Source organism: Uloborus diversus, chromosome 9, assembly GCF_026930045.1.
Source record: "Uloborus diversus isolate 005 chromosome 9, Udiv.v.3.1, whole genome shotgun sequence".
NCBI classification, from domain to species: Eukaryota; Metazoa; Arthropoda; class Arachnida; order Araneae; family Uloboridae; genus Uloborus; species Uloborus diversus.
The window spans coordinates 85,664,016-85,808,194 of NC_072739.1; the positions used below are offsets into that span (position 1 = coordinate 85,664,016).

Consider the following 144,179-nt stretch of genomic DNA (forward strand, 5'->3'; position numbering starts at 1 on the left):
TAAATCATCAGCAGGGAGAAAAGTGCTTACCAACGCCTTTTCAGAAAAGTTTACAACAACACCACTGCTACTTAGCTGTGATAAAACAAACAAAATTATTTAAAACCAAACTTATTTTCAGCTGTTAATTTCTTTCCAAGAAAGAAACAACAAGCATTATATTTATTTGGCAGTAGCAATTTATCGCTTGCAAGACTGCGGATTTTTTTTTCTTTGCAAAATTAGCAGATTTTGTATAGCTGATCCCTCTAATTTGACTTCAAAAAGGTTTGAAAAATTATCGGTTTAATATGCCTTATTTTGCTTTCAGATTTGCTCTTTCAATAAACAATTTGTGAAAGATCAGTTCTTGTTTATCAGAATTTTGTGAAGGGTCCGTTTTGGTTGATCCGGATTTTGTGAAAGGTCCGTTTTGTTTGATCGGGATTTTGTGAAAGGTCCGTTTTGGTTGATCGGATTTTTGTGAAGGGTCCGTTAACGGACCCAAATATCATCTGACCAGACCCCTGGAAATTGAAGATTTAAAATCTCTACTTAGACGATTTTCGGTGGTGTTGGATGGCGAGGTGTTCGGGGGCTCTTCCTCCAGAATAATCTTCAAAATTAAAGGCGAGGAAACAAAATTTGACACTATCTGTAATGATTTTGGATGGGGGGGGGGGGCTTCACACACAGCAGTCTTATTTTCAGAAGGGTGGCGGAAAAAATTAGCTGACTAAGAATCTGCAACTGTTAAAAGTGTTCAACTGAGATTTCTCTTTAAAATAAATAAAGTTTTTTCCTAATATTTCTTTTTCTTGTTAAATAACTTTACTTTCTCCAAGACATGTTCATTTCTTCTCTAAAAAAGAGTAATTCTAAAAAAAAACGCTTCAGCATTCTGGGGTGGGGACGGGCCCTGTGAACCCCCTCCTCTGGTTGCGCTACATAAGAAGAGTGTAATTTAAGACTATTCTTTGATGATATTAGGGAAATGAGTTGTTCGGCGGCCGACTTCCAGATATTTTCGAAACTTAAGACTTAAAAAACACTAAAATATATTTCATAATGTTAAAGGAAGGAATGGGGTTCATGTGTATTTTTTTGAAAAAAATTATGAACGCAATTTCAGGCGGTCTTCGATGATACTTTCAAAGAGACGTTAGGAGGAATGAGGAGGCTCTCCCTCAGTGGCGTAAGCTAGGGAGGGGGTGGTCCGCCCCGGACGGCATTTGTCTAGGGGCGACTTCACACTTTTGATGCGAAAAAATTTCACGCGTTTTCCCAATATGGAAATCATGCTTTTGATCTATTACTGGAGGCAAAAAAGAAAAAAAAATGGTCTTCGAATTGTAAGGTTTTAGTACGACTGTGATAATAAAATTATTCTAATACAAAACATGTGTTTTTCTTGTGGACATCTCAGCACTATTTTTTGTTTTTTCTCTTGCTTCGTCTGAAGCTACATACTGAGGGAGGTGGTAGTGTAAAGAGACTATGTTTTTTTTTCTTTTTTTTGCTGTTAAGGTTAACTATTACGGAGTAAACAATAAATTTCATAACCTTTCGTTATATGATGAAGCTACCGCTTGATTTTAAGTAAATTCCTAGAAAACCCACCGTATTTAAAAAAAAAAAAAAGTTTTTTTCAAAAGGAAGGTGACAACAAGAGTAAAAGGAGAGAGGTCTCAAATGGGTGGGCGATTTCTTGTTCATTTTCGGGATAGCATAATCTGTTTCAACAATTGCTTTGATTGGTCATTGACTACAAAATTTTCCCTAAGACAGGAATGAATTTTATGTTCATTTTATTAAAAAAAATTATTTACAACTTGAATAATAATTGCTTGTACTACTGTATTATATCAATTAATTCCTCTGTACAATGAATTTTCACATTTAATCATTCATCTTAAGAAAGGTTTTTAATTAGTAAAATGATCTCTAGGCAAAGCCTTTCACATTTCGACCTCTTTAGTGAAAAAAAGAATCATCCAAATTTAGTAATATAGCAGTACCGAATGTAGAGAAAGGGAGGGGATGAGTCTAGCTCGTACCTGAACTGCAACTTCTGAGTTTCTCAACATTAAGTGATTCGTTCAAGCACGGATCCAAAATGGAGTTATTCCCTTCGAGAAATCAAAGATACCCTAAATTTGCGTTTCTTAGACTTTGGGGAAAATTTACCCCCGACCTGTACGCTCTTTTTCCTACCTGTCACAACGCTTAAAATGCATTTTCAAGAGTTTAATTTTGAAAAAATCCACTTAACACTCCCTTTCCTCCCTTAATTTGGTCAAACACATAGCCAAAAACAGGGGTTTTGCCCCCCCCCCCCCCCCCGCATTTCACTGTCTAAAGTGTGCCAAAGATAGCTTTAAAATGTGTTTTGAGACTGGAGAATTTTGACCCACCGAAGATTGCTTAAAATTGCGTTGTTAAAACGTCAATAAATATCACATTTTTCGGGAAGAGTAACCGAATCTTCCTATCCCTCTTCACCAAACAGCCCAAAAGCGCATTTTTAGGCCTTGAGTCTCGAAGCTTTTCCAAGAGATAACGCCCACCTCATCCCTCCACATCCTATCTTTTAGCTAAATATTGATTATTGAGTTTTTATAACTTCATGGCCAACACGTTCCTGAGGGCAGTCAAGCTCTGAATTTTCCTGCATAATGATTAACGATAGTCTAAGTGTTTATTTAGGACATCAACTACGATCTTTAAAATCCCCATCTTATCCAACGCCGACCAAAATAGCTTCAAGTAGACATAGCTAAAATAGCTTCAAGTTCGGTTTTTGAAACCTAAACCTGAAAAACATTCTAAAGTAGGGACCCCCAGATGTCATCACAGTTGGCTCTAAATTTCACTTTTAGAAATTTCTGAGTGAAGACTGCAAATTATTTCAGTGGCAAAGAGCTTAAAATGAGCAACAGTTTCGAAAAAGATTTCGGGTGGGAACCCCCCCTTTCGAACTTTCTCTTATAACGTTGTCCCTTCAAACAACGGCTGAAGTCGCATTTTAGGACGTCATTTTCAAAAAGTTTCTAGTGGAGACGAAAAAACCATCTGACTCCCCAACATTTTTGGAAACTTATGCCGTCAAGCGTCAAAGATAGCATACAGTTACGTTTTTGAAACTTCGGCATCGAAAAATTTCCAGAGAGCTCTTGAACGGTCCCTATTCTCTTTAACGTCATCAAAAAAAAAAAAGAAGACTAAAATTGATTTCAAGTTTGAAAATATTTCGGAAAAAAAATCCAGTTTTTGTAGGAGTTAGGGAAGGCCCTTGCACCACTAGATACTGCCTACATTCACGTGTTTTTCAGCTTTGTTGAAAAGCTTTCCGGACAGCGCCCCCGAAACCTTCCCCAATATCTTCACGCATCCAAAGATAGCCTAAAATTGCTTTTTTAACACTTCAGTTTCGGAAAATTTCCTAGAGAAGTCCCGACCCCCCTAACGTCATCAAAGAATGCATAAACTTATTTGACTTTAAAACTTATTACTTTTGAAAAAACTCCAAGCATCTTTTCTATAAGCCGTTTTAAAAAATTGCTTAAAATTCCAAATTTTGACTTAACTTTTGGAATTTTTCGGTGGGGCTCTGAATTCCTTTTTTTTTCCTTCTTCAAGAAAAATAAGAAGGAAAAAAAAGTTTTTTTTTTCTTGTTTATTAAAATACTTTTGACTCTTTAATGTGTCAAATATTTTCCATCAGAAAGGGCGGCAAATTAAAGAACCGCCCCGGACGGCAGAAAGTGTAGCTACGCCACTGCTCTCACATGGAAATTATGTCGAAATTGAAATTCTAAAAACGTAATTGTAATACAGTAAAACCTGTAAAGTTGACCACCTGTCTAAGTTGAACGCCTTTTTTAGGCACGGCCTTTATCGTGTAAATCAAACCTCTGTAAGTTGACCACCTGTTTAAGTTGACCAATAAAGTAGTGCACCGAAGTGGTGAACTTACAGAGGTTTCACTGTGTCTCTTAGATGACGTTTGGCGTTTGAGGAAAGGTTTGGATTTGGAACTTCTCTCCCGAACGTTTTTCGAAATTGAAGTTCCAAAAACGTAATTTTTTGACGATCTTCGGTGATGGCAGGGAGGGGAGAGGTTCGTCTCTTACATTAAAAAAAAATAAAGACATAGCACAACCGCAAGCCAGCTTTAATGATAGAAGAGATGGAATTATTAAACTCTCTCCCCCAAAATTTTTCGAAATTGAAGTCCCGTAAATGCAATTTATGGACAATCTTCGATGATGTTAGAAGGATAAAGGGTTACCTTCCCCGCAGTTTTTTGTTACTGAATGTTAAAAAGCGCAACTTTAGATGATATTCGATAATAATAAGGGAAAGGGGATGGGGTCAGACTTCTCCTGCTGAAATGTTTCAGTATTGAAGACCGAAACATTTGTTATCAACAGGGGCGGCGTTTCAACATTTCATTTGGGGGGGGGGTCGAGTTTCTTAAAAATGAGTTATTTCAGTGAGGAGCAAAAACACATATTGGCTACCAAGGAGGGGATCATAAAAGGAGCTAAATATTAATGAAAATTAGGGTTTAAGAACAATTGTAACTTATACGATTTTTTTTAAATTTATTTTAATATAAGTTATCATTCTAAAATATCTTGATACTACAGATTTTACCCTTTTAGTAAAGTTTTAATGTATAATTTAATAACGAAAGCCTATTATTAATCCTTCAATGCCCAGTGTCGTGCTTTTTTTTCCAGTACAGCTAAAAGTGAAAGCTTTTTTTTTTTTTTTTTTGCCCATTGTGTTTCAAAAATCGTGCTTTTTTTCCAGTACAGCTAAAGGTGAAAGCTTTTTTTTTTTTTTTTTTGCCCATTGTGTTTCAAAAATAATTCTCTAATCTCCTAAGACACGATAATGATCTTTTTCTACTAGCCAAGCTGATTGGAATAGATAAAAAATAATTGAAGTAATAAAGTTATGTAAGAAAACCTTTCACACATTCTGCTCTTCAAAATCACCCAAGATAAATTTTTTATCATCAAATCGTGCATAAATTTCATTCGAAACTGAATCTTATTTTATACAAAATATTAATTCAATGTTATGTCTTAACATCATCTTATAGATTGATATCCCATCCTGCATGTCAAAGGGCATCAGCCTTTTCACCATTGAAAGAGTCGTTTCCCAATAATTCTTCCAGGCATTAAATCACTACTCTGAAATTTTAAGATGGGTATTTATGATTTTAACTCTTGAAGATCATCTTATATCACTCTGAGATTGCATAATGTAATAGTCCCAGTTAACAGACTCTCGACTAACTAAAACTGAGGCCCTAGGCCAGCAATAATTCGGTTCGAAGGTACCCTGAAGACTCGATAGCAGAATGCAGTGGCTGATTTACAAGTTTGAGGCTCGTCGGAATGCATTTTTGGGGACCTCTTTGTTGATCACAGAACTGTGTAAATCATTTATCATGTGCATCTATGAATCCCCTTCGGTGCCCCTCATAATTTTAATATGGTAAATTCACTTCTGATAGAATGAATAAAAGTTTTTTTTAAGGAAGTTTTTTTTTTTCCTATTGACAAGTCATTACTTTCTTTTTATTAGTTTTAAAATACATGTATATTTTTTGTATAATTGTATTGATATGCATAATTCTTCAAGTAATTTGAGGCCCCAGGTCCAGGAATAGTTGACCTGTGCGGTAATCAGACTCTGAAAGCATATTATGCGTTGAGTAGCTGAAATGTGGTTTCCAGCAGGAGTAAGCGATGAACACTCATTAGATAAACATACATTAAAAATATGAGAGTAACAATGAATGCAAAATAGCAAGGAATTTTCTTGTAAAAAATGATGCCACCCACTACTGCACGGGGACTCTCATATTGTATGCGCCACCTTTATGCTAAGCACACAAGTGTGAAATGTTAAGCCTGTATGGGGAGAAGATTACTTCTTCAGTTAAAACCAAAACATGATTTTCCTTTAGTGTTGTCTGTTCTGAAAACGTCAGCGTTCGGCAATTGCTTCATAAATTCCCAAGCCATTATTCAAAAAGCAGAAATCACTTGTGCTCTTGTTTGGAATGGTGTCGAGTTTCATTAATTTTTTCTGAGAATCAGCGAGAATTTTTCTAATGAACATTGATTTGCGATTTACATAAATTGAATTTATCCATTTTTTTTACCATTCTGGTCAAAAAATTTGGGGGTGCGATCGCCCCTCCACTTGCTCCTCCTATTTGCCGCCCCTGGTTATCAACATGTGTAACCAAGATACGTATATATAGTAAAGATTAAATAATTAAAATCAATCGCCCCTTACTTGGAAAATTTCTGTATCCGCTGTTGAGAACGGGCAATTTTCATGATATTGCGCCCCTAGGGTAGGGAGACGCAGACTCTTCACTGGTTGAGAAACGGTTAATGCATGAAACAAACAAATTTTTAAGATGTCTTTCTTTTGTACTCAGTTCCAAAACTTCCCCTAAATTTAGATAATCTCATAAGCTGCAGATATTACGCCTCGCAGATTGAGAATCGGTAAATGAACCAAATAAATTGTCCAACTGTCTTTCTTTCTTTTGTACCCAATTACAAAATTTTTCAGGGAAAGTTATTGTTTTTGGATATTGCGCAACTTCCCGCAGGTTGAGAACTGATAAATAAGACAAATTAATTTTCTAAGTATCTTTCTTTTATTTTTTATTTTTTGGTACTTAATTCCAAAACTCCCCCCCCCCCCCCCCTATATTTTGAAGGAGAACTCATAAGTTATGGACATTGCGCTCCCTCTGGGAAACGCGCCCTATTCCCCACAGATTGAGAACTGGTAAAAAATTTGGAGGGAAAACTCATAAGTTGCAAATATTTCGCCCCCTAGGGGGGAAGCGGACGTGCCCTATAAATTGAGAACCGATGAATGAACCAAATAAATTCTCCAAATGTCTTTCATTTGTAACCAATTTCAAAACTTTCCCCTAAATTCTGAGAGAAGATTTAAAAGTTGCCAATATTGCGCTCCCAAGAGGGGCGTGGAAGCGCACCGCTCGCAAAAATTTTAAAACCGGTAAATGAAACAAAAAATTTTCTGAGTTTCTTTCTTTCTTTCTTTTGTACCAAATGCCAAAACTTCCACCCTAAATTTACGAAGGAAAACTAATTAGTTGCAAATATTGCGCCCCCAGGAGGACACGCCCCCACTCCCCACAGATTGAGAACTGCTGAATGAACCATATAATGCATTTTCCAAATGTCTTTCTTTCTTTTGTATCCTGTTGCAAAACTTTCTTCCTAAAATTAGAGGGAAAACTCATTAGTTGCTAATATTGCGCCTCCCAGAGGGGCACGGATGCGCCCCCACTCCACTCAGGTTGAGAACTGGTGAATGAGACAAATGAATTTTCTAATTATCTTTCTTTCTTTTTTTGGTGTTTAGTTATTCGTTTCAAATCTACATTTGTGTCACACATTACTAATACAAAATATTTACTAATTTCGATACATGAAACTTAGTTGAATGAAAACTATTGAAAACAAAATGCGCCCTTTTAAGTTTAAAATTAAGTTAATTTATGCGCCCCTTAAGGCTAAATTAAGCGGAAAACAAAAGTTTACCAAACATTGATGTGATTGAGTGCGCGGGAAATATTTTGCTGCTTGCTCAAAGATTAGGTAAAGCCAGTGCTCCAGTGCTTTTTTCCTTCAAGGTGATAGAGGGGAGGGGGAGGGAGTTGCTTTTTTTTTTTTTTTTTGTTTTTGTGAATAATTTTTTAGTAAATTTTTCTGAGTAGTCTATGGAGCTGAAAGTAATAGTACCCGGACTTCGCCGAAAATTTCTTGTCGAGTTTGACATTTCAATCTCTTTGCATCATGTAAATATTTTACTATTTTCGGCATTCGAAAGTTATTTTGACATACATCACCTTAGATTAGATTATTTTATGTTTAATTTCAATAGATAATAAAGTCCTTTCTTTTTTTTTCTGAAACCATGGCAACATAAAACTTACTCGCCATTCGCCGAAAATTGATTGTCGAGTTTGAGACTTCAATCTTTTTGCATCTTGTAAATATTTTGCTATTTTTGGCAATCGAAACTTTTTTTTGACATATGCCACCCTTAGATTAGCTTATTTTATATTTAAACCTTAATAGATAATAAACTTTCTTATTTTCGGAACCCGTGGCAACATTGCACTTCCTCGGACTTCGAGGAAAATTGTTCGTCGTGTTTAGAGTTCAATCTTTTTGCATCTTGTAAATATTTTAATATTTTGGACAATCAAATGTTATTTTCACATATGCTCTCTTAGACTAGCATATTTTATGTTTAATTTTAGCAAATAATAAATAAATTTATTTTTTGAACACATGCCAACAATGAACGTACTTAGCGAAAATTTGATTCTCGTATACGAAATTTCAATCCTTTGGCATCTTGGAATTATTTTAATATTTTTGGAAGCAGGAAGCTATTTTGACATGTACTACCTCAGATAATATTATTTAATTTTATTTTTAAAAACCTAAAAACTAAATTACTTTTGTATTTCTTGAATCCCTTATTTGTTATTGAAAATACTCATAACGAGTATTTCAATTTGAAAATAGCTCTATGAATCTGAACTTGCACATTAATTGATCAAATTAAGTTATTTAGGAAATCAGGCTCCAATTTATATTCAGTGTATTTATCACTTCAGCAGCATTTGCTTTTTTTTTTTTTTTTGATGTAGGCAACTTCAATAAAATATTTTCTTTCATAGTAATTTTTATATATACTTGAAACAGTTACAATATCTTGGTGGCAGAACAACTGATACTACATATGAAGAAATGATTTGGCTACTTAGCATACTAATAAATGAATTGCAAATCTCTAATATTTTTGAGCTTAGGCAGTAGCGTAGCCAGAAATTGTCTCCTGGGTTGGATATTTGGGTCATAACTCTTTTATATGTATATAAAATACCATATTAGGAATGGAAATATGTGTTAAAAACAAGGTCTCCTGGGGGGGGGGGGGTACTCTCTCATGACCTCTAAACTATATCTTCTTGTTTTGCAGTACCTTATATCAAAATGATTTCTGTTTAAACTGGTTACGTGATTTTTTTTTAAATAACTATGTACTAAGACGTTTACTGTAAAAACTGCAGGTATTTAAAAGGTCTTAACTAGAATGCACTGATTCATCTGTCACTTAGCTGATTATATTTATAATCAGCCACTTTTCACCTGCTAATTACTAGAAAATTCATTTTTTAGTTAAAATTACTCTGTAAGATCGTTAGTTACATATGCTTGCTTGTCACCCACCCCCCTTCCCCCCCCCCAATCCAAATGTTCGTAAATAATATAATTCAATGGATAAAAAGTTAAGTTGCACAGACGGAGATAAGGAATTGTATCATTAAAAATCATTATTACGGTTAATTAACGAATTATCTTCACGGATTTAGCCTGCAGGCAGCTAATTTGCCTTTTGGTGCTTCCCTGGGTTAGCTATAAATGGTCCTTCCAAGATCATTAAAAATCATTATTACGGTTAATTAACGAATTATCTTCACGGATTTAGCCTGCAGGCAGCTAATTTGCCTTTTGGTGCTTCCCTGGGTTAGCTATAAATGGTCCTTCCAAGATCCTTTTTTCAATCCTAACTGGTCCTCTTTATTCCCCTTTCTGATTGAAAGTGGTCCTCTTTTACCCTTTTCCATGGTTAAAATGTATTGGGAGCCCTGAATCTCCGCACTTATAATAGCTACAATAAAAATGAAAACACATTTTTGAAGGTTATTTTTCATTTACTTTAGTTAATTGATGCATGAGTTTACTCGCAAGTAAAATGTTCTTGAGTTATGAAAAGAAAACTGAAAAACGCACCAGAAATCCAGGATGACAAGGAGAGTTTCCTCAACTTCTAACTAGTGATGTGCCGGATCGTTAAAAAAGTAGATCCGCGGATACGGATACGGATCATTAGTGTCAAGATTCGCGGATACAGATCTCTTTTTTTTTTTTGCCCAATTCAACTATCCAAATGTAAAACTTATTACGGAAGGTATTCCCGTCATGATAATAACACTGTTTCTTCAAAAAAATGTCATCTACAGCGAAAATATAATAAAGACTATGATTTACTCTTTAAAGAAATCTCCGTTAAAATTGAGGGAGAGTTGGAAGGAACGGGTCAGCGCTGCATTAATGCTTAAACAGAATGTGAAAAATTATTTCTAACTTGCTCGGTAGATGTAGGATACAGGATACAAGAGTGTAAATCTGCTACTAAATAGGCTAGAAATATTTTTTCGCATTTTATTTCAGCATAAATGCAGCGCTGATCCATTCCACCCAAATTACTCCGACCGACGGAATAACAAAGCCGCGAACACTTTTACAAACAATAAATAGAGAATTTTGTCTCACTTTTTTTGAAGGATGCCGAGAAAAACCAAAATGAAGAATAACAGAATCCCCAAAGCAATAACAAAAACTAATATTTAACTAAAAATTAAAAAAAAAAAACATATCTGAGAGGGCTGTTGGCTTCTGAAATGATACCTTATAATTTAAATAGGGAATAAAACCTAATTTAAACGGAACTTAAGAGTCTTTTATTCAAATATTTAAAAATTTTTAGAATAGGAAAGATCCGTCAAAAAAGTAACGGATACGGATTCGGATACTGATTCTTATTTTTCCTCGGATATCCGCGGATACGGATATCCGGAACATCACTACTTCTAACCATATTTTGATAGACCACACGGAAGAAACATATTCCTATCATAATCATTTATAAAATCTGCTTTGATCAAAAACAAATGGTGGTAGAAATTTTCAGATGGGTCTTGTTCTTAAAGGGCTGACCACTTCACTGGTCCCCTTTTTCTGACAAGCGCTGCTTTAAATGTTTCAAGCAAAAGGTTGAGTTTCTGTCGAAATTTAACCCAAATATGATTTAGGGTGATATCATTTAAAAGCTAGCAGGGTGGTGAAGTAGATTTTCGTAGATTTGACCGATTGTGGCTTAAATGTTTTGAAGCTTGTAGCTAGATAAAAAACTCGACTATCTTGTTGAAAAATATTTCATTTTTATAGGAGAATATGGGATGCACAGCACATGTTAACTGAACATATCCCACTCTACATGTTAACGGAAAGAATTAAAGGTGCATAATAGAGAGATGATATTATTTATTTTTGATGGGGTGACAAGAAGTTAATATAACGTCTCCCGTCGCTAGAAATACCCCTTTTTCTTGACAGGCATAATTAAACAGCTTCTAATATAGTTGAAATACAGAATCACTCTTATCTTGTTTGAACAATCATTAGCCTATCCAGTATCCAAAGCAGTTTTTGAGCATACTTTTTTTGCTCCATTTTACTTGTTGAGCCAAAGGCGGAAAATGCACGATGAGCTTGTAACATTTTAAATATTTTTTCTGTAATTGCTTCTGAAGCTAGATGGCATCTTAAAGCTCTTTTTTCTTTCTCCAATACCATAGCGGCTAAAGACATGGAATGGCAACCTCTGGATTTATACGAATGCCAGTATGATATTCCCAATACAAATTCATCACTGTCTGGGCTATGAATTATTAGTTACTTGTTTCCTTATTTTCGCACTGAATCATCAGGAAGATAGATTCTGGTATCTGCTTTGCTTTGGTTGCACTTGAGTATTTCAGACATTTTTTTTTTTTTTTGACCCTCAGATTCTAAATAACATTAATTTTTATTATTAAAGCTACCAGACACCATAATTTTTTTGCCATCAAGAACGGATATTTTATTTATTATATACTCTGAAATGTATTTTAAAAGATTCCTAATGACTACGTATCTGTAGCGAAACCATTCGTTTAGTACCTTAGTCAAATCATTGTGAATTCTTATGAACAAATGAGACTTTCCTGAACTTCTGAAATCGTTCTCTACATTTTTAAGTGATAAAGTGAGATTGCTGTACCGATCGGGTGCAAAGCGCACTCGTGTAGTTTGACTATTGTAAAGAAAATGTTCTATTTATTAGCCTATTTATAATTGTATATTATATTACATATCTTTTTATTAGGAGTTCTACAAAATCATTGAATTTAAGAGCACATTGTTCTGCACATTATAGATTAGAAACATTCCATCAAAAATTTAAACTTTGTTCTTCAAATAGTGTACTTATTTCAGAGTTTTGCTGCAAGAAGTCACATTTTCTATTACGTTCATTAAATCGGACTTCACGACTTTCTTTAATAAACCATTCAGATGAGCCAAGCTTAGTGGCTAGTCCTATAGCCAATGACTAAACAAATTTTGAACAGGAATATTTCTCTGATTTGTTAAAGCTTGTTGAGCTAACGTTTCCTAGAGCGAAGATGCTTTCTTGGTTTCTTTTTGCTGTTTTTGAAGATATTGTCCTTATCGGGCTCCTTTCTTTGGGGTTATCGGGTTTCTTTCAATTGACTCATACAAACCTTTTGTTTTTCAAAATTCTTTGACTTTTGAACTTTTCGAAGAGACTATTCACATTTTCTTTAATGTTCAATAGAAATTTTCATTCTGCTTGCTTACGTGGCAATAATCCCACTCACTAAGTTTCTTAACTCAGGTGTAAAATTTTCGAAAGGGTTGTGATGAATATTTATGAACTTAAAAATAAGACAGACATCACTTTCATCTCTTCCTACCCTTTTATCTCTTTTATTGCTCCATTCTTTATTCACAATCTCTTCAACGGTACCAGTAGGGTCTTGAAATGTTTCGGAAAATTCTAATTGGGGTCGACAAATGTCAGATTTAAAATGATACAATGAAGTTTTGCATTGCACTTTCATTTGATGTAGTTCCAATGAGACCAATCTATACTTTGGAAGAGCGAATTAAGGTTTGCTCCAAAATGTTAAGTATTGTATTATGATTGTATTACCAACAATTCTGCTCAGTACAATTTTAAAATTAATCATGTCCAATATCAAGTACGTGGTTTGATTTCTCGATGTTGTCAACCTGTTCAAACTAAAAACATAAATACATGACACAAAACATGATCCGAGACCATGTTATTGAATTTTCCTGCTTTTCCTTTTACAGAAAAATATCCTTGGCTGAAGTCGTCCTTTAACTCTAAGTAGTAAACGGGCCATATCTGCTGGGGGAAAATATACATCCCCTGGCATACTTAACAAGATTAAATAGTAAAAAGAAAGTTACGATTCACTCTCAGCTCTGATAGTCTGAAAGAATTTTACCATTTTACAAATACGTAGTTACACTAGTATTTGAAGGTTTCGTGCGTAAGTGAGTTATCTTTCAGAAATTCTTCAAACGCAATGAAAAATGGGGCTCCGTAATAATTTCGTACCTAATGGTTTGCTGGTAACGTTTTAACTTTTTAAAGAGTTTCATTAAGACCTATACTAAGCAGTTATAATGCGTTAAATATAGAAATAATTACTTAACTAGTACATTATTTTGGTTTTAAAGCAAAATAAAACCACCAAACAAGAGCGCCACAATTGCTTTATAACAAAAATAGGAGTAGTTGTTGTGATTCTGAACATTTTACTGTGCGTATGATAGTTTCTAAACATTTTCTGAAACTCAAATTAGATTTAAAAAAAATCAATGCCTTTCTTGATCGTATTTAAAGTTATTAGGACATTAGACGTAGGGTAACGGCACCAGTGATCCTGTAACAGACTGTCGTAAGTTTGGATTCAAATAATAAGACTTTTATGCGGATAAAACTGATGTTGTTGTTATCTATGAATACGGTGCAACCATCTAGTGTTATCAGAGTGAATTTCATGAGCCAGTTGGTATTTACAAGGCATTGGTGGAAGGTTATAAACAGTCACCACGATGTCAGCTGGTATTTCATGTTTATTTGAGATCAATAAGGCTTTAGTTCGATAAATAAAGAAGTTTCGTACATTTTGAAGAGAAAAAGGTAATTTTGTCTATTACTCTTCCCTTCCTTATTCTGTCTGTTACTCATCCTTTCCTTATTCTGTCTGTTTCTGGGTATCATAAGATTTTCGGTGTCTGTTACTGAGGGTCAGACCTTTTTGCAAAATTGAGCAAATAAAAATAGAATTAACTAATTCAGAGGGATCCAGAAGCAACCAAACGTTAGATGAGATGTAATCGTTTCAAAAGTCTAAATACATTAAAAGGCTCAGAAAATTGAGCTAACCTGGGAGCGATGTCTTAAGCATGAATGTGACTGGTGCCGTTACCCTAGCACGTTTTTGCGAAATTTTGAGTGGCGTCAGTGCGATATGTCAAACATTAGAAAGCTTAAGAATCACCTCAAAATTTGCTTTTGAAACTCGATATTATGCAAAGTTTGGCCATAATTTACCATTTTCATTCGATTACTGTTAAGAGCCAGTTTTTATAAAAGTCAGGCAGGTCAGATACATGCTATTTTTGATTTCGCAAAAAAATTTACAGTGGTTTCTTTGAATGATTTTAAAAGATATATATTTTTTCTTTTCTTCCGAAAAATTTTTTTTGTGACCGACAAAAAATTCTGAAAACTGGTCCCGACTTAGGGTTTTTCTCAAATCGACATTTTTTAATATTCAATTATCTCTGCGCAATGAGCATCAGCATAAGCAATCTTTGCGATTACAACATGATATTTAGTGCCTCAAGTGAAATATATCGTAAATTTTATGGCTGACCTTCAGTGGAACGTGGCACGGGTGGCTAAACTGTGCCGAAGAAAGTGAAAACGTGTTATGTTTGAGGCCTCCTGGTTCCATGCACTGAGGTTCAACTAGTTCTTGCAAGGAATTTGTGTAATAATACAGTAAAACCTGTAAAGTTGACCACCTTTGTAAGTTGACCACCTGCCTAAGTTGACCGCTTTTGTCAGGAACGGAATTAGTCCTTTCTTATGTAATGAAGGAAAACCTCTGTAACTTGACCACCTCTCTATCTTGACCACCTGTCTATCTTGACCACTAATATACACCAGCTTTGGTTTGAGGTATTGTAAAAAACCCTTTGTAAGTTGACCACTAGGCAAAAGCATTAGATTGCACTAAAAGTTTCATCAGTTATGCCTCAAATAAGTAACCAGACATTTTAGAAAAACCTATTAATATTTATGTTTCTATCGAAAAACATTCGGCTAATATTAAATCACAGAAAATGAGCCAAACATCAATAAGGAGTTACTTTGTTGAAAAATTGATTATACCATGGTTACAAATGTACAAGAAAAAATCAAATGAAGAATTTGAGTCACTTTTGACTTGTTATGAATTTTTAGGAATTGTTAATATCGAGTAAGTAGTTTTATATAAGCAATAAGGCTTTTTTTTTTGATCAATTCACAGAAATTTTAAATTTGTATGATACTTTATGCGTCGTTCTGGTAAATAATCTCTAAAAATATTTAAACAACATTTTTTCTTACATGAAATACACCGACAGCTCAGTCATTTCCAGCCGAGGACTGCAGTTTCGTGCTTATTAGCACTCATCAACCAGGCATAGGAAAGTGACTGAGCTGGAGATGGAAAACCTCTTATGGAAGCCAAGAGGGCCAAACAAACTGGTAGCTAATGTAGAATTAGCACAGACCAGCCGAGTGACCGAAGCAATGGTTCGGTTCAACTCGAAAATTGATGGCAAGGCATGGTATATTCAGTAAATTACCGTCCATTGGCCAGGGCTAAAGCAGAAATACATGAATTTGGTGTATTTCATGTATTTCTGCTTTAGCCCTGGCTAATGGGAGGTAATTTACTGAATATAACATTTTTTCTTATTGTTTTAAAGTAATGTCAAACAATGAAAGTGAGTTTAAAGTATTCCAATTAGTTAAAAAATAAATGCATGAGACAAGAAATGACAAAAAAAAAAAAAAATAATAATAATAATAATAAAAGTTTTCATTACTACCCTCTATAAGTTGACCACCTGTCTAAGTTGACCAGCAAAGTGCTGCACCGCAAGTGGTCAACTTACACAGGTTTTACTGTATATATAAATTATTAAATAGGATCATCAAATGCCCGTTAATGCTCACAGCTGCGAAAAAATAGCAGTTTTGTCATCAAAATATGATGAAAAGTGTACTTTTTAGAGGCTTGTATCTCAGTGCACTGAGGGTCAGTATAAAATTTGATGCCTGCATTTCAAACTAGAGTATGTCTTTTCACAAACAAGTAACAGAACAATGGGCAATGCTTCTGCACTTCAAGATGAGGAAATTGTATACGAGTTAACGACGCATCCAGTTAGTTGTAATCAATTTATATGCTTTGTCTTGCATTTTTTTATTCTCCCATTAGTCAGTTATGCAACCATACCCTTGTTCTATAATGTCATAATATTGCTTTTATCATACGTAATAAAATATGACTTAGTAATTGTTTGCTATCATGGTAGTTTAGGGCAGAGAAAATAATTTTTTCACTATAATGTACAGTCTAAAATGGAAGGAAATATTTCATTATCAAACGAAAAAAGCTATCTCAATTAAAATAGTTTAAAAATATGCATAAAACACCTTCAAAAAAGTGTTACAAATAATTTACGTTTTTACCGCAATAATAACCGTTTTGTTCGCTTTGCTTCCAGTTATAATATTATAAAGTATGCGAGTAAGCAAAATCAGTCTATTTGCAAGTCTATAGAATTCTTTTATGGAAAGTTTTTGATCATACTAGTTTTTTAAATAGTATCTGGAATATTTTCTATGATATACATGGAACAAATCGATTGTAATGGCAGAGTAATGTTTTAAAGATAAACGTGTGAAAAATAAATACATTTTTTAAAAAAGAAGTATGGAGGAACACTGTATTTTTTATGAAAAAGGTGATAGTGGAGAATATAAACCATCAAGAAAGTGTAAATTATATCAGCTTAGTAGTCTTGAGTTATATGTAAATGAGGAATTGGAAAAAAATGGATTTCATCCAAAACAGATAGTTTCTGAAGTTCAATTTATAAGTAATCGAAGTCAAAAAAAAATTTTTGCTAAAGAACTGTCTGTCGTTTTTAGAAACCAGGTTTTGAAACAGCTTTTGAGATCAGTAAAATTATGAACGATATTCGAAACGATGAGAGATTTCCAGTACAACTTGTATAAAATAAGTCCAATCAACTTTTTATACAACTACTTCTAAAATAAAATATAATGTAAAAAATACAAATTTGCTTGAACTTTGTGTATTCTATTATACCCCTCTGAAATTAAATCTCAATAATCATTAGTGACAATCCTGGGGGAAAATTTAAACCCAGATATGTTGATTGAATTGAAAACTGAATAGTTCATTTTACTGTTTAGAAATACGTATTGTGTTCTTGAAAAAAATTTGCCCATAGCTCTGTCACTTGTTTGTGAAAATACACATACTCTAGTTTGAAATGCAGGTATCTGGTTCTACACTGACCCTCAGTGCACTGAGATCAAGACTTATGAAAACTGCACTTTTTAGCATTTTCGATACAAAAACTGCCTTTTTTTTGGCAGCGCAGAGTGTGAGCCATGCAACTAAGGAGGGTATTGAATAATTTATACTTATTATTGCACAAATTACGTAAAAAAAACCATGGTTGAGCATCAGTGCAGGCAACCACAGGGCCTCAAACATGGCACTTTTTCATTTTTTTTCGACAAAGTTTGGCGACCCCTGAAAGGCTGTACTGAAGGTCAACCACAAAATTTACGATATATTTCAATTTAGGTACTAAGTGTATTATTGTCAACACAAGATTTCTTTTGGCTGATGCTCAATACACGGAAATAATCGAATTTAAAAAAAATGCTGATTTGGAAAAACCTCTACGTCGGGCTCCACTTTACAAATTTTTACAGGTCCTCAAAAATTTTTTTGGAGGAAAAGAAAAAATACGCGTTTTCTAAAACCTTTAAAAGAATCCATCATAAAAATTTGAGCAAAATAAAAAATGGGGTATAACGGAACACCCCATTTCTGCCCGGTTCTTATAAAAACTGGCTCTTAATAACTCAAAAGGAGAGAGCATATAGCATTCATATTTTGTAATCAAAGCAGATGATGAAAGTAAAAACACTTACAACTTTAATTCGTTAAAACAAGGCTTTATTTAAAATGATGAAATCTTCAGAAACAATAACTAGTTCAAAAGTTTAAGTAACACATGAGGGAATAATTTTACTTTCATACTGAAAGAAGAAAGGGTTTCGTTTTCTGTTGAGTTAAAGTATGGTATCTGATCGTAACTAATTATGAATTGGTTGCTGCAAAATTGTAAGACGTCAACGAAAGTCAAATTTTACAATAAGGTATTTTTCACATAAAAACATATCTACTATTTCTTTTCCTCAGTCGAGAGAAAATGCCGAGCTTCGAACTGGGTAAAGGACCATTATGCCAGGTTCCATAGTGATTAGTGTAGCCTATAAACAAAAGAACATCATTAGAATATTTTCAAATAATTATAATATGTATTATTGTAATAAAACCATTATTTTGATGAAATTGCACGTTACACTTGCAATTAATCATCGACCATGCTGAATTTTAATTCGATACCAGACACCATCCGCCTTCGGCGATCGCCTCAACCTCACCGCCTACGGCTGGTTGGTGTACTTCAATGGCCTCGCGCCTTTTGCCGTTTGCGACGGTGCATTAGTTTTCGGCCCGGCGCACCTCTAGAACCATTTCCGTACTGTAGTACACCGGTGGTGTATTTTGGGCGTCACCTCCGTCTTGACACCTGAGGCCGCTTAAGTAGCAAAAAAAAAAAAAAATGTTAATTGACATTTTTAGGAAACAAAAATTACATTCCTTCGAAGGAAAAAAATGGAAAAAGGAACAGATCCCATAAAAACGCGTCGTACATGCAGTACATTAACTAATCCCCATTTTTAACCACACCGTGTGTTAAACTTAATCCAGTTTCATTCACACTCGGAATTATTGAGCCAAGGTTTAATTTTCTGTAACATTATTTCTACACCCTATTGACTGGATTCCAGCAACATACTATCCGAAATTTTGAAGCGAATGAAATGTCGCTGAAAATCGACGTTTTAATTACCATAAAAGCAGGTGAGAATGGTTTGGAGGGTGAAAATGCTACAAACCCCAGTTTTGACGTAATAGGCGTTCGTAGTGCACTCTGGGATAGCTCAGTTTCAATAAGAACTACTATGCAACCTACTCCGGTAATGAGAGAGTTGTTATCACTGTCAAAACGGCTCACCAGACGAATAACCTGGTGATTGTGAATTAATTTGTCGTGAGCAACTGGTGCTACGTGTTTGTAGGTAGCTCGGAAATTCATGTTGGTTGACTTTTAGTGTAGAAGGAGTCAGAATTTCGTATGTACCTTTCGCTTTCATATCACATAAAGTTACCCCCAATTTTCATTCATAAATAAATATTTTGATGCTGCTATAGTTACGAATGTGTAAAAGTTACAATTTGAAATTTGAAGGGTGAGTGTGGTACAGTAATTAGTCGACATTTTGGAGGGTGAGTTGGGTTACAGTGGAAAAAGTACCCAGGAAAAAACACGGGTGTAAATGCAAGTGAGTTTGAAGTTTCAACAGTGTTGAAACGAGGTAAGTTTTGGCAGTGGTCTGAAAAAGATAAGATTTGGCATCCATCTTTAAAAATTATGAAGAAAATAAAGCCTATGTTTTATCTCGATTTCATGATGTACTTGATTTTCCAAAGTTCAATTTTCAGCATAACTTACATCTACAACTCTTCCGTTAAAATATAAGAGAGGCAGAGTGTGGTACAAACCGCCAAAACCTATATGAAAACGTTGAAACATGTGCTGTACCATTCTCACCCGCAATGAGAGGGTGAACGTACAAAGAAAAGCTGCTCTGGAGAGGGTGTGGGTAAGGTTTCAAATTATTTCAGGGTTGGAATCGAAAGCCAAGGTCTTAAACTATAATAATAACGCAACTTCATTTTTTTTTTCGAATGAATGTAGCGTAATTACAGTTAGAAATGTACTAAAACTGTAAAAAAGTCACCCGCTTCTACAGTAATGCCTTCGCTATTTAAAATCCTAGAAAAGCAAAAGTGCCTAAAAGCCGAAAGTGTGCATGATGACCGAAAAATTACGAATCTATGGATACCTGGTTCGATCGTCAGTTGTTTGGCGCTCGGACAATGTTAGAGTGACATACATAGATAGATACATACTCTGGCGTCTTAATATATTAGATATGTAGTAGCAAAATAAATGAATAAATAATTAATGCGGCCATCATAGTGAACAATAATTGTTTTTCCATCTGCATAGATCAAGGGTACAGTTCGTAGCATTTACCCTAAACTGGACACGAAGTGGTCCAACGGAGTTTTTGCATTTTTCCCCCTTTTTAAGACAATATCAAGATAGTAGTTTTTTTATAGAAAGAACCTTGATCGTGTACTGGTGGTATCCAACTGTGATACCTTCATATAAGCTAAGTTTTTAAGACGAAATTTCGACAAAATGTATCTCCCGGAGGTATTGCATGCTTCAGAATACGCTTAAACAAAAGCAAGTAACGAAATATCCAAAAGTTTATTCTATTTATTATGAGAAAATAATAAACTTACTTGTTCTTCGTGCTCTGTTCATGATAGAGGGTTTGTAAATGTGACTGCAGTGCTTTTAGCTTTTTTTTAAAGGCTATTCTGGTGTGCTATTTTACTGTAAACAGCATTGCTAACTGTAACTGTTGAACTAGTAAGTCTTTTCATTTAAAGGAAAAAAAATGGCTTTGTGATATCAAACCCCCAATTTTAAAAAAGTATTCAAAGCAGGAGTATCACCAATTATACCGTACCTAGTTAAGGGTTAAAGAAAAACATTTCATTAAAAAAGCCTATCATTGTAACGATTTCTGCAAGCATATAGCTGTAAAGCGATATAATACTTGTCTTTTCTCAAGAAAGGAAAACATATTTTTAACAGTATTTGGTGGTTTGATGCATCTTATTACAAGTACAAATTAGTAAATATGCTTTTGACTAATTACCATTTTCAAATTTTTTTTCTAAAGTGCATCTTCCATGTATACATTTATATCCAAGCCAACTGTTGCAATTGCACTGAGTATCCGAACTGCATTCTTTGTTTCTCACTTGGGCACATAGAATCTGGAAAAGAGATGTTTTTTTTTCATTTTTAGTAAAATTAATTGAAGAACAGAAATGCAGTCGAGTCTACTTATTAGAATATCAGTTAAAAGAATATCCCGCTTAATATAATACATTTTCAATGTACCAAACCAAACCAATGTAATGTTTTATTTTGATCGCAGTTAGTGGAATATCCCGCTTATTATTATTATTTTTTTTTTTTTTTGCGGCAAAATGAATATTCCATTAAGTAGATTCCTTAATCTTAATTAGATGAGTGCGCCAAATAAGGCCATATGGACCAAAAAAGCCAAGCTAACATTTTTATGTATGAATGATATCAAAAATTTTCTAGTTCGGGATTTTAATTTCATCAGAAAGCCTTACTGATGATAAAGCGTTATCAACAAGCAGTTTTTTTATCAACAGGAAAAAGTGTAGCAACAGTTGTTGCAAAAGATTCTTTTCAAAATTGTCTCATCTTATTTTAAGGTAAATTTTGTTTCTTCATGGTTGACTGTAGTTTACTAGCATAAAAAAAGCTACTAATTGTCCTACAAAGCCTAATTTATGTAGTTGGTGAATTCAAAGAAAAAAAAATTGAATTTTTGGCATCTTGAATTCAAATTATGTTTTTCACATTCACGAGCGTGTGAGGCGTGTGTGTGTAAGCGTTCGTGTGTCTGCAGGCATTCGTGTATGTGTATGTGTGTATGTACGCGCGTGTTTGCAGGCGTGTGTGTGTATGCACGCGTGTGTGTAGGATATGGGTGCAACCAGGAGACAGTACTCTCTAGAGGAGCAGCATTGGGAGGAGGGGGGTGGTGCTGCAGAGGAAGACGGGGGAAAAATCAAAAGACATAATTCAACAGTCAAATGAAAACAATAGGCAATTCGTGACTTCTCAAAAAAAGAAATGTGGTTGTGTGCTGTCATTTTTTCCTGTGACTTCATAACCTTAGATAAGAAGACATGATTGGCATTATTAAGACTCCAGTGTCCGTATTAAGATACCATAGTATCGGGTGGTGGATATACTGTGCTGCATATGTTGCACATAGTTGCACGAGCTGTGCGCAGGAGTAACCAAAAAAAACAGAAAATAACGACTTATTATCAGTGCCCCGAATGTGACTATTGATCTTTTTCCTTTCCGTTGAAGTAAATATAGAATTTTTGACACATTTTAATTTTTTCCTATTTTTAAAGTACAGTAGAACTCCAATGATTTGGACTAAATGGGATCTGACCCAATCTGGAACATTGAAAATCCGGATTATCCGGAGAATGAAAAAAAAAAATAAAATAAATAAAATAAAGAAAAAATAAATAAATAAACCATTCTACTTACTGAAAATCACCATTATATGAAACACATAGAATTACACATAAACAGTAAACATGTTTACTTTGTTATTATAAAGTCTGTAATCTTTATAATAACAAAATAATAGAGGGAAAAAATTGATTCAAAAGTTGAATTGCCAAGAAAAGGAACTTAATCAACGACATAACGCGGTCTTGCCCGTGAAAGGGTTAAATAAATTACTGTTACTGAAATTTGACGATCACTCCTCAAATTTAAAATAATAACAATAATAATAATAATAAAATTAATTTGAATTCTGAAATTTTGAATTAAAATTATGTGTTTCGCAATCACGAGTTCGGACAGGACCCTACTCATTGAAGTTATTGTTTCAAGAAACGGCTCTTGTCCCCTCAAGCCTGCCCTTCCTCTTGGGCGGTTACGCGTGTACAGGTGTGTGTGTGTGCATAGACCTGTGTGTATGCACCACGTAGTTGTGTGTGCGTATGAGCGTGTGTGTGTGTGTGAGCGTGTGTGTGTGTGTATGAGCGTGTGTGTGTGTATGAGCGTGTGTGTGTGTATGAGCGTGTGTGTGTGTATGAGCGTGTGTGTGTGTATGAGCGTGTGTGTGTGTATGAGCGTGTGTGTGTATGAGCGTGTGTGTGTGTATGAGCGTGTGTGTATGAGCGTGTGTGTGTGTATGAGCGTGTGTGTGTGTATGAGCGTGCGTGTGTGTAGGACATGGACGCCACCGACTAGGAGAAGCGGAATCCGGGGGACAGTGCTCAGGACCGGAGCAGCCGCGCCTGCAGAGGACGGTGGGCGGTGGTGCTACAGAGGCCCTTGGTCCAAGCTGAAAAAGCCACGGACACCATAGACGGTCAAGTGAGAACAATAAAAACAGCTTTCAAAACATTTCTGAGAACCCTTTTCAGAACATTTATTTGGTTCTGCACTCATTTTCTCACTTTTTTTTATCGCATTTGAGAGCAATTTTTAAACATTGGCACAGGTCTTTTCTTTTAGAACACTTTGTAACATAGTTTTTGAGACACTCTTTACAGCACTTATGGATCAGTCCTTGGGTTATACCAGAAGGTTTTTGCTGTTAATTTTACAGAAATATCGTGGGGCAGCTGTCCATTGCTGTCGGCAATGGACGGTCTTCGACCAGGGAATGCCATCATTTTTTCCGGCATTCCCGACACCAACCGACAGCGATTCATTGCAACAAAATTTTTAGTAGCATTATATTGAGAGAATTTATTGATTGGTAGTTGAAAAAAGATGTCGAAGTTATATTTGTGCGAAAGAAAGCAATGGTTTCACAAGTGTGCCCAAATGTGTTTCTGTTCTGCTCTCAAATGTGTTCCCAATCTGAAGTTGAACAAACTCCCCGTGTGGGAGGCAATCGGAACAAATTTGGAACCATATCAGTGCACTTTCTTTTTTAACTGAGAAATTCGGAACATGTTTTAGTGCACATTCAGGCAACAGGAACACTTTTCAAAATTAGGGTGTTCCAAACTGATTTCCAATATGTACTGGGAATTTTCAGTGTGGTGGCTGCATGATCTTACAAAATTGTATCTCTAGATGTGGGGAAGGAACGTTCAAAGAACTCCATAGCTTCCATTCGAAAGCTCCATGTTCCGAAGATGAAAATCCTGGTTTTAAAACAGAAAAGCATTATTTAAGTATAATTTAACGAGTTTAAACCTTTTTTTCTCCCGAAGTTTTTTCGTGGACCCCTAACTAAAGCTCGGCGGACCTACAAGGGGTCCGCGGACCACAGTTTGGGAAGCCCTGGTGTAGATCAAAAGAAAGTCATATTAAGTATCTACTAACCCTCGTCATTTACATATAAATCTTGAGAACATATCTATGGAACAACTGGTAATAGAGAAAATTTATCATCGCGGAGGCATATTTAAGTTTCCTTTTATTATTTACCATTTTTTGATGTTTTAATAAACTTCTGGTGAATATTTCATAACTAATAATGCAGCGAGAATTTGAGACACGTAACTTTATTTTTAGCTTTAGTTGCGTAAAAACATATTAAAACTGTCTTATTAAAAGACGATAAAAACAGCTTCAGGCAAAAACAAGCTTTGCAGGAAAGGATGATTTTTTCCCCCTTACTTTTTTAGTGGAGCTTTTCGTGTGCGCTAAATTGTTTGCCTTATTAATTTTCTTTGGATGTCAGAATGCAAGCAATTATTACAGTTTTTTAACGCCTGAAATTAAAACAAAGCCTTCGAAAAATTTTATTTTATGTTGGGAATTCTCTTTTGTACTATAGACCCTACGGCATACCAAAAAAACTCAATTAGAGTAGGTGCGTGTCTTTTATGGTAAGGTGGTTGATTATTTTTGTAGTTCTCGTGTAATAAGACGTACAATTATAGCAAAGAAAAATATTAAGTTTTTAAATACAAAAGCGATGTGATTAGAATAATTATATGAAAATAAACTTATTCAAAACAAAAGAATAAGTATGATATAGAATAAGTATGTAAATTCGTATATGCAAAAAAAAAAAAAAAATCACACCAACAACAATGGATTGAACAAGTTGTGGAAGATGTTTAATAATCTAGTCATATTAGACATTAAAATCGCAAAGTGCGATGTAGTTCTGATTTTTTAATATGTTGTTTGGGTCAGTTAGGGTAGTATAAATCTAAGTTTGCAGTTTTCAAAAACCTCTGCTCGCTGCGTAATTCGCGACGAAATTTTCGGACTTTTTTTAGTTTTTTCTTTATAACTCCTAAACTATCCAACTTTTGATACTAAATGTGAATACCCGTTTTAAAGCTTATTAAATTTCAAAAAACGAAATACGGCCGAAAATTCATCAATGTGAAAAGCATACACAAGTAGGGGAAGGAATGTTTGCGTTACCTGCATAGGGCTGTTAATTATTGACCTATTTAAGTTTTCTATAACCGCCGTGCTTTGCCAGCACACATACTTACATAAATACGCATTAGAGTCTTATTAAATTATTCTTTGTCCCCCTTTTTTTAGAATAGGATCTTCGATATTGTCTTGTAAAGTGTTTTGTCTCATTTCTTCAAAAATCGAATTTTCCGATTATTTGCTTGTTCTGCGATTGTAAAAGAACTACTGAATCTACAGACTTCGTTTTTGGCTTAAATGAAAACCAATTAAATGTACTGTGACGGTATATCCAGTTTTTTTCAATTAGAATGGGAATTTATGTTCATATTTGGCGTGGAATGTGGTCAAAGCATATTTTTTTTATTTTTCGCCAAAAATGAAGTACGATATCTCCTATACTATTGGCCGTACAGAACGCCAATTGAACTTAAATTGTTTGAAATTTAATAAGCTTTAAAACGGGTATTCACATTTATCATCAAAAGTTTTATAGTTTAGGAGTTATAAATGAAAAACTAAAAAAAGTCCAAAAATTTCGCAGTTTTTTGCGAATTACGCAGCGAGCACAGGTTTTTGAAAACTTCAAACTTAGATTTACTCTACCCTAACTGACCCAAACAACATATTAAAAAATCAGAACTACACTGTCAAAAATGAAACGTTCAATTTTGACGATTCGGCAATCCTCGAGCACTATTTCGTTATTTTCGACGATCCTTTCGTCACCGAATCACGTGATATTTGACGAAACCAGAAATCTCAAATTTTTCACGAAATTATTTCGTCCCGATTTCGTCACATTGCAGTGCATTCTGGGAGTTTTCGTTACAGTCTTGTACTTGCTCGTTAAATTATCTTACCTCAATTATTCTAAAGGATTCATAAAAAAGGTTAGTATGTATTGAAATTTGTATGTGCAATGTGCCTTCTTTTATGTATTGTTACATTTTTGTTTAGTGTTGTGTTTATAGTTCTATTTAAAACACATTAAAATTGAAAACGAACGGTTCGATTAGGTTTAGAATTCTGTGTGTGTTAACTTTGAGTTACCTCCACGTTAGGCTTAGCTAGCTTGTTTTTTTTTTTTTATTTGTAAAAGAAAATGTTGGTTCGTTGACATTTGTTTTCAAAAGCGTACTTCCTTTATTTCGTTAAAAAAATTAAACATGACTAAAGAGTTTGTACGAATTTAAACTTACAAAAAAAAAAAAAAAAAAACCCTACACCGTATCTTAACTAACACAGATGATAAATACAGCGCTTTTATAAAAGGCATAGAACTTTGAAGCTTTTAATTTCAACATGGAATATATTACATGGTAATGTGTTTTCATTCTTCTCTATGAATTTTACGAAAATAATTCTGTTAAACGAAGTGTATTTTTTAGTTTAATAGTTCAAATTTGTTTCATTCTGCATTTTTATTTTCTTAAACAAATACTATACACCAATCCCCCAATATGCTTACCAGCTTACCCCGTGTTGTTTATATAATCTCTTTCCCTGCGGCAGATGTTTCTAGCAATAAGTGCTTATGTTTGTTATTTGTGCAGCCTTTTTTTTTACTTGCATAAAACATAAAGTAAAGTCAATATGAATTTGATAAAATCATTTTAAGATAGAGAAATATTAATTTCCATAAAGAACTCTATCTTTGTGCTTGATCTTTCAGCAGAATATTTTCAATATTTTTTCAATTTTTCCACAAATTAAAATAAATTATTGAAGTGAACTTTTAATGTTTAACCTCGATTTAAAAAGAAAAAAAGAAAAGATAGTATAGCATGTTTGAAAATTGTAATAACAATAATAAGCATTTTTTGTTTATTTTCCCACTTCATGCACTAAATTTATAAGTTTTTCTATGTCAATTTGTGTTACATGATTTGTCATAATTATGAATTTTTCCATTATACATAGTTTCTACAGCTAAAATAAATGCAGCATTAATTTTATTGCCATATTTGCCGCCTCAAGATATTATCAACAAAAAGTGAGAAATTCCGGTCTACATTAAATCAGACTAAGAAGCATTTTATAGATGAACTTCCAATAAATCCAAATCTTTTAGTTGGAGTTGTGATTTTGCTGGATATAAAGTAAAATGTCTGAAAATTTAACCAAACATCAATTGAAAAATTGAAAGGATAAGGAAAATATATGAAAAATTAAAAGGATAAGGAAAATATATGAAAAATTAAAAGGATAATGAAAATATATGATAAGCTTTATATATGTAACAAGCTTTGCTCATCACACTAGTCCCTATTTTCATTATATACCTTTGAAAAAAAATCCATTGATATCAGTCAATTAGTTCTCAAGACACAAACGAACAACAAAATGCATTTTGTTATTGGGTTTCCCCTATCTTTGGCAACTCTTCTCCCTTGGCGTTTTTTTATTTACTGCGTGAAAATTGCATATTTTAAAAATCAAATATGCTTAGTTAAAAGGTGATACTCCCTTCGTCTCCGTCCCAAACTAGTAGAGCTACGTTTGAATATTTTTGTACTAGTGATTGATTCTGATGATTTTATGATTTTGTTCGAATATTTTTTAAAGATTTCAAGGTAGTATACTATCAATTATCAACTTTACTTGGCCAGCATTCCCTCTTAAAATCATTACCAGCTGAGTTAAAAAAATCCAAAGTACACACGCCCTTAAGCTACGCCCCATTTTTTAAGTACTCTACCCCCAGTATAGCAGAAAAATCAGTTTTTTTTCTACTAAATCCCTATCCATCAGCTAGAAGATAGCTTTATGTAATTACTAGTTAACTTATGAAATGGAGTGTGGCTTCGAGTGTTGGAGCCCTGGGTTTTTGACTCGAATTGGATAGTGGTTTAAGGAGGTAAAGCTCGGTAAGTAAATGTTGTTTATTGATAACATAGCACAATAAAATCTCAGAAAAATGTGCAAATAAAATCATAATCACCAGTTTCAGTACTACTTAATTCATAAATACTTTATTGGAACTAATTTGGGTAGGGGGGGAGTACTTCAGAAAACATTCGTAAAGAAAACGGAACACGAAAATCGAAAAAAAAAACGGTGTATTTTGGCTATTGGTTAAAACAAAAAATAAACTTTAAAAAAAGTCACAGATCAACAATTTTCGCACCCTTGATTTTTTTTATAGCTCAAAAAAAAATCACGACTTGATGTGCAAAATAATTAACTCGTTTAATGGCTAAATAATGGTGATTCTCGATAAATTGAAGAAACTCTAATTCTAGAATATTATTCAGAAATGAATTTCAGAAACTAAATGAGGGTCTAGCTGCCTAAATAAATATTTTGTTCATCCGCTGTAAAAATAACTCATTCTTGCAATCTGCTTGAAAAAAAGCTGTCACCATCGAAATAATCATATATTTTGAAAAATATAAGAATTAAATCAGATGCTTTTCAAAGTCACAAGCGAATCGTAGCTTTATAACTTAAGAAAAAAAAACTTAGATTTTGAAAGAAATCGTGAAAACATGTTTTATTTCAGAAATAAACTGCTGAATTTAATCGTAAAACTTTCCTCGAAATAGAAAAAAGATCCATGTGCATGAGGGCATACACCCATGGACTTAAACCTTTACTTATTATGTATATATTCTCTTTTTTAAACTTTTTTAGGATGGATCCAACATCACGAAGATAATCAGAACAAGGACAGACGAAGACTTTTTCATAATTATAACTATATTCTAAATGTTCGTATATTATACATTGATTTCATGTTACACATCTTTGGAAATAAAAATAAAAACTTAGGAGTAAAAAGCAAAGGTATATTTTTATAATTATTTAACAAACATTACACTAAATTAATTTTACCAAAAGATTTATTTCGCATCTGCATTTTTTTAAGATTTATATTTTCAAATACCTTATGCAATTTTGGCAGAGAATTGTTTTCAATGTATGAAGTATGAAATGCATGCAATAATAAAGTTCCTGTATTAAACATAAATTTGGCCAAATAAACATTCTACATACAAGCAAAATTAATAAAACAAATTATTGATTGGAAAAAGAAAAAGGTAAGCTTTTCTTAAGATTATCTAATTTTATTTTCTGTATCCAATTTTAGAACAAATATATACTAACTTAAAGTTGCCCATTTTATTGTACTTTTTCTTTGAAATTTGTGGTATAAGTTGGATAAAAATCTTTTTTTTTTTTTTTTTTCTGGAATTTTTTCATGCGATGCAATGAAGAAGAAACTTCTCAGCAATTTTCTCTCTAGCATAATATCGATCTAACTGTGCATAAAAGTGGCACATGATTTATTTTTCCAGAACCCAATGACTGCTAAAGAAGTAGCACTTTTATATTCCCAGTAGGGTAGGGCGATGTTGGAATTTCTACATCGTGATGCATCGCCATCCTTACATCGCCACGTAGCGATATAGTTCAAACAGTTTGAAATATTCTTTCCGCTTTAGGGGCAGCTCTCCCCCTCCCCCGTTAGGGGAGTTTTCCTTTTCAAAAATCCAGACTTTTGTCAGATCTTTTTCTAATTTGGCACATAGGTTCTTTAATCACATGGGGTAGAACCCCATATGAATACTACCCCATGGGAAACTATCCTATGTGGATTTCCAGCATCAAAGGACATCTAGGCCGAATCTGGAAAAGATCCGACGAAAATTGGATTTTTATAAGGAAAACTCCTATGGGATTTGCCACACATAGCGGAACGAAAACTACACTATGAAAATTCCTAAGCATCAAAAGACAAATGTACCAAATTTGGAACAGATCAGACAAAAACTGGGTTCTTATACGACCCCCCCCCCCCCCCACACACACACGTGGTTTCCCACTCCATAGCGGGACGAAAACGGGAATTCCCGAGCGTCAAAGGACATCTGTGACAATTTTGGAAAGATCCGACAAAAAATGAATTTTTTTTCAAGGAAAACCCCCATCGGTTTTGCACCCCCCACCCACCCAACATTGACGAAAGCTAACCTCCTTGAATTCCTGAGCAGCAAAGAACCTCTATAGCAAATTTAGAAAAGATCGGACAAAAACTTTTTTTTATATAAGGAGAACCCCCAATGCGGGGTTGCTCCCCCCCACCCCCCCATCATGGAGGGTTGAAAACTACCATGTGTGAATTCCCGAGCATCAGAGGACCTTTGTTCGAAATTTGGAAAAGATATGATAAAAACTGATTTTTTATAAGAACCCCCCTCCCGTATGGGGGTTTCCCCCTATAGCGGAAAGAAAACCACCCTATGAGAATTCCTGAGCATCAAATAACGAAACTCTGTGCCAAATTCGGAAAGATCCAACAAAAACTGGATTTTTTGTAGGAAAACTACTATAGGGGTTGCCCCCCCCCCCCCATAGAGGGTCGAAAACCACCCTGCGTGAATCCCTGTGCATCAAAGAACCCCCCCTCCCCCTTCCTTTATAAAGTGATGAAAACTACCTTGCGTGATTCTTGAGCATCTAAGAACCTCTATGGCAAATTTAAAAAAATCGGACAAAAACTTTTTTTAATACGGAGAACCCCCAATGCGAGGTTGTCTGTCCCCCCCCCCGCCCCCCACATAGAGGGACATAAACGACCTTGTGTGAATTCCCGAGCCTCCAATAATGAACCTCTGTGCCTAATTTGGAAAATATCCGACAAAAATTAGATTTTTTGAAGGAAAACCCCCATTATGAGGGGTTTAATTAGATACCATGGGGAGTTTAATCTGCAATGATTTGTTTTACCTTTTTCAAGAAGTTGTTTGTTTGCATTTTTACATAAATAAAAATTTGCTTGACATATTTTATGTGCCTCTTTTTTTAACAATTACTTGTCTTTTTTTGATGGGGGGGGGGGTGGCTGCAGGCCCGATGTTTCAGTTTTTTCCCAAATATGACAAAGAACCAGTACTCAATAAAATTTTTACAGAAAACCAACTAAAATAACGGACAGTCAAGTGTAAAAACATGAATGTTCAAAAATCAAGACGGGAGGGGGGGGGGGTCAATTGACCCCCTGACCCCGTAAATAACGGGCCTGTGAAAGTGACTATACGCAATAAAGTGGAAAACTACGGTGGTAAGATTCTGAAGTTAGAATTTGATCACACGCACACAAATCTTATAAAATACAGTCGAACCTCGTTATAACGAACTTAAAGGGAGCATTAAAATCGATTATTATAAAACGTGGTTCGCTTTATTCAAAAAACAATAAACAATAAGACAAGGATTGCAAAAAAGTTCATTTCAGCAGTTATTTGTTTTAAGCGTGTTCGAATTAACGAGGTTCGACTGCATTCTAAAAAAAAAAAAACTAATGTGCTCAAGAAAAAAAAAAAGGAAATAAATTTTCTTAAAAATTTACGAAATTAATATCCTCATATATGACGAAATTAATTTGACGAAACTAATGCTCTCAAAACTACGAAAATGATTGTTAATTTGATGAAACTAGAATCAAGAAATATTTCGTTACATTTGACGAAATTCGCATCCTCAAACCACTAACAAAAGCAGTTTCTTCAATTTGACGAAATGTTCGCTCGGAGCATATCCCTGGAAGTGGTTTCGTCAAAAACGAAGAAAATTTCGTCAAATTTGAAAGTCCATTTCTGAGAGTGTACATCGTGCTTTGTGATTTTAGCCCCCCCCCCTTTTTTGTATAATATGACTGGACTATAAAGAGGCATATATATTTCATTTTTAACATATACAGTATACATGCTTCTTTAAACATCTTCCACAGCTTTTTCAATTCGTCGTCGCTGGTGTGATTTTTTTTTTCGGATATACGTATTTGCACTTTAATCCAATAGTTGCCTTTTAATTTCTGTGTATTTGAATATACAAAAAATAGTCACAAATATGTATCTTAATACAAAGTATCAAATTTCGATTTTTTTTCATAGGTAACAAATAAAGATTGCAATAAAAATGCAATTTCAGTATTCGGTATTGTTTATATCGTGATAACGGAATACCGGTACTATTAGAAACTGTAACCCTTATTCTGACAGGAATATTAAGAAACAGATGTCCTCATTCCTTAAAACCTTCCTTAAAATTCTTTAAAATAAAGAATTGTAAGGTATATTTTTCTTTTTTCCAATGGTGAGTTCAAAGGACTATAATAGGAGGTTTTAGGGCTGTGGTCCTTACTCTGATATGGATCTTTAAGGACTGTTGATCACCAGTCCATCCTCAATAAAGGATTTTTAAGAACTAATGTCGAGATTGTAATGGGGATTTTGGGTAGCTGTTGTTATAATTCTAATGAGGTTTCAAAGGGACTGTTGCCTATATTCAAATGATCCTTTTATCCATATTTATCCTTATTCATTCGGGTACTTTGATGTTTAGAGGAGTGTAAACTTTTTCAGCAAAGTTTTCTCTTTTGAATGGGAATATTTAGGGACTAAGGTTCAAATTTTAAGGGAATGATTAGGAACATCACCATTATTCCAACGGGAAATTTTACATTATGTTTTCTTTTCTCTTGTTTAACACTGATTGTTGAACACGCGTCACTTGACGTAACTTTTATTTTCGAATAGGCCAAGCAACGTCGGGCGACGCAGCTAGTCTTTCTTTACTAATAATAAAGCTGAAAGTCTCTCTGTCTGGAGATCTGGATCTTTGTGACGCGCATAGCGCCTAGACCGTTCGGCCTATTTTCATGAAATTTGGCACAAAGTTAGTTTGTAGCATAGGGGTGTGCACCTCGAAGCGATTTTTCGAAAATTCGATTTTGTTCTTTTTCTATTGCAATTTTAAGAACATTTTCCCGAGCAAAATTATCATAAGATGGACGAGTAAATTACCAAGTTATCACAACGTGGAACCGTAACACGAGCAAGCCAGTTAGCGAGAAATTCACCATACATTATTTGTAAATATACAGGCGAACCAAAAGACCTTTTAATTTTCTACTACGAGCGAAGCTGTGCGAGTATCACTAGTTTAAATTAAAAGTAGATATCTAATAAGTAAAATTAAAAACTCTTTAATTAAAATTATTATTTTTTCAGCTAATGCCGTAAATACCGGTATTTTACCTCAGAAAATACCGGTACTACGAAATTGCAAAATGTCTTGAAATACTGGTATTTGGTACATCGGTATTGCAATCACAAGTATCAAACATACAAAATTTAAAACCAGAATGAAGCTCATATTTACCAATTAAGAGTACTCGTATAGTATTTAAAAATACGATCCTACTAGATATTTCAGTAAAGTATCAAAAATTTGAACTTTATATAATAAGTTTCCTTTAATAAACGAGCACCAAAATCACATAAATATAGACCTTAATTTATATGTATCTTTCTCCAAAGCACTTAACATAGAACTCTCCTTAAGACGCAGCAAGTAATCATCATCACTTCCAAAGATGACTTCTGAAGAATATTCGTACAATAAAAAACTCTCATCCTAGGAAATGAGAGTATTCATAGCTATAAATAAATCTGGAAGGGTTCCTACAATATTACTGTCATTAATGACTATATCTAATGTGCACTTAGTCAGCGATTCATATGATTTTACAAATGGGAAAAAGCAGCACTAACGCATCAAATGTAAGAAACGAATACAGTAAACACTGGATTATTGGCGGTCGGATTATCGGCTGTCTCTTCACAATATATATATTTTTTAAGCTTGCGATTGTTTTATTGTTCGATTTTAGATTTTACATTTATTTTTTATATTCAATGTTAGTAGATGCAATGTAGCAATGTTTTTAGTTACAATTTAAATGTGTGAGTGTTATTAATATTTTTTATCTATATCGTTTTTTACCTATTGTTCGGATTATCCGTGGTTTTAACATATCCGCGGTTACCGTGCCACCCTATTCTGCGGATAATCGGGAGTTTACTGTTCATAGCATTAATGGAACAAAGTAACCTTTAAAAACAAGGTAATCTAAGAACAAATGTTGCTCGAAGCTGCAGAAACGTGTTTTGGGGTTTCAAGAAACCTTATTTACAATGCAAAAATGTGTAAAGTCATCTAAATCAGGATCTCATTAACGCATGGTTTTACGTGTGCGTGATTGTCCTCTGGAAGTCCGATTCTGACTTGAAGAGCTTGGAGAGTGCCATTAACCAAGTCTTAGAAGACATTCGGAATTTCTCTGATGATCACAAACTGTGTTTTAATCCAACTAAATCTTTGGTAGCCTTCTTGACTACTAACAGAAAGATGTATACATACCATCCCAATATTTTACTGAATGGTCAACGGCTGAATGTGGATAAACATCCAAAATATTTGGGATTTGTGTTGGACCCTGAAATACTGGGAAACAGTCATATTGATCATCTTGTGCTTAAGGCTAGAAAGAGACTAAACATCTTGAGGTACATCTCTGGGCGTGATTGGGGGTCTGATGCTGGAACAATCAGAAACACGTATATCTCACTAATCAGACCAATCTTAGAGTATGGCATCCCAATTTATTGCTCTGCCTCTGCTACAAATCTGAAAAACTCGAAAAAGTCCAGCTCAGCGCTGCCCGGATTGCTACCGGGCTGAGAAACACTTCTCCTAGTGATATTGTGCTTTACGAGGCAAATCTTCAGCCGCTATAAGTCTTAGGAGACGAGCATACCTAACAAAATATTGCAACAAGCTCAGAACTCTTGGTATACAAAATCGTACCTCTATTTACTTCAAAAATTGGCGTAATAACCAAAGGCTCAGAAGGAATAGTCCCTTCAGCCAATTAGCCTCTCTTAATATAATCGATAATACCGTGGAATCACATCATCTGATACAATGTCTAGACCCAGCGGATGATCTTGACGGCGTCTTTTTCCATCCTGACTTACCGGTTCAAGTGAATAAACAAACAGATCTTCCAGCCTATTTAAGACAAGTAGCTCTAGAGAGAATTGGAGAGATTCCAATTGACGCTATTCGAGTATACACGGATGGCAGTAGAGACGATAATCATCACTCTGGTAGTGGAATTTACATCAAATCGCAAAACCTTGACTTGAGGATTCAGAGGAGAAACCCTGATTACTGCTCTGTGTTCCGTAGTAACTAATAGCCATTGATGAAGCCCTAAACTCTCTGGAGCTTTTCCACCACGGAACCGAAATTTGGATTCTATCCGATAGCAGAAGTGCAATACAGCACCTGACCAGATGGCAAAGTGTGAGAGATAGTGTAGAAGTTTCAATACTCAACAAACTAAAACAACTTTCCTTCTCTCATCAAATTCACATGCAGTGGATCCCTTCCCATGTGGAAATAGAGAGTAATGAGATCGCGGATATCTTGGCGAAAGCTGGTGCTGCTGAGGTCTCAGAGCCAACGGCATCACTCACCTTTCAGGAGATCCACTCAAAGATTAAACACAGGGATAATATCAATTGGATTGACCAGCCAGAACACCATTGGTACAGATGTTCACGACCTGGTGGCTCCCTGACCCTGGGTTTGACAGACAGGAACAAACAACTCTTGCCCATTTTCGTAGTGGACATCTTAAAACTTTAAAATTTTCGGAGGGGTCGTAGACCTTTCAGAATTGTTTCAAGTGTTCCGTTGAGTAGGCCTCGCCTGACCATATACTGTCATGCCTGGGGCTCTCCAGGAGGGATCTGACTGGAGACCCACTGACGGTGCTGGATTTTTTGAGGGTAAACAAACTCATAGACCTGGTCTAGCTCTGCTGACCATGGGGGGCATGCAACAACAACAACAACGTGTCCGTGATCCTTTGCACCATAACTTTAGAGGAACCAAAAATAGCAAATTTCTTTCTTTCTTCTCTTTTTTCTTTCTTTATTTTTCTTGGATTGCAATTGCATCTTGCACTATAACAATATTTCTGTACATTTTAATAGGATTAGTGTACAATATATAGTTATGAACATTTGATTTGTTTTCTGGTACACAACAATTACTTTGATAATAAACGACATTCCTTGTGAGGGTGGCACCAACTTTCGGAAGGACCTGGGCATCTCTTTGGCTTGATCAGGCCCTGATTCGAAAGACTTGACATTCGAAAACTCAAAATTTTCGTATCGAAAAAGAGGCTCCTAGAAGCCTCGAAACAGCGTGTGTTCAACTTCTTGCAATATTTGTGCTTAGATTACGTCCTTGTTTTACGGTTGCTATGGAATGTAAGGCTTAAAAATTGAAGTTTGTTCTTACTGAAAAAGAACAGTAAACGAGAAAGCTAAATAAAATCAGTAAAACATTTAAATTTTAAAAAAATCTTTTTTTTTTGTGTCAGCACAAAATTACAGATTATAATAAAAACACCTATAAAAACATAGAAACAACTTACAGCCATTTACAAGAAACAATACTTGCGGTTTCTTTAATAAAATAATCTTTTGTTACCAATTTGTACAAGGAAGATCTCGACCATCCAATTAAATTATTTCATACTTATCATAACCAGAGTGAAATTGTGGGGCTTCGGTGGCCGAACGGTATTGTTCAGCAACTGCTTGCAAGCAGAGGCGTGGGTTCGATTCCCGCCAACTGCCATGGGTGTTCTTCTGATTTCCTTGTACTGTAACAATTCTGAATTGTGCTGTCTTATGTGCCTGGGCAAAAGTAACTTCCACTTAAAATGGAGCTCAATCAAAGGGAAGCCGCTTATATTAGCCTCAAAAACGGATTAACACTTTCGTTAACTATTACCTTGGGTGCTCCAAAGGGGCATCAGAAACAACAACAGGGTGAAATTTTAAATAAGATTATGAGATTTAATGAGACCTGTCCTCATTTTCGATGCTTAATCCTCTTTTCTTTTTTTTTTTTTCAAAAACAAAAGGATAATTGGATGCCTTACAACTTGCCAAATCGATTAACTCCATAAAACAATAAGTCGAGAAAAGTTATGAAGAAGATAGTGTTATCTAAAGGAGTGAATAGGCCCTCGTGTTACATTTTCTGCCATCACATGGTCAGAAATGTACTGAACCAAAAGTTTAATATAAATTCACATAATAAGCATTGATAAAGCACTATTAAAGCAGAAACGAGGATTTTTTTAAAAAGCGGAGTTAATTGATTTGGCAATTGAGGCATTTCCGGCATGTCCCGTATCCAAAGGTACCAATATTGACCCGGCTGACACTGACAGTCAGCAACAGATAGGGTTACAGAAACAGAAACATACACAGACAGACGCGCACATGTTTTAATAGTCAGTCAGAAAGTTAGTTGCACTTCGTAAATCTGTTCCGTGTAAGACAATTTTGATGAAATTCTGTGGCAATACTTAAGACATGTACCTTTATCGTGTGACGTAGTGGCTTCCCCAAGACAAGTTCAGTTTTTCTGATTATCAGTCGCAAACATGTCTGGACAGCTGCAAGTAGCGTCCAAATTCGGAATGCGTGCAGTGATTCAATTTTGTGGGCAAAAAGGTGCAACTGCACTGAAATTTTTGTGCAGTAGCATGAAGTGCGTGGTGAAAATGCAATGTCACGTCGAGCTATCGTAAAATGGTGCAACGTACTTGAGAATGGACGTACAGATATTGACGACGCTGAGCGCGAGGGAAGACCAAGTTTAGGAGGGAAGTGTGGAATCACCTTCCCAAGCCACCCTAACCTTTCACCTCCTGACTTCGATGTTTTTGGTCCCATAAAACAAGAACTTTCAAAGCGATGATGCCATTCGGATGACGAAGTGAAAGCTGCAACCCAACAATGGTTATCGGACATTGGACGGGATTCATTTGCAGAAGGCATTGAAAAACTTGTACTACGCCTCGACAAGTGCTTAAATAACGGAGTTGGTTACGTTAAAAAGTAGATTATGAAGGAAACTTTAAGATAACAATAAATTTATTGTAAAATTTCAATCTTTTTTTCTGTTTTCTTGAGCAGTGCAACTAATTTTCTGACTGACCCTCGTAGCATAGATAGTTATAGTAATTTATAATAAGAAATTATTGCTAACCGTAAACAGTAAAATTTCTACAATAAATTGACTAAATAATAATAAAAAAAAATACTGATAAAAGTAAAATTCTAATTTGCTGAAACGCCCATGGCGACAGCTAAGATTCGCCCGTAATGGTAGTCATGGTGAGCCGTTTAAGATTTGATTGATCAATTTCACCCTCGACAGAAGATTTATTTAACAATATTTGCCTTTTTAGTAAGTGGAATTTTTTAAAAAGAAAATACTCATTGTTGTTACATTAAACTAACCCTTAGTACATCATGCGAGAATTACACTTCAATTAAGTGGTAACTTTTCAAATTGGCGTATAGTGCATCTCAGGTTAGTTGAGCTGTGACCTTGACTATGTTTACCTGTTTTATGAGGTTTAGTGAAAAATAGACGTGTTATTGGCTCGGATTTTAGATGCAATATTTTTGAAAAACTACTAAGAAAGTTTTTCAACTCAACTTAGCGCCGATTACCCCTCTCTATTTTCCGAAACAGAGGTAAATATTGTCAGAGTGGGAGCTCAACTTCTCAGAGCCTCACAATACACATTAGGGGAACTTTTCACTATTAATATTCTTTGCTTGCTTTTAATAATATTTTGGACTGCAAAGCATTTCTCTCTTTTCTGTGACAATGATCCATTTCAGCCATGTTCTAGCTGTTGTTATTATACACGACATGGGAAAAGCATAATATGATCTGTAATCCGAATGATTTGATAGTTCAGCCCCCCCCCCTATCCTAATTAGCTCGTATTAAAGAGCTCCTACTGCGATTCTAAATAGGCATTAAGGTATTCTGTAGAAGTTGCTTTTCTGTTAGTATAGTATTAATGCAAGAAAAACAACCTGCTGTTGTTGTAATGGTTCCTCTCTTCCGCTGTCACTTTATTTCAATAATTTCTTGCAGATAACTACATTTTGCCATAAGTTGAGTAAAATATGAGGTTTTGGCTCTCTGATTATGTTTTTCACTCGTTATTTTAAAACTTTTTTCCCCTTTGAGTGGGTTTTGATTTCTGTACTTTTCTAAACTACTGAGGCAGGTAAACGCAGAACTGTGTTTTCGAGACATTTGAAGAATCGCGTTTTGGATTCTATACTAACAATAGGGAAATTTTGGAGTTGGACGTTTTTTTCGCATTTTGTTTCAGCGTTTTAACCAAATAAGCAGGTTTGTACAATAAAGCAAACGTACAATAGATGACAAAAATGTTAAAAGAAAAAAAAAAAATGAAAAATTTGCAGTTATTGCCCTTGACCTACCTACGGCAGAGTAGAAACTCGTTTATCCGGATAATCGGTTTATCTGTATCTAACTTGGAAAGTTAAATATATATATTCACTAAAATAAAAATCCTAAATTAAGCAAGAGAGGAACTATAAATACGCCAAGTATTCGCCTTTTATTTTGATTAAATTTGTAATTCCTGCATAGGTTGCACAATCTTCATATATATAATAGTCAATTCACTGATTGGGTAACGCTCCTGACGTCACCAACAATAAAACTGGCGCCACAGCATGATAATTTGATAATATGTTTTGGTAATGTTTGACACGCAAGGAAATGATTTATTGTGACAAGGCTGAACTGGTACCGATAACTTAATTGTTTGACTGGAAAGACTGTCATTTTAGGAGAATGAAGAAACGAAAAAATGTTCTACAGTGAAAGCTATCTACTGGAGTTTAGGGTTAATCCACTGCAGTTATGTTAAAATTTCAGCTATCAAAATATCACCAAACAGGCAATAGGGTCGTTTCCAAAATTTTCAAAGTATATTTTTCTGAAAAACATGCTTAAAAACATAGGATCTGACCATTTTTTAAATAATTTGTCTAAGTTTAATACTTAAAAAAGAATACTTAAATCGGTGCGCTTTCATTGTTTATGTTTCTGTCCGATGACATCACAAAGGATGAAATGCCGTTCACTGTTGCCATTCACAGAGTAAAATATTTAATTCGCATCTTTACTCACGTGTATTGGCAACGACATGGTTGACAGCAAGCGTAGAGTGCAATTTTAATTCGCTTCTTGATTATTATAACGTGGAAACGTGGTAGAAAGATGCGCCAAAGAGCATCACTTGTGACGTCATCAAGAGCACGCCTTGTTTGAAAAATCGGAAATTTTAAAAAATTAATTAAAAAATAACTGTAGGGAAAATGAAAGCATTTTCTGGGTCCATGTTTTTTTTTTTTTTGCTTATTCTATCAATTTCAGTGACAAAAAGTACTACTTTTGACTGAAGGAAACAACCCCATTGCTTCGTTCAAATGTAGAAGCAATTTTCACCCGTCATACCTTGACGGGAGTAAATTATAGTATGTAATCTAATAAACAACATGGCGAATAGAATGTCTGTCCGACCCCACTGCAACCAAACTATAAATGATAAGTTATTGCGAGAAATGATCCTGTGTAATGTTTTCCGAAAGCATTGTTTTTTGTTGTAATAAAAGATAAGTAGGGGAATGTGGGGCAAAGTGAAATACTTAAGATGACTGAGCTTTTTTCAACATGAACAAATTGGAAATTTATTTTGAAAATTACACTACATAAAAGAAATAACATTCTATTTTATAACAAAACTTGCACTGAAACAGTATTATTATTATTTTATTTATTTATTTATTTTTTATTATTAAATTTTAGCCTTAAAAAAAAAAGTGGAAAATTTTCACCTTTTTTATGGGGGAAAATGAAAAATGAAACGTTTTTCTAGCTAAATATTTTTAATTCAACTATAGAAAATATTTTTGCTCAAATGAATCAGGAAATAAATGGTCGTATGAATAAATAAAAAGATGCTGAAACAATAAACCAAAAATTAAATTAATTATTTAATGTGTGCAGAAAAATAAATGAACAAGTAAAAGAGTGAATGAATAAGAAAATAAGTAAGTGAATGAATAAATAAATGAATGGGGGTTGTTTCCTTCAGTCAAAAGTACTACTTTTATCACTAAAATTGATAGAATAAGCAATAATAATAATAATAATAATAATAATAACATGGACCCAGAACATACTTTCATTTTCCCAACAGTTGTTTTTGAATTAATTTTTTAAAAGGTCCAATTTTTCAAACAAGGTGTGGTCTGTATGACGTCACAAATGATGCACTTTGGCGCATCTTTCTACTGCGTTTCCATTTTATGATAATCAAGAAGCAAATTAAATATTGCGTTCTACGCTAGCTATCAACCATATAGTTGCCAATACACGTGAGTAAAGATGCGAATTAAATATTTTGCTCTCTGAATGGCAACAGTGAATGGCATTTCATCATTTGTGATGTCATCGGCAGAAGCGTAAACAATGAAAGCGCACCGATTAAGGTACTTAAAAAAAAAATATTAAACCTAAACAAATTATTTAAAAAATGGTCATATCCTATATTCTTTCAGAAAAAAATATCTAAAATTTTGGAAACGACCCCATTTTTAAATAGAGAAATGTAAATGAATGAATTAATAAATGAATACGTAAGTGATTTAGTTAATGACTGAGTGCGTAAACAAAGTAAATTATTTCACTTTGCCACATCGACTTTGCTCCGCTTGCATTTGACTGATTGTAGAAAATATTTAAATACAAACAAGCTTCATATTAACTAAATAAGTATTTCACAGAGTATTACAACTCAAATTCAAAATAATAGAATATTTTTCACTTTTTAGAAAAAAGTTTATTCTAAGCAAATATAAGTATAAATTAGTCATTTAAATGAACGTGCCACCTTTCTTAGACCTTAAAGTGTATATTTCATTTGAAATATAATTAATTAAAAATAGTCTTGGACAGAATAATCCAAAAGTTTATGGTGATGAGAGTTTACATTGAGTGAAAAAAAATAGAATATTCAAATTAAAAGGGGGGAAATAATAATAATAAAAAAAAACAATATCAATTCTTGAATGTGTCATTTTTTGTTCATCATTTCAATTCTTTAATCCTTTCACACACTGATTCAACCATCTATTTACATTCATCGCTTCTGACACTGTTTCCATACTTTCTTCAATGCGGCAACGAATTCAATTTTGTTGATGGGCACTCGTCTTGAACCGCTTTCATTAGATTTGACGGTATCACAAATTCTTGATCGTTTTGAGATCGGTAGAGCTGCTTGACCAGTTTAGTACCGAAATTCCTTTCCTTTCTCCTCCTTTCTGTTTAAAATGTACAAGTTGATTTAGAGCTGTGACAAGAAGTAGAATCTTACGGAAAGATAAAATGTATCCTTAGATGTGTCACTACTGGGCCTCAAATGAAGTATCATGCAGTATTATTGATAAACAGCGAAAATCACGTTTTGTTTTTTCTTAAGATACACACAATCGCCCAATTCCAGCAGCCCTCATGCACCCACACACCATAAAGGATGTATCTAGTTTGAGAGAACGTCATTACACAAGATTTCTCATACGCTTTTCTTTTTAAACGCCAAACCCGAACACCTTTTTTTTCCAGAGATATTTCAAAAAAAAAAAAAAAAAAAGATTCATCATTGAATATAATACTTTTCTAACCTTGTTGCCCTTGTATGAGCTTCTCTTTGCTCCAGGAGAGCCGTACACGTTCCTGCTTCATGCTTATCTTAGGTCTTACTTCGCAGATCCACAATTGCAACTGCAGTTTACGTAATTGTCTAAGTGTAGTTGACTTGGACACGATAACTACAAATTCTTTCCAACGCTTATGGATGCAAGAGGCATTTTTAAAATGAGTATTTTTGACGATTCACATTAATTTGGGTTCATCTCTGTCAGTTGTTACGATTTTTCTTCCTTGTTTACTTTGGTTACTTTTTAGTTGGTTAATCCTTTCATATTCCTTTAAAATCTTACATACCGTAGATTGTAAAACGTTCATTTGAACTGAATTGGATTTTTTTTAAAACTTTTAGCAATGATACAATACGTAGCTTCGTTTTTTCCCTATTTATCACCTTGACGACCCATTTTGAACAATAAAAGTCTTTTAAAGGGACGTAAAATTATCCGGGCGCCAAGCTTCATACTTGTGTCAAACTATCGTTAACAGGTATGCAAATATTTTCGCTGCTTTTTAAAATTCCCATTGAATGATTAGATTATTCTAATTTTTTGACCCATATAAAAAATCAATATAATTTTTCAATGTGTTAATGACCCATAAGTTGCTAAAATAATATCTGCTAAGTTGTTAATATTGATTTACCCAATTCATGAATAACGTGTTTTATTCTTTTTAATTTGCATGCGTTCATTTTATCTGACTCAGGGACAAATTTTCTTCAGAAAGTTCAGATATTCTATTATTTTGAATTTGGGTTGTAGAAGGTCTCAATAAAAATTTAAAATATTAATAACACGAACTTTATCATTTTATAATAACAAAATCAATTTTTGACTTGCAACAAAGTTTTACAATATGAGTATACCAATTTTTGAAAATTGCCTGTATTATCATATATTTTAATCTTGGTGGTATTTTTTTCCTGACTGTAATAGATTACATGTACTCTTATATAGTTAAAATGTTACCAAATAGATGGCGCTAAAAGCAGAGTAAATATTTGACCATTTCGCTTTGCCCAGCTATTTAACTTTGCCCCACATTCCCCTTCATGTATACAAATTTAATAATGTAAGCATACTACCCAGATTATCCGGATTAGTCCGGATAAAAAGGTTCTACTATAGTTTAGAAAATTACTTAGTCTTTAGCAGTTCGATATTCATTCAATCCTGCTTTAAATAATGATAAATAAATACTATGTACTTTAATACGCCTAATTCTCAAAAGGATCGCTAATTTTCTTATCCAGAATAATTGCCTCCATTTCAAATCCAGGTTCTTAACAACTCAGCCGTACTTAAATTCGGAATCGCACTACATTCTGGTCTTACTGATTGAGATTTCGTTCGAGTGCGTGGGCGGAGGAGGTCATAAAGGCATAGCTAATGCGTAAGCGGTTGTTAGTATCGTTGAATGGGCCTCGTATCCACATTGCAAGAATGTATGTGAATGTTGTGGGGAATATAACAGCTAGCTAGGATGGAATTTGATTACGGCCTAGGTATGTGTCGTGCTACGTAGTACATTCAAGCAAGAGATTTGAATGGGACTGGAATGTAAAATTTTGAGACGTTACTTGAAAAAAAAAAAAAATTCTTATTTTCTATTTGGTATTTTCCACCAGTTGTATTTGTGATTGTTTTGGAAATCAAGTTAGTTAAAACCTCTTTTTTCTGTAATTACCTTGTATTAAGCAGGCATGTGAAAAGAGTCCAGGCTTTTTATCAGGTCCAAATTTAATCCTTGAAAACACGAGTTTTTTCGGGAAAACTGGTAAAAAATGATCGATTTTTTTTTGACATAAAACGACTATACGTAGAGGTAAAGTAGTGAATGAAGTGCGTCAAAATGGATATTTCGCGCGTCTATACGTTCTTAGGCACTTATCCATGTGTGGTCCAGCCGAAAAAAAAACTCAAAATTCATTCGACGGTGAGAAAAATGGAAATTAAGGCCGATTTTTGAGTGAAATTTTTTTCGCAAATACAATACTTCCTTTTTTGTAAAAGGAAGTAAAAAGAAGGGCCATGTCACCATTTGATCTCATGATTTATGTCTTATCTCCAACTTTCGGTTGAATTCAAAATGTTAATGGAATTTTTCCAAAAATAGAATAATCTTTTCTGAGGAGAAAATCCCCGGACATATGAATTGAAAAAATATTGCTCGCTTTAAGCGAGGTTTAATCGTAAAAAGCGAGTTTTATTCCCATAGACTTAACATTGTACCAAGCAAATCTTTTTGATTTCCTCTGTAAATCCGACTTATCGTTAAAACAGGGCTCGCTATCGGCGGGTTAGACTGTATTTCCATACATGTGTAACATGAAATGAATCCTAAATATGCAAACACTTAGAATATTGTTATAATTATTGAGACTTAAGAGAAAAACAAAGTTTTAAAATTACTTCGGGTAGGTTGGTCTGATCGAAGTTGCCCCACAATGAGATGGACCAACGTTCCCCATGTTCTTGGTTTGAAAAAAAAAATGTCATAATTTTTTTCTTTCTGACAAAAAAATAAAAAAACTACAAATAATTGTGAACTAAACAAACTTACTTTAAAAGAGGAAGTTCAATTATTTTTCTGCAATCTTGATAAAACCCATAAAAAAATAAAATAAATTAAAAGGAAAGTTGCAGTTTTCTGAAAATTACTCAGCACTACTGAAATAACACTTTCTGGAATAAAGTTTGTTCATTATAACTGTACCATATGATTTCATTATAGGATTTGTAGGACCATAGGAGATAATTCGTTAGTCATAAATTAAAATAAAAAATAATAATGGTATTAAAGTAATTGAGACCGCTACAACGTGCCCCATCTCCCCTTATATTGAAATTTCATTTGATGAATAGTAAAAGATTGGAATCAAACAAAATTTTCCGCTCTAGGCAGCTGCCTACTCTGTCTCTTTAGAAACTCTAGCTTGTCAAATGACTAATGAAGTATTTTAAGATTTAAAAAAAGGAAGAAAATTGAATTTTTACAATGTAATGGGTTACTTTATGAATAGGGTGGGTCAAGAGTATGTATCGTACTCCGAAAGCTATGAGCATTCAAAATTTTTATGATTATAACTATAGCAGGTACAAAGTGAAATCACTTTCTATGTCGAAAATATCAAGGTTGCTTTGCCGGAGGGAGGATAACCAGCTCCGATTCAAACTCCTAAAAATGTAGAGCATTTGACTCCGACTCCTTTATTCCAAAATCAACCTTACTCCTACTCCGCAGTCTTGGCAGAGTCTCGAACTTAAAGAAAAATGACCGACGCCATCTCTTAGCATTTTTAAACCATCTACTCTATACTCCGACTCCGTAGAACAAGAAATTACTGAGTCTTATGCTTGATTCTGGACTCAATAACTGTCATGCGAAAAAAAAAAAAAAAAAAAAACCCTTCACTTTGCATGCCCCTTTTTTTCTGTACATTGAATCTTTCCTTCATGCATGTCCTCAAAGAACTGCCAAAGAAAAGCGTAAGTTGCTTCACTTGCCCGAGGCAATGTTTAACCAGCGCTTTAACTTTCATTGAAACACAAAATATTTGATTGAAATGATGTTCTCTTTCTTCCGCGAAATTTCTTGTTTACTACGCTCGTCTGAAGAAAATTCCAAGCTTTTAATTTGGGGAGTGGTGTTTTAGGAATGATAAATATTGATTTTAGCTCTTTTTATCTAATCCTGTTTGTTTCAGAGCACGTAAAATAAGTATTTCTAAGAATAAGTGTAAGGAAATATATCTCTCAAATAATATGTTAATTTTTATTAATATTGGGTTTTTTATTTCTTTGATAAAAGCCAGTTTAAAAGATAAATTAAAAATAGAATTAAAGTGTTTTTATTTATAGATTTATATATTTTTTCATGATGGAAAAATCTATAAAATTACTTTTTAACGCAATTGTTCGAAAATATAAAGAAGGCAAGACATATTTTAAATAGCGACAGAAACTGAAATAAAACCATCGGGATAAAGCATTCATTTCAAGTTATACGTCTTAAACTCAATTATGTTTTTCGCAATCACGAACTGCGATAAGACCCTACTCGTTGGGTTTCTTGTTTCTGCAAATCCAATGGAATGGAAACGGTCAAGAAATTTGCACTCGACATATTATGACTGGTGGTTGTCCAGTATAAGTAATACGAGACACATCCGTTAAAAAGAAATGGTGATTAAGATGCGGTAATAAAAACAAAGATTTTATGGCCGATATCTACCGGTACGTTTATTATAAAGATTATTTACAGTGCATAACACTACGTATTTTTATTCCTTATCAATCCTAAATGATGGGAATCAGTAGTCTGCAAATTTTGTATTTAGATGAAGTTTTGCTGTTTCAGTTCATTCGTATAGGTGTTTTTTCCTCTAAAAATGTTATTTTACACACACACACACACACACACACAAAAAAAAAAAGATGTAAAGTCTGCTTGCGTTAAGCCCTGGAAAAAAAATGAATAAAATGAAACCACAGCCGATTTGTAACTATGACGACGAAAATTTCACTCTCTAAATAAGTATTAAAAACAACTGTCGTCAAGGTAATCTCGAAAATCAGAACAACATCAACTTTGGTGAAAGTTTTAAAATGATATTAATCACTTCGTGATTGCTCAAAAAAATCTGAGTTTTCCAAGGAACTCATTTAGTGTGGTATCATTTTTATCGGACTGTAATTAACGGAGACATTTATTAAAAAAGCAAAAGACATTATTTCGCAAATTTGATGGTGAAAACAAATTGTAGTAAATAATTTGAGACAAAAATTTTCGACCTTAGCGTAGCGACTGGTTTAAGACAAAAGGAATCTTTATAAAGTGAATCAAGGCAAGATAATGATGAATGATTTTTTTATTTTTTATTTTTTTAACAGAAGCAATAAGTTAGTTTGGTACTGTTTAAAATTAAAAACTGTCCTTTAAATTACTGATGGAATTAACCTTCAATAATAAAGGCAACTAAAAATAATTTCACGTTTAATGTGAGTCATTGTAAGAAGGATTTACCTCTACTTATTTACTTATTATTTCTAAGGGAATAAAATCCCATGCCGTCCGCAATTATTAATTTTACATTTTCGAAAACATTTAATAAATGGACTTGCGGTTTAAAGGCAATAAATTGCTTACTTGTGCAATTACATCCAGTCATTTTGACTCACTCAGGAACCACTTTAAATCGTTTCTTAAACCCATTTTTGCAATAAGTCGTTGATGTTTGGTTAATTTAGGGAATGTTGGAACTTAATAAGTCGAATGATACGGGTGCTCAGCTTAGAAACAAGCTGCAATTATAGAGAAGTTGGTGATTATAAGAATTAAATTCTGTTTAGTTTTATATTGAAGTGGAACGAGAATTTAAGCCTTTAAGGACCTTGGGATATCTGTGTCCCTTAAGTTAAAAATTCCTTTTATAAGCTATCGAATACAAATAATTCATAAATTGTATTTTTTAAATGTTTTTGAGACATCAGAATTTTAATTTACAAGCGAGTTGATGTGTGCATCACATGACTTCCTTTTATGCCAATTTAAGGATAATAGTGCCTTGAGGTAAGCAAGGAAGCACTTTAAATATTTTCACCATTTTAGTTTGGTCAAAAAAGCATTTTACAGATATTAATTTTCTCAATATCGCCAATTTTATTGTGGTTCAATGGTTAACTCTCTAAATATCCCTAATAGCGCCTAATTGAAATCAGATTCGAAAAATATTTTTTTTCACCAAATTTGTCGCGAACTACGTTCTTAGGTGCACATGGACGTGCGCTAAGGCCGAAGAAACAACTCAACATTCATTCGGGGGTGAGAAAAATAGAAATTTAGGCCGATAATAGGGAAGGGTGGCCCAAAGCCGGTAGGTCGCTCAAAACGGGTAGGCCTTCGTACGCCCCTCCCCCATGGTGTTTTAGCGGCGATTAATACGTATGTCGTGTTATTATAGCAGTGAAGCGGCATGGCGCAAACCAGGCTTAAAATTAAAAAAAAAAAAATGGTACATTGGAAAAAAAAAAGTTTTGTAACTTGTGATTTGTCGAAGACCAGCTTTTTTTTTATTGTCAATAATATTAACTTATTCTGACACTATCCACCTATAAACTACGATGGTCATTCCGTTTTTTTTAATTATTAATTTTTAGGCTATAATTATTGAAATAAACGAGCCTCACATGACTTTCTTTTACTCCAATTTAATGTCATTTTCCCATTATTAGTAATTTTGATGTGATTTAATAGTTTACCCTCTAAATACCACCAATAGTGGCCAAATTGAAACCAGATTAAAAAAAAAAAAATTGCCAAATTTGTCGCCAAGTTGGCGACCAAAAGACTGGCGATATATCGTCAAGTGTCCGCCAAATTGTAACACCACTTGAGTTTACATCGAAATAAACAATGATTTCCCCCCAAAAAGGGGCAAAAGACCCCTTTAGAAACACCCGCAACCAAAAGGGGAGGTGCACAACTAGACCCCACTAGGAGTCTACGTACAAATTTCAACTTTCTAGGACATACCGCTCTTGAGTTATGCGACATACATACGTACATACAGATGTCACGAGGTCTCGTTGTAACTAACTCGGGAATCGTCAAAATGGATATTTCGCGTGTCTATACGTTCTTAGGCACTTATCCACGTGTGGTCGAGTCGAAAAAAAAAAAAAAAAACTCAACATTCATTCGGGGGTGAGCAAAATGGAAATTATGGTCGATTTTTGAGTGAAATTTTTTTCGCGAACACAATACTTCCTTTTTTGTAAAAGGAAGTAAAAACGTGCCTTTAGGCAAAGCGGATCGGGCAAATCAGGTATAGGATTTAATCATATATTTATTTAAAATTTCTTGACTCGTGTGCTGACTTAGATTTTCTCCTTCAATAGGTTAAGTATAACTTTAAAAAGTTAATTTTTAGGATGGCAATTAATTAGTCTATTAATTAACCCGGTTATTTCTTTATGTCTTATAAACAAATGTACTGCATTTAAATTGGATAAGTACAACTGTTTTATATTTTGTTGTATAATGGCAGGTAGCTAGTCAACTGTGTTAATCATTTATAACATCATATTTGATTCGCAAATGTACCAAACCACAGTTAGTGAGGCTTACCCGCTTTGGGCTCTATCAATGGTAGGCAAAAGCGGGTTTTTCACATGTTTGTTAAGTTTGATAATAAATAAATATTGGGTTTGAAATAATACAAAAATCACTTTTCATTTTGAAGTTTAAGAGAGCCCTGCTAGGAAATAAAACCGAAATTGTTGCGACTGAAATCCAAAAACTACAATTTTCGAGCGTTCTTCGAAAACCTACCCTCTTTGGGCCACTCTCCCCTATTTGAGTAAAATTTTTTTTGCGAATACAATACTTCCTTTACTATTTAAAAAGAAGTAAAAAAGGATATCTAGCATAATAAATTGCTCTAACTTTATTTTCCAAACATCGCAAACGCTCTCAACACGCCTTTCTGTCTGCAGTTTTACTGTCTTGCTTCTATTTTTATTCACGATTTCTTTTTAATTGAAGATTAACTATATAGGGAACGTGCTTAATTATCCGAATATTTCTGGGGAAGGATTTTGCACTAAGTGGACTTAATGTAAAATTCAATGTGACATTTTTTCTGGCGGAATACTTTTGTTTGGTTTTTTAAGAAATTTTTGTTCTAAGAATTATTATCTTAGTGAAATTCGAAAGCCCCATTTAAATATGAAAGCAGAGAAAAACAATTACTTAACATATTACGAGTACATTTTTATTTATAGTTACGATGCTGAATTTTGTTATATTTTTTGCAGTTTTGGTTTAATTATTGGATAAATAAGTAATGCCACGAATAGCCTTTGAATAATTTTAAAAAGAAAGGGGAAATCCTCACCTTTGATAGAAATTGATTGAAAAGAAAATGCACTTACTTAGCCCCTATTTTAACGTTTTGTAGTGTCTCCCATTGAACAGCACTTTGCATTATTTAGCACACTTTAAAGCATAAATTTTATAATTAGATTACTTTTTCATTCCTCCAGCAAAGTGGTGTTTAGAAAAATTGGCTTTAAAAAAGAAACTCTAAAAAAAAGGCAGATGGTAAAAATATTGCCCTGTTCTATAGTTAAAAAAGGATTTAAAAAAAAAAGACTTTTTTTCACCCCATAGAGAAGACTATTTCCATATAATAGGTAAACATTCATTAAGTTTCAATTATTACTTTTTTCAGCAGTAAAAATGTCCAAAACTATAACAACAATAACTGTTTAGGGGTTGTTCTTTACACTAAGTGTAAACTGTTGAGATTGTCTTTTTTTTTTCAAAGCATAACATAATTCTAAACTTACTGAGGAAGCCTAGTAAGAAAGAAAAGGCTTGCTATTATCGTTCTAGTTTTGTACTTGGCTTTGTAATTCATTTGTGTGCATATTTTTTTTTCTTGTATTGAACATTTGATCTTTGACTTTTTAGAGGAAATTGTTTTGATTCTATGAACTAATTTCAAAAAGGAAAACAAAATCTAAATTCAACGCATGAATGATTTTTGACTGTTAACAAATGCAATTTATGCACCTTATTTATTCTGCTATAACCCCCCAAACAAACCTCTTGCTAAATTACGGAAAAATTTTCATCATTTCAGTTGAATTGCATTTAGTTTTGCAGTGCTTCAACATCAGCACATAATAAGACGTAAAGCGGAAACCTAACTAACTGGAAAAAGTAATATTTTTCCTTCCCATAAAAAGAGCGAGAAAAAAAAAAGAAAAGTAATGAAAAAGAGGGAGGAAAACCATTCTTGTGTTTTAAAATGATTTTACACTATTTCACTTCTGCTACCTTAATTTTAGAAAAATGCACGAGCTAAACATTTGTTTGAGAACAATACAAATACGCCCTTTTATTCAGTTCAATTTCCTGCTAAAAAATGATGGTTTTAAATGTGCCAGTACCTTAATAATAAATAGAGGCACACATCTCAATTAAACAATCCTTTACTTTTAGTCTACTTACTTTAGTCTACTACGTCTTTAGGTACTAAAACAGCGATTTATACATTGCTTCTTTGGAATTGCAACTGAGATCATTTAATTCATTAGTTTAGCTGTGACTGAAAATATTTAACGCAGGATGTACAAAATAAAAAAAATTGAAAGCAACAAGAAATTAGTGTTATAAAATCATAAATAACTCTCTCATTGTATTTTTTCCATTTCTAATTATTATTATGGTTCCATACATATCAACATAACTACGATAACTAATGAATTCAAAGAAACATTTCTTAAAACAACTGTGAAACGGTAAATAAAATCACCAAAATTAAAGAAACATATTTTTAGTAGTCTACAAATGCGCCATGCAGTAAATATTTGAATGAGAAATAGCAACAAAAGTAATTGAAATTCAACCTATACACACTTGAAAATTAAATACGAAAAATATATAATTAAACTGAGAAAACTAAAAAGGCGTAAATAAATAAAATATAAACTCGCCTCACATACCTAAAGATAACCCACTTTAGGTTCAGTTAAAACTGTACTTAACTTCAAATTTTTGCCCTACATTTTAACATTAATCTTTAAAGGTATTTCTTCTAACGCAACAAATTTGATTTTGCCTTTTGAATGGCTACTTTTAGTTTCATTTTTATTAATTAACTGCAAAGAGAAAAAAAAAAGTAGATATTCTATAGGCATTTTTTGTCACCTATCATTCCCCCCCCCCCAAAAAAAAAAAAAAAAGATTGCAACTTACTAAGAGCCTTAAAAGAAAAATAAGCTTTCATAATCGTTAAAATAAAGTTGCTGATATAAACGACGATATAATGTTGTTTATATTAACAACGCCACTCTTCCAATTAGTATTATCAAGCATGATTTTTTTTTTTTTTTTTTGTACATTGCAATCAGAATGTTCAACTTATTTCTCAACGTTTACTTATGAAGTTGTTTTAATTTTAAAACAAGTCTCATTGTATTTTATAAGAAGTTCCTTGATTGCAATTTAGTTTGAACAACATATGCACTTATTTTTGCACAGTGTCTGGTTTAAGTGAATTGTTGGATTTGTTTTAACATGAGCGACTTGGAAAAGATACTTTTTGAGCTGGCGGAAGAGTACAGCAAAATCGTTAAAATGTCACAAAGCTAGAAAATTCTGTAATACTATCGGTTAGATTCAAGGCGTTACTGTTAAAACAGACGACCACTGCGGTAGGTAGCTCCATCACGTTGAAAATAAATATTAAAAGTTAGATACCACCATATTAAGTAACAACAATGTCATTTGTATTTTAACAAAAAAGAATTACCTGTACTTCAGGTACTTCCAGTTCAGCAAACGCTGTCCATTTGCCTTGTGGTTCTTTTGGAATCCGTCTCATTTGCGTATGACCAGCGGATCTCTCGTCCACGTCCAAGAACTGACCAAACATTCCCACTTCTTCTGGTGACCCCCATTTTGGAACGTACATCTCTTCGGTGTTCTTTGTTTCTGGGGGACTGAAAGCTGAGACCCTAGGCTCTGGTAACCATGATGCTGTTAGTGTAGTGGAGGGAATTTCTTCAAAGTTTGAGAGGAATTCGCCGAAATTTCCATCCGTGACATCGTTGCTGACTTGATAATGTGGATCTTCCTGTTGAGGAAAGGCAGAGAGAGGTTGTGAATGAGTTCTGGAATTCATGCTTGGAATGTTTAAAGTGGTTAAAGGTTGATGATGATCCATTTCGAACATATTCTGGAAAACAGAAACAAAATATTTGTAACCAAACAACATATTTTCAACCAAAACAACATATTTTTAACCTAAACAACATGTTTGTAACCATTCGCTAAATTTGAGAATTAAAAAAATTAATTAGTCTTCTAAACTCATTTAATTAATAAAAGTATGATTGCAAATTATTGGAGCAAAATATACAATACATGACAAAGAAAAAAAGAGAGAAAAATACACACATATGAAGAAGGTTTCCAGTTCAAATGAAATTTTGCATACGGAAGATACTTCAACATAAAATGGAAGTTGAAGTTGGTTTTCAGCAAATGAATAGCTGGAGCACCAGGACACCAGAAATTCTTCAGCAAGTGCAAACGAAGAGTAGTTTTCGATCTGATATTCTAAATTTCTATTACATTGGGTCTGAAAGCATCTAATTTCCACTATAACAATCCTTTGCAGAAAATGTCAGGCTCATTATAAGTCATGGCATTGGCTGAAAGAGACTGCTATTCAGCAAATCCTGCATTGGAACGTTGAGGCAATTAAACGATCCTGAAAAGAATGGATCAACAAAACTTGAGTGTCAATTCGACAAAGAATCAGAGCAGAAGAGGAAGACAGTTCAAATGTTAAATCAGAGAACAACTGTTCTTTGATTGTTGTTCTGTTCACTTAAGACTGTTCAACTAAGAACTGTTCAAGTAAGTTTCTGAGGAATGAGTGACAAAATGGAATATTTGCTCTAGAAAATCATTATGCGGATTAGTCTTCGATAATGTATACCATAAATCCTAAGTATAATAGTGCTTATATGAATTAATTTTGAAAATTGTCGAGTGGAGACTTATTTTCTTCTGCACCAGAATCCAGTTGTATTTGTATCTTGATGACCACAAATGAGATGTTTATGGCAGCGTAGCAATCTTGCTAAACTCCATTCACAAGAAAGAGAGACTAAAGGTAAAAAAAGAATTTCGCCATTTGGCAACCTCAGTCCTGTGCTTGGCTTGAACAAAGACAAATTGGTGCCAATCAGTCGGCGAATGCGAATCATATTGGTTAACTTTTTTTTAATTCAAAAAAATAAATCAACAAAAGTAGTATAGCGGCAAAACGTCTGGAAACCTTGTTTGCTTTCAGTCTTTTTATTCCGTGAACAGAATGTACTACTATAGCATTTTATTGGACTTTGTGGAGTTTAATTATTTTTTCTTTATTTATTTTTGGTGATTGAATCCCTTGATAATCACTAACGGAGCACTAACAGCACTGCGATACTTAGACGATATTTTGTGATGTGTTTTGAGAGATATACTTGCTTCATCAAAGAGATCATAGTGCAGCCGATTACACACTGCAAGAATTGTATGAATTTTGTTCGAGTTTACCAAATCCTTTTAACGGCACTTTAAATTTAACAAAGTCTCTGAATAACATCACATGAAGACACTGAACTATAGTAAACCCTGGAGGTTGGAATTACCAAGCTCAAACAAGGAGCCTCATGGGTAGATGAGTATAAATCATTGAGAAGGAATAGTATTCCTTCTCAATGGTATAAATACACTTGGTATTATCAAAGCAAAACTTTGCTGACCGAACTAAGGAAGCGTAATGAGTGTTTTGAGTCGTAAAAAATATCCGTAAATTTTCTGATAAAAAACAAGAAGTTCAAAGCTATTTAAAGTTAGTTTCTTTACCATTACGCGCAACTAAGCTCCTGAGTTGTTGCCTAGATTGCTTAAAAGGGAAACATGTGATTCGACTACTCACCCCTTCCCCCATTCCAGATTTCTTAATACCTCAGTGATTCCGAATGATTAAGAGACAAGCTTAATGGAAAAAAAAATCCTTTCTTTGCAAAGAAATTTGCAAAGAAAGTCTGCAAAATTTTCTTTGCAGGAAAAATCGTTTGCATCCAGTGGCGGATCCAGACAGAATTTTCGGAGGGGGGCCATTTGGAAAAATATGATGCTTTCTAAATTTTAGAATTTTACAAATATCAATATAGAGCCCACCTTTTAACCAGAGCATTTTTTAGGCATTTTCACTAGGTGACACAAGTTGAACATAAAGGCTGTAACCTTTCCAATAATATTCCTCTTTTCTTAACAAACGTGTGCATATATCGTCGCCTCGAAGTGGTATTCCTGTAATCAGTACTGTTAGTTTCTGAGGCAACTGTATAGGGCTTCTGTTTTAAGAGGAATCCGATATGAACCAATCGTAAGTATAATATTAACTCCGAAGTAAAGGGGGCCCGGGGGTTTCTCCCCCGGAAAATTTTTTGAATTTGTAGTCTTAAAAACGAATTTTAGACGATTTTTGGCAATGTTAAGGGAGAAGATGTTCGGTGGCATATTTTTTGAAATTGTAGCTCTAAGAATGCAGTTTTAGACAATCTTTGTTAGAGAGAGGAGAGATTTGAGGGGCCGTCAAAGGAAAGTTTACTGATTTGCAATCTCGGAGATGCATTTTTTAACTGTCTTTCGGAACATTAAGGGTTCGGGTGCGAGCCCCTCCCCCGACCATTTTTCGAAATTGAAACCTTGAAAACGCAAACATTATCTCCAATAATGTTAAGAAGAGGGAGGTGCGAGGGTTCTTATTTTGCAATTGTAGTGCTAAAAACGCAGTTTAATACGATCTTTTCGTGATGATACGTGGAGGAGAGATTCGAGGGTCCACACAAAAAAAATTTTCTACGAGTAATTTACAGTCTTAAAGATGCATTCTAATTATCTTTGGTAAAGGAGAAGAGTTTTGGAGCGTTCCCCCGGAAATTGTTTGAAATTGTAGCTCTAAAAAGGCTGCTTTAGACGATTTTTGGTGATGTTAAGGGGAGGAAAGATTAAAAGGCCCATCCCTGGAAATTTTTTTAATATATAGACTTAAAAACGTATTCTAGACTATCTTTGGTAAGGTTTGAGGTTAAAGAGAGTCTGAAGTCCTCTCGCAAAATTTTTTCAAAATTTAACTCTTTAAATTGCAAAGGTAGGCCATGATTCATGAGTAACTTTTAGAGGACCAGCGATTTTTCGAAATTGAAGCTCCGAAAACGTAATTCTCGAAAACTTTCAATGATGTTGGGGGGGGGGGGGAGTCTCCCCCGGAAACATTTTGAAACTCAGGCGCTTAAAACAAAATTTTGGCCGATCTTGAAGGATGTTGGCGAAAAGGAGAGGTGGGGAACCCTCAACTGGAAACTTTTACAAGTTACTTTTTGAAACGCAGTTTGTAGACGATCTTTGGTAATACTAACAAGAGGAGTGGTTTGGAGGGTCCCATATTAAAAAGGGAATGAAGAATAATTACATAACTCAGCATAAACCCAGGTTAAAACTTAAATCTAACTTTAACTTAATGCGCAATCATTAAATGTATTTTATTAACTTTTTACTAACAAATTTTTGTCCGTCTGTTCGGATAGAATATTGAAACAGGTAGTATAACTATTGACAGGCTAGTAAAAAAATATTTTTAAAATATTATATATACAAAAAGTGTTTCTTTAAAAATTTCTGTACAAATTTCTTTGAATCTTAAGCTCGGAGCTGCTTTTATTTCCAATGTACATAAGCGTAGGTTTTTTGAAACGTAAATTTGTAAGCAAAATTCCTACTTTTAGTTTGAAAATTAGAAAAACTAAGTTTTTGAAATGAAACACATTTAAAATATGAAAAAGAACAACACAAAAGCGTTATATTATACAAAATCTTCGGATGTAATTGCGCTTATGTTTTTTTCTCAAATTGGAATTTCCTTTAGTTTTAACTTAATATTGCATACGATATAATTAATCTGTGTAGGTGTTAATTACTAAAATAACTTACCATTTCTTAAATCAGGGACTGAAAAAATAGTTTTCATCTTATCCAGCAGCGAGATATTGGCTTGTTGATGGTGTGAATCTATCTATTTCTCAAAATACCATATTTTTATATCTAATTACATATGAAACTAGACAGAAATTTTCTCTAGATTTTAAAATCGTGGTTATTTTTTTATCTGCCATTAACAGCAAAACATTAGCGTACCTTCCAAAGCGACCGGAAACCATCCGGCTATTCTTGTTCGCTTTGTGGGAGACACCGCGGTCATAAGTGCTAAATGAACTCAAATATTTGGTATACACTTGATATTTTTAAAATTTTCGTGCGGTGGCCATGCCCTCCCTCTGGCATTGTTTCCATTCATGTTAGACTTCACATGAATTACAATATTTTTTTTTTTTTTCAATTTAAGCGAGGTTAGAGGCTTGAAAACTATACTTGAAACTTCCTCAGTGTGGTTTTATGGCTCCTCGGCGTTGTTTTTATATTCATGTTAGATTTTGAGGAATAATAAGGATTTTTTTAAAATATTCAACTCTGAAAAAGGTTTTTAACTATTTTTGAAATTTTTTCAGGGTTGCGATGGTCCCTCTCTCGTTGTTTCCTTATTGTGAGACTTTGTATGCATCATAAGGGAATTTTTTTGCATTTTTGCTCAAAAAAGAGGTGTTTGACTATTCTTGAAATTTTCTCGGGGGGGGGGCATGACCCCATGCCCCCCCCTCTGGATCCGCCCATGTTTGCATCGCTCCCTATGGGGATTGGGGATGAAAAAATGGAGTGGTACCTGCATTCAGTAATGCCTACCTGTATGCCAATTATTCATAGGAAGCTGGAGCACCAAAAAGGTGGGAAGGACGGGTCAAAAAAAAAAAAAAAAAGGTGATTGGTGAGGTGGCGGTACCTTGAAACGGATTGTTTTTTGCAATACTGGACAACATTATTGACTTTTAACATTACTTATATATGACCTCTAAAAATGTGGAAATTGGCATCAGAAATCGGGACGGATGGCTAGCGCGGCCATCCTCCTCCAATTCTAAGTTCCAGTCTTATGAAATAATACGAAAAAATATCATGTATTTGGAATTTTTAGTTTTTATTATCGTAAAATAAAACAATCCACCCAGTAAAAAAGCACCCCCCCCCATACGAGCCACCAACACAATTATTGTTTGAATCAGTGTATTACTTCTTAAGTTAATGCAGTCATCTTCGAAAAAAAAAAAAAAACCGTTCGATTGCACTATCCCTTGCAGCAAACGGCTTCTGAAGAAGCTCAGCTTCACCTCCCATGGGGTTCATAAATGCGCACCTATTTCTTTTGATTCCATACATCACGTTTTGAATTAGAATGGTCACAAATCGGTGTTCTCAAACAGACAGCCAGTCGTTTTCCAAAAATGATCAAAATAGGTTCAGTGCTTAAAACATGTCTAAATCCGCCAAAATTCAACTGTCCAAAAATTTCTTACAAATCCTAAACTATAAAAAAATATAAGTAAAAAAATTATGACATTTGATTGTTTCAATGAGAATATGAAGTTTCATGCCATACAGTCAAGTTCAGTTGCTGTATGGTGTGAAAGCCATTGGGGACATTTGACACATTTTAGCGAAAAACGTTCCATGCTCACCAAAAAAGGCAGTTTCAATGGTTTACACATAATACGTAATTAAAATACCATAGGGCGTTACCATTAAATTCTTCCTTTGAGATTTGTTCGTTTTGACTCGATTGCGGCTGTGTGCTTTCAGTTTGTTTTGGTGCTGCAGGTCTGTGAAGAGTTCCACAGGAATGACTGGAATTTCATTGGTTATCTGGCTCATTTTAACTGTTTTGCTGACTATGTTCCAGAACGCAAGCAATTCGTCACACGTAGGACTCTCTTCTTCCAATGATTGAAATGAAAATGCCGTGGAAACGTCCGACCAGTTGCCTAAGAGTGCTATGAAAATCCAACTCAGACATGGCCTGAGTAGTTTCATAATGAATTGACAGGAAGGATCTACAAATGAGAAAAGCAATACATAAAATAAGAAATAACAACGTTAAAAAGCACAATTGCAGATTACTGCAGACACGTATTTCGGCGTCACAAGGAATGCCTTTTTCAATGCAAAAAAATGAGCTTGTGGATGAAAAAGACATCCGACAAAAGCATCATATTTCAATGAAAAACTCTTTAACATGAAACATGTACTTATATTTCAATTACATTTAAATATTTGTAACCTATACTGTGATAGTTTAAATTGTACAGTAGCTCAATAGGAAGAGATTTTTTTCCGAATTATATAATTCAGTTCACTGTGAAATTTTAAAGTTCTATAGCATGTTCTAATAATCACTGGACTTACAAAGGAAAAAACTTATAAGACTAAAAAATACAAAGAATATCTTATTATGTAAAGTTTTTTTTTTTTTTTTTGTTTTATAGTGCGCTTAAGCTTCTGACAGAACATGATGATGAATTTTAAAATTGTTTTTAACTTCAGTTTTTAGTTAAGGGAAAATATTTTGTCTTTTTTCCCCTTGTAAATATTATACAATTCTAAATTTTTGGCCAACTATATGTAAACAAAGGAATTTAAAATATAATAAATAAGTAAATAAATAATCAATAATAATCCTTACCTATATAATAGCCAATACATTGATCGAGTAACGCTGACGTCACTAAACTAACATTTAAAATAGTCAGTAGGAAAGCAAAGTATATATTTACTAAATTTGTAACTACATATTTGGAGGATAATTGCTAGAATTGAGAACTTTAATGCGGTTGTCCAAAAGTGTCCTGCATGTGACAGTTAAACTCCTCTTTAAAAATAACAAATAATATAAAATTCGAAAAAATAAATCCTCATACATATAATAGCAAATTCACTCATCGAGTAACACTCTGACGTCATCCACTTTGAAATTCGTGCCATAGCATGATAATCTGATAATTCGCAACTCCAGAGCTCGAATACGCTACCTTGCGGTGATTAACAATACTAAAGAAAAAGGTAAAACATTCCATTCCACGTGTTTTCTTTGTGGTAAATTACAGGCTTCAGACAGTTTATGGTGTAATATAATATCAGAAGAATAGAAAAGAAAGCTTCCCTGAAACACGATCAAAGAAATTACTTTCATTCACTAAGCGTCAAAACAAGTTAAAAGTTACGGCGTGTGTTTGTTTTACCTTTTTCATCCGCCATTAGACAGTGGCTGCAGCGCCCTCTATAGTTTATTGGAGTTGCGAATATTTTCTGGCAATGTTTGACATGCAGGGAAATGCTCTATTTTTGCAAGGCTGAACTGAATCCGGTAACTTAACTCTTAAGACTCATTTTAGGAGGAGGAAGAAACGAAAAAATGGTCAACAGTTAACTCTATTTACTGGAGTTTAGGGTTAATCCACTGGAGTTCAGGTTAAAATTTTAACTATCAAAATATCACAAAACGGGTCATACCTTGACAGGCAATTTTCTAGTGTAATAATAATTAACAATAAATTTACAAACTGTAAAACATTCCATTCCACGTGTTTTCTTTGGGGTAAATTATAAGGGGGTTTTGGGGTTAATAACTTTTGGGGTTTTGATAGTTAAAATTTTAACTATCAAAATATCACCAAACAGGTCATACCTTGACAGGCAATTTTCTAGTGTAATAATAATTAACAATAAATTTACAAACTGAGTGTAGCAAAACAATAACTACAAATTCTATGCATTTTAAAACTTGTAATAACCCTTACACTAATATTATATTACGGAGTTGATTTGGGAACTGTTTACGTGTGCCCCTATATGTTGTATTCATAAGTGCTCCGTCATCTACCTTAGAACTAATTTTTAAAATAAAAGAATTCTTAATTTAATTAAAAACTTTAAACATTGTCATGTTTTTTACTTGAGTATGTATATAATGGTTAGCAGTAATAAAGTTTTGACTATTAGTTACTTTAAAATACGTTTTCACGTGAAGAGTACAGCGATAAAATTACTTACAACACCTGCTAAAACCAAGAAGTTGTCAATACACAAACGTGAACTGGCTCATTGCTCTAAAATTTTGGCTGATAAGTAGAATTGGTACTGCTATTACTTGAGAATTTTTCAAGATTTTTTACTTGACGTTATCCTAGTAAAACATACAATGTTCACAAGCGCCCCGTGCTCACCTGTGCCCCCTTTCCCCTATATTTAGTGAAACAATGAACGAAGAAATAAATACATTTTTCAATGCTTTAAAGATGAGTTAAATGTATTTTTTCTCCTTTGTGATTGACATACTAAAAATCTGGAGAAAGACTTACGTCAGCAAATTAATTAGGTATTATGTTTTAATTAAGCCTCGTTTTTCCTTATTAGATCAGAATTTAATGGAATTACTACCTTTAAACCTGTTACACGTTTTGAAGGCCAAAATTTGTCATGACAGTACTTCCTTAAAGTGACCAATCTAATTTTCGAAGTTACCGCTAATATTGCCAGAAATTTTAAAACTAATTTAGGGCTTTAAAAGGAATTAATAGGCTTAAAAGCTTGAAAGTGTCAAAAATTGTCACGTATGTTAAACATAATAGAAATAAACGACATAGCGATGGCACTTACTAATGAATGAAAATATGGCGCTTGAGTTGTTAAGGAATTTTAATCAGAAAAAGCTTTCACCTAAAATTACAAAAGACTTAAAAACAATGCATCGAATTATTTTTTTGATAGAGATACTTGTAGATGCTTTTCCGTTTCGGGTAAATTTTGCTTAAAAAAGCGGAAACCTGAAAATGTGTTTCTTTCAGTTATACTGTTTCAGTAACAGTGCAATAATTTTTGATTTAAAATAAAATTTTTGATGTTATTTTATAAACTGTGAAGAGTTTCTTAAAACTTTAGCAGTTTTGGTAATAAGCTCTAAATGACGAATAAACTCATTTGAGTTGATGGCTAAGCTGGTGTCTGTTAGTAAGAGCTCTTGAATATTATTTCAATGTGTTTTCAGAATAAATAGTTAAAATAGTATAACTTGGAATTTTTTTTTTTAAATAATATTTTGACTGTTAATTTCAAGATATCTTAGAAGTATTTTGAGAAATAGGTAAATAAATAATATTCAGCGTCTGAAAAGGTATTTGCTAAAAAACATAGGTTTTACAATGCCTCAGAGCCCTTGTAGTTAACGCATACTGCTAATCCTAGTGTTTTACCATTTGAACTATCATGGATCAATTACTCCTCCCAGTAGAAAATTTGTGTTGCGTCACTGAATAATGCTGCTAATTTTTGTGGTTTGTTACGTTTCTGGATGTTATTAAATAATATGTTTCGTTCATAGCTCACCGAAAGCAATTTTAAAATAAAAATCCTCTTTAATGTGAGTATTTTCTTCAGTCACAAGTACTACTTTTAGTCACCAAAATTGATAGAACGAACGAAGAAAAAAAAAAAAAAACATGGAGACAGCAAATACTTTTATTTTTCCGAACATTTTGTTTTTTTCAATGTCAGATTTCTAAAACAAATTGTTTCATTGTGTGACGTCGCAAGTGAAGACAGTCATATTGAATCTGAGCGCGTGGTTGTCTTTTGTGGCAAGATATCGCCTTTTGGTTATTTTTCACTGCGGGCAATTATTCGCGGAACGAGAATCTTTAGTTAAATATAATATTTATTTGGCGAAGTTAGGCAATGTCCTAAAACGTTGTTCTTGTAACCTTAGCGACTTGTTCACTTATGACGTCAGCAGCGAAAATGAAAACAGTGAATAAACGTCTTTTTAGATTATTTTTTTAAGACAGAAAATAAATCAAAATTAAGAAAAAAAGTAACTCACCCTATGTTTTCGACCATGCTCCTTCAGATTATTATTTTTTTTTTTGCAAAAAAGGGAAACAACCCAATTTCTAAATCAAGTTTGTCAAATTTTTTTTTGAATAATCTCACATGTTTTTATCGTTGAGCAATGTTACTTCGAAAGTGTCACTTTTCATCAGTCACTTCGTAATCATAACCATTCTTGTAACCTGTAGCCCAAAAGAGTTCCTGCTAAACTTTTAGAGAAATTTTACTTCAGTGGAGGAAAGGTGTGCCAGAATAAATAGGTACTGCTGAAGAAATAGCGAGTTATGAATTTGTCAGCGAAGAGTAGTGCTTACAAAAAAGAAACGTTTTATACAGAAAATACTAAATATTTTAAAGTATTTGTTTGCTTTTTATGTGCCTTTTTGGTTCTCGTAAGTTTTTAGTTTTAACTTTCTATTATTGGAATCTTTCCTCATTGCAAAATTTAACGAGAAAGAGAGAGAGAAAACAAGAAGCTCTGTCTAGAATTAAAGTAGCCTACTTTCCCGCATACGTTAATTTTCTAATATACATATCAACGTTGATTTTCTAGTATAAGATCAATATTTTCTCCATTAGTTAAGATTATAAATTCCGTCAAACATAGTTTTTTAACATTTAAAACTGCTTTCAAACAACAAAGCATGTATCCTTTATGCCGAAAATAGCGAAATAAATAAATAAAAATAATTTAAAATAAAAACATTTGATGATATAGAAATCAAATTCACTTTCTCAAATTGTTAGGGTTTATTTCACAGTATATTTTAACCATTAATGGATTTTTATTTTTAATAATTTAAATAAAAAGCTATTTTGTCTAAAATTTAAGCGTATATTTTTACGAGAAGAAATATTCATCTATGGAAGCAGACCTGTTTGACACACATATTTTCTTTGCTTTTCGTTTTACCACCAAAAGCTCTCATGTTTATAACCTCCTAAGACAATTTTTAATGATAAATTAAGATACTTTTTTGTATTAATTTGTTCTTAACACATAGCAAATTGCAAAATAAATAAACAAATAAATAAATAATAATAATAACAACAACAATAAATAAATAAATAAATAAATAAAAATTTGACTTCATTTTACATTTTTAGATAACTAGTGTCTTCTGGACGAGCAGCATAAAATAATAGTGTTCTGAAACAGTAGAAGGAAGGTTTAAGTGTGAAATTGATAATCTCAAATGAAAAAACACAATACAGCAGTAGGACTAATAATCTACTGAAAAATAATTTCAAATAGGGATGCGCCCCGATGCGAATGCATGTGATTTTTCTTTTTCTTTTCTTTTCTTTTTTTTTTTTCTTTTTTTTTTTTTTTTTGCTTCAGAAAAGACTTTTTTCGTTCGGCTGTAACACAAGCTATCAAAAAAAAAAAAAAAAGGTCAATGAAATATATTGAAATACATTTTTTATTACTATTGTCTATTAAAAAAATTAACTAATTAAAAAAATTAACTTGCCTTGAATTTTGGTTGTATTTGTTGTATTTGGTAGTTTTGAATTTTGCTTCATTTTTGCCTTGTTACTGTTTTAATTTGATTTGTATTTTTGATAGTAATTTGTTCTTATGTACTTTGTTATTTTGTTTTTGGAATGTCTCAAATCAATAGGTTTTGCAATCTTCGTATTAAGAAGTTTCGCTTTTTGAACCACTTAAAATTTCTTCAAGAATGTAGGCGCAGGAAAGTTATTCCGAATTTTATTTCTTTGAAATGTAACTTACCACGTTCTGTAAAAATTGATAAAGTTATTTTTCGGTCGAAATTGGCTCTACTTAGAGCTTCGATCCAAGAAACTAGGAAACGCCTCTCTTTTATTGAACGTGAGCTCTATGATTTGCATCTCTCTATTTCAAATTCTATTTCTGATTTTGATTATGTTGATAGAACTTCTTGGTCTAGAACCCTTCGTTCTACGGAGAATCATCAAGTTGTTTTGAAAAAGAAATTAGCTAAACTTTGTAGAAATTCGAAAGTTGTTCCTTCGGAAAATTTACCAGTGGTAAATAAAAATGTTGTCGTTAATATTTCAAGTGTTCCTTTAAATAGTTCTCAAATTAATGCTCTAAAATGCAATGATAACTTTGCTCTGGCCAGCAAACCTTCTTTTTCTAAGCTTATTGCTCCTATTGAGAAAGCTTTTAAATTTAGTGCCTTATCATCCAATCAAAAAGATTGCGTTAGGCATCTTATTGCTTCTAATGTGGACTTTAATTCTAGAATTTCCAATCCCGTCTTTACTAATACTGTTCGGCGTACTGTAAAGAATTTAACTTCTAATTCAGATATTGTTGTTACTAAAGCTGACAAGGGTGGTCAAATTGTTGTTCTTGACAAATCATCTTATGTTGACAAAACTAATGATTTGATTTCTTCTGGTCCATACTTAGAGATTTCTAAAGATCCTAGTGAAAATGAGTTAAAGACTATTTCTTCGGCTGTCAAGTCTGTTCAGTCTATTCCAATAAATGTTAAACGCTCTGTTATTCCTTCTATTGCTAATTGCGCTAGATTTTATGCTTTACCCAAGGTACATAAAGCTGGCATTCCTTTCAGACCGATTGTTTCCAATATTGGTACGGCTTCTTACAAACTTGCAAAATATTTAGTCTCTGTGTTTTCTCCTCTTATGAGTAATAATGTATTCACTGTAAAAAACTCTATCGAGTTTGTCAAAAAAATTCAGAATTGCGTTCCAAATAATTCTTTTATGGTTTCTTTTGATGTGAACTCATTATTTACGAACGTTCCGGTCGAGGGTTCATTGTTATGCCTTCAGAGTAGACTGTCTGAATTTCATTTTACCTCTAAGGAAATTGAGGATTTAGTTTTCCTTACTCATACTTGTCTAAGGCAAAGTTCCTTTGTTTTTAATGGTAAATTTTATACTATGTTGGATGGTTTGGCAATGGGAAACCCACTTAGCCCCATCCTTAGTGATATTTACATGCATTACTTTGAGGTCAAGTTGTTTCAGAAACTACAGTTTCAATTCTATGTTCGCTATGTTGATGACTGCTTTGTTCTTATGAACCACGGTCAACTAAGCATTGATGATGCTTTATCCATTTTAAATTCTATTGATCCTCATATTCAATTCTCTTGTGAAAAAGAACAGAATAATTGCCTTCCATTTCTGGATGTTCTCGTTTCTCGAACTGAGTCCGGTTTTGAAACTACGGTTTATCGTAAACCTTTTGCTGTTTCCTTACCCCCACATAGATTATCGTCTCACCCTCCTAATCAAAAATATTCAGCTTTCAACACATATGTTTATCGTGCAATGAATATTTGTTCTTCACCTGAGCTTCTTAATGCGGAACTTAACTATATAAGAGCTGTGGCTGCTGATAGAGACTATCCGCCCACCTTAGTTGATTCCATTTATAAAAAACTTCGCAAAAAATCTCAAAATGTTGTTCTTAATAGAACTTTTAACACTAAGAATTTAGTTGTTCTGCCTTTCTTCCCTGGTATCAGTTTTCAGGTTGCTAAGATTCTGAAGCGATTCCAATTCCAAGTGGTATTTTCTCCTATTAATAAACTTTCTTTCTCTTCTCTTAAAGATTCTATTCACCCTCTTAATTGCTGTGGGATCTATAAAATTGTTTGCAATTGCGGACTCGGATACATCGGACAGACCCGCCGTTCTTTGAAATTTCGGTTAAAAGAACATCAAAGCTATGTGAGAAAACAACAGCTGAATAAATCCAGTATTGCTCAACACTGTTGGGAATCGAATCACTCTTTTGATTTTAACTCTTATCAAATTATCCAAAAATGCCCCAATTCGTTGGATCTTGATTTTTGGGAATCTTTTCACATCCTGAGGAACCGTTCTAATTTAGTTAACGATCTTACTGCAATTCCCTATTTTTCCTCTGTGTGGACTGCTTTGTTAAAATTGGTTTAGATTTTCTATTATTTTTATGTAAACGTCGTACATTTCTTACTTTTATTTTTTCATTTTTTGCTTTCTTATTTCGTTTTGTGATTAACTAATTCCAATATGTTTATCCTTCACTCTGTTTTTTCTGCATTTCTCCATTTGATACATTGCTTCCATACATAGTTTTTTCCGCTGGTAAATTTATTGCTAATTTATTCAGAGTGGTTTCATTTTTGGACTTTTTGCATTGTTTATGGGTTTTCTTTTAAAATTTATTACTTAACGGTTTTTTCCTGATGGAATTATATAATAAATTTTGTCTCCATGTGTCATTTTATCTTTTTTGTTTTGTTTAATTTCTATTTTTTGATATTTATACTACCTCCTGTTCCACCGTGTTGCTTTTCTCGGATGACTTTTCATCCAAAAGCTCACACTTCTTTGCATTGAAAAAGGTGTTCCTTGTAACACCGAAACACGTGTCTGCAATCATTTGCAAGTTTTGTGCTTAATAACGTTGGATTACTGACATTTTAATTTGACATTTTAACTAATACTGTGCCGTATCGGCACATTTTATTTACCTCGGCGGCATTTTTGGTTACTGTATCCTAAAGGCGACGTCAGAACTGATGGGTATAGAATTATAATTTTTATTACTATAAATCTTTTAGTTATTGAGACTGTAGGAAAAAAAAAAGATTTCATCTAATTTCTAAATGTTCCCCAGAAATAAAGATTCTTTTCAAGTTTTCGATATTAATAAAAAATAATTATCGAATGAAGATTTTAACAAGTTAATGAAGAAATTAAAAAAAAAATAGTATTTGCAATAGAATCGTAGGAGTTCATTCATCTCAAAATCAATAAAATAATTACAAATAAAACAACACTTTTTTGTTTTTCTATGTCTCGGGGAAAATGACCAAAAGTAAGCCCGAAAAATAACCTCACATTCGCGCAATGAAACTGACAACATTTATTATTGTTACATTTTACAGAACTGTCGAACAAATTGGATTTGGCGCACTTTTAAGATTTAAAACGTTGTAAAATTTCAAAAAGAAATAATTTCTACCGTTCCAGATTAACTAAAATTTTCAAAAACTGTTAAAAGTGTTAAAAAAATAACAACAATAAAAATCAATTTTTATTTGTATTGTGCTGACGTTTCCTCTTAGCTTATCAATTTGAAGTGCTAAATGTTCTTTAGAAAATTGTTAATGGTGTGTGATTTTTATATCTGAGGTTCTCAACATTTCAGGTTCTGGGCTCTCCTTTAGAAAGGGTCGATTGAGATGTTGGGGGCCCTTGGCCAAACACTTGTTTGGTACTTCCCTGGTGTCAAACCTTACAATTTCTACGATTGGCTAAAACAATTTTTGAGTCCTTTTGGAGCCCTTCAAAAGCTGGGGTCTTAGTCCATGGCCTAGTCGGCCTATATAGTTATAAAGCCCTGTCCTTTGAACATTGATGTGAGGTCACGCCCCCAATTGAAGCTGGCAATTAAAAGAAAATATACATAAGTTAGTCACCATTTTTTTTAATGATTTTACTCCACATAACTTTATTTTGAACATTTACTAATGAGCAGGCCCGTGCTAGGCATCCAAAGAGGGTGGTGGAAAGACCAGCTTGGGACGCCTGATTTTTCAAGTCAGGGTTGCATTCCTACAATAATTGTAGGGGAGGAGGAGATAACTAATTCAGTATATGAGGGGGGGGAGTGATTAATAAAAATAAAATTAAAAAAAGAGAAGTTTAGAAATGAATCATGGTTTTTTTTTTCTTTTTATAAAACAATATAAGTATGTGATTAAAAGGGTTTAAATGAAAATTAAGTGTTTCGAGTGTCAAGAATGAAACAACAAAAAAATTTCCACAGTATTCTGAATCCATTAACTTTTCTCAAACCGATCAACCATAGATTCGTTTGAGGACTCGGAAGCTAATATTGATAATCGATTAAATTCTTAATGGTACTGTTTTTTATAAATGAAAAGTAGTAATATCAGGATGACATCTCTCTTTACCACTTTCAGTGACAGTGAAAAGGGGGTTCGGGGGATCTCCCCCGGAAAGTTTTCGGAATTGAAGTCCAAAAAACGAAAATAATGACGCTAGAAAAAGGCATTGACCTCAGAACTCTTCCCCACACATGTTTCGATATTGGAGCTCTAGAAACACAATTTAGACACCCCCGCTTCAAAGCTAACTTAGCTTTTACACCGTGATCATTGATTTTTCCTGTCTTCAACTTCAAACCTAATTATAGGTCTTCACTCCACAAGCAGGGCGGATTATCCGGAATTTTGGATCTCTGGGGTTCGGATTTCTAAGATTCCACTGTATATCGTAAATAAAACGCAGCATTTTCTTTATTCATAGAAGTAATGATGCAATAAAATGCTTTTTTATATTGTATAATGTTTCCAAATACATCTCTACTCAATTTATTAAAAAAAGGACAAAGTTTATTATAAGTTGTAAACAACTTTACCATTCCAATGACATAAATATTTTGCGCAGTTATTTAATGAAAAGATACGCCCACTCAATAAGTTGAGTGTAGGATATTTTTTCTTTTTTTTTTTTTAATATAAGAAACATTTTCTCTCTTACGATAAATTCGAAACAGCTTTATGTTGCCAATGCAGTTACAGATAAGCATAAGATTTGCAAGCCAACTACAAAAAGGCATTTGAAAGCTTTCGGAAGAAAAGAAAAAAAAAAGAATATTGTACTTCTGAGACTAACCTCGCGGGAGGAAAAAAAAAGTAGCTCAAGTTTTAAACTTATGTCTCTCTATCATTTGTATAAGCTGAAGTTTAAGAAGCTTTATCCAAAATACGCATGATTAGAAACGGAACTCTGAAAAAATGTCTCCGAAAGAAAGACACAGAAGGACAGAGAGATAAAACTTACGATCGAAAAAAAATACATAAGCTTAACTATTTTCGTATTTTTTTTCTAGGTCAAAAGTAAAGCAAACGGCAATGCATTAGAACGTAGTATTAATCTCCAAATAATCCATTGCATGTCATAAATCGAAAACCTTAGGAATACAAAAGCAGTGATTAAAGAGAAGATTTACAATTTTTCAAAACAGAATTAAATAGGGATTAAAGATTTCAAGACGCGTATTAAACTGCATATTGATCTTTGAATACATTTCGAAATGTTTGCCAAATGTAAGGGAGAGCGAGCGGGGTACAGTGGGATAGTTTTCACTTGTGTTATGATTTCTTCAATCGTGATTTTATTACTTTATGCTACCACTGTAGTTTTTTCAAAATTCCTCTTCATTATTTTTTTCAAAAAAATTGAATTTCGGAAAGCTCTCAAAATGTCTGACTGTGCCCCCACGTTGGGAGACAGCGATATGGGGCAGAGGGTGCAGTGGGACACATTTAGAAAAGCACATTTAGAATCAGCTGTATTAAGACAATGCATTATTATTAATTATACAAATTGAGATTATAGTAGGGGAAAGTGGGGCAAAGTGAAATGGTTAAGATTACTGAGTTTTTTTTTTTTTTTTTTCAAAATGAACAAATCGGAAATTTGTTTTGAAAATTACAGTGCATAAATAAATAACATTGTATTTTATAATAAAACTTGCGTTGAAACAATATTTTAAATTTTTGGTAGTAAATTTGAGTTAAAAAAAAAGTGGAAAATTTTCATTTTTTTTTCATGGGGCAAAGTGAAAAATATATATTTTTTCTAGTGAAATATTTTCTATTAAATAACAAAACATACTTTTGATCAAAAGAATGAGTAAATAAAAGGTTAAATGAATAAATGAAAAATAATGAAACAATAAACGAATAATTAAATGAATAAATTAATTAATACATAAGGAAAAATAAATGAGCGAGTAAAAGAATGAATGAGTACGAATATAAGTGAATAAATGAATAAATAAGTGAATTAATAAATGAAGTAATGCAAATGAATTAATTAATAAATAAAAACGTAAGTGATTTATATTGAATGATTGAGTGAGCAAATGAAACAAACTATTTTACTTTACCCCATCCACTTACCTCGCATGTACTTGACTAATTGTACAATTTATTTAAAATACAAATAAGCTTAATATTAACTAAGCTAATACAGCATTGAATATTAGGAGGCCTCAATTAATAATTAGAATGTTAATAACAAGAACTTTATCATTTTATAGTAACAAAAATAATTTTTTACTTACGACAAAGTATTACAATATGAGTATCCATTTTTGAAAATTGCATGTATTATCATATGCTTTAATCTTCGACGGTATTTTTTTCCTGACTGGAATAGACTACATATGTTACTATGCACTAAAAATAACACCAGATAGGTGGCAGTAAAAGCAGAGTATATATTTGACCATTTCACTTTGCCCCGCTATTTCACTTTGCCCCATGCTCCCCTACATAGAAAGTATGAACGCAGTTTTGAAACTACAGGTTTTTTTCTCTCTTTTTTGAATTACAATTATGAAGCATTTTTGAGATTGATTTTTCTTTTTAGAACAATGGTTGATGAAAATAACGAAGTAATTTTGGGGAGAGTGGGGTACAGCGGGACAGTTTTCACTTGTGCTGTTATAATTTCTTAAATTTTAGTTGTATAGAAATTCTAATAGCAGAACATGATTATATAACTTTTATGCTACCGCTGTAATTTTTTTCAAAATTTATCCTCCCTTTCAAAAAAAATTGAATTTTGATTCTCAAGTTATTCCATTGTGCCTCACGTGGGGTTACAGCGGGACAGGGAGCGGATACAGTGGGACTTTGAGAAAGGCACATTCATAATCACCTATATTATGACAATACATTTTTATTAAATACAAATTCAAATTATAGTACATTGAAAGTAAGAAAGCAGTTTTGAATTTACACGATTAAGAAAATAAATTACAGTTATGAAGCATGTTTGAGTTTTAAATATATTTTGTAAAATATATTTAAATATAAATAACGAAGTAGGATCCAACAAAATAGTACAAGATAACAAAATGAGAATGCTGGAATATAAAAGATAATCAAGAGTTCATTTTGGCCCGGAAAAACAGAAATAATATCATTTCCTTGTAAGCTTCCACAGGACATAGGTTCTGGTAATTTCAGAGTACTATTACATGTTTGGAAACACAAAAACGCAGGAAAAAAGGCATTCAGATTACAATTGATAACAAACATCTAACAGTAATAATGTAATCGTATCTCTAAATCCGTACCTCAGAAACAGAACGACGTAAGTCACATTGTGATAATTTTACAGTAGAGTGGAAAAAGTTTTCGTGGCCTAAGTAAAAGATGGGACGCGCATTTCCCCATTTCAATATCCAACTTTCCAATTTTTAATTTGTTGATATTTATGCAATTATTTAATTTATTTTTGACCTTTTTGTTTTGTTTTTAGCGACATTTTTGTTGCCTTATGCCTTTTGTCATGCTTTTTTCTTCTCTCTTTTATATTTACGGGAAAGTAGACTAAAGAAAGACAAACTGTAGTTGTTTTTTTTTTTCTAAAACACGCAGTTTTAATCAAATCACTTATTTTATTTTTGTTTCTTGAAAAAAAAAAGTCATGTAAGGTTTTTAAAATTGCAGTTGTGAAACCACCCTTTCAGAACCAATTACGAGCCCTTTTTTGCGAATAAATGCGTTTCCTGAACCCCCAAACCTAAGTCATTGTTGTTTAAGTTGGCGACAAAACTTGGCAACCGAAAGAGTGGCGATGTATCTCCAAGTGTCCGTCAAACTATAACACCACTTAATTTTACGTCAAAATTAACAATGATTTCCCCCTAAAAAGGGGCAAAAGACCCCTTTAGAAACACCGGAATGCAACCACACAAGGAGGTGCACAACTAGACCCCACTAGGAGTCTATATACCAAATTTCAACTTTCTAGGACATTCCGTTCTTGAGTTATGCAACATACATACGTACATCCGCACATAAGCACATAAACACATACAGACGTCACGAGAAAACTCGTTGTAATTAACTCAGGAATCGACAAAATGGATATTTCGCGTGTCTATACATTCTTAGGCACTTATCCACGTGTGGTTGAATCGAAAAAAAAAAAAAAAAAGAAACAACATTCATTAGGGGGTGAGTAAAATGGAAATAAAGGTCGATTTTTGAGTGAAATTTTTTTCGTGAATACAATACTTCCTTTTTTGTAAAAGGAAGTAAAAAAGCTACATGCTTAAAAACGTAGGATGTTTTCCATTTTTTATATAATTTGGCAAAGTTTAGTATTTTTTAACAATTTTTTTAACCGGTGCGCAGATTCAATTTTCCTTTTAAAGCTTCTGCATATGACATCACAAGTGATGAAATGCCATTCCCTGATGCCATTAGCGCAGAGCGCAATATTTAATTCGTTTTTTTACTTACATGTACTGGCAACGATATGGTTGATAGCCAAGCATAGAGCGCAATATTTAGTTCGCTTCTTAATTATCATATCCTGGAAACGCGGTAGATGGCAAGCGTAAGCATTCAGCACGCCAGTGGAGTAGCGCGTCAAAGCACATCACTTGTGACTTCATAAAGACCACGCCTTATTTCCAAAGTCGGACATTTAAAAAAAACAACTAAAAATCAAACGTTGGAAAAACGAAAGTTTTTTCTCACTCCATTTCATTTGCTTTGTTTATTCTATCAATGTCAGTGATTAAAAGTAGTACTTTTGATTGAAGGAAACAAGCATTGATATTTGTGTTACCGTAGATTATAATCTTTCGATTACGCTGAAAATGCTTATAGAGAAATACTTGTAAAGTATCGATCACTTCAATTACTGCTATGAATAGAAACTGCTGGCGTAAGTGATAGATACATTGTTGAACAGTAGAATGTGCCACTTTGGTGCAATAAGCCATCTCATTTACTAGCACGAAATATATGCTGCGCCGCCTTAATGACTGACGAGAATTGATAGACCTATTACAGTTTAACAGGCTTGATTTGCCTTTAATGGCCGACGAGGGCAATTGGAAAATGTGGTTACATCTCTACTATGATACACGTAAAGGGGCACTGTATTGAATACTTTAAAAGCACTTATTTTCGAGAGGCTTAAATTTTCGCGATCCCGTCGTAATCGTGAAAATTTAAGCTTCGTGAAATATTTTTCCGTTTTACTTTCTGTTGTGTTCATAAAAAAATCGTGAAATTTTCAGCTCGCAAAATCGCCGACAGCTTCATTTTCATGAAAATTACAGCTCGCAAAAATAAGTGCTTTTACTGTATAGGAATAGCAAATCTCTGATATGCCAAAGTTTCTGGATATTTTTTTTTACTGTTTTCCACACCTAATATGTAAAAGAAGGGTTAGATTCGTGACATTTTTAGAATTTTGACCGATTTGCCGGTTTTAAGGAACGATGAGTGCAATTCGACAACTTTTGAAAAATGTGTATACGCATGTGACCGGTTTTTTGTGTCTGCTCTAGTGCAAAAATTACTGCATGAAATGAAACGAAATTCGGTGCACATACATATGTTCCCGGGTGAATTGGTGCCCATTAGCTTTCTGCCAATTTCTCCAGGGGGAAGGGGGGGTAGAGCAATCGAACGTTTTTCTCGTTATGCTTGCCTGCTATATATCTCAGGAAGTAAAAGGTGGAATCAAACAAAATTTGGTACATATGTTGCACCCAGAAGGTGTAGGTGCTGATTCAATTTTGGTACCAATAGCTCAAAAGGCAATCAAACGTTCTTTCTTGTTGATTGCGAGTGCTATGCCTCTAGAAGTAATGGTACGTTTTAGATGAAATTTGGATAAAAGGAATCTACACGCGGAAACAGACTTAATTCACTTTTGGTGTTAATCACTTCAAGAGGGCTGATTTTTTGTCATAGTTTAATATAAAAATCTATACTGATAATAAAAAGCAGTAGAGTTTGTTTGTTTGAACGCGCCAGGAACTACTGTGTAGAATGGAAAAATTCTTTTTGTGTTGAATAGTCCATTCATTGAGGAAGGCTATAGGCTATAAAACATTACGCTATGACTAATAGAAGTGGAGCAGCAATAAAATATATTATAAAAACGGGAAAATTTATATTATAATATAAAATGATTGGAACGCAAGACATGCGTGTTCGCGGTGGCTCGACCTGAAAGTGCGGGCTTTGTGATCCAGTTAGTGTAGGTTCGAGTCAGCCATGAAGCAAATCTCAAGGGTACTCTTCAGAGAACATCCGAAAAAATGTTAAAAGTGATTTGTAAAAAAGTTTATATGCCGTATCATTGTCTTATTTTTCTAATTAATTATTTAGTTAAAAAAGCTGAACAGTTTGTTTGTTTGAACGCGCTCATATAAGGAACTCCTGGTTCGAATTAAAAAGGAAGTCCGTTGAACAAAAAAATCCACTTCCTCTCCCCCCGTCTGATGTTAAATGATCACTTTTCTTCAATTAAAATGAGTACAGACCTTTTCAAAAGACCTTTTAAAGTCTCTCTGGTATTTAAAACCATTCGCCAAAACACATAAAAAGATTAACAGTAGCTTTAAAACTCAAAATAATCCTTCAACTACATAGTTCATCGCTTAACGCGCCAAGCAACCACGTTACCGTAACCCTGCTCTTTAGCTAGTGAAGCGGTTTTTTTACCCTGCAATTTAAAGTGTTTCGCCAGATAAACAATGCTATAATACAAACGTTATAAAGAACAATCACAATTGAATAATACGAAAAATCAAATTATTTACTTAGATATGTAACTATGTTCAACTATAAGAAGAAAAAACATTGAAATAACAAAAAGAAAACCAAATAGAAAAAAGTCCTACAAAAACAAATTAAGTATTTGAAAATCGGAAAAAAAAAAAAACCGCATTCAAAGATTTGTTCGCTGACCACAACAGCATAGCATGGGCATGGTTTCTCGCAGCTATCGACACTGTCGATCAGCGCCCTCTCGAAGAGTAAACTTACCCCACTATCTATTAGAAATTCATAGAACTAAACTTACCCCGACATCTACTAGGAATTCATAGAACTAAACAATTAATTAAACATTTAATTTGCAATAACAAATATTTCGGTCAATCTCGTAAAAAAAAATTGCCTATAGCGTTCCTCAATAAATGGACTATTCAACACAAAAAGAATTTTTCAATTTGTACCAGTAGTTCCCGTGATTAGCGCGTTCAAACAGACAGACTCTTCAGCTTTATAATATTAAATAAATTTTCCCGTTTTCATAACATTTTTTATTGCTGCTGCACTCCTATTAGTCATAGCGTAATGTTATATAGCCTATAGTCTCCTTCATTGAATGGACTGTTCAATACAAAAAAGAATTTTTTAATTCGAACCAGTTGTTCCTTATATGAGGCGTTCAAACAAACTGTTCAGCTTTTTTAACTAAATAATTCATTAGAAAAATAAGACAATGATACGTCATATAAATTTTTTTACAAATCATTTTTAGCATTTTTTCGGATGTTCTCTAAAAAGCACCTCAAGATTTGCCTCATAGGTGACTCGAACCTACGTTAACTGGATCACAAAGGCCGCACTTTCAGGTCGAGCCACCGTGGATACGTATGTTCAGCGTTCCAAGCATTTTATATTATAATATACATTTTCCCGTTTTCATAATAGATTTTATTGCTGCTCCACTCCTATTAGTTATAGCGTGATGTTATATAGCTTATCTCAATGAATAGACTATTCAATACAAAAATAATTTTTCAATTCGAACCAGTAGTTCCTGAGATTAGCGCGTTCAAACAAACAAACTCTATTGCTTTTTATTATTAGTATAGATTTTAATCTCATTTGAAAACATTTAGACGAAGTAAAAAAAAAAAAAAACATTTTTAGTGAAACAAATTTAAGAGCCATTTTTTTTACTTAATCTCATTTTTTTTTTTTTGAAAAAACTATCAAATATCATGAACACATGCTTTACTAGAGTTATGTGTCAAAGTTTTTAAATAAATACTTTTGATAAGTTTTAAACCCCGCAAAATATACAGGTTATTTTTTGTTGATCACGCACGTAACGCATGACCAACAAAAGTTTTCCTCCAAGGTCAAATTGGGGGACTAGAAGAACGAGCTGATGTGTGCATCACATGACTTCCTTTTACTCGAATTAAATGTCATTTTCCCATTTTTGGCAATTTTAATGTGATTCAATAGTTTATTCTCTGAATATCACCAACAGTGGCCAAATCAAAACCAGATTTAAAAAAAAATCGCCAAATTTGTCGCTAAAGTTGGCGGCAAAACTTGGCGACGAAAAGGCAAGCGATATATCGCCAACTGTCCGTCAAATTATAACACCACTTGCGTTTACAGTTGAGTCCCGACTTACGTGAGGGATGCGTTCCAAGACCCCTCGCGTAAGTCGAAATTTCGCGTTGCGCAAAAGGGTATGTGTAAAAACTTTTATAAACATAATCAATCATTTTAGAAACTTGTAAACACCACCTTAAATAGTTAAAAACCTTTCCTTTTAACTATACATTACTGTTTCCTACATAAAGAACTGAATTTTTATTTGTATTAAAAAAACCCCTTTTATTCAACATAAAATACTGCTATGATGCACAAAAACCATGATCAATGGGAAAGAAAGACATAAAATAAACCAGTACCGTATAGCATGTAGTAAGGAAAACAAATGCCATATAGTTGTACTGTACAGTTGATTCAGTAATGATATTTGTAACTTAAAAAAAGCGAAAATGATGATGATTTATGCTGCGTGATCAAACCGTTATTCTAATATATTTTTAAATACAGTTGCTTCATTGGTTCTTTTATAAAGTTTCCATCTATGGCATTACCCCTCTTCCTGGTTAATTTACAATAAAGAGCAGCTTACATTTTCATAATTTTTGCATTTTGCTTGGATACTATTACTCAGGGAACTATTATGGATTTCCTTTTCTTGACTTTTAACTGTACGTACGGAAAATTCACTCATACCGTCATACCTAATTGTTGTGCTACCCTTCGAAGCATTTTTTAGTTCAGCTTTAGCTTTTCGAAAAGCTTTACCTTTTCTTTAATTGTCAGAAACGTTCTCTTTTTCTTTCTATCTTCAGCAACTTTAGATGAAACAGCGCTCTTAGGTGTCGTTATATTTCGCTAACTTTCGCATTTAGAATGAAAAAAAATTAATGAAAAATGAGAAATAGTTATTTGTATAAGCGATAAAAGGCTAGTACGGTGTGGGTACTTCTGCTCTCAGTGATGATAAAGGGATGAAGGTCCATTCACGAAAAAAACTTACACACCACGGTTCCCTTCCGAAATTTTTCACGTTGCGGGCGAGCTCAAAAATTTTTCACTGTTGAAAAACTCGCGTTATAGCTATTTCGCGTAAGTCGGATCACGTTGTAGCGGGAGTCGACTGTACATCGAAATTAAGAACGATTTCCCCCTAAAAAGGGGCAAAAGACCCCCTTAGGAACATCCGAATGCAACCAAAAGGGAAGGCGCACAACTAGACCCTACTATGAGTCTACCTACCAAATTTAAACTTTCTAAAACATACCGTTTTTGAGTTATGCGAGATACATACACACCATACGCACATACATACGAACATACAGACGTCACGAGAAAACTCGTTGTAATTAACTCGGGGATCGCCAAAATGGATATTTCGGGTGTCTGTACGTTCCTAGGCATATATCCACGTGTGGTCGAGTCGAAAAAAAAACTCAACATTCATTCGGGGGTGAGCAAAATAGAATTTAAGACCGATTTTTGAATGAAAATTTTTTCGTGAATATAATATTTCCTTTTTTGTAAAAGGAAGTAAAAATATGTCATATCATAAATTAACTTGATACATAATACCTATAATCTGACTTTCATCTTCAAACATTCGGCAGAAACATTTTAACGAGGCTTTTTGAAAGATGTCACACACGTAACGCTCCTGAATGGTTTTCATTACGAATTGGGTTTTTACATTTGAATGTAAGGGAAAAAAGTACTTTTTACTTCCTTTAACAAAAAAGGAAGTATTGTATTCGCGAAAAAATGTTCACTCAAAAATCGGCCTTTATTTCCATTTTTCTCACCCCCGAATGAATGTTGAGTTTTTTTTTTCTTTTTTTCGACCCGATCGCACGTGGATATATGCCTAGGAATCTACAGACACCCGAAATATCCATTTTGACGACCCCCGAGTTAATTACAACGAATTTTCTCGTGACGTCCGTATGTACGTATGTGTGTGTGTATCTCGCATAACTCAAAAACGGTATGTCCTAGAAAACTGAAATTTGTTACGTAGACTCCTAGTGGGGCCTAGTTGTGCACCTCCCCTTTTGGTTGCATTCGGGTGTTTCTAAAGGGGTTTTTTGCCCTTTTTTGGGGGGAAATCATTGTTAATTTCGATGTAAACTCAAGTGGTGTTATAATTTGGCGGACACTTGGCGATATATCGCCAGTCTTTTGGTCGCCAAGTTTTGTAGCCAACTTGGCGACAAATTTGGCGATTTTTTTTTTAAATTTGGTTTTAATTTTGCCACTGTTGGTGATATTTAGAGAGTAAACAATTGAATCACATTAAAATTGTCAATAATGGGGAAATGACATTAAATTGGAGTAAAAGGAAGTCATGTGATGAACACATCAGCTCGTTTTTTTTTTACATAATTCAACTAAAAATATTGTGTGCTGGCACTGAGTCCAAGACTCAATGAGTGTTAAATAAAAATAATAATAATAATAAATAAAAGGAAAAAATTAAGAATTGTTGTTTTCACATCCAACGAGCAATTTAAACTAAGTATTCGCGATCTGCATATTTTAAGAGCAAAAGTACAATGTTCTAAGCACCTTAAATTGCATTTATATTTTTTGATAATTTTTGGTTTGGTTTTTGAGAATAAGTGAATAAATTCTACAGACGATTTAAAACATTCCAAATCTTTCAAATCACAATAAGTATAGGTTAGAAGTTCGTGATAGTTTATAAGCTTGACATTTACTATTTGATTCGTATACAAATAAAAATTAATTTCATCTTCATTCTTTATTTTTATGAAATTATCCTTTCCATTTAAGTATATACTAGCTGCGTTGCCCGGTGTTGCACGGTCTACCATGAAAACAATAGTTGTGTCAAGTGGCTCATTTTCAACAATCAGGCTTAAATAAAAGGAAAACTAGCGTTTGGTTTCCCGTCAATGTGCAGGAAAGAGCAATTTTATGCCTCAAAATTTAACTTTAGACGTCTTTGGCTTTCTTTTTTAATTAAAAAAAATGTGATCATTGCTACTGATAGGCCTCACTATTCCATTCTACAGATTTTCTGGAACCCCCCTAAGTGGGTCGACCCCCATAGGGGGCGAAAATACCCTTATGTGAATTCTTGAGCATCAAAAGACGAACCTCTGTACCAAATTCGGCAAAGATCTGATGTTAACTGAACTTGAATATTGAAATCCTTGTTGGGCGGGGGGGGGGGGGGGGTCAAAGCCAAGGGCGGGAAAATCCTCATGTGAGTTTGTAAGCACCAAACAACCTCCTTGCGCAATTTGGCTACGATCGACGTAAACTGCGGATTTTTATTAAGAAATCCCCTTCAACTGTTGCACGCGGTCACACACGTAACGCTCTAATGTCACACACATAACGCTAATAAAATATTTTTTTTTAGTATTGTACGAGCTTTAGAAAAAAATATTTGTGGAATACTTACTCAGTATACGTAGACACATGCACAAAAAATACTTTTTATTTACCTTTTAAAACTTCACAGGAAATTACCTGAGACACACGTAACGCTGCCTTTAAAATTTTATTTAAAAAAAATTAGAATTGTCCTTCGAAAATAAAACTGCCACCTAAAACCTCTTACATATTTTCTGTTAATCCAATAGAAATCGCTAAGCAATATTTTAAAAATATCATATTGGTTTTTATTGTTATTTGCAACGAAATTGTGTCAAAAAGTCACACTCGTAACGCTGGAATGGCCCATATGTCTACGGCAAATTTTAGATGAAATGCGTTAGTACCTTTTACTTGTCTTTTATTTTAAACTTTCGTTGTAGCTCAAAAATAAAAACGAGTAGCTTTTGAAACTTACAAAAACTTCATATTTACGTAAACCATTAGGGGCCATTCATTAATTACGTAAGGGTTCCGATGGGGAGTGGGTTGAAAAAATCACTACATACCCTTACTTGGGGGGAGGGGAGGAGTCAGACCCATTCTTACGTAATATTTTCCAAGTCGATATTTTATATTAGAAAAAGCGCGGCCAAGTGGTTTTTCAGGGATCATATTTCATTTGCTTCTGGAAGGTAAAAGACGTATTAGGATGAGCTGCTTCTTACTTGTTTTTTAAGGAATGAATTGCGTAAAATATAATAAAAGACTCGCACTGTGTATGGCCCGTCTTATTTTTAAATAGTATCGCATTATTTGCAAAAAATATTTCTCAGTCAGTCTAGATTCCTTTTGGTAAATATTTCTTCACACCAAAAAGGTTTTTAAGAAATATATAAAAAAGTGAATTTAATAACGATTCTAGTGATATAAGAATCGTTATTTTATTATTTAGAAAAACGAAATGGAATCTTACGTAAGAAAAGGGGGGGGGGGTAAAAATCTTACGTACCCTTACATGGGGGGAGGGGGGTCAAGAATGTCTAAAATCATCCTTACGTAATTAATAAATGGCCCCTTAGGAGTTTTTTTTTCTTTTTTTTTTTTTTTTTTGAGAAGGGGAGGGGGGAGGCACCACAAATTGCCGCCCCGAGTTTTGCCCGTATTAGGAAAGCCTATGACTACAATACCTTCATCAGGTTTGCCAACCTTGGAGAAACAATTTGAGGAGCGTCTGTGGTGATTTTGAGGAGCATTTTGAAATATTGCGTAGTAGTTCAGTATTTTGCGCAGATTTCAATAAAAAAAAATGACACCACTTATTTAAAATTGCTTTTGAATTTTGATAATCAGTTTAAGCACTTTCATGAAAACAAAAAACAGCTTTAAACACTATGTCAGCAGTGTCCAAAGCTCTGTCAAGCTACCGTTCTCCTGTTATAAATTTTTGAAAACAATCAGTCTTTTTCAGGGCACCCTGTATGTCTAAATATCTTTAAACGCTCGGCCGGGAAATGCGGAGCAAAATAACTTTTTTGCGGAGCTGCGGAGCTTCGCTGTTTTTGCGGTGCAGTTGGCAACCCTGCTTCATACATAAAAGCATGTTTTAAAATTAAGAAGAAATTGTTTTCCACGACAACGTAAGAAAAACTGATATAATCGGAAAGTATTCGAGAAATAATAGAGCCGAAAATAACTCTTGAAAAGAAAAAAACCTGCAAAAAAAAAAAAAAAAAAAATAATAATTCCCAATGTCCGCTCCCCCTCCCCCTCCCCTCTCGGCTACTGCAAGCAGAAAATATAATTGTTAATAACGTTCTCTTTAAGACTTATTTACTTTATTTTGTGCCTTTCGACCGTCACGGTTATGAAAGTCAATACGAAATTATTTCCAGAAAAATGTTTTTCTTTTGTTTTTTAGTATCCTCTTGATTATCTTTCTTATTTCTTATTTATAACCGTTACTTATAGAATAACTTTCTTCCGAATATGTTGCCCATCATTTGGTGCAGTGAAAATTTGTTTTCTTGAAATTAAGAAAAATGATTTTAAAGGAATAAGGAATGCTAGTAATGTGTCTATAACTTCTATCATTATAAGTGAAGGAAAAAAAATATATATATATTTATATTTATTCCAGAAAACTTAAGTTTTAGAAACATGTTTTAAATTTTTTATTATGACGATATCATTGATTTAGGTAGTTATCGTGGCAATGGCGGCTCTGTGTCGTACCCTCTGCGTTTAGACCAGCTTAAGTGCTAAAGTTAGAACGAAAATGCAACTCTTTTTCAAATTTTTAATACTTAAAATTAAAAACTAATCACCTAAAATAAATGATATTTTCAACAGTGATTTTTTTTTAAGAGAAAAGGAATAACTCTCTGCTCTGCTACTACGTGGGAAAAAGTTGTGTGGAGGAAGGGACTTCTCGTTTCTAGCGCACAGTGATAGAAAAAAGTGTTAAGAAAATTCACCATAATAAAGTTTTGGTTTTGAGACATAAAAATGGCAAAGAAAAAGTTGGAGAGATGAAGTATTAATCCCTTAGAAGATGTCTCGTTCGTTCCAACGAAAATGCTAGAAAAAAATAAAAATATAATAACATCATCCCTTTTCAATGTAAAATAGTGAGCTCTTGGATGTTAGATACATACTTCAAAGTAGTTTCTGTAGGTTACAAAACTTTTCAATTACCAAATTTTTTATTAAGTTGTAATTAATAAAAGAAATTTGTTTAAATTTGAATGAATCTGAATTTTATTTTGTATATACAGTGGGTCCCAAAAATGTTCGTACACTTACGAAATTCAATGAAATACGCCATTATCCATTTGATAAAATTATTATTTTGGAATGGGTATTTAATTACAAGGTCTATGATCTATTTTCTACAAAACTACATGAAAATTTTTAATAACATAACAAAACTTGATTTTTAAGAAATCAACAATCAAAAAGTGCCAGAAATTTAATCACACAAAAGTCTTCGTACACTTTGAAAAAATGTCAAAAAATTAGTAAATAATCTAATTTTTTACTAAGTTTTTAGTAGAATATCATGCAGTATCAACAACAGCTCTTAAACGTCTGGAAATAGATTTTTGAGCAATCACGATTGCTTATTGTTCTCATTTGACTGTTTTTGACATTCCTTTGATTTTTCCCACCGGCACCCTCCGCACCATCATCGTCGACGGGCTCCTCACGATGCTGCACACTACACACACACACACACACAAACACATACACACACACACAAACACATACACACACACAAACACATACACACACATACACCTACACACATACACAAAAACATACACACACGCATACATACAGACGTCCACACATACACAAAAACATACACACAACTACCCACACATTCATGCCTGAACACAGACACAAACACATATGCCTACACACCCATATACAAATACCCCCCCCCCCCACACAGACACAAACACACATGCCTACACACATACACATAACCCGTACACACAAACACATACCCACACACACAAACACACACGCCTACATACACACACTCGTGATTGCAAAAAACATAATTTGAATTCAAGATGTCAAAATTCAAAATTTTTTTTTATTATTAAATTTTTCTTTCTTTTTTTGTGCAATTTCTGAGTAAATGCTCAGCCGCACTTCGAGTCTTACTGTTTCTAGTTCAAATTTTCGTTTCAATGGTGTATTTTCGTAATCTAGCCACTAGATATCTCCAAGTATGATTCATAAAGTTAAATCCTGGCGATTGAGAAGATATTTCTAAGCTTAAGGACAATTTTTGAGGCACCAAACGCAAACGTGTGCTTCTTATCGTTACCTTGATAAAAAAACAAAGTTGTTTCCGATTACCAAATTTTGGGCTTATAGTTTAAAAGTGTTTTTTTTTTAATATTTAAATGAACAGCATGATTCATTATTTCATGAAAAAATTCCAAACTTTGAAGTCCTGCTGCTGATATGCGCCCTCACACGAGAACACCTTCACCGTCCTGATTAACTGATTCAACTAAGTTCTTAAGATAAAATTCCTCATTTTTTCTTCTATTAACAAATACACAACAATTTAACCCAAAATGTTGAATTTATTTTCATCTTTTAGTAAGACGTTGTTCCAAAAGCTTTTGAGCTTATTTATCAGTGATTTTACGATGGAAAGCGTAAGCTTTCTGTTTTTCGCACGAACAAGAAAATTTCTGCGGGAAGAGGTCCCATTTAATCCAGCTAATCAGAGATTTTGGTGAACAATTTTAGGTGAAAATCAAACGTAAAATGTTTCATTCAATTCTGTAGAAACTATTTCAGTACTAAAATCTGTATTTTTCATAATTTTTTAAATTGTAAATCTCCGATCACGCTTTGTTAACTTTGCCAGTTGACCTTTTCTTACTTTGTTTTCGATCCGATTTTTGTCCTTAAAGCATTTTATTAAGCACTTCACTATAGAATGGCATAAATTAAATAATTTAGAGACATTTCAAACCATTTTACGGCTACTATGAGTGAAAAAAATCAAATTTCGAATCGTGTTTATTGTTTTTACGCATACCTGCCATTTTAAAATAATAAGCAGAATATTAGGGAATAAATAAACAAAAAATTCAGGTCAAATGACTCTACAGTGTCATCACAATACAAAAATAATAAAAAAAACGACATATAATTTTAATCATGAGTTTATTCGAAAATATTTCAGTGCACGATCACTCTTGTGGCGTATTTTTTCTCTGTCTCTTCGTTTTTTGACAAATTTCAAAAATAAGATCTGTCAATATTTTGAAAAAAAAAAAAAAAACTACTGGGTTTTATTCAGAATGGCATAGGATTGGTGTGAAAAAAAAATTGGACATATTTGACTTCAGTTTCCCGTTATTTTTGTTTTACTGCAAAATTTCATGGTGTACGAACACTTTTGGGAGTCACTGTATGTTTCCGCCAAAGACCTAAATTAGAGAATGTCGACTCTCATCTCTGATTCACCGAAAATATCCAGCCTTCAGCCGATGTCTTTGCTAAGATATAAAATGAATGTCGGGATTACCTACTACAGTGGCCGTCGCTGATATGAATCACATTTGTTCTAAACAGTTTTGATTCCATAAAGCGGCAGATTCAATAAAGCGGCTAGTTCAATAAAACTGGATTTTATTCTGTTTTTGACAATTGATTCATTAAAGTGGCTGATTCAATTAACCACTGATTCAATTAACAGGCGTCCACTGCGATGTCAACACTTACCAGATATTTGCATTTCTCAGCAATAGGGGAACGTGGGACAAAGAGAAATAGTTAAGATAACTGAGCTTTTTCAAAACAAATAAAGTGGAAATTTATTTTGAAAATTACAATACATGGAAGAAAAAACATAAAACTTGCATTGAAACATCATTTTTTATTTTTGGCCCCAAACTTATGCCTTCGAAAAAAATGGAAAATTTTCACTTTTGTTTTCCATAGGACAAAGTGAAAAATGAAATATTTTTCTAATGAAATATTTTCTGCTCGATTGTGAAAAATATTTTTGAACAAATGAATGAGTAAATAAATGAATGATTGAATAAATGAAAATATAAGGAAACATTAAACTTATAATTTAAATATTTAATTAATAAACATATGAGAAAAAATAATAGTGAATGAATAAGAAAATAAGTGAATGAATGAATAAATAATCGAATTAATAAATGAAGGAGCGTGTATAATTTAATTTTGTAAATGAATACGTCAGTGATTAAGTGAATAATTGAACAAATGAACGAAAGGAACTATTTCACTTTGCCCCCATGCACTTGACTAATTTTATAAAATATTTAAATAACAAATAAGCTTAACATTAACTAAACAAATAATGCACCGAATATTATTATGTCTCAGTAAATATTTAAAGTATTAACAACAAGAAATTTTTCATTTGATAATGACAAAAATATTTTTTTAACTTGTAACAAAATATTATAATTTTAGAATCAACTTTTGAAACTTGCGTTTATCATCATATGCTTTGATATTCAGAGGTAATGTTTTCCTGAATGTAATAGACTACATTAGCTACTACATAGTTAAAATATTTCCATAAAGTTGGCGCTAAAAGCAGAGAAAATATTTCACCATTTCACTTTGCCTCACATTGCCTTACAACACTTTCAGTATTCCATCTAAAATTTTTATTGCTTACATTTATTATAATAACTACACTGAGTTAATACGCTGCATGCATAAAATCAAATATCTCCGACGAAAAGACATCTCCAAGTAAGGGAAAAAATATCCTGGTCCCTTAGTGTTTTTACTGATAGGTTCTATTACTGTCTCTTGCCACAACACAGATGAAGCTTTTAACTTTGCCACTTACAAATCTTTACTTCTAGACACTTCAATTTTTCAATAAATTCTACAGACGTTTTAAAACATTCCAAATCTTTCAAATCACAATAAGTATAGGTTAGAAGTTCGTGATAGTTTATAAGCTTGACATTTACTATTTGATTCGTATACAAATAAAAATTAATTTCATCTAAAATTTTTATTGCTTACATTTATTATAATAACTACACTGAGTTAATACGCTGCATGCATAAAATCAAATATCTCCGACGAAAAGACATCTCCAAGTAAGGGAAAAAATATCCTGGTCCCTTAGTGTTTTTACTGATAGGTTCTATTACTGTCTCTTGCCACAACACAGATGAAGCTTTTAACTTTGCCACTTACAAATCTTTACTTCTAGACACTTCAATTTTTCAATAAATTTCATTCATTATATGAAGTATTTTTAAAATTAAATATGTTTTCTGGAAATATCCATCATTGTTGGAATTAGTAGAGGAATGTGGGGCAAAGTGAAATGTTGAAATATTTATCCTGCTTTTATCTCCACCTGTCTGGAAAATGGAAAACTATGTAGTGACACATGTAGTCTATTCTAGTCATGAAAAAACTACCACTGAAGATCAATGCATATAAAGCAATTTTTAAAAATCGGTTCTGAAATTGTAATATTTTATTGTAAGTCAAAAATTATTTTTAATATTATCAAATCATAAATATCTTGTTATTAACATTTTATACATTAATTGGGATCTTCTAATATTCGGTGTAGTATTTATTTATTTATTATTAAGCTTATTTGTATTTTTAATATTTTTCACAATTAGTTTAAGTGCATGCAGCGCAAAATGGAAGAGGCAAAGTGAAGTGGTTCATTTTGTTCACTCATTCAATCATTTAATATTTCACTTACGTGTTCATTAACTGATTTATTTACATTACTTCATTGAATAATTCACGTATTAATTTATTCTTTCATTTATTCACCTATTCATTCACTATTTTATTCACTCATTTTTTTCCCTCTTAGATCAATTGATTTATGTATTAGTTCGTTGTTTCATTATATTTTTAGTTGTTCAATTACCCTTTTATTTACTCATTCCTTTGTTCAAAAATATTTTTTACCAATCGAATATAAAATATTTCATTCGAAAAATATTTAGTTTTTCACTTTGCCCCATGAAAAAAAGAAGTGAAGATTTTCCACCTTTTTTGTTTGATGGCACATTTTTATAGTCAAAAATAAAAAATAATGCTTCAATGCAAGTTTTGTTATAAAATACATTGTTCTTCCTTCATGTACTATTATTTTTAACATAAAATTCCAATTTGTTCACTTCGGAAAAGTCGAGTCATCTTCACTATTTCACTTTGCCTCACATTCCCCTACTATTAAATTGCAATACCGATCAACTTTCATAACCGAGTTGGTTTTTTAAATCAAATACCGAGAAGAGTATTCACCATGTCTATATCTTTTCCTGAAATTCTAAATCCCTTCTTCCTATAACATGACTTAACACGAAGTCCCATCTAGAACTGAACATGCTTACTTTTCTGCACAACCAATATCGAGTTTCTAACATTAAATTAATGTTATCCCAATTGGCTTATGCTTCAAACTACGTCAAGTGTATATTTTCAACGTTAAAAACTTTATTTCAAAAAACAAAATATGTTTCTCAAAAAACAAAAAAAGTATGTAGTTAGTAAATGTCAACCGTTGATGAACTTTTACTAGGAATATTTTAAACTCAGGAATTTTTATCCAGACATTGAAGCACGCAGGTTTAGGAGACAAAAAATTGTAGAACTGAATTACAAAAAAAAAAAAAAAAAAAAAAGAATCACCCAACATAAAATTTCAAACTTGAATAAGTAAAAATAAACAAATGAGCAAACTAAATAAGAGCAATACAGTAGTCCATCAAATATAAAATTTTGGAGCGTTTTTATGAGAAATTATCTTTAGTCGATTAAAGAATAAATTAACCAATAAATAAAAATAAAAAGTAATAAAACATAAATGATATCATTTGCGCTTTGAAATCACTTGATTCAACCAATCTATGCCTTATTTGTACCATCTTGAATCTGCACGAAAACGGGCAAACCAGTTTTCGTTCATAACTTTTTGTATGTTTCTAAAAAAAAAAAAAAACTGAAAATGTGATCAAAATCTTTACAACTTTTTCATTTTTTTTTTAGCGAAAAAGGAGCCTGAATTTCGCTTGGAAGAGCTAAACATGAAATTTTTTATTTTTTCAAAAAATTCTTTCGACATAAACCAAAATTCTTGAGACAAGAACAATAACGCTCTGTACATTTCAGAAAAAAAAAAAAAAAAAAAAAAAACGACTAGAAAATGCTGTGTTGTCCACTGGTTGGAGTTGTTCATCCACTGAGTAAGTGCAGGGGTTCCCAAATTTTCGGAGTCGCGGCACCCCTTGAAGAATTAGAATTTTCAAGCGGTACCCTAGTCTATCTCTATTATGTATGCATTTATTTATATCATGGGAAATTCGCGGCACCTTTCGCCTCACTCTGCGGCACCCTCACTCTAGGGTGCTGCTGAACCCACTTTGGGAATCCCTAATATTTTTTTTTTCATTCAAGCCTCCTTCCCCCCCCCCCCCAAAAAAAAAACTGACACGAAACCGTAAGAGTTTTCTCGTTTTTTTTTAAAAATTAATTACATGTATTAAATAAAATGGTTTTTGCGTCATATGTCAAACGCTACAGTTTTTAACGATGCTATAAATTTTCGAGAATGAAATTGTTCTCAAGTATTCATTAACTGGTTGGTCAACATAATAGCGACAAATACATAAAAGGCATGTCAACCATTTGATTTAAAAATGGAACTTAAAAATAGTTTCAGAAAATATTTTAACATTGAAATAATAATAAAAAGGAATAAAAACAATCAAGAAAATAGTAAACTTACCCAAAAGAACAAAAGAGCGTTTATATTTCTGAAAGACGATTGGACTGAGAAAATCAGTTGCGTTCTTCCTAATTTCTGATTTCGGTGCAAAATGCGGTTGATAAATTAATCTACCCGCGATGGCAACATATCGCGCAACTCCGAGATTTCGCGCCTGCGTGCGTTACTGGCCAATCATACGCGTTAACCGGCGAGGGGAGATGATTTGTGGGTTTCATTTTCGGCTTCGCAGGCTGGATCATTGGAGAAATAGTGCTTGATCATACCGTAACAAACACAGTAGAAATGACAAATGTCCCTCGAACTCATTCGCTATTCAAGTAGGTGCAAGCAATACAGTTCCATTGAATAAATACTTAAGAAAATAATTTCGAAAGGATGCAATCAGTCCACTTATGTATATATTCTCAAGTTCATAACAAAAGATAGAATTTGTTAAAGTTGTTGGGCAATAATTTCGCTATTTTTAGACGACTGCACTCAAATTTTAATTGTTTTGTTTTGCATTTTTCGACATTCATTGGAAGACACGCTCCTAAACTACTGAATACTTAAACGAATTAATTACCAACGTTTTAATGCACAAAAATTGCTAGTTACTGCAGACACTTGTTTCGGGGAAGCAAAGAAACCCTTTTTCAAAAGTAATCCGAGGAAATTTTTCATCTAAAAGCTCACACTTCTTTTCATTGAAAAAGGGGTTCATTGTAAGCTCGAAACACGTGTCTGCAGTAATTTGCAATTTTTGTGCATTAAAACAAGTTGGTAGTTCATTCATTTAATTTTCAAGCACAAAGGTACTTATTCGTTATTGAATGTTTATCAAAAAATTAGGAATAGCAATGATTAAATCGATTCAAAATGAGCAACTAATCTGGTTTTAAGCTTTTCCCGCCCTTTCGCATCCCTTTCAGATGAGATATGAGACGCAAAAATAATTATTTTAATAAAAGAAGTGGAACTTGAAGTAAAAAATAAAACTTCTAAATGTTCTAAAAACTCCTAATTTGTGTTTCAAACATCACGAGATTTCTGTAATGTGAGTACTGCAATGTAGGAAGATGGACTTTCAACAAATTCATTTTTTTTTTCATAAATTTTCCAGATGAGTGCAGCATTTGGTCTTCCAGCTATTTTAAAAAGTGAAATATGTACTAACTAGATGTGTTGTACCGCACTTCTGTGCTCGAGCTATAAGGTTAAAAAAGAAGCTCATTGAGCATATGCGAATTTCCCTTCTTACTCGGAAATAAAAAAGATTTAGCTCCGTTAATTTAAATATGGCACACATAATTTTACCTAAGCTCCTAGCGTATTCAATAAAGCAATAAAAAATTCTAATACAATGACAACTTAATTTCCGTCAAAACTTCTTCTTCCAAAAAAAAACCCCTTAAATGCGCTTAAAAATAATTCAAAACCACCGCAAAATCTCTCTTTAGTTGAATCTTTAAAGTTGAAAGTTATAAAATAAGTTTCCAAATAGTCGAGAAATTGTTAATAAAAAAGCAATAAATAAAAATATCTCTAAGTTCAGATTTATCGTTCAAACGTATTAGTAATAAATAAAACAAAACAGCAAAATAGAATTATAAATAAAACTAGGCACTATATTTATACATGCAAAAAATAAATAAATAAATAAATAAACAGATGATAATATTTACCTCAAGCTTATGGTCTACACAGGCAACGATCATGTAGCTCGCTATCTACCAATCGAAACGACAATTATAAACGTCAGGTATTGGGCAAGGTGGCGATAATAAGCAATCTTGATTGCTCAATCAGAATCAAGTGAAAATCCCCGTACCCATAGAATAAATAAAGTAATACTTAGTACAATTGAATATAGTACATTGAAATACTTAGTACAATTAGAACAAAATGAAGCTCCGTGCTTCCCCAGGAGGAAAAGGAATTCAATTGAAATATGTGTTACAGCAACAACAAATAATAATCCGCCCCCTCCCATCGCAGAAAAATATTTTTATTCAAATACACACTCCAGTTGAATATCGATCAGTTGAAAACCGCGCATACACTCCTAAAATAATAATAATAATAATAATAATAGAAGAAAGACACGGCTTTGATTTAAATATTTCATTTATGAAAAAAAGCATTTTCACTGAACCTCCAATTTCGGTAAAAGGCAATTCCACGAAAATGACAAGTTTTACGGAAATATATTTTTATTGGAATAAATAAACTGTTTCACTTATTTTACTTTATTTAATAACGTTATAGGAGCTAAGTGCTTTTTTTTTAATTTCACTAAAAGATATGGTCACTTTTATTGCAATAAATAGAATTTAAAAATTCCCGTTATTCCGTCATAACACAAAAACTTATTTTAATCCAATGCATGAAATATATTTCAAATGAACAGCTTCTAATTATTCCCACTTCTCTGTCTTAAAAGTATTCATCAGTTAAAATACTGAATTAATACATAATTCACAAAAATTTTGTTTTGTGCTAAGAAGTATAAAAACTTAGCTTACAAAAACGTCATTTCGTTACGAAGCGAAAAATTGCTCATAAACATTGGAAATAAATAAATAAATAAATAAAATCAGTAAAAATTACTTTTTCTGGTTTTTCCATTTTGATTGTTAACACTGAAATTCAGAACGAAAAAACTCCGTTTTAATGAAAATAAGTTCACTGCAGTCACTTAAACTTTTTTTTTTTTTTTTTTGAAATCAAAAATGCCATTCGGTCTCACATGCCCCAAACTAAGAGGCTTTATTTTCCCAGTTAATAATTAACACAAAAAGGTTATGGATCTCTATAAAGTAAAATACTTTTAAGACATTAAAATAAGTAAGAAGAAACAAACGAAGGTGCTAAAAGATGTAACCATGGCAACAACCATAACGTAAAAACGTTACTTGAATTTAGGCGAGTTCTTTGAACTCGAGTGAAAACACTTTTATTTTTTTCTAAATTAGATAGAAGCTTTGATCGTCGATTGTAGATTCGATTAGATTTAGGGTAAAAAAAGACGCTTTTTCCAATGGTATAAAAATGAAAACTGTGAAATGCTTTCACATGGGTCTGGTGTGGCTCATCACATGGGTCCGGATCCCTACTGTTAGTTTTATTGAAAAAATTAGTGCCAGGAATGGAGCAAAACCTTGATAAATTTTAGTTAAAAACTCAAATAACTCCCATCGTAATTAAGAATTAGAACAAATTACACGGTACGCAGAAAAATATGCTCTTTTGATATAATATTAATATGTGCAAGTAATTTTTTACCCTTATATTCGATAGTTTATGTGAAATTTGTCTTAAATTGGAATAAAAAAAGAATATCCGGTGCTAAAAGAAACAAACTGAAATTTTCAGGGAAATCGGCCGAGTAGTTTTCGAGTTTTGCGCGTTTACCCATGCAGGCGCTTTTTAGAGACTTCATTTTACACTGCGGAATTTGAAGTGACGCCAAGTTAACCGACATGGCTCAAAGCTACACTAAATGGCTATATTAATACTGTCAGTTTGAAAATTCTCCAGATCTCCTCATAAAATATTCAGAATTCAGTAAAAGAAATCTCAAACATTTATTGAATGTTATAAAGAAATAAGAATATTTAACAAAGAGATAGATTAGTTTTTCAGAGATAGAAGATTTAGTGAAAACAGTCCTTGACGATTTTAGAGAAGTTAAATTCCTTTTGGAGTAATGAAATAAAACAAAAATTTGGTCATCATAATAGTGAACAATTCCATAAAAAAATAAAATAACTAAAAATAAAACAAGAAGTTCTGTCTAGAACTAAACGAGCCTACTTTCCCATATAGCCATACTACTTTCTAGTACCTGAACAATATTCTCAAAAATAGCTAAAATCGCAAATTGTTTCAAAAATATTTTTTAAATATTTTAAGCTGATTTCTAGGAATAAAATATTCCTCACTTATCTTAAAAAAAGCAGCACCTTTTAAACGAAGCAGCTAATACACTTTTTTCTATTAAAAAAATTCTTTAACAGCTTTCGAAACGAAAAACTAATAATTAAAATTAATAAGCTTATTAAAATAAATACATCATATTTGAAAAAAAATCGTTTATTTTTTCCCTGTTGCTAAAAATAATTTTTAAATGAATTAATGCAATTACCAAAATAAATAAAAACAATAAAATGTCAACTTAAAAAAATAATTTTCATTGTCAAAAAAAAAAAAAAAAATCGTCTCCGTATATCTTTATGTAGAAACATGAATGACTTCGAGTTTATTCGCCGAAAACTGAATGCCTAAATTAAAACTTTAGCGTGAAAATAAAAACAAGTCATATCATCAATAATTATTTCACAGTTAAAACCATAGCTGTGGAGTCGGAGTCAGTCTCATTTTGGGATAAAGGAGTCGGAGCCGAATATCCAAAAATCGGAGTCAGTCATCTGTCCTCCGTGTATAAATTTTTGCCAAAGCTACGAAGTCAGAGTAGAAGTCGGGGAGTCGGAGTCCGATTAAATATCGGGCACATTAGTCGAGTCGGAGTCAGGTGCCCCTAAATTGTCGGAATCTGGAGTTTGGCGTCAAGAGATGTTTCCAACAAAATTTGTTTGAAGTAAATCCGCCTTCAAGTACGGAATTTACATTGACTTTCAGTTCCCCCGTAGGCGCTAATGTTAAGGGATTTGAACTGTTCAAAATTGAACGGAAAATTGTTCAAATCAAAAAGATATTTTATAGACAAGTTTTTCATCAAAAGTTTTTTTCTACAAAGTTCGCTTGAAGCAAATTCGCCTCACAGTTCGGAATTGCCTTGAATTTCCCCGTAGGCGCTAATGTTAAGTTTTTTTGAATTGATCAAAGTTGAACAAAAAATAGTTCAAATCAAAAAGTGAAATATGGGAATGAGATGTACTCGCCGAGATCTTTCGAACAAAAAAAAGTTTGTTCAAATCGGACTATTCATTCAAAAGTTATTAGGGGGGGGGGGGCAGACAGACAGACCGACAGACATTTTTCCCCATCTCAATACCCTACTTTCCAATTTTAAATTTTTCAATATTTATTTAATTATTTTACTTATTTTTGATTTTTTTTCTGTTTTTCGCGATATTTTTAAGATGCATTAAGCCTTTTTTCATGTTCTTTCTTCTTTTTCTGACTTTTACTGGGAAAATAGGCTAAAAAAGCACCAAACATTGTCCGGATAAAACGGAAAATGACAGGGAAAGAAGAGAAGTAAACTACTTTGATTTTTAGCACTTAGAATATTTGACATTTTTTATTTATAAAAAACACAATACGTGCAGTCAAATTCACTTATAACGAACCCTGATTTAGCAAAAACTCAGATTAATGAAGAAATTTAATACTTGGTTGGTATAATGTTTATTCTATACCATGGCCTTACTCGCTTTAACGAGCAAACCCCGGTTATAGTGAGCGATATTTTTGTGATTCATAAATTTTCTATTCACTTCTACCTTCAAACTCAGCCGATAAATCTTTGAAAAATTTCTTTTAATATTTGTAAGTGATTTGCATATTACTTATGATTGATAAGTCATAAATACAGAGAATACATAAGTGTTGACGGTGGTTTTATTTTTTGAAATTTCTCTGTGGAGCATTTGGAAACTATGTTTGCGCTGATACAAGTGTTTCACTTTTGAAATACCTACTACCGATGATTTTGTAGCTGAAATTCAAGCTAAAGCTGATGAAAAAAAAAGAATAAAATTTATTGAAAAAAAAAAAAAATCGAGCATCCAGTCTAATTCAGCCATTAGCATGCATTTGAATTTTGACGTCTTGAATTCGAATTATGCTTTTTTGCAATCACGAATTGCAATATGACCCTACTCGCTGGCATTCTTGTTTCTTCAAATGAAAAAGAATGGAAATAGAGGAGCAATTCGCATCCGTCATATAATGACTGGCGTTTTTCTAGATTAGGTAATAAGAGGAATATCCATAACAAAAGAAATGGTAATTTAAGGAGTGGAAAAATATGTAGTTATCATGGCTAATTTACACCCGTACACTTAATATATATATTATATTTAGAGCGTATACCGCATGGTATTTTAATTTCTTACCAATCTTAAATAATGGCAATTTATAATCTGGTAATTTTGTATTTAGATGAAGTTTTTCTATTAAGTTCATCGATATCAGTGTTTTTTCTGGAAAAATATGATTTTACACAAAAATAAACGTTTTTAAATCTAAAACCTGCTTGAGTTAATTCTTGTAAGAGCGCAGACGATTTATAACCATGACGATAAAAATAAATATGTCTAAATAAATATCAAAAACAGAGAAAGAAAGTTATTTTCGTAGTCATTTATGGTAACCTGAAAAATCAAAGGAACAGGGAAAACGGTCATGTGATAAGGCAAATGAGCAATTCGTCATTGCTCAAAAAGTGACGACGATAACGACAAATGTGAAGAACTTCAAGCTGAATCACCTTCATAATGCTCAATATATTTTATGAGCACTCGGTTAAAACGAGCAGATGTCGCGATCTCTTCATCTCGTTATAAGCAGGGCTGTGGAATCGGGAGTCGGGCTGCTTTTGGGGTAAAGGAGTCGGAGTTGGATTTATTCGAAAACATGCTGATTCCGACTCCGACTGCGGGTTTGATTCTTTTTTCTTGAACTTTCGCTGACTCTCCTTGCATTTTTTAAAAAATTGACCACCAATTAATTTGATTACATGTATAAATGCCTACTAACAAGAAAATCAGTCATTGTGGCAACCAGCTGGCTTGATTGTTTATCGAACTTTCTGTAAAAGCTACCTACGCCGTCTCTTAGTTTGCTTATTTTTCAACTTTATTAAACCGATAGCAAACAGTATTGTTGCCTAACATTTTCTAAGTAATCACTTTCAAATAAAAATAATAATATATTTTTAAACCTCGATCTCAGTAATAAAATAGTAAAAGGAATGTATGGATCACTTGAGCAAGTCGGGAAATTTCTTTTTTTTTTTTTTTTTGACTTATCTCGGGCATGTTTAGCAATGCTAAACAACCCCCATGAATCCAAATATCTGCAAAAAATCCAAGAACAGCAATGGGTCACTAAGGACCTCGTCCTTCGTAAAACGGAAATTTCTGAGGGAGCTTGGTGAAATAAGTGTTAGCATGAAAGCGCAAATCCAAAAGATCCGATAAATTTTTTTGTTTTTTGTTTTGTTTTTTCTAAATCTAAAGATTTTATCTAAGACAGTTTGGCTATCACTAAAAAATACAAAGTAAAATCAGTACATGATTTATTGGTTACAACGCTCAATAATTGTAGTGAATCTTAAAACTTTCATATTAAGGTTAATTCTAGAGTTGTCAATAAAATTAAAGTAAAAAATTAAGTCAAGAAATGTAGGTATTGTAGAAGCTATTTGTACAAAGCTGTATACCGCCGCATTTTGGGTAAAATTTGCTCCAGACGTACATATACACGACCTCTCCACGCAATATAGTGCAATATTTTCGTTGAAATTTTTAAGATGAAATTTAAAATTTATTATTGGGGAAATTTTTCAGAACAAAAGAATTTCAATTTAATAAAATCTAAAATCAAGTTGAGGTGTCATCTGGGGGAGGAGGGGGAGGGGACCGCCCCCTCTCAAGAAAATTTTTTTGTTTTAGCAAAAAATAGCCGCCCTGGTTATAAGCAAGTGCTTTTTTTGCACATATTCCACGATTCTGAAGTTTAGTTAGAATACAAGGTGTGAAAACGCGTCGGATTAAATTTTTGAAGCGTACTTATAATGGGGTTGTTTCCGAAATTTTAAAAGTATATTTTAACCAATTTTTAAATAATGCGACAAAGTTTAATATTTAAAAAATCATTTTAGTCTGTGAGAAGATTGAAATTCATTTTTTACGCTTTTGCACATGACATCACAAGTGATGAAATGTTATTCTCTGATGCCACTAGCGCACAGCGCAAATTATCATAACCTGGCAGGTTACAACGGTTGACAGAAAAACGTAAACATTTAGCATGGCAATGAAGTAACGCGCCAAAGTACATCCCTTGTGATGTCATAAAGACCACGCCTTATTTCCAAAATCGGCCATTTAAAAGATTAAATAAGAAATAACTGTTGGGAGGATAAAAGTTTTTTCTGGCTCCATTTTATTTATTATTATTATTATTATTATTATTATTATTATTATTATTATTATTATTATTATTATTATTATTATTATTATCATTATTATTATTATTATTATTATTATTATTATTATTGCTTATTCTATCAATTTCAGTGACTAAAAATAGTACTTTTGACTGAAAGAAACAACCCCATTCTTAAACTTGAAATGCGCTTGTACACGCGTTAAAAATATCTCTGATAGCAAGAAATATAATTTGAAATCTCAGTTGTGAAGAAACAAGTGACTTAATATCACAGAAAAGTTCTCTCGATTTTCTTTCAATTGTCCACTGCATGAACTTTGTCATATATAGCCAAACTTTAAGTTTATGAATGTTTAATTTTTAAATCCTATTTCCGTTTTAATGAGTGCTGGTGAAAACGTCGTCAAAAAGGTTTTTTTTTTTTTTTTTAAAGCTAGAAATTTCCTGATGTTCGGTTGGTTTTTAATTTCTGAGACAATGCTTCAAATTATTTCACAGTAAAGTCTCTTATGTAACGTGTTTTTATTTAATTTTTTTTTAATGAAGATGATTTTAGTTTGCTAATCAGAAAAATGGTGCTTCATTAAAATAAGTAAAAACACAGAAAAATGCCTGGAGTATAAGTCAGAATTAGAGAAAAATTAAATTAAAAAACTGCAAGAAATTGTTTTGGTACAAATTAATTAATTTGTAGTAATTATTAATTAGTCTCAATTATTATCACTAGTTATTAATATTCATTAATAATAACTATTTATTATGATAGATTATAATTAACAATACTTATTTTTTTAGTAATTATAATGAATAATGATGATTTATTATTAATTAAAAATATTATTAATGATAATAGTAATAATTATAATTATTATTACATAATTATTATTATCGAATAATAATAATAACAATAACAATAACAATAATAATAACAAGAAAAACGTGGCATGCTTATGTATGTTGTATATGCATAATGTATGCCATGTTTTCTGTCTTTATACTTCGTCTCAGAGCAACAGCAAGACATCTAACCCCAGGAATAACAGTAGGATATCCTACTCTTGCTCTGAGGCGACGAGTCAGATTTTAATCTACTTGATTATAATTTCTTTTCACTAATATAAGAACTTACCAATTAGATGAAATTTCTAATTTTATATACTAACGATTATTAACTAAAACTGTAGCCTTTTTTGTTTACATACAATTAAAATAGAAAAATATTTTGATACATATTCGAGGACATAAATACGAGTAAATAAGGACTTCATTAATTTTAATAAAGAGCGATCGCTTAGTAAAAATACTGAAACGCAATAAAGGTTTAATCCCAGTTTCACCGACATTTAAAATTTCCTCCCGCCTTAAATATATCAAAAGGTATTTTTGAAACTGGAAAACAGGAGGGAAAGAAATGCCGTGTTGGCGAAACTGGAGGTACACCGTAATAGAAACGTAACAAAAATATACTTTTGTGAAAAAATTTTATTTAGACTAGTGTTTTGAAGGTTTCTATAAAAAACTCCAGCATGAGAAAACAATATGATCTCCAGAAAAAAGAAAATAGGATAATTTTTATTCATTACACTTACACTTGTAGAAATTTTGTGGAGAACGACGATATTGATTGCGGAATTTGTTGGGCGATAAAAAATAGTTAAGAAGGTTTCCCTGCGCAAATAATTTATTCGTAACAAAGCTAAATGTACAGTAAACCAATCCGGGATCATACATATCGTTGGGAAAATGACAACTTAAGACAACTCCTCCACTTCTCCCCCGAATGGTAACAAGACCTCTTCTCGGTTTTGGTGGGAGATGTGGAGTGACTTTCCAACGCCATCCAACCAAGAAACCCGGAACAACAGCTGACTCGATTGAAATTTTGACAAATTACAGTAACACCATCAAAATCAACATTTTGTGTATATAATTAAGGTTGATTGCAATTTGAAGAAAAACATATAAATGATTTTTTTTCTAACTACAATTTTGAAGGGAAAATGATGTTACTTTCAAAAACATAAATGATAAGAAGAATTAACAACAAAATGATTAAAAGTTATTTAGCATTTTAGAAACAACATATTTTTCAAAAACAGTCTTGATTAAAGATAAGAATGATTAAAAATATACTGGTGCAGTAACAAAGTCATGATCAGTAGAATGTCACAGTTGGTAATTGGTCATAATCAGTAAATTGTTGACTTTAGTAAATTGGTGGAAAACATGGCTCAGTTTTTTTTTTTTTTTTTTTTTGAATTTCATTAAAGAAAAAGTTTAAGAGGAAAACAAAAATAACAATACCTGTTCACAAAAAAATTAAAGTTCTCAGACACTAAATAATCATTTTTCTTTATTTCAATGAGGGGAAAAATAAAGATTTGAGCTTGTAAATAAAATTGAGAAGGTTTTGGACATTTTTAAACGCATTTTTATCAATAAAACAGTAGGTTTTCCGATTTGAGTCGGTAATAGAGGGGGGGGGGAATTAAGATGGAAGGCTTGAGTAAACCTACAATAGAAAAGAAAATGTTTGTAGTCTCCAATTTCTCCCCAGATGCAATCTGGAGAGTTGAGGAGTGTTCGTTGGGAAAATGAATTAAAACGTCGTTAAACTTTTACTTTTATACTCAATTCTGCGAAGCAAATACATGTCTATATCTTGGTAAACTTTTTCAATCTAGCTGTCATAAAGGTATTTCTAAAACTATTCTAGTTGTACAATAAAGAAAAAAAAATGAGCGATTTTAAATTAGATTTAGATTTTTCTTTAAAAATGAGAAAAATATATAGATTTTATTACATTTTATTGATATTATACGGCACAATTTTATAAAAAGCGTATAATTTAACCAAAACAAAAAATAATAATTTTAGACAGCTTTGTACTATTTAATTTAAATTAATTTTAATAATAAAAATGTTTTCAAGTGTCTTATTTTTTAACACGTATTTTTCATTAGAATTTTTCATACTTATGCATGGCTAAGTCTCAGTTAAATTTTTTCATATTTAGCGGCTAAAAAAGAATTTCTAAAATTATTCAAATTGTACTTAAAAAAAGCGATTTAAAATGAAACTTTGTTTTTTCTCTTCAAATTAGGAAAATATATAGGGATCATATTCCATGTCAAATCGCCTAAATTAAATAGTCGGCCGTGCCGTCATGTCTCCGATTTTCTCCGTTATTTTTTTACGAATAGATATCTATGAGATAAGCTCAAATTATTTTTTTAAATAGATTTTTTGAATGAAAATTACGCTTTGGAGATTTTTTTCAAAAATTCGATTTTTGATCATTTTTTGGAGTCACCGTTTCGGCATGAATTTAGAAAATCTCTCTAATTTCTTTATTTTCCAACCAATTAAGCTGAATTTGGTATCAATGTCAAGCTAGTAGTTTGCTCTTTCAGTGTGAATGACAGAAAATATTCTGTGAATAGTTGGGTGCAGCCATTCTTTATCTAAAGTCAGTTTTTATGCTTTTTCATTTGGGTAATTAAATAACTCATACCTCCGGAGTACCTACTATGATCTGCACCAAAATTTTTTTGTAGCATATTTAAATCATTTTCTTGCTATATAGATAAAAGTAGAAGGGTGTTTTTTGTTGTTTTGAAATAAAAAAACAAAGCTTGTTTTGCAGAAAATACAAGTTTTATGTTGCTTTAAATCCCTTTTAAGCTTAAAGAAGTCCAAAAGCTTTTCACAATTATTAATACTGGACTGTCAAAGAATAAAAATTGATTTGTATCAATAGTTAATCACTAAAAAGCTATTCACTTAGGAAAAAGCATTGTGCAAAAACCTCAGTTTCAGAGTTCACACACACACACACACACACACACACACAAAAAAAAAAAAAAAAACATGAATAATAATTTGAAGAATAGTGTAAAATTCCTTCGAATGGCATAATCTTGTTTGGATTATGTTACACCTGACAATAATCTTCCACACTTACAATACTCATGCAGCGCAACTCTAGATTTCTCTGAAGAAGATTTTTTTTTCTGATTGAAGTATATTTAAAAATCTCTTTAAAACTTATTGATGGAAATTCTGATTTTCTCATCTTTCGATACAAAGGAAATAGTAATTTTTTTAAATTAAATGCAGTCCGCACAAGCATGCCTTTCATTTCACATTTTATAATAGTCGAAAGCTATGCGTCGATTCACTTTCAAAGCGAAAGACGAATGATGCGTATTGCATGAGTGTTTTAAGAGTGGAAGATCATTTTCAGGTGTTATGTAATCCAAACAAGTTTATGCTATAAAAACATTTCAATAGTAATTACTCTTTTTTTCCCCCCATCTTTTAATGTCTAAAAAAATGCAAAATAATGCCATTAGAAATATTTTTTACACTATTCTTTAAATTATTATTCTTAATATTTAGTACACTTTCAATCAAAAGTGTATTTTTTTTTTTTTTTTGTATGTGTGTGTGTGTGTGTGTGAAGTCTGAAACGGAGGTTTTTCACAATTCTTTCCCAAAGTGAACAACTTTTTAGCGCTTAACTATTGATACAAATTAATTTTTATCTTTTGACAGTCCAGTATTAATTATTTTGAAAAGTTTTTGGGCTTTTTTAAGCTTTAAAGGGATTTAAAGCAATAGAAAACTTGCATTTCTGCAAAACACACTTGATTTTTTTTATTTCGAAACAACAAAAAACACCCTTCATTTTTTTTACATAGCAAGAGAATGCTTTAAATATGCTACAAAAAAAAGTATGCAGATCATAGTAAGCACTCCGGAGATATAACTTGTTTAATCTAACAATTGAAAAAGCATAAAAACAGACTTTAGATAAAGAGTAGCAACAGCCAACTATTCACAGAATACTTTCTGTCGTTCACACTGAAAGAGATAAGTATTAGCTTGAAATTGATATATAATTCAGCTTAATTGGTTGAAAAATAAAGAAACTAGAGAGATTTTCTAAGTTCATGCCAAAACGGCGACTCCAAAAAATGATCAAAAACCAAATTTTGGAAAAAATTCTCCAAAGTGTAATTTTTATTTGAAAGATCTAAATAAAAATAATTTGAACTCATATCATAGATATCTATTCGTAAAAAAATAATGAACAAAATCGGAGTTATGACGGCACATGGCATTTGACGTGAAATGATCCATATTAAAATTTAGATTTTATTGTTATTATACAGGGTGGATGTAAAATAACGTGAGGTAAAGGAGCCCCACTAGCGAGTGAAGTATTGGATGAAACATTACCAAATTTCAAAGGCGCACACAGTAGATCATGGGATTTTATGCAATTTTTTTCATTTTAATGCGGTTCTTATTCACCGCAAAAAAAAAAAAAAAAACAGTGAAATGATCCATATTAAAATTTAGATTTTATTGTTATTATACAGGGTGGATGTAAAATAACGTGAGGTAAAGGAGCCCCACTAGCGAGTGAAGTATTGGATGAAACATTACCAAATTTCAAAGGCGCACACAGTAGATCATGGGATTTTATGCAATTTTTTTCATTTTAATGCGGTTCTTATTCACCGCAAAAAAAAAACAGTGAAATGATCCATATTAAAATTTAGATTTTATTGTTATTATACAGGGTGGATGTAAAATAACGTGAGGTAAAGGAGCCCCACTAGCGAGTGAAGTATTGGATGAAACATTACCAAATTTCAAAGGCGCACACAGTAGATCATGGGATTTTATGCAATTTTTTTCATTTTAATGCGGTTCTTATTCACCGCAAAAAAAAAAAACAGTGAAATGATCCATATTAAAATTTAGATTTTATTGTTATTATACAGGGTGGATGTAAAATAACGTGAGGTAAAGGAGCCCCACTAGCGAGTGAAGTATTGGATGAAACATTACCAAATTTCAAAGGCGCACACAGTAGATCATGGGATTTTATGCAATTTTTTTCATTTTAATGCGGTTCTTATTCACCGCAAAAAAAAAACAGTGAAATGATCCATATTAAAATTTAGATTTTATTGTTATTATACAGGGTGGATGTAAAATAACGTGAGGTAAAGGAGCCCCACTAGCGAGTGAAGTATTGGATGAAACATTACCAAATTTCAAAGGCGCACACAGTAGATCATGGGATTTTATGCAATTTTTTTCATTTTAATGCGGTTCTTATTCACCGCAAAAAAAAAAAAAACAGTGAAATGATCCATATTAAAATTTAGATTTTATTGTTATTATACAGGGTGGATGTAAAATAACGTGAGGTAAATGAGCCCCACTAGCGAGTGAAGTATTGGATGAAACATTACCAAATTTCAAAGGCGCACACAGTAGATCATGGGATTTTATGCAATTTTTTTCATTTTAATGCGGTTCTTATTCACCGCAAAAAAAAAACAGTGAAATGATCCATATTAAAATTTAGATGTTATTGTTATTATACAGGGTGGATGTAAAATAACGTGAGGTAAAGGAGCCCCACTAGTGAGTGAAGTATTGGACGAAACATTACCAAATTTCATAGGCGCACACAGTAGATCATGGGATTTTATGCAATTTTTTTTTATTTTTATGCGGTTCTTATTCACCGCAAAAAAAAACAGGTTTGAGTGTAATGGGGTGGTTTCCTTCAGTCAAAAGTAGTACTTTTAGCCACTCAAATTGATAGAATGAGCAAAAAAAACATGGACCAAGAAAATTCTTTTATTTTCCCAACAGTTATTTTTTAATCAATTTTTTAAAATTTCCGATTTTTCAAACAAGGCGTAGTGTTGATGACGTCACAAATGATGCTCTTTGGCGCATTTTTATACCGCGTTTCCACGTTATGATAATCAAGAAGCGAATTAAATATTGCTCTCTACACTTGCTATCAACTATATCGTTGCCAATACGCGTGAGTAAAGATGCAAATTAAATAATTTGCTCTGTGAATGGCAACACCGAATGGCATTTCATCATTTGTGATGTCATCGGCAGAAATATAAAAAATGAAAGCTCACCGATTTAAGTATTTTTTTTAATATTAAACTTAAGCAAATTATTTAAAAAATGGTCAGATCCTGCGTTTTTAAACATGCTCTTTCAGAAAAAAAATACTTTTAAATTTTTGGAAACTACCCCATTTTTACATATTTAAAATATGTAGAGGGTTTTTTTTTGTGATAAAAGTTAAATTCACAATATAGTTTTGAGAGCTTTCCGTTTTATTCAAAACTATTTTTTAGTTATTGTTTCATCTCTTGAAACTGATTTGAGAACAGTTTTCGAGCTTTAACTACTCGATTTAAGCTTCATTCAAAACAATGTTTTGCTTGTTAAATAAATTACTTTTCTAAAAAAGAGTTTTTTTTAAAAAAAATGTTATATGATACCTTGAAGAGCCAGCGAAACAATAAATTCAATGCTAAATGAAACCAATTTAACGGTATCTCATTATACCTGAAGGCTACTCCCCAATGTATATCTCATTTCAGAACGAGTGAGAGATTGTGAAATAAGCGGTAAATAGCCAAGAAGTTATCCAAACTGAAAATGGTGGTGGATGGATATTGAAACATATTTATCATTGAAACGCAATTTCCATAAACTGTGTAAGAAAGATCATTACATTTTATAATTAGACTTACGTTTAAACAGTATTTTTTATTTAAGGCAGTAAATTTGAGTTTTCAAAAAAAAAAAGTGGAAAATTTTCATTTTTTTTATGGGACGAAATGAAAAATAAAATATTTTTCTAATGAAATATTTTTTATTCGATTATAACACATATTTTTGATCGAAAGAATCAGTAAATAAAAGGTTGAACGAATAAATGAGAAGAAAATGAAACAATAAACGAATAATTAAATGAATAAATCAATTAATATACAGTGGCTCCCAAAAGTGTTCGGACACCTGCGACTTTCCATGAAATAGGCCCCTATGCATTGGTTAGAATTAATATTTCGGAATAGGTATGTAATTATAAGATCTGTGATCTATTTTTAACAAAACTACACGAAAATTTTTAATAAAACATTAAAACTTTAAAAATAAAAAACCAAAAAGTGCCCGAAATTTTATCTTACAAAAGTCTTCGTACACTTTGAAAAAATGTCAAAAAATTAGTAAATAATCTAACTTTTTAAAAAATTAATTTTTAGTAGAATATCATGCAATATCAACAACAGCTTTTAAACGTCTGGGAATAGATTTAATTGTTTTTTCTTTCTTTTTTTATGCAATTTCTGAATAAGTAGTCAGCCGCACTTCGAGTCTTACTGTTTCTAGTTCGCTTTTCGTTTCAGTGGTGTATTTTCGTAATCTAGCCACCAGATATCTCCAAATATGTTCCATTAAGTTTAAATCTGGCGATTGAGGACATATTTCTAAGTTTAAGGACAATTTTTGAGGCACCAAACGCAAACGTGTATTTCTTATCGTTATCTTGATAAAAAACAAAGTTGTTTCCGATTGACAAATTTTGGGCTAGTAGTTTAAAATTGTTTTTTGAAATATTTAGATGAACAGCATGATTCAATTTTTCATCACAAAATTCCAATTTTGCAAGTCCAGATGCTGTTATGCTTAACGCTTCCATGATCACTCGCTTAATTTCCATGACGGGATTTTCCTTCACTAATAAATCAAAAAGATCATTTGCCATTGTCGAGGAATGGCTCAAAATTTTCAATGTGAAAGCATTTCGTTGTGTGTCATCGATGTCGGTATCCTCGTTGGTTTTGTTCCCCTTTGTTATTTCTAAAAACTCTTTTACCAGTGAGCTATATGAATTGTGTGAGTTGAATAACTTAACTTCTGGAAAGGGCTTTGGAACCAATCGAAAAAAATTTCTCCACAGGCCGAGGTTCGCTTGTTAGCCCGCCAAAATGCAGGTTATTACTTGTTATCTACAATCTCAGGAGTTTGGAATTTGAAAGAGGGGAAAATTTTATCTGTTTGCAATGCCGCATCCGCGTGAAATCAAAACTCATCCGCGTAAATTAAAATAAAAGTGTCAAATCTTAAACCGCGTATAATCGAAACCGCGTGAAATAAACCCGTGTAAAACGAGGGTCTACTATATAATACAACACACAGACATTTTCTCTATTTTCAAATAATCGAAGAACGTAGTATTCTTTCGTCTTGCTTAAGATTTTTTTTCCAGAGTAGTTTTTCAAATAAACAAATGAACTGTTTGGATGCAATCCCACAAATTAAACTCGAACAGGACCCCGAATCGTTATTAAGCTGATATAAACAACGCTTTAAAACCAAAAAAGACTGAATAAAAGAACTACCATAACTATTTGTTTTTATTTAATTTTCTAAGCTCAGACTTTTTGGCATACTAACTGAAGTATGCTTGCTTGAATATTTTAATTACTTAAGTTAGAACTGATAAATCGACAGTGTTTCCCAAACAATTAAAAAAGTCCTTCTTAATTAAATAGAAATTTAGATTTGAAATTTCATTTTACGAAGGCTTCAAGTTTATTCATCGCACGGCAAATAAAGTAGTAAAGCAATGAAATGAACCTTTAAGCAAGAATTTAGCAGAGTTGTTTTTAACAGTCCTTGATACTCATAAAATTCCATTGTTGAAGAAAGTGGATATAAATGTCGAGCAAGTTCAATCATGAAATGTGGCTTCTTAAGTGATTGCGAAAAAGCTCATCCAGAACTAGACGAGCTTATTTTCTTTAACGCTAATTCAACAATATTAGATTCAATAGGTTTCTTTCAGTCCCGAACTACGTCAGCTATTTCTTTTGGGTTCCTACAATTATTCCAAAAAATACTTACTTACTTAATTAATTAATTAATTAAAGAAAAGAACTCATACACACATTTTTCTTTTATGAAAAAATAAATCTTATAGGTGCTGTAACATGGATTTTGTCCAGGGCTGAACAAGATTCTGTAGGTACAGATCGTTTTTCAAGGATACCAGCTTGTGCAGATGTGGATTAGCCTCTAAATTAAGCAGAGTCACATTGAGTACTTCTCCCCCTCATTCAGATAGGCTCGTCTTAACTTGACGTTTTCCAATTCCATAGCAACATTGGGCAGAGAGTACTACATTATTCTTCATGGAGAGAATCTATATGCAGCCAATATTGGCGAGCAAGGGAAATAGTGCTTTTGCCATCCAGCGACTAATTTTATGCCTACGCAATCATTGTTCTGATGTATTTATTGTTAACGTTATAAGATAATGTTTTATGCTGCCTTGTACTTCCCATTCAATTTTTAAGCTCTACTCTCATGCACCTATGAAGCATGAGAGCCAATGATGTACAGTGAAACTTCGGTACTCGACACGCGGATAACTCAACTACCCCGATAATTCGACATTTATTTTTCCTATCGCTGGCCCAGTGCTAATTTCAATAGACGAAAACATCTTTAATTTGACACATATTTGCAGAAACCCCCATAAGTCGACATCCAATTGCTAATTCTAGATCAGCCACCACTCTATGCTGTTAGTGAATTCTAAAAGGCTAGGAAAGGGTAGGATAAATGTACCACAGAGTCCTTTAGAGAAAGAAGGCACCATGACATGTTTTTCAGACAAGTGTTAATAGGACTTTTTATTTTTGACAAATTGTTAAAGACGAACTGTTAAAAGTTTGTTATGTCCGACAAGAAGCTTTTATCTCTTTTCAAAAAAATTGGATTTATTCCTCACGAGGTATTTAAATAATATTAGTGATTTTAATGTGTACTTTTCAAAAAAAAAAAGAAAAAAAAATTCATTCACTGGAATTAATTTTCATAATGTGAATGCTAAGCATTAGTAAGCGATTTAGAAATTCCTTAGGAATTAAAATTATGAGAACTCAGTAAGTTGACATCCGCTTAAGTCGACATGTTTTCATGTTTCCTTTGGTGTTTCGAGTTATCGAGGTTCCACAGTATAATCAAGTGCATTTGCAAAAAAAAAAAAAAAAAGAGTAATTATTTCACAAAAGTATTTTTGAAAATTAAGTGTCCGCTGTCTTGATAATTATGAGAACAAGTATACCTTGTAAAAATGGCAGCGGCTTCAGATCACAATGAAGTTGAAAAATTCATAGATTATTAAGTTCTAATTATGTGGTGATTGTTTCTTTCCTGAAAGAAATCAAAAAGAGATCAAATAAGTCATTTCAGTTCTAAATGATGCAGAGGGTAACGACCCTAGTAATTGGCACTTTAAGAGTTTATCCTTTAAATTTATCTCTGTTTTCATTACTTAGAAAAGAAAAAATTCACTTGCAAATATTTTTATATTAAAGAATGCACATTTGGGCATCCATCTAGTTCACTAAAATAAAATATATATGAATTAATATATATATATATATATATATATATATATATATATATATATATATATATATATATATATATATATATATATATATAAAGTAACCAAAATCACCAGTAATTGGCACCTGATACCCCAGTGTATGACACATTGTGATCCAGTAATTGGCACATGCTAATAGAACTGGAAAATCACTTCTTTTTTCACTTTTAGATTACATACCAATTTCATCATCATAAGAAACATAATTCATGTTAATTTAAAGTAGGTAATTTTACATAAATTAATGTTGAATCATACATCTTGTGGTTGAAAAAGTATATTACAGAAATAAAAATAAATTTGGAGTGTTGCATGGAAAAAAATATCGAAATTATTGCTGTTTCATTAGTCGGTAAGCAATTTCGATTTTACGAATTATAGCTGTTTCCACAGAAAAAGGAACATTAACCCGATGATTCTAAGGGACCATAAAAAGTGAATCGATTCTCTACAGTCGCAATATCTGACTGATGGCAAAACATATTTGTTTTTTATTGTTTCACTTAAAAATTTAACAGTATATTCTGTAGAACTCGAATCAAAAGTAGAATCCATATAATATGGTTGCTGCAAAAGTAACAGAAATCAAACTAGTGACATATTGCACAACACATTAGTGTTTATAGGCACATATGTCAATTACTGGAGACTAGCAAAACTGAAGCACCACTAAATGGCATCCACCATTATTTCAAAAATCCCAATAAGGACAAGAATTTATTTCTACCCACTCAATGTAACACCTTTCAACTAAATAAAGCTTTTGACAACGAAAATTTAAAATACATTTTAAGTCAGATTTTAATGGATTGATGCGCATGCTTCCCTTAAGCCAAAATTGAAGCTTTTGCAAGAAAAATGGCTGATTTGAAACAAGCCGCAATTGTTTCTCTTTCCTATGCACTGCAACCATTTAGTAACATGAATTGAAGTTATAATCTTTAAAGTAAATGTACATTCAGTTGGTATATAGCCTTCTACTTTTAAAAGATTGGATAGGAATCTTATTTTAGGATATTTTTGTTCGAAGTGTCAACCACTGGTCACCTGCCAATTACTGAGGATAATACCCTACTTTCATAAAGAACATATCTGTACCTCAAAGTAACGTAAGTTCCACTATCACTACTTTTCAAGAGAGAGTAAAAACGTTTGTCTTTTAAAGCACAGAACGATCGGTACTTGCGCTCTTATGACACGGGGTATTTGAAAATAAAGGAATTCTTTTCAATAGAATGACGTTGTTGCTACTCAATGCGGAATCGGATTCAACATATATTGCAGTAATAATCTGAAAATTGCCATTTTCGGACTTTCGTTACTCTGTTACTGAGCTACAGATACAGTGGACTCTCTCTGTCTGAACACTATTACATCTCTACATACTGAACATGTTCACAATCAGTACTTGGGAATGGGGCTGTTTCCTTCATTCAAAAGTACTACTTTTAGTCATTGAAATGGATAGAATGAGCAAAAAAAAATACATGGACCCAGAAAATACTTTTATTTTTCCCAACAGTTTTTTTTAAATTGATTTTTCAAAATGTCCGATTTTTCCAACAAGGCGTGGTCTTTATGACGTCACAAATGACGGAATTTGGCGCATCTTTCTACTACGTTTCCACGTTATGATAATCAAGCAGCGAATTAAAATTGCGCTCTACGCTTGCTATCAACCATATCGTTGCCAATACACGTGAGTAAAGATGCGAATTAAATATTTTGTTCTGTGAATGGCAACATTGAATGGCATTTCATCATTTGTGATGTCACACGACAGAAGTAAATAATGAAAGCGCAACGGTTTAAGTAATTTTTTAAAAATATTAAACTTAAATAAATTATTTTAAAAAGGTCAAATCCTAGGTTTTTAAGCATGCTCTTTCAGAAAAAAAAAAAAATACTTTTAAAATTTTGGAAACGACCCCATTCCTATGAACCAAATCGAAAAGCCTGAAACTCCTTCATAATTTTATCACAATGATTGAAGAGTATTAAGAAGATAAAGGCGAACCAAATGATCTTTTGATTTTCTACTACGGGCAAAGCCGTGCGGGTACCACTAGTTATAAATAAGCTACACGAACTATATCTCGTGAGTAAAACAATCATCTATCAAACTTCTTTGCGTTTCCGGTCTTCTCAAATCAGAAACTCAAGCCTTGATTGTGAAAGGCAGTCAGCTTAGGACTGAAAATACCTTAAAATTAGAGTCAGCGAGACTTGAGTGGCTTCTTTGAAAGAGAAATATAACGTGAAAAGAACATTTCTCCAAAATGAGAAGTGCATACTTTTTAAGGGTTGCCATTCAATCATTCTTTCGACTCAAATGAAAGAGAGATGAACTTCCAAAAAGAAGGTCTCTTTTGAAAGTCTTTGTTACATTCCTTACAGAATCGATTTTTAAACTCCGACGAATTGTTGTACAGAGTTAGAAATTCTTTAAACACTTTTCGGTAAAAATTGTTCTGGCAATGATGCATGTGCTTAAATCTGAAAACGAAAGAAATGTCAGAGTGCAGTTGAAATTGCTCATTTCCGTCTAAATGTAACCTTTTGCTTCTAACTATGACAAAAGAAAAAAAAAGATTTATTAACCTTCAAACTTAGCTGTTTTTGAAACCAGTTGACGCATATCAACTCCATCAGTAATTAAAGGCATTTATAACGCTATGATATATGATGCAAGAGGAAACACGGGTAATTAAAAAAAAACCGAGCTGATGTGTGCATCACATGACTTCCTTTTACTCCAATTTAATGTCATTTCCCCATTACTGGCAATTTTAATGTGATTCAATAGTTTACTCTCTAAATATCACCAATAGCCATATTGAAACAGATTTTAAAAAAAAATAACCCGCCAAATTTGTTGCCAAGTTAGCGACAAAACTTGGCGACCAAAATACTGGCGATATATCGCCAAGTGTCCTCCAAATTATAACACCACTTGAGTTTGCATCGAAATTAAAAATGATTTCCCCCCAAAAAAGGGGCAAAAGACCCCTTTAGAAGCAGCCGAATGCAACCAAAAGAGGAAGTGCACAACTAGACCCCACTAGGAGTCTACGTACCAAATTTCAACTTTCTAGGACTTACCGTTCTTGAGTTATGCGACATACATACGCACATACATATTCATATAGACGTCACGAGAAACTTCGTTGTAATTAACTCGGGAATCGTCATTATGGATATTTCGCGTGTCTATACGTTCTTAGGCACTTATCCACGTGTGGTCGAGTCAAAAAAAAAAAAAAAAACTCAGTATTCATTCGGGGGTGAGTAAAATGGAAATTAAGGTCGATTTTTGAGTGAAATTTTTTTTGCGAATACAATACTTCCTTTTTTGTAAAAGGAAGTAAAAAAAGCGCTTAAAAGTAAGCAGATTAACTAAAGATTTGGATTTTAGGATCCTTTTTTCATTCCCGAAGTTAAAATAACTAGAAGTATAAACCAACAATGAGCGAAAAATGAACAGAATTATTCAAGAAGAAAACAGATCACACAATATTAGCTAGAATTTACGAAAAAAAAAAAACTCGGGAGGGGGGGAAGGGGTAGAAAACCACTGCTTTCCAACCGGTGGTACGCTTACCCCTTGGGGTACGCAAACATCTGTAAGAAGTACGCGGTTAACTACCAAAAAGTAGTAAAATGATATTGATAATGCTAGAATTTAATTGTGAGCAAAAACATGGCCCAGATTGGCTTGCTTGGTTCTTCGAAACTATGCTTAATCACTAATACTTAATGAAATAAAAAAGTTTTACTACACCATGTTTTTAAAATAAACTAAAAAGTATAAAATATTTTCACGAACCTTCATGTAGAATTAAAACCCCATACAGTTTCAGAATTTCTTACAGATTGTCTGATGGAAAATTTGTGATTGTGAGTTTTTAATAGCTATCAAGGAAAAATATGGGGTGAATGCTACAGGCAATTGATGCATTTATAATTTAGCTAACATTTTTGTCACTCTGCAAATAGCAAACTGAGGAGTAAGTTTTATCATTGATAGCTATGTAGTACATGTACCCCAAGTTTTTCCTTTTAAAGCTTGCACTATTTTAAGAGCAATTAAAAATTCACATTCACAAATTTTCCAGACAATCTGTAAGAAGTTCTGAAACTGTATAGGGCTTTAAATTGACAGGAAGCTCAGAGAAATTATTTTATACTATAAACATAGTATATAAAAAATTGTTGTTTCGTAATTCATATTCTGCTTTTTAGTATTGTGTAGCTGAATTGTTTCAATCGATTTCAAGTACTTCGATCATACAATGACATAGAGGGTTTAATTGACGAGGACAGAGTTCGGTAAATTTATTCAGTCGATCATCAGCTTAAGGAATAAACTGCACGATAAATAACATTTCAGCCCAAAACCATTGTAATCGGAAGAAACTAATAATTAATAGTAAATTAACTAATTTGATTATATTATAGAATATTGCCTTGCCATTGGGTCTGGGACCAAATTTCAAAAGAATCCGACCAAAAGAACGGGGTGAAAATTGAGTTACAATATTCCACCCAAACAGACATGCATCAAATCAAGTTAATAAGAGTTTCATAAATTCATAATTAATAGTACAATGGTGATTGTGAGTTCATCAAAAAATACCTGAAAGTTTCAAAGCGAGAACGGAGGGGGGGGGGGGAGTGTAATCTTTGGCCCCTATTAAGTGCACCTTTGCCATAGTTTTAAACAGTTCTGAGTGAAAATTTTGTGTGTACATTTAATTAAATTTTTATTGAATTACGAAGTTACTTTTGAGCTGGTGTTATACAAATTATCTTCACATTTGTCCATTTTAAGGGATAGGTGTCCATCTTAAGGCTCGTGCAGGTATATTTGATGAGTATTATATAATAATAATTAAAAAAAAATTGCAGAGGTAGGGAGATAAAAGCATAACAAAAAAAACATAATTCCGGTATTTTCGGACATGAAAATACCGGAAATACTTCCGAAAATACCGGAAATTCGGTAAAATACCGGAACACAATCACCCCTGATAGTAATTATAATTAATTTGATTATCGAATATTGCATTGTTATCGGGTCTGAAGTTGCATATTAAATTTCAAAAGAGTTCGATTACACGAAGTGGCTAAAAATTGAATTGCATGATTCCACTTGAACAGACATAAATTAAATCAAGTTAATAAAAACCTGACAAAACGAGCTGATTTGTGCATCACATGACTTCCTTTTACACCAATTTAATGTTATTTCCCCATTATTGCAATTTTAATCTGATTCGATAGTTAACTCTCTAAATATCACCAACAGTGGCCAAATTAAGACCAGATTTTAAAAAAAAACACGCCAAATTTACATGAAATACACTTCTAGCTCAGTCATTCCAGCCGAGGACTGCAGTTTCGTGCTTATTAGCACTCATCAGCCCGGCATAGGAAGTGACTGAGCTGGAGGTGGAAAGCCTCTTAAGGAAGCCAAGAGTGCCAAACAACTGAGTTTCCACCTCCAGCTCAGTCATTTCCTATGCCGGGCTGATAAGTGCTAATAAGCACGAAACTGCAGTCATCGGCGGGAATGACTGAGCTGGCGGTGTATTTCATGTATGTCTGCCTTAGCCCTGGCCATAAGGCGGTAACTTACTGAAAATACGTCAAATTTGTCGCCAAGTTGGCGACAAAACTTGGCGACCAAAAGACTGGCGATATATTGCCAAGTGTCCGAAAAATTATAACACCACTTGAGTTTTCATCGAAATTAACAATAATTTCCCCCCAAAAAAGTGTAAAAGACTCCTTTAGAAACACCCGAATGCAAACAAAAGTGGAGGTGCACAACTAGACCCCACTAGGAGTCTACGTGCCAAATTTCAATTTTCTAGGACATATCGTTCTTGAGTTATGCGACATACATACGCACATACGTACATGCGCACATTAAGGACTGGCGAAATATCAGAATTTTAATGCCGCGATATATCGCTCTCCAAATATAGATATTTTCGATACATCGATATATTTTTTTTTTTTTTTGGTGGGGGGGAGGGTTGCAAAGGATCGAAAAACAACAAAAACATTTCCAAATATAATATTATTTCTCTAATTCAAAACTTTCCTGGAAGGGGGGGGGGAGGAGGAAGGCGTGCTCAATGGTATAGCTCAATGCATGACAAAAATGCTTCGCAACGAAAAAATTTTAAATATTAAATTCAGTATATATGAAAAATTATCATATAAGCTTTGTGCTACAATATGATTAAAGTGAAAAACAACGTAAATAATGCACAAATATTCGAGAAGATTTGTGCATTATTTACGTTGTTTTTCACTTTAATCATTAAATTCAGTATTTTGTTTAAATCTTTCAATTTGAGCAGTCTCAATAATTTGAATGTACTTTGAACTATATTTCGTATTGATGTTTTAAATAGTTTGTTTTTAGTCACTAAATAGCTTTTGCTTTAAGATTTTTTACTTTTTAGTTGAGTAAGATTAAGTAAAATACTAATAATAAATCTTTAAAGAATGCAGCTATAAATGCACTGCAATTTGATATGTAACTTAAATATTTTCGGAGGAAAAAATTAAAATTAAAAAATTTATTTATTTATTTATTTTGAAAAAATCTGAATATTATTAAAATTAATGCAGTAAACTTTTTTTTTTTGGCGTTTTTAAATAAATTTTAAAACATTTTTTTATTTCAGTTAAATTTTCATAATTTTTAAAATCAACGAATTATGTATATTATTCATTTATGTTACATCTTTATCTTTACTAATAATAAAGCTGAATGTCTCTCTCTGTCAGGATCTCTCTTTGTCCGGATCTCTGTCTGTCTGTCAGGATCTCTGTGACGCGCATGGCGCCTAGAACGTTCGCCCGATTTTCATGAAATTTGGCACAAAGTTAGTTTGTAGCATGGGGGTGTGCACATCAAAGAGATTTTTCGAAAATTCGATGTGATTCTTTTTCTATTCCAATTTTAAGAACAAAATTATCATAAAATGGACGAGTAAATTACGAAATTATCATAACGTGGAACCGTAACATGGGCACTAAACAATTGGCGAGATACGAAATTATCATAACGTGGAACTGTAACATGGGTACAAGCCAGTTGGCGAGAAAATTCACCATACATTATTTGTAAATATACAGGCGAACCAAAAGACCTTTTAATTTTTCTATTACGGGCAAAGCCGTGCGGGTACCACTAGTTAGTAAATAAAAAAAATGCTTAGAAATTGTACTTACTTTTTATCTTCATCTGACGGTCTTAGAGAATCTTGGTAAACCATCCAACAAATGTCATCAATCGACAAGCTCAGCTTTTTCAATCATCATACTTGTTACTTTTCCGAAAATGCGTAGAACTTTCACAAAGAACTTATGACCGTGAATGGTAAAACTCAATTCCATCTTCGTTAATGCGTACAACTTTCACAAACAACACTATGTCATCGCATTAACGTTAATGCGTACAACTTTCACAAAAAACACTATGTCCGCGCATTAATGTTAATGCGTACAACTTTCACAAAAAACACTATGTCCGCGCATTAACAGTAATGTCTGGCGAGAAGTTCAAATCAGGGTTGCCGGCGATAACGCTTTAAAATTGGATTACCGTGTTATGATCGGAATAAAAATTTTTTCTTCTTATGATAATATCAAAGATAAAGCTACTATTTTCATTCAGTAATGAGTTGCGCTCTTTTTGATACGACAGCTCGGATGGACATGATTGAGCTGGCGGCGATTTTATTTAATCTCATTAGGTTTTTTTTCTTTTTTCATTTCTTTTTTAATACAGTGCCCGCCACTAATAAAATCACTGGATTATAAAATCAGCCGCTTTTTAAAATCAAATCTGGAAGAACAGAATCATTGCAATATCAAAACATGTTAAAACCATCTCTTAATAAAATCATTATCGCCGTTTTATAAAATCACTTTTGGACATGTTGCGTACAAAATTGATAAAGAAGCTCCAAGAAGTGAAGTAGAAGGTCTCAGAAGATGAGGAAATCTCGTTGCCGAATTTCCCCTCTTCAATAGATGTCAGAAAAGCGCTTGATGTTTACGTTATACTATGTAAGAGCAAAGAGAAAAATATAACGTTGAAAGTTACAGTGCATTTCGTAAAATCTTAAACGATATTGAATCCTTACTCTCAAATTCTGTTAACCAAACTGCAATACGTCAATATTTTAAGACCCGTGTGTAAAAAAATAATAAAAAAAAACCCCTCATGGTTAGTTAAAAATGACAGCTGTATTTTGAAATACTTCAAACAAAAATAAATGACGTAATTCATTTCTTTTTTTAAAGTATTTAAACTTCAAAACCTTTCTTTTTTTACAATGTAGGTATGCCGGTTTATAAAATCAGCCGCTTTATAAAATCAAATATCCTGGGAACGAATGTGATTTTAATAAGCGGCGGTCACTGTACAAACATTTCTGTTCAGTATATTTCGCAAACCTTTTATTCAGCGTAATATCAATGATTTACGTTTAATTAGAATTATGAACCGTGTTGATACTTCCATTGGTTAATTTTTAATTGTTGCATTAAGATGCTTTTTTAACCAACACGCGTTCACTTTTCAGGGCCCACGAGAGGCCATATCAGACTTGTCAGGAACTAGGAACGCGGTCCTTAGAAGGACCCCGCTCTTGATAACTTTTTAGGGGGATGGGATCCGGAGACCAATCTGACAATGGATCCACCTTGACCTTCGACTGCCCTGTAGTTAATTTTCCCTTGTATTATAATTAAAACTAAAATAACTGATTGAAGAATGCAGTTAATTTCTTGAAATTTCAAGCCCTCATCCATCATACAGAACTATAAAAAGTTATGTATTTTTGAGTCAGTATTTCAATTTCTCCGTAATTATGTCCTGTATTTCTGTTTCAACCGAAAAATCGGACGGATAGAAATCTAAACATCGTTACCGTGATAATAGTTATATATCGATATATGACGATATATCGGTATATCGCCCAGCCCTAACGCACATACATACGTGCATACAGACGTCACGAAAAAACTCGTTGTAATTAAGGTCCCTAGATATACGAGCCGACGCATCAGCTTAAGATTAGCCATTTTGGATCGGAGGGCGTGTTTGAATGTTTGTCTTTTCTGGCGAGTTTTCGTATTTGGTGATTGTTCACTGTAAGTAATAATTAGCGGCACAAGTGAATTGTTTATTAAATAAAATATTATTTTCGTCAAATTTGGCGAAATCCGAAAGTTTGCTGTGGTAACCCTAGCAGCGCAACAATGAAAAATCCGATCCAAAATGGCTGAACTGAAGCTGATACGTCGGCCTATCTATATAGCGGCTCTAGTTGTGATTAAAGCCTTGGTTTCCTACGAGCGAACACGCCTAGCGTCGGCGTAGCTCCTCGCCGAGGCGGAAACTTGATTCTTCTGAGCATGCGCGCCCGAGCTAAATCGACGTCGTGAATGGCCACGCCGGAATCCACTTGTCTTTGATTTCAGCGTTACGGCGAGCAGCGACGTCGAAGATCGGCGATTCGCTCCTAGGAAACCAAGGCTTCACTGGGGAAACGTCAAAATGGATATTTCGGGCGTCTATGCGTTCTTAGGTATATATGCACGTGTCGTCTGGTCGAAAAAAAAACTCAACATTCATTCGGGGCTGAGCAAAATGGAAATTAAGGTCGATTTTTGGGTGAAATTTTTTTCGCGAATACAATACACTTCCTTTTTTGTAATAGGAAGTAAAAATGGGAACGTTATCAACTTGTCACTCCCTCAGCCTTCTCATTATCAGGTGTTGCTTGCTTTCATTAACTTTATTTTCCAAATGCCTCTCCATTGCGTATTTTGATTGTTTTGTTTCGCTAGTAAGGATCCCAATATTTACTTCAAAACTAGCAGCAGTAACAAGACTAAGGATTAAAAACTTTCCTTTTTCAACTTTATTTACGCTTCTAATGTTACTTGTTTATTTTTACTACTCGCCGAACAAATTCACTTTATTTTTACATTTTCATTAATAATCTTTATTTCCGCAAAACCTTATGGTGATTTAACACAAAGCTTCAACTGCTCATCCTAAATCCTGAGCCAGAAAACTGCACCAAATCAATCTTTCGTCTAGAATTTTTTGATCTGCAGAATAAATATTCAAAAAAAAAAACTCTTGCGTTTTGAAAATACATCTTTATCACGAGTTTCGGAAAAACTTCTGCAACGTTCAATGTCCCAATTCATTGTGTTCATTATAAATACTATCAGTATTATTTGTAATGGGAAAATAGTTGAGAAATTAAGTATTCTGTTGAGCACGCTCTGTACTGCTGAGTATCTAGTAAAAAAATTCGGAAAATCAAAAATGTGTCTGAGTGATCTCTACTGAACTGACATTGTAAAAAAAAACTGATTTATTTATTTATTTATTTTTTTTCAGTTGTTACAAAGTGGGTCTTTGAAAATTATATTATTTATTCATTTTCTGTTCAAATTGCCATTTGATGTTCTTATTCGCTCATTTGTTATTATTTTCCACTAAATGTTCTGTTATATCTATAACAATGCTAATGATGAAAACTGTTATATTTTATTCCTTAATTTATTTGATTTACTCCCTAGTTTCACAGATACTTAAAATTTCCTCCCCCGTTCGTATATCAAAAGGTAAGATTGAAACTGAAAAACAGGGGGGGGGGAGGAAATTTCGTGTCGGTGAAACTGGAGAGACACCAATTATTTATCACTTCTTTTTTAAAAGAAACCTAATTTAATGAATATATAATTTCTTGATAAACAAATATGATTCTTATGTCCATAAAAAGCACTTTTACCAGCAGACAGAAACGGATTTGAAAAAAATATTCTTCAAAGCAAATATGAACTATTCAAAAGAAGAAATAGAAAGGGTTTCCGAGATTTAATTTTGAAAGTGCTTTGAAATGAAATTTCACTCCGATTGTTCCAGAGAATTGGTTTTACGCAAATATGGCTTTTATTTATTTTTGAAATGGAACAGAATATTTTATCGATTGTATACTTTAGCAAATTAACTATTGTCTAATATTTCATATCAAACAAATTCGAATTAGTTTTTGATTTGTTTCGAATTATAGCTAATTGTTCGATAATTTTTTCATAAAAACAATAAATATATAAAAAAAACTTGCATTTGTTTCCCAAGTATCCAAGAGGTATTAAAGAATCTTTTCTGATTTAGCAGGGAATTTTTTCTGATTTTAAGGGGGAAAACGATACATAACATATATTTTGCGATGTATAAGCGATGCTTTTTCACATCAAAATGAACAGGAATGAATCGAGACTTTACAAAAAGACGTATAAACGTAAAATACGTGTAATCGAGAGACGTATAAACGATGCTTTACCGACTTGAAACAAACCTTGACTGCACGGTGGCACGGTTTTGAAACCAAAATAAGGTTAACAAGCAGAAAATTTTCGAATTTGAAGGAGGGGAAACGACGCATAACAGATATTTTGCGACGAAGAAGAGATGCATTTTCGCATTAAAATGAACACGGACGAATCGAAACTTCATAAAAATGACGTATCAACGTAAAAGACGTATAATCGAGAGGAGTATAAACGATGTTTTACTGCACTTGAAACAAGGCTTGATACAAAATTCTCTCAAATAAAAATGACAGATGGTCGACCTGCTCCATAAAGTGGTTCCAGTTTCCAGTTCAAAAAGTTGATAACGAATTTCAAACTCTAGATTCGATTACTTTATTTCATTTTTTCACTTCCCTCTGGTACGATTAAAATATTAAAAATAAACATCATGCTAACAGAACTTCGAAGAATTAGCATCCACCATTTTAGAATTATCTAACGTTTTCCAATCACAATCACAAAAACTACTTCAATTTAATACATAAAACCTTATTGTCGTTTGCTAATTTTTTTCAACGCATCGTAACTTTCACGTTGAATGAATTTCCGTGAAATAGAAATGATGGAAACGTCAATTTCCGGTTATTAATGCAACAGCGAGGCCCTTTTTTACATTCCCGGAAATTTAAGTTTTTGGGATGTTCTGAATATTTTGCATGTTATCATTCAGATAAAAGAACTATCTTTCGGTGAAATCACATTATGCACGTTTAACCAATCCAATATCCATGCGTCATTCATAAAAAGTAGGAGAGTAAAAAAGAATGTAAGAGGCACCGAGGTTTTATTTATATTTATTTTGATTTTTAATTCCGACACAAAGTATCGTAGCACGTAAATGGCTGAACCCATTTTGATTTTTTTTTTTTTTTTTTGAACGTGACTTAATTTAGAGCTCAAAACTAGTCTTCCTCAATGTGCGATCCACGAGCTATATGGGGCCCGCAAAGCTGATCCATGTGACCCACTGTCCTGGTTACTGTTACGAAACCAAAAACTATGTCTTGAAACCTCCCAAAACAACCCACCATCTTCATTTGGTATTCATAAGGGTTGTTACAAATTTGAAGCGAAATAGTAAAAAATTGGTTTTTAAAAAAACGGATGGAAAAATTCGTATTAATGCAGTAAGCATGTAGTAATGATGATAACAATTCATAGTTTGAAACTCTCTTCCTTTTTCGTGCTTTTCCGTGTTATCTAGAAAAAAATTAACCAGATAAAAATTTCCCATATCTCACCCTGACAACGAAAGTGACTCAATTTAAAGTTGTGGAAAAACGTACTATTGATTTGAAATCAAAATTTGATTCTCTTTCTTGCCACAAAACTCACACAAAATTAGCTTATATAACTCTGATAGAATTGCCATCAAACACAAACAGAAATACTTTTATGTCGGAAATGTTCTAATGGTAGCTGATAGCGATGGAGGCTTATATATTAGTTTTTTGCGCATAAGTTAAACCATTTTGACTGTTTTTATTTGACCATCTGTACTAGGTGTTGCATCCGTTCCGAATAAAAGTATTAAATCCTTGATAACAGCTTCTACGAAAAGAAATGATACAAAGCGAAATCAATCTTTTTTGTGATTTGAAAGTCAAATTTTATTTAGTCCGTGCAATGAAACTTGAATCTTTTATTTCAATATGACTTTAAACGTTGAACATATTATGCTTCACTCAACCATATATGCTGTCTCTCTGTGCCTTATATGCTGTCTCTCTGTGCCTTGTATGCTGTCTCTCTGTGCCTTGTATGCTGTCTCTCTGTGCCTTGTGTGCTGTCTCTCTGTGCCTTGTATGCTGTCTCTCTGTGCCTTGTATGCTGTCTCTCTGTGCCTTGTATGCTGTCTCTCTGTGCCTTGTATGCTGTCTCTCTGTGCCTTGTATGCTGTCTCTCTGTGCCTTGTATGCTGTCTCTCTGTGCCTTGTATTCTGTCTCTCTGTGCCTTGTATGCTGTCTCTCTGTGCCTTGTATGCTGTCTCTCTGTGCCTTGTATGCTGTCTCACTGTGCCCGTACGCTGTCTCACTGTGCTCCATGCGTGAGGTACAGTGAGACAAAATTTTCATTTTTACTTCCTTTTACAAAAAAAGGAAGTATTGTATTCGCGAAAAAATTTTCACTCGAAATTCGGCATTAATTTCCATTTTGCACACCCCCAAATTAATGTTGAGTTTTTTTTTCAACACGACCACATGCGGATAAGTGCCTAAGAACGTATAAACACCCGAAATATCCATTTTGACATTCTCCGAGTTAATTACAACGACTTTTCTCGTGACGTCCGTATGTACGTATGTATGTATGTGCGTATGTATGTCGCATAACTCAAGAACGGTATGTCCTAGAAAGTTGAAATTTGTTTACTTAGACTCCTAGTGGGGTCTAGTTGTGCACCTCCCCTTTTGGTTGCATTCGGGAGTTTCTAACGGGTTCTTTCACCCCTTTTTGTGGGGAAATCATTGTTAATTTCGATGTATACTCAAGTGATGTTATTATTTGGCGGACACTTGGCGATATATCGCCAGTTTTTTGGTCGCCAAGTTTTGTCGCCCACTTGGCGACAAATTTAGCGATTTTTTTTTTTTTTTTTCTGGTTTCAATTTGGCCACTGGTGGTGATATTTAGAGAGTAAACTACTGAATCACATTAAAATTGCCAATAATGGGAAAAATGACATTAAAATTGGAGTAAAAGGAAGTCATGTGATGCACACATCAGCTCGTTTTTTATATTATCTCGAAAACTTTAAATAATAGTGAAATTTTTTGTGTCTCAAAAAGTTGCATATTTAAGCTGCATTACAAATCTACCTAATAAAATTTTTTATAGAGTCAAAGTTTCTAAATTTCTCGAATTTTACATTTTTATATTTTTTGTCTCACTGTACCCCACCCTCCCATCTGCGTTATTAATTTAGACAATAAAACTAACCAGTAAACATCACATCAAAATTGTTTTTCGCGTATTGTAAAATTTTAGGCAAAAATCACTCAAAACTAACCTTGGTTTTTCTCCAATGCTGTAATTTTGTGTTTTGTCACTTTCGTTGCAAGGGTGCGATAAGTTCTAGCCCGTGAGATTCATCTTAATATAAGGTGCAGTTCTTAGGCAAAAAAAAAGTGGGGAGGGAGGGGGGTGTTCAACTGTTAGCCATCTCTTAACCATGATTCATTTGAGATAGTATTAAAATTTTTAACTAGTCTTTGTTAACAATGTTTAAACAGAATACTGTCAATGAAAATGCCATGCTAAAATAATGTAACGAGCTCTGAGGTCTTCTACCTGAGTTTCTACGGTTGTTTGGAACTTTGCCCGTGGTTCCGAAAGTGATCACTAATTGCTTGATCAATTCTAGAAAAAAAAATTATGTACAAGGTGATTATAAGATTTCTCACTAATAAAGAACATTTATTTATGAAAAAAAAAACAATTATTTGTTGATTATAATTAGAGAATATTATACATATTTTGATTTATTTTAAAGATATACATGCAATTCTTTTCTTTTTTTTTAACCTAATCTCATCAAGTTCGTTTGTTCCTATTGGTATATTTAGTGACTGCAATACAGGTATTCGTATTTTTTAAAACATGATACCGGAATACTGGTATTAATACCGGTTGGGATTTTTTCAAAATATAATAAAAAAAAATCCGTTTCCATATTTTATAATTTGTGCAAAATAAAATTTCTTTTTGAAAACTTACTGTGAATAAATATAAAATGGAGGAACAAATGTATAAAATATCAATAATAGTAAGACACATAATGCATCTATTGAAGTGTTACTAAGCCTGAAATTCAGTTTAGTGCACACATTTCCTGCAGTTGAAAATACTCTTTTCGAATTCACGCAGGTCGGTGGTACTGTTAATAATGCGTGACACACGTCCTCGAATTGCCAAGTCCTTCATCTTCAAATAATTCGGTGTCTTAATACGCGCTGGTTTTGGATCAATAACATTTTTTGTGTGTATATTTCTTTTGTATTGTGTGTAGTATTAAAAAAACAATACTTATAGCTATTTGCAATTTCTATTCGAGTTCCAAATTCTTTCCCAATTTTAACATCATATTCTACAATTATTTCCTCTTGATCAGGATAGGATTGTGTCTGCTTTTTACTAAGCACTTGGCTTGAAATTTGCAGTGAATTTAATTAAATTTGTCAGATGTACAAGCTCTCAAATCAAAATTCGACAAAATGTCCTATCATAGGGTCCAGTCCCGAGTTCGGTAACTTGATTATATTTATTTAAACAACTTTCTTAAGCAATTGAAAATTTTGATTTTCATTTTTATTTTACCTTACACTTTCATTAATTATTTACTCGATGTTGTCAGCTTTTATTTTCACAGCAAATAGCCAAATACTACAAAGTTTCAACTCTGAATATTCCTTCACATTAATACGTACACTCGTACTTCAGAAAACTTGTAGCAATTAGTAGAAGAATAGAATAAATCATTATTTTTTATTCATTTTTCATTTTCTTGAATTAATATAAAGGGCTATGTGTCTTACTACTTTTGTTATTTTAGTAAACTAATGCATATTAAGGATTAAAAAAAATCAGTAAATAGTGAAACAACTTAGAATGACAAAGATATCGTTATGATAAAGTAAAGTACCAAGTAATTATCGTTTCCTCTTGAAGACACTAATTATATGTAATTTATGTTTCGAACAAAGAATGCATATTAAGCACAAAAGATTTTCTGTTTTTGCCTTAATCCAGCAAGCATAAATTCAGAAACCGCAATCAACACTTTGTTTGAATTTCTCTGAAACGCTCATAGTAGCGGGAAATGATTCTTAATTTCCAACAACTAATAATTATCCTTATTAAATTCTTGAGTCATGTTTTCATAAACTTGCTTAGCATTCTTCTCCCGAAATTTTCCGATGCTCAAGGTTCGTAGCTGAATTTTGGAATATTATTTGTGGAGCTTGAAAATTTGCAAATGGTATATGAAGTTTTCTAAAGTGAATGAATATCTTTCTTTCATTTGTTCAATGCAAATCGTTACCAAATTATCAAATATTTTGCTGAAAGGAATAAGTGCTGCAGTGGGTAGGGAAATGGCGGTACGCGTATTTGTACAAATGTTTCATTTTATTTCTGTATCTCAGAGCTAGAAGGACGGAAGTTACATAAATTGCAATTTAATAGGAGAGGGGAAAAACTTTTTTTGGCGCATGCAAAGGATAGGACGCGAGCGTTTTTAACCCAGGTAAAAATTTGAAAAGGATTTTTTTTTTATTTTTAAATTACGTTCACATGGCTCGATGCGGAATACAGTGCCGGCAAAAAAAATCTTTACATTTGGTTGGCAATTAAAAACTTTACATGCAAACCTTCTTGCCATGATTTTATTGGCATGATCCCTAGTGATTTAACCGAATACCGAATATTCGTTTTTGTTCTTCTTCTTTTTTTTTTTTTTTGAGCAATCACATTGCTTATTGTTCTCATTTGACTGTTTTGGCGTCCTTTGATTTTATTTTCCCCCCGCCTCCCTCTGCAGCACCACCGTCGACCGGCCTCACGATGCTGCTCCTCTAGCGAAAACCGTCTCCTGGTTGCGTCCATATCCTACACACACACACACACACACACACACACACACACACACACACACACACACACACACACACACACACACACACACACACACACACACACACACACACACACACACACATACACACACATACACACACTCACGCGTACCCACAAACTCATGCCTGCACACAAATACACACGCCTACATACACACGCACACGTGGTTGCAAAAAACATAATTTGAATTCAAGGTGTCAAAATTCTAATTTTTTTTTTTTTTTTTTTTTTTTGCCGGCACTGTAGGCTTTTTCGTACTGCACGAACAAACGGAAAATCGCAATTTGTGGACATACGTCAGTCTAGCTATGAGGTACAGATTTTTTTTCTTTTGCATTTTTGTCATCTATTTAACGACCTTTACGATACAAACATGATAATTCGGTTTCCGCTGGAAATAATACAACTTTTGAAACCTGTGGCATAACTTCAAGTTTCAAAGTTGTTGGTAAAACAGTTAGTTCACTTTAATTAACTTTTCCGCAAGCTGCCAAAAAGCTTAAATAGATCCAAAACTTCACTTTATTAACTGAGCCCCGAAAAGGAATTTGAAATAAATGTAAGTTATTATATCATTTCATAATTAAGGTTCAAAAGTTTTATTCTTTTTGAGTTACGCCAACGCAGACGAGCGTAAAAGTTTTAGAAAAGGTTGAAAACAATAGTGAAGAATAAGAAACAAATATTTTTGTTTATCAATGTATATAATGTTACATTAAAAATATATATATTTGATTCCTCAAGGGATTTTGTATTTCCATTCTGTGTACGTTCTTTATAATAGTCAGTTTCATTTTTCAAGTTAAAGCATGAGTAATGAGGAGCAACGAAAATGTTTAACTTTAAAAACCTTTTCCTCCTTTTCGAAAAATAAAATAAGCTTGCAATTTCTTTCCGAAAATAAGAACAGCAGTGTTCTTTTAAGTACAGCTCAAAACATGTTTTAGAGGCACTTGTTTTAATAAGATTTCCAGTAGTTAAACTTATTAGATTTCTAAGGAAAACTCCGCAGTTGAAAAACAAATGTTTGTGATCAATTGCAGAAGAAAAGAGAATACATTTCGCCCGTATTTTCGGAACAATGTGCAGCAAGTTGAGTGATTCTGCAAAATTACCTCACATTTATTTTTATCTGAAGGTGTTAGAATAATAGTAACCTAAGTACATTTCCGAAAGTTTTGTGTTGTTTAAGTTGATGAATTTACTCCTCGCTTTAAATTATGTAACGTTTTAATTGATAACTCCACTAATTATTATCGGAGGATTAAATTGCCAAACATAAAGACGGGAAAATTATGAATCTATCGGTACCTAATCCGTCGGTCAGTTCACTGGCGTTCGGGAGAAGTATCTTGAACATGGATACATACGCTTAGTATTTAAGTAAAAAATTGTGCAAGAAATAATCCAACTTCACTGAACAGAAACACAAAGCAAACTGACTCTTTGTACTGGAAGAACAAACTAATACTGCTCAGACCACAGCACAAGATAAGCACTATAAAAATAAATATTACCTCCCATCTGGGGACAACCCATTTAAATTTTGCTCTAAATGAATTTTTTGAACCAAGTGCTTATATTTGGGTTCTAACTCGACAAATTGTATTTATTTTATTTCAATTAGCTATGATACCTTTCACTCCCACCACCCTGCCACAGAACTGCAATTTGACAGAAGGATTGTCAATTCATTGAAGGAATTTTCATTTCCTTTCAAAGAGGAAAAAATCAAAAATATTAGATCCTATTCCTTTCCCCTAACTCCTTTTCTGCAATACTTGATGCACAGCTGTTTTTATTTTCTTCATTATTTTTATTTTATATATTTTTTGCAGAAGAGGAATGACTGCTAGAATTACAAGGTAGATAAAACAAACAGCGTTATATTGATCATGTGTTTTGTTTATCTGCACCCCACCCCTCCTTCTCCAGAAAAAAAAAAAAAAAAGCAACAGCAACATAGGCTTTTCTCTTATAATAAAATATAGGCATATCATTATGAAAAGTTTCATTTTTTGGTTGAGTTTTATTTCTCTGCGCAATATAATAATGAAAATTTTAGGACAACTCCTAACCCTGGTAGAAGTTATATATATTAATAAATAAAATAAGCTTGCAAATTACTTAATTTTTTATTTGTGACGTCTAAAATACTATAAAGTGCCATTTTATTAAACACTTGAATACAAGCTGAATCATTAAACACCATATTTACAAAACAACATTATGATACTTAAATATTTACTGAAAAGATTCTGTTCTTTGTAGAACAATTTCATTGAAGATGTAACTAATTTTAAAAAATAAATAAACTTGCATAATAATGATTAAATGATGAATTACATCTTTGGCGTTTTGCAGCATTTTTTGCGAGTAACTTTCTCTTTTTTAATTGTAATTCTTTCCTTTTTTCCTCTTTTACCTTAGCCTATTTTTTCTTTTTGTTCTTTATTTTTGCAAAGATCCCTGCTAGCACATATCGTACGACAATATCATAAAAATTATCAAAACTATATCACTGCGTTATGGGATCACGATAGACCACGATGTCTAATCGGGCACCGGGTATGATATTGATGCGAAATATCGTAAACGACATTGTGACGACGACGTCGTATCGTTATTGTAATAGAGTCATTCCACGTCAACTGACCTAATTTTTCAAATCGTCCCCCTACTCGACCATCTCCGATTTGGATGAAAATTGTATAGGGGGCGTAGAGATGCCTTTGGAACTAACCTAAGCAAATTTTTCAGCTTCTTAGATCAAAATCCTGAGGATCTACGGTCTCCGAAAAATGTAATCCAAGATGGCGGATTAGCTTTTTGTGCCAAATTGCCAAATTTACACCAACTTTACAGAAGATTTTATCACTTTTTGGAAGCCTGAAATTTTAGGTGCTCAAAGTATGTTTGATCGTTAGTATATTCAAGTATTTTTGTGAGTTTGAGTTCCTTAGATTTTGTGTAGCATGCGCATGCTCGAACTTTGTAATTATATTGTCAATATACATGTTTTTAATGGGTTATAGTTGCAGAGCGTAAATATCTATTTTCTAAAAGGTATTGGCATCCGAAGTGGCTATCAAAATAGTTCACATGAAAAATAGCCTGTTTTTAATGCCCAGTAGCTCAAGTTTGTCACCTTGAATCTTCTTTTCGTTGGTACCAATGAGAAAGAACATATTTTTTCCTATAAAAATAGTTTTTCTTTTCGATGGTGTTCTCTCAGATAAGCGTGAAAAAAATGAGCCTGAAATACTATTTGTCGTTAGCGAGAAAATCTCGTTCTACAATAAAAAAAGAATGGTGAATACCGTGACAATCGACTTATAGGGATTTTGCAACTGTTATAAGTCAGAAATAGTTTTTTATTAATTACTTAAAAAAATACTTTGAAAATGAAATATGATTAAAAAAAAAAAAAGAAAATTATATTGTTTTGTCTGGTGTATTAGTCTGCTTCCTGAACAAAATACTTTTCTAATTCTAACATATTTAATTTGCAAAAGAACTTTTAAAGTGATTAATAAAAAACTATTTCTGACCTATAACAGTTGCAAAATCCCTATACGTCGGTTGTCACGACACTCACCATTCTTTATTTATAAAATTTCAGGCTTCCAGTAGTATAAAATTTCTCGCTAATCTGAGCTTAAACGTGGCAATTCGTTGCAACAGACATAATTTCAAGCTCGTTTTTTTTTTTTTTTTAATTTTTTTTTTTTTTTTTTAAATCCTTATTTGAAAGAACACCATCGAAGAAAAACTTATTTTGAAAGGAAAAAAATGTGTTATTTCTAATGGTATAAACGAAAACAAGGTGCGAGGTGACAAACTTGAGCTATAGCCTTTGAAAATAGGCTATTTTTTACTTGAACGGTTTCAATAGTCACTTTGAATCACAATATCCTTTTAGAAAGTAGATATTTAAGTTCTGTAACTGTAACCCATCAAAAACAAGCATTTTTACCATGGAATCACGCAGCATGAGCTTTTGAATTATTTTTGTTCAGATTTTATGACAACCTAAAATCCAGGAAAAAATTTTCCCATCGTTCATTTTCACAAGTTCACGCGAATGCCACACAAAATCTAAAGAGCTCAAATTCACAAAAATACTTGAATATACCGACGTCAAACATACTTTAAGCGCCTAAAATTTTAGACTTCCAGTGTGATAAAATTTTCTGTAAACTTGGTGTAAATTTGGCAATTTGGCACAAAAAGCTAATCCGCCACCTTGGATCACATTTTTCGGAGACCCTAGATCATCAGGACTTTTATCTAGGAAGCTGAAAATTTGCATAGGTTAGTTTCAAAGGCATCTCTACGCCTCTATAAAATTTCATCCAAATCGGAGATGGTCGAGCGGGGACCACCCCTTAGTCACTTGACATGGAACGACTCTATATCGTTTATGCAGCATTATGACGTCATCGTTTAGCCGACAGTTCTCATATCTCCCTATATCGCTACACATCGTCTTGCCGATGACGTTACCGATAAATGCCGTCTTTCAAAACCTAAAAACCACAGAAATAAAGAAAAAAAAAATGAAAAAGCGGACAATCGCGGGAGATTTTCATCCTTGCTGTATAGGCGTTTTCCTTTTATATGGTAAAGAGCAAAAACAAAATCTCCAGATTTCGAGGAAAAAAAAATTCTATTCAAATAAATAAAAAAAACTTGGAAACTTCACAAGAGTTAAATGGAAACAATTAGCTATTACTACATTTTCAAGCTTAGAGAAGATATTAATTTTGAATTTTTAAAAAAACGATTCGATTTTAAGCTCAACTTATTTATGAAAGAAGTTTAAAATAATAAACGAAAATGCATCGAGGTTTTTGGAAATAGAAACCATATGGCTCTCAATTTTGCGTGACTGTGAAAATAAATGATTAACCCTGAGAAACTCAATTTACTAAAAATTATTTTACTTCCATAGCGTAGCTAATGCTGAGCACTTTATATATACTTTGGGGGGGGGGGGGGGCTGAGTAAATTTACTTCCTATAAAAATTTAATTTAAGGCAGTTGTTCTAAACCTGGAGGCAGAGGCGTAGGAACTTAGTGGAAGTAGGGGGAGCTGAGACACATTATGCCATAACCAGAAAATAATTTGGGGGGGGGGCACTTAATTTTTTCCCCCATAAGAAATTAGCTTCTCTCTCCCTCTCTCTCTTTCTCTTTCCCAGCAAAGTTTTCAATCATATTTAATAAATACATTGTATATGGAGATAATGAGGTGATAAAACTCCGGTTTTGAAAGGGGGTTGGTCAATACTCAAAGATGAGCACGTATAAAAAAAAAAAGGGTTCCGGGGGACCCTCCCCGCGGAAAATTTCAAAATTCTTGTTCTAAAAACGAGTTTTTAAGCGATTTTTTGGAATATTAAGGGGAGAAATGGTACGAATAAACTTCCCGGAAAATTTTTCGAAATTAATGTCTTAAAAACGGATTATATACTATATTTGTTAACGCTAGTGAAACTAATATGACTCGAGGGATTGTCCTCGATCAAATTTTCAAATCAATTTACATCTCCCTCCCAATATTTCGAATTTGAGTATCCAAAATCGCAATTGTAGACAATCTTCAATGATGTCATGGGAAAAAGCTGTTCTAGGGCTCTACTCTGGTAATTTTTCAAAAATTGTCCTAGGGAGTGTTCTTCAATGGTGTTATCAGAAAAGGTTCAGAGGTTCCTTCTCCTTATTTTATTCGAAATTATAATCTCTAAAAAACGCGACTACGGATGATATTTGTCAGCTTTAGGGGCAGGTCCCGAATTACAAAATGTGAGGCCCTAGGCCTGCAATAATTTCAGGGCTCCCTGAAGACTCTATTAGCCCTGTCGGAAGGCATTTTCGTGGGCCAAAGAACTATGTAAATTATTTATCATGTGCATTCACGAATCCCCTTCGGGGCACTCGAAATTGTGGCATGGTAAATTCGCTACTGGCAGAATTAATAAAAATTATCCTTTAAAGAAGTTCTTTTCTAAATAAAAAGTCATTATTTTTTTATTATTACTTTTAAAAATACATGGAATTTTTTCGTATAGTTGTAATGCTATGCATAATTTTTTCAGTAATTTGGGGCCCCTTAGGCCAGGCCAATTAGGCCCAGGTCTAATTGGCCTGTTAGGTAATCAAACCCTGGTTAGGGGGGCCGAGTAATTTTTTGAAATTGAATTTCCAAAAACGGAATATTATTTAATTTCCCATGTTATTGGAGAACGAGGTATTCAGGGACTCTCTTTCGGAAATTTTCAGGAAACCCAGTCCTGAAAACAAAATTTGAGGCGCTCTAATAATTTTGAAGGAAAGGAAGGACTTCGGCAAAGTAGCGTTTAGAAGACTGTTATATTCTGAGAACTAGAAAAAGGGAAAAGGATGAAACATTATGGTGGAGAAACAGAACAATAGAAATGTGAATAAAATATGACAACGTATATAAAGTACAAATTGAGAATGGAAAAAGGTTGAAAAACCAGCAAACAGCTGTTTCGGCGCTCTAAAATACAAGTGCCATCATCAGTGCATTAAAAACGAAGACAGGTTCACCCGACTAAAACACAGTCGAGGCGAACATTGGAATGAGAGACGAGTTGTAAAAGATATGAGAGCAGTGCCGGAAACGATGACGTCAAGGTTACGTCAGAACTCCAGAGGACAGTTGCACTCAGGAGAAAACGTCACGGACAAAAAATAAATCAAATAACAGACTTCCAAACATTAGGAAAAGGGGGAGTGCTAGACAAATCATTGACGATTAAATTAGCATTTTTCCATATGTAATATGACTCCCAAAAATCTAAATCATGAATGGACGAACACTCGTGAATAACTTTGGCGGAAGAAAAAATAAAATTATGACCGCAGGACCAACAATGTTGAGCAATAGAGGAGCGTTTGAGATCCTGTTTTTTGACGTAATTTTCGTGTTCTTTTATCCGGAATTTGAGGGATCGTCGAGTCTGCCCAATGTAGGCCAATTCGCACTGGCAGGAAACACTGTAAATGCCCCATTTGTCAAGGTTGTGAACAGGGTGTTTAAGCTGTGAAAATTTTAATTTATTAACAGGAGAAAAAGTGACGGAAAAATGAAACTTTTTAAAGATTTTGGCAATTTGTAGACTGATTTTAGGAAAAAAGGGTAAGACAACGGAACTCGAATAGTTCACAGGAGCAAGTGTTTGATTTTTGTTAGTTGAGCTACATAGCTTCTTATAAATGGTATCAATAATATCTGATGTGAATCCTCGATCCACCGCAATACTTCGTAGGTAATTCAGTTCTGATGAAAGTAAATTGGAATTTGAACAAATGGCTAAAGCACGGTAAATAAAAGATCTAAAAGCAGCCAATTTTTGTTTAGGAGGATGAACGGATAACTTGTGAGGGGGAAGAGAAACAGTAAAGGGTTTACGGAAAACAGTAGTTGTAAACGTATTGTCATGATGAGTGATGGACACATCAAGAAAAGAAAGATGATTACCAGATTCCAATTCAACCGTAAATTGAATATGTGGGTCAATAGTTTTTAGGATGGATAAAAGGTTATCAAGGTCACTGACAGACGAGTGCAAAAGTACAAAAATGTCGTCAACGTACCTGACGTAAAAATCAAATTGTATAATTTTAAATAATTTAAGTTCGAAATAGTGCATATACAAATCACTTAGAATTGGACTCAAATTGTCCAATAGCAAGACCTTCAGTCATCCGGAAAAAATTACCGTCGAAAACAAACGTGTTTAGTTTTAAGCAAGAACGTGTTAAATTGCACAATTCATTGATCTCAAAGTAGGAAAAGTGATGTTCAGTTAATCTCATTTTAAGGCAGTCTAACGCACCTTCAACAGGCACGTTAGTGAAGAGTGATTTCACATCAAAAGAGGCCATTCTATGGTTATTTAACTGAAAAATTCGAAGTTTGCGAACAAAGTCAAGAGAGCTCCGAACAGTAAAACAGTTGCTGGAAAGAAGAGGTGAAAAAACGGAAACTAAAAATTTGACCAATTTATAAGAAGCACTACCAATGTTAGAAACAATGGGACGGAGAGGAATGAGTGGTTTATGCACTTTAGGCAAAGCATAGAATCTGGAACATTGTGCAACAGAAGGAATCAGGCGTTTTTTGTGAAAATCTGGAATCAACGGAGATGACTTAATGGCGTTACTGATAGTTTTTAATTCTTTACCACAAGGATCTTGTTTGATTTTTTCATATGGCCCGTCTAAAATTAAGTTATTGCATTCGTTGATATAATCTTTTTTGTTTAGAACAACAATTTGGTCCCCCATTATCAGCGTTTGTAATGACTAAATCAGAGTTAGCACATAAATCTCTTACGGTACGAGTTACATTATACTAGTCGACCCGTGCGGAACTCCGCACTGTGCTTCGAATCGTTTCATAAGACATTTCGCTCTTTAAAATTTTCAAAGAAAGAACATTATGAAGAAGACCCAAAAAAAAGTAAGCGCAGAAGAGAAGGCATGTAATTTAAAGACATCAGTGTTAAGAGATTCCTCGTTATAATGATTTTATTGTATTTTACTAGTGAAATGCGTAATTGAAATTGTTTTTATTTAGTTTTTGTTTTCTGAGAGCTGGCAACAAAATATCTTTAGAATGTGCGTGCGATAAGAGTTTTGGTGATTAGAGTTGAAAAAATGTTAGTTTGTTTAAAAATGTTAGTTTGGATGGCGTATTTAGAGTATTGAGAAGCGAGAAACACTTGAGAGATTTTATAAAATGAAATAGTGAGTTATTGAGTTTCATTTTGAGTTATTGAGTTTTATTTTCGAGTTTTGAGCATTAGTTAGGCAAATTTGCTATGAAATTATGTCTTGTGTAAATATTTTCTTGTTATGTGCTGTGTCCTGTGAATAAATGTATTTGTGCGATATGTGTTACGAGTGTACTGATTCGAAGTCCGATTAGAGTTTTTCGGACATCTGGCGTCCGTGACAGGACTCTTTCGTCTGTTTGAATAAAATAAATTTAATTATCGTGCTGAGAAAAAAAAATGGATGAATTTAAGAAAAACAGGACACAGTACAGGAGATTATTTACGAAAGCTTGCAATGAATTTGATGCAGAAGAAGCTTGGTTAAGTGATGAAGATAAATTACTTAAACTTAAAGTAATTGAAGAAAAAGCACTTTTAATGATTGAGACTGAATACAAGGTTAGAAATCATCTTTGCGATGAAAATATTTCAGAAACAGAATGTGATGCTGAGTTCGATCAATCCGAGATTTATATTGATCGTTGGCGCGTTTTAGGACAAAAACTCAAAAAACTTTCATCATGTGAAAAAGAAGATTCTGTTTCGGTTTCAAGTGCAAATACATCGCAGAAAAATACTCTGTTACGGTATCCTAAGATACGGCTCCCGTCATTCAATGGAGATATAAGAAACTGGCTCGGATTTTGGGGACAGTTTCAAAAGATCGATAAAGACTCCAACTTGGACCTACATGACAAGTTTTCTTATTTGTCACAAAGTATGGTTAAAGGTAGCATTGCTGAGGATTTAATCAAAAGTTTCCCGCCTGGAGGAGATAGCTATGAAAAAGCATTAAATCAGCTAAAGAGTAGATTTGGAAAAGAAGAATTGCTGATACAGATCTATGTAAGAGATCTATTAGCATTAGTTCTTCAGAGAGAAAGTGCTCAAACCAAATCTCTTCGAGTGTTATACGACTTATTAGAGACTAAATTGAGGGCATTAGAGTCTCTAGGAGTAACTAGAGACAAATATGCTTGTATGTTATTTCCACTAATTGAATCATCACTTCCACAAGAAACTTTGAGAGCTTGGGAACGATGCCGAGCAACAAACCGGAGAACGCGAGATGTTACTCCAGAAAATGAATTGAGTTCACAGTTGGAAGAAAAGAACGACTTGAGATCAATTTTGGATTTCCTACAAGATGAGGTAGAGGCTGAAGAAAGAATAATTTTAGCTTCTCAGTCATTCGATTGCCCTAAAGTGAAATCTACTTCTCGAGAGAACAGTAAATTACACATTGAAAAGAAAAATGATAATAAATTAAAGTTTGGGAATAGAGCTCAAGTAGCAACAGCAGCTGACCTTTTTACTGCATCGCGGGAACAGAAACTGTGTATTTTTTGCGGCAATCACCATGATTCGAATGATTGCATAAAAGCAGGGAAAATACCGCTTAAAGAGAGAGAATTACTAGTCGGAAAATCTCACTGCTGTTTTCTATGTCTCAAAACAGGACATCAAGTTCGTCAATGCAATGTGAAAGCTGGATGTGCTAATTGTGGAAGAAGACATCATATTTTGCTGTGCAGAAGTGGCCAACCGCATTTACCTTCGTCTTCTGAAAGAGTTGTTGCATTAGAAGAAACTCCAAAGCAAGATTCAGCTCTCGCAAACATTTCAATGTCACCAAAAGTGATGTTGCAAACCCTAATAATAATCATAAGAGGAAACGGAAAGAGCCGTAAAGCGAGAGCAATTTTTGATTCTGCATCCCAGAGGTCATACATTCTAAAAGATACGGCAAAGGAGATGAAGTACGAAGTCCTGGGTTCAGAGTGTCTCAAACATGCACTTTTCGGAGGAAAAAATTCTGGTGTGTGTAAACATGAAGTTTTTAAACTGTATTTAACTAGTGCTAACGGTAATTATAACTGCAATTTTGAAGTTTTGAGTCAACCAGTCATATGTGAAACAAAGCCACCTACAAATGAACTCTGTATAAAAGAACTCTGTGACTTAAATATTCATATTGAGGATGATAGTAGAGCCCCTATTGAAATTTTGATAGGAGCAGACGTTGCGGGAAAACTGATGACAGGTGGTTATAAATTACTTCCTAGTGGCCTTGCCGCAATTGAAACTAAACTAGGGTGGACACTAATGGGGAAGAACTCTACTTTAGAATCTCGAGAAAGCACTGCATTACTTGTAACGAGTATGATTTGTAATGATACTTGTATATCAAACTTGTGGTCACTGGAAACGATCGGTATACTGGATCCATCTGAGAAGAAAACGCAAGATGAATTGCATGCAGCAGCTAAAGAACATTTTTTGAGAACTGTTAGAATAGACGATGAAGGAAGGTTTATCGTTGATTTGCCTTGGTTGAGTGAACATCCCCCTCTGCCTGAAAATTTTGAATTGGCTTTGAAGAGACTGAACAACACAGTAAAGAACTTAAAAGCGAAAAATCTGTATGAGGATTATGACCTGGTTTTCAAAGAATGGGAAAAGGAGGGAATAATTGAAGAGGTTCCTTATAATGAAATTCAAGAACCATCGCATTATTTACCACATCGGCCTGTTGTCAAAGAAAATAGTACGACTCGCATTAGGCCAGTATTCGATGCTTCCGCTAAGTCGAGATCTTCACCAAGTCTAAATGACTGCCTTGAAAAGGGTATGAACCTTATGGAATTCATTCCATCAATATTAACACGCTTTCGTATGTATAAAATAGGGGTTACTGCTGATATATGTAAAGCGTTTCTGCAAATCCGTGTATCTGAAAGGGACAAAAATTATCTGAGATTCCTCTGGTACAACGATAAGTCTGAGCTAAAGTATTTCAGGCACTGTCGTGTAATATTCGGTGCTTCGTGTAGCCCTTTTTTACTCGGATCTGTGGTTCAGTATCATTTAGAATCAGCACTAGAAGAGGCACGAGTTGAGTCCTCGAAATATCCCGTTGAAACTGTAGAAGAACTTGCTAACAGTTTTTATGTGGACAATTGTCTTGTTAGCGTAAAGGATGAAGCTCAGTTGCATAAATTTATGCAAGCGGCTACAGAAATATTAATGGAGAGAAAATTTGAATTACGAGGGTGGGAGTACTCGGATTCCCGCTGTCAAGTTTCAGAACCCACGAATGTGCTAGGAATGATGTGGGACCGTGGAAATGATACCCTCAGTTTAAAGTTATCACATGATACTGATACCTCTTCGATGAAAATTTCTAAGAGGTCAATTTTGTCTGCTGCACATAAAACGTTTGATCCTTTAGGCATAGTCTGTCCGGTTACTTTACTGCCAAAACTTTTGCTGCAGAGGTTATGGGAATGCAAATTAACATGGGATCAAGAAGTAGATACAAATACTGAAGAAGAATTCTTGAAATGGTTGAAAAATTTGGAGACTTTGAAAGAATTGAAGATAACTAGATGGTTGCAATGCGAATACGTAATTGATAGTTTACATTTTTTCTGCGACGCTAGTAAATCTGCCTATTCAGCTGTTGTTTTTATAAAAATTTGTTTGAATGATTCAGTAGCTGTTCATCTGCTAAGAGCTAAATCTCGGATTGCACCTTGTGGAAAGAAAGAGACGACTATAGCAAGATTAGAGCTTCTTGGAGCCACAATTTTAGCACGTCTTTCTGTAGAAGTTCTGAAAGAATTCAAAAAAGAGAAAATTGTGTTTTGGACTGATTCTACTACCGTTCTTTCATGGTTGAGAAGAGAAGGGCCGTGGGGAGTGTTTGTACAAAACCGAGTGCAGGAAATTAGATCCTTGACTCCTTTGAATGCATGGCGGTTCGTCCCAGGATCACTAAATCCAGCAGATCTTCCGAGTAGAGGTTGTTCTGCTCGTCAACTTCTTTCGTCAAAATGGTGGGAAGGTCCGCAATGGTTGTATTTCTCATCGGAAGAATGGCCAAAAGACGAATTTTGTGTTGATGAAGAAGAAATTCAAAGTGAAAGAAAGAGAGGCGTGGTATCATCTATGGTCAACGTGCAATGCACAGATAACATTGTAAGTGACCGATTTTCAAGTTATACGAAGACAATCAGAACAATTGGATGGATCTATAGATTTTATCACAATATTTCCAGTCAGAATAAGATAATAGGAGAGTTGACAACTGATGAGTACAACAGAGCTGAAATTGCACTTATGAGGCAAATACAGTCAGAGCAATTTCATGAAGATAATCGTTTGCAGAAGCTGCAAACATTCAAAGATAAGGATGGATTACTACGATTACAAACAAGATTGTTTGATTGTGAGGAAACAGAAGAGTTTAAGAGTCCTATTCTGTTACCTTCAAAACATAAAGCGGTATTGAAAATGGTGACTGAAGAACATAAAAAATCTTTCCACGCAGGACTGTCTACTTTATTAGTGAGATTAAGAGAAAAATATTGGATATTAGGCGTCAGGAAGTTAGCTAAGCAAGTGATTTCTAACTGTGTTATATGTAAACGCCATACAGCTAAACCTCTGGAAGTGCCATTCGCCCCATTACCAAGAGACAGAGTCACCCATGCAGGTGTTTTTGAAGTTTCCGGGGCTGATTATGCCGGGCCTTTGTATTTGCGATCAGGAGAAAAGGCCTGGATCATTTTATTTACATGTGCGGTTTACCGAGCTGTACATTTTGAGCTAGTTAAGTCAATGTCAACAGAGTCATTCATCTTAGCATTAAGACGATTCGTAGCTCGAAGAGGAAGAATTGCTGTTCTCTACACCGACAACGGCATGAGTTTTGTTGGAACGAACAATGTGCTAAAGACGCTCGACTGGAATAAAATAAGCTCTTATTCCACCACAAGACAGATTTCTTGGAAGTTCATTCCACCAACCGCTGCCTGGTGGGGTGGTTGGTGGGAGCGCATGGTTGGGATGCTGAAAGGCCTTTTAAGAAAAATGCTAGGTAAATCTTCTGTTAACTACGAGGAGCTTTCAACAATATTATGCGACTGTGAAGCAATCATCAACTCGAGACCGTTGACATACATATCAAGTTCACCAGATCAACTGATGCCCTTAACTCCGGCTATGTTTCTGGTAAGTGACAACTGCACCAAGATTGAAAATGCTGATCTAGATGTGGTAGACAGAACCTTGTTGACAAGAAGGTCCAAATATCTACAGAAATTAAGAGAAGACTTACGACAAAGATTTAGAAATGAATATTTTGCACTTCTAATTAACCAAGGCTATAGGAAAGTTAACTCATTAGAAGTTGGTGATATCGTTTTAATAGGGAGTGACGGATCCAAGCGTAATGACTGGCCTCTTGGAGTAGTAATAAAAATCTATCCTGGAGCAGATGGCCATTCCAGAGTAGCCAGAGTAAAGACACAACAAGGAGAGAGCCTGCGGCCATTTCAAAGACTATATCCCTTAGAACTATCTGCGACTGAAGTTAGTTCTTTGAAATTACTTTCGCTGGTCAAAGAGACCTCTGAAGAAACAACCTTTTTCTCAGGAACGAGAAAAGAGCCTGGGATACCTTCAGACGTGTTTGTGGGAGAAGAAACATCTAACAACACTCGGCCCCTTTTGAAAGAAACCAGATATGGGAGAAAGATTAGAGTACCTGAACGTTTAAAGATGTAAACCTCTGTTTCATTTGAACTGTTATAATTTCTTTGATCTAATTGATATTTCTTAGGTTTTGTGTTGCAATACAAATTAGTAAATTTCATATTGCAAGGTGGGAGAATGTTAAGAGATTCCTCGTTATAATGATTTTATTGTATTTTACTAGTGAAATGCGTAATTGAAATTGTTTTTATTTAGTTTTTGTTTTCTGAGAGCTGGCAACAAAATATCTTTAGAATGTGCGTGCGATAAGAGTTTTGGTGATTAGAGTTGAAAAAATGTTAGTTTGTTTAAAAATGTTAGTTTGGATGGCGTATTTAGACTATTGAGAAGCGAGAAACACTTGAGAGATTTTATAAAATGAAATAGTGAGTTATTGAGTTTCATTTTGAGTTATTGAGTTTTATTTTCGAGTTTTGAGCATTAGTTAGGCAAATTTGCTATGAAATTATGTCTTGTGTAAATATTTTCTTGTTATGTGCTGTGTCCTGTGAATAAATGTATTTGTGCGATATGTGTTACGAGTGTACTGATTCGAAGTCCGATTAGAGTTTTTCGGACAATCAGTAACAAAACCTCGTTAAATACAACTTAGTGATAATTTGATCATCGTTCACCTTTTGGTCGTACATATTTTCAATGCAAACATAAATATCATTAAAAGTGTGGCTGAGTAGTGACTCGTGAAAAAGCAATAATTGTGCATGTGAAAAAACAGGTTGTGGCAAATACAGTCCTGCCCATGTGAGCATCTGACGGGAAAAAAAGAAACATTAAAGAGATATTTATTGGCACGGATTCGAATTGGCGCCAGTCTGATTAACAACCCGACCCCAACAAACCTAGTATGTGCGCCTTCCTTTTTGAAAGCTATTCATTGAAGGAATGCGTAGTAAAAAACAGCAAAAAAGCTTTTTGCCAAAAAAAAAAAAAATAATAATAATAATAATAATAATAAGATCATGCTTCCATGTTTTGTCATTAACCAGCATGATACGATTTAAAATTATTCGTAAAGCATGGAATTTGAATAAAGAATGACGAAGATCTCACGTAGCGATTAAAACAAACATTCTAGAGAAGTAATAAATTAGACTGAAAATAAGTGTTTTTATCTTTGAATATTGAACTATTTCACATAGAAGGTTGCTTTAACCGTTACGGCTTAAATGCCCGCACATGTTTCTCTTTTAATCGAACACTTAAAATTCAGAAACAAAACCAGTTGAATTGAGTCCGTTTTTTAAGTGTGATTTTTCGAACGTAGACAAAATGTTTTTTTTTTTTTTCAGCAGAAAGCAGAGGAGTAGAAAATGATTTCTTGCTAATGAAGCTGATAATAATTTTAATGCTTTATATCGTATTCGCGCGAATAAAAAATTAAAGGTTTACTGAGTGAAACTCGTAGTTTTAATTTGGCGGAGTATTTTTTCATTTGTACAAAAGGTCGAACATTGCTATTGGAAACATCTACATTTCAGCATACAATGAAAATGTTTTTCTGCGCAAAAAGGATTTCCTTTAGGTAATTCTAATACTTTTTTATGCTTACATTATGCTGAGTGGTCTGGATGTAGTCAAAGCTTAAAAAAAGGGAAAAACACCTTTCGATTAACAGTCAACTTATCCGAATGATAACTGCAGCCTGCATAAAGGAGTCAAAACACCAAGTAGCATTCCCACTGCATTTATTTTATTACGTGTGTATGTTATGTGTACATGTAATGCGTAATACTAATATAAATTTGATATTATGTCGGACAGACCAAGCTTGCCCGAAGTTCAGATAGTTTATAGCCGAACGCTCTACCGAAAAAAACTTATCAGTTTAACCGAACAACTAAGTCCGGTGCTTTTAAGCTCTATTAAAATATGAACACACACACACAGGCTTTTTTTTTTTTTTTTTTTTTTTTTGCCGAAAGCGACGTAAAAAATTGGAAAACTGCATTAGAACTTTACTGAAAAAAAAAAAAAAAAAAAAAAAAAAAGAAATTCATAAGAACTGCAGGCATCAAGGTTTTGAAACAGCAAGAGATGTTTTCGAAAACTTGATTTTTTGACCGTAAGTCTATTTTTCGTCATTAGCCAGCCTGATAAGTTTTAAAATGAGAGGGGAATAATATATAAGATAAGATATTGAAGAAAAATGGTTTTATTTTTGAAAATTTTTACAATTTGTTACCGCAGGCTGCTTGAACCGTTATGACTTAGATGGCAGCACGTGTTCATCATTTAACAGCACGGTTAAAATACAAAATAAATTAAACTATGCTCTTTTTTAAGCGTAGCTTTTCGAATGTAGTAAAAATGTGATAAGCTATTTGTTTTTTTGCAAAAAGAAGAAAAAATATATATTTTACCCTTCCAATTGAGGTAGTAATTTTTTTATTTGTACAAAGAGTCAAAAACTCATTAGAAGAATATATATTTCAATATACGATTTATTATTTTTTTCTGAACAAAAAACAATTTTATTGTAGTCTGAAATCTTAAACCTGTTACTTATATTTTCGCTTACATTATGCTTTAATTTTCTTACTAGAGCCAAAGCTTAAAAAGAAAAAAAAAAACGTACAATTCCGAAGTAATTTAGCACAAAGTCACTTCAAGTTTTCATATCAGCAAGGAGCGTTTCCTTCTTATTTATTCTATTCCTTCATAGTTGTTATTCACTTAATTAAGGGTTCATGTAATACGCGATATTTCTCTAACTTTTTGTTGCAGATTGTCCGGACGTGGGCCCGAACACGCATTCTCCTGGTTACGAAGAGAACGCTCTGCCGATCATGCTATTTAGCTCGGTCGGTCATAGCGCAAATTAAAGTTATAAGTTTAACCGAAAACCTCATTCTGGTTCTTTAAAACAGGTTTTTCGGATGAAAAAAACAATTTTTAGATCGTGGGTCTATTTTTCGTCAGTAGCCAGCACCATTAGCTTTAAAATAAGGCGTAAATCAAAGAAATCGATCAAGAATTGAGGAAGATCTGGCGTAGAAACCAAAAACAGGCTACAGAAATAATATATAAGGAAGCTTGTTGTTATGGAACTGTGAATTGAAGTTGATGTTGTTAGAAATGAGCTGACGGATTGAATCCTTCTGTGTGGAAGTTAAAGTACTAAATTTAAAGGCCTTTTCGACCGGAGCAATTAAAAGAGGAAACGATGGAGTCGTTTAGATGGAGCCGCAAAATTACTATTGAATTTTAAAGCATTAACTTGAACAGAATATAAGGAAACATCTGAAAGATTGACGACAGCATTAACATTAACTTTTGGTAAGTTATACGTTGTAAGATTAGAAGAAACT

General features: G+C 33.2%; 2 protein-coding genes across 2 annotated transcripts; one reads left to right on the top strand and one right to left on the bottom strand.

Moving 5' to 3' along the window:
• Positions 1 to 18,076: 18,076 nt before the first annotated feature.
• LOC129229953 (uncharacterized) lies at positions 18,077 to 90,093 on the bottom strand. The gene is made up of 5 exons (XM_054864337.1): positions 90,015 to 90,093; positions 59,064 to 59,374; positions 53,122 to 53,547; positions 20,986 to 21,106; positions 18,077 to 18,390 (listed from the first exon to the last, which is right to left on the bottom strand). The coding sequence occupies exons 2-5, from the start codon at positions 59,352 to 59,354 to the stop codon at positions 18,284 to 18,286; spliced, it is 945 nt and encodes a 314-aa protein (XP_054720312.1). The 5' UTR covers positions 59,355 to 59,374; positions 90,015 to 90,093; the 3' UTR covers positions 18,077 to 18,283.
• A 45,456-nt stretch (positions 90,094 to 135,549) lies between these two features.
• On the top strand, positions 135,550 to 140,883 carry LOC129230357 (uncharacterized). The gene has a single exon (XM_054864754.1). It carries the CDS (start codon positions 135,550 to 135,552, stop codon positions 140,881 to 140,883), a length of 5,334 nt encoding a protein of 1,777 aa, XP_054720729.1.
• Positions 140,884 to 144,179: the final 3,296 nt, after the last annotated feature.

Excerpts from the sequence above, each read along its gene's own strand:
- LOC129229953 (XM_054864337.1), bottom strand. The coding sequence starts at position 59,354 with ATGAAACTACTCAGGCCATGTCTGAGTTGGATTTTCATAGCACTCTTA. Across the intron at positions 21,107-53,121 it reads TGGAAGTACCTGAAGTACAG|ATTCTATGTGCCCAAGTGAG; the intron begins GTAATTCTTTTT and ends TCTCTTTTCCAG. Across the intron at positions 18,391-20,985 it reads AGAAAAAAAATTTGAAAATG|GCTACACTAATCACTATGGA; the intron begins GTAATTAGTCAA and ends TTTTGTTTATAG.
- LOC129230357 (XM_054864754.1), top strand. The coding sequence starts at position 135,550 with ATGGATGAATTTAAGAAAAACAGGACACAGTACAGGAGATTATTTACG.